General features: G+C 38.6%; 1 protein-coding gene across 1 annotated transcript; it reads left to right on the forward strand.

Moving 5' to 3' along the window:
* Positions 1-50,973: 50,973 nt before the first annotated feature.
* Positions 50,974-90,359, forward strand: LOC149157064 (putative histidine kinase 6). The gene is made up of 11 exons (XM_089439056.1): positions 50,974-51,705; positions 51,978-52,214; positions 53,376-53,542; positions 64,791-64,994; positions 65,326-65,512; positions 77,151-77,202; positions 79,376-79,605; positions 79,799-79,897; positions 87,638-88,356; positions 88,530-89,048; positions 89,832-90,359. Exons 1-11 carry the CDS (start codon positions 51,259-51,261, stop codon positions 90,079-90,081), a joined length of 3,111 nt encoding a protein of 1,036 aa, XP_089295182.1. The 5' UTR covers positions 50,974-51,258; the 3' UTR covers positions 90,082-90,359.
* Positions 90,360-144,179: the final 53,820 nt, after the last annotated feature.

Genomic DNA, 144,179 nt, shown 5'->3' on the forward strand with positions numbered 1-144,179 from the left:
CAGGTACACCAACAAACATGGAGCAGCAACGAATGGATGAACAAAGGGAGCACATGCAGAAGGATAGGTTCACCAATGGACGAATGAACTATGCATGCGAAGAGATGTGTTCACAAACGGGTGATCATGAAAGATGTGTTTGTGGATGGACGGACAACAAACATGCAATATGTGCTCATGGACAAATGAACGAACGAACATGCACCTTTTGGCGAAAAAATGAGCCTATCAAGCCTTCCAACATACAAGCAAGGAGCAATGTGCCAAAGAAACATCAAGCGAGCCAACAACCATCGAAGACTCTGCGCACTTTGCCCTGTGGAGGTGAAGCTATAACACACCATGAAGACATCCATCACCCAACAACATTGTAGCTTGACATGTACTCCAACGGCAGCACGAAGCATTGTCATGTCGATTTGTGTCATGAGTCATGTTGTCCACATCTCTACTGTGGGCTATATTGTCAATCAATGTAATGTAACGTGGAATTCCAAGAGACCCACTTGTTGTACAAAGAGTCATGTAAAGTCGAAAATTCATGGAAGTCAAATAGTCATGAGGGTAGTCAAACAACCACAAGGGTCAGTTTCACCCTTGGCTATAAATACCCCCTCATTTGTACATGCAAAGGAATTTTCACCTCAGCTCCTCCCACATAGCCAAGAGAGTCTATAATCTTTTCTTTTAGGAGTAAGTAGTGGCTCCAATGCCCCACGCATGGATTAGTGATGTATGGTGTAACGATGTGTCTTGGAACTTTCGCTTAATTCAGAAGCCTGCTAATAGGCCAACACGTTTTCACACATGTATTGTAACTATTGTAAGACTAATCTTGAACACTTGTAATGCATGTTGCTTTAACCTGTGTTGAACTTATTTCACTTGTTGTAATACATAATCTGTTAATGAAAATGTGTTGTATATGTTGTTAACGTTGTCTTTCCCGTGGTGGCTACCTCCCCGGACATCAGAAAAACCTTTCACATAAAACTTGTTGTAATAATTGTTGCACTCATGCAAACTCATCCATTGAGTGTTGTATGTGTTATCTTACCTTGTGTGTTGTGACTGTTGCATCCGTGTGGACTATTCCTCCGAAATCTGTGCATGTCATGTTGTGTTGTGTGTTCCTAGCAGAGTTGGAGCTTCCTCCCAACTGACTTGGGACTCACTCTCACCCTCTCCGTTTATAGTGAAAGAACCATTGACACAAGTAACATTAGCAATCACCAGGCACGCAAACATCACTTCTTGAAGACAAAGTAGACCACTCTCATGTGCTGACAAGCAAGATTTGAGGCAAATCCGTAAGACAATGGAAACTGGGCCATCATACCAGATGGGACTCCCACACCAAACGATGTGAAGTCTAGTTGGGACTTCATACCGGGGTGATCCCCTGAATGTTGGCGGGTCCAACACCGTCAACATTTATGGCGCTAGAAGGAGGGAAGCCAGTCGTATATTGTTGAACATCCTCTCACACTCATTCATCAACCATCTGGTCAAGGCAGTAACTCATACTCCCTCTCACCTACACGCGAATCTGCATTTGGTTACTCCTCACTGCTAAAGATTGAACACAAGATCCCGTATCAACACCTTCGATCCATCCATCCTATCACTCGCCAGTTCTCAAAAGCAGTCAGACTAATCCCAGGCATACAACATCTTCCATACACATCAAGAAAGCCAAAATCCACTCCTACAGGAGTTGTTGTATCATTGGTGGAAGAGGTAGTCCTTGCCACACTTGAAGGTCTGGCAGAAGCTATTGAAGACGGAGAGGAACCTTCGGTCTTCCGACAAGGCGAACAAGACACTCTTGTGATCTTGGGATCAAAATCCGGTATAGGAGGTGGAGGGGAAGGCAGTGGAGGAGGAGTAGAGACGGAGACGAACCAACGGACTCAGCGCCGAAACCATAGGATTCTGAAATAGAGGAAGAGGATGAAGAAGAAGAAGAAATTGTTGACCCAAATCTTGACTCAGGGACCATTAGCTCTCCCAGCTGTTCCACACAAGATGTCGAAGAGAGCGGAGAGAATGAACATCAAGTTCAACCCTAACAGCGTAGTGAAGGCAGAAGACCACTTGGACAACTTTTACCTATAGTTGTAGACCCTTGAGGTACGATATGGCGACGTAGCATGTAGATTGTTTCCATGTACCTTGGACATCGCGTAGCCACATGGTATCATAGCCTTCCACCAAACTCCATACAAAACTAGGGTGCATTCAAACACATGTTCCTTGAGAAGTTCGTTGATGACAAGACCCCAGCCATGATACTCAAAGAATTGGGAAGCCTGAAGATGGAGGGAAAAGAAAAAGTGAAAGACTTCAATCATAAGTTTACACGCATGTTGAACAAATTTTAAGTGGACACCAAACCTCATGACTCCATCACTACTGATTACTACATGTCTGCATTACCGGCCAGCGTTTTGCAGTTTGTCAAGCGAGCTACAAAACCAACACTCTTAGAAAACTGTGAAGAGGCTATTGTTGTTGAGAAAGACCTGCACGCAATTGGAGTCATCAAGGATGACAAATCAGCAAAGGACTCCAAAGATGTGAGCAGGAAGTCCCAAGCGATGGCGAGTAAGGGTAGAGACAAGGAAGCAATTGACATTGAAACCCTCACTCGCCTCATCAAGAACTTGTCCATGGAAGTGTCCGAGCTCAAACAACGGAAAATAGACACATTTGCAAGTAGCCATCCGCCCAGGCAGAGACAGGAAAGCAGCTCATCAGGTAGCAACCGTTCACTCCAAAAACTGCGCAGAAATCTGTGTTCCAGGTCAAATAGTGCGCAGATCCTAAGTTATGTTCTTTCCACGAAGAACATCACCCCGAGAACTCTTGTTCAGACTAGAAGTGAGTCGTTAGCTCTGTCTGCAGTCATACACTCGATGCGGAAAGCAATATGCAAGATCAGCCGGAAGACACTGATGATCACAAAGAGGTTGCACCTAATGAAGCATCAAGTTCTAGGCATGTGGTGAACGCATATCAATGCTTGCAGGTAATGACAAAGATAAACATCGAGAAGCAGCCCCTACAATATTAGGAGTAAAGGGGCTCCCCCCACACTTGGGGAAATGCAAGAGAAGATGAGGCTACTCATGAGGAAGGCTAACCCATCGGCCGCCCCAAAGTAGAAAACACAAAACAAGTGTGGGAAGACAATGGAGGACAAGAATACATCCATGAGTAGCAAGCTGCAAAACACTTCGTCAGACAACACAAAAATCAGTTCTACCTCGGACACCTCGGTGAGTCTGTCGCCTCTAGACTACAACATTGTTGATGACATGAATAAAAATCAGGCGAACATAAGTTTGTTCGAGTTAGGTAAGATCCAGAGTCAGAGAGACATCCTACTGCACGCATTGGGACAGACAGCAACAGACAACGTAGCCTCTACCAGCGAGGGAGCAATCATACCTCTCGAATCACTTTCTACCGTGATTGACATGCCCCGAATGGAAGAATCAAACTCAAGTTGCCCTCCATTCCTGCTATCCTTTGAAATATTTAACTACAATGTTCACAACTTCTTGGTTGATTCTGGTGCAGCCACCAATGTCATGCCACTCTCCATTGCAAAAAAGATCAATGCACAATGGAGCAAAACATCCGCGCGAATCATCCAACTTGATCGAACATCAGTACCAGCCATTGGTGAACTACGAGACGTGATCATCCGACTATCTCATGACAGTCGAGTCCACCAATGCATCAACATAGTTGTTGTGGACATACCAGAAGCATATGGTCTACTACTTAGCAGAGACTGGTCTAGCAAGCTGGATGGATATTTTGCTACAGACTAGTCCCATATGTGGCTTCTGTACAAGGGAAAATGCAACCAAATCTGGGTGTTGTCCGAGAGGTATATGAAGCACAATGTTACTCCCCTTAATGGCGAGAATGAATCGTTGGCCTTCGCAAAACTCATGTTCGGCAACTGCCTCCTATAAATGACATTGGGGTGTTATCCTGCACGGCCAACTCCAACCCCACCAGACACACAGTTGGGACTCCTTCCTTGCCCAACTGATGGTAATGAAACATGTACAGTGCATTGTACCAATAGTAGCAGTAGCAGTAGCAACAATAGTAGTAGCAGTACTAGCATGCCAAACGGTCTGTGTATAGATAAGTTGTGGGCCATGGATTTTGACGAATCAAAGACACATGATGGCTCAAGGACCAAGTGTATCTTAATCGCCCAAAACAACAGAAAATGCATGATTTCAAGCTGCTTGAAGTTCGAGTGCACAAACAACATTGTTGAGTATGAAGCACTCGTGTTGAGCTTACAAAGGACCATCAGCCTCAACGCGGTCGCACTCAGAGTGATATTGCACCCCGCGGATAGTGTTGATGCTTTCAAGGACATAACAATTGATGAAGGTAAGCACGAGCAGCCCCTGAAAACTGCAGCTGAGGGAAAGAAAGGCAACCTCATTCCTGAGGGTGGGGTTTCCCTCAACAAGCTCTATGGTTTGCAGAATTTTTGTCAAGGGCCAAGAAATAACGGAACCCATAGGACCGCCACTACGAATGAACAAAGCAACCTAGGAACCAATCATGATCCGAAGATAGCCAATCTCGGTACAAGTTACACACCACAGCAGCGACAAGTCTTTGACCGCTTGATCAAATAGTATCGGGATGTGTCTACACGGGCAGATGATGACCTGAGTACACACTACATGTGAGAAATCCAACACAGGATTCCAGGTAAAGGAGGATTCAAGCCGTTGCAGCAAAGGCCATGTAAACCACATACGTCGTTTGAACTCCTTATACAGAAAAAAATTGACTAAGATTTTGGATGATTGGATTACTTGCAAATTTTGTCATCATACTTGGGTTTCTAATTTAAATTCCACACGTAAGAAATCTAGGGAAATCCACTTATGCATTGATTTCAGGAACTTGAACTGCTCCCAAAATAAAAACAACTACCCCGTTCCATCATCTGAGCCTATGTTTCACACAGTATCTGAAGCAGTGGTGTCATCTTCACTTAAAGGTCTTTTGGAATACCACCAGGTTCCGGTAGCGGAGCCCGGTGGACTTACACTGGTCCATGAGAAACTTGGCACACACACATGTCGTCTGCAATCACTTGATGGGAGGGTTGACAACCTTCCTGTCAACATCCAAGATCTCAAGCATTGCTTTCAGTAGGCTGGGTCGTGCCCGTGCCATGTACATAATCTGCTTGCTGCTTATTTTTTTTACCTTGTTTGCTCTGTTTATTATCTTTGTTTTCACTTTGTTGGCTTTGCTTACTATTTTGTTTACTTGTTTTGTTTGCTTGGTATATTACTTCTTTTTTTTTTTTCAGAAATAAGTGTTGTCAAATTCTACGTTCTGGCTTCTAAATAGAGTATGTGGCTGAAATTTGAAGAGATTTGTGACACTGCATCATTTGGACAGTCTTGTGTCCATCTTATCTGTGCTTGGTTATAACTTTCGACCGATGAAGTCTTGACAGAAAATAGGAACCATCTGCAAGGGAAGTTTTGGTCCAACCATGAACCTGTGTCCACACTTAGAAGCCCCATGTCTGTACTCAACCTTCTGCTCTGTGTGTTCAAGCTCATCCAAATAGTAGAAACGAAGAAGGGGAAAATCTAAACGAGCAAACCTATGTCAGAGGTCTTACATGCTTCTCTGAAGGAACAACCTCTTCTATTCTCAATAAGTCAGGATCCCTCTTCTTCCCCAAAAATAAATAAGTGCCTATGCACAATCCCCTTGAAAAATACAAAGGCAAAAGAAGAGAAAGGCTTCTTGCGCAAAGAGGTTAAGCATGCAACTCCATCGAGGTACTGACCAGGCTCACTGGCAGTGGAGCAATGTGTGTGTTCCTGCGTGACTCTGTTGGGGTACTATCCAGGCCTACTGGCATCGGAGCAACACCAAATATGAAAACTTATACTCTGAAAATATTCAACTCGCGAACTAAACTACCCTTCCCGAATTCGAAACACTGTGATCAAGCTGAAATTTTGATTGTGTTTCAATACTCCCCGAAATACGAAGGCCTTGTGTTATTAATGAACCAAAACAGAGAAGTTGGAGTTCTACCAGTGTGTCGCCAAGTGTTGTAGCGGCTACAACCACCCTCCAAAATTTTTTCCTACACCCAAATTCAAAGTCTTCCTTGAAAGTTTCACTTGATGATTGCATACACTCGAGTTCACTCCATGAGCTCATGTGAGCCTTCATACCCACCTTGCCTGTTCATTCCACCCAAGATTTTTCATGTTGATGTCAATGTCTTGCTTGCGACCATGTTCTAGTCATGCTCAAGGTTTTCACTTCTTGTGTATATGTTATGTTCGCTATGAAAACATTTGTCGCACTCACACATGGAGTCACATTCATTGTCATGCAAGCATCGTCATGGTCGATCAATGATCAATCACGAGTGTCACACTTGCCGCTTGCACCATCGGCCAATCATGTTGAACATGTGTGTCTGGTTGGTTTGATTCGTCTCGTCGTCAAGTCATGAGCATGTGTGTTTGTACGATCACATTTCCATCTTTCACTCATTCACACACTTAGTCATTTTGCTGAAGTTCTGACGACTAGACTCCCCTCTGATAGCCAGACCATCACCCCACCATCGAATCGATCGACTGGCACCTAGAACAATGAAGAAGTACCAAGCAAGTCTTTTCAAGCTACACTGCTCGCAAGGAATTCACTCAACCTTCATGCCGGTCACCCAGAGAGTCAGACTCGACAGCCACCCCGGGACTGAATCCCCTCAAAATTTGCGTAGAGGCTGCTTACCTTTCCCATTCGGTTGACTGAAGAAATTAGGAAAATAGGTCGGACAGACACCTAATGCCCGTCCCTATCTCCCTCAGAAAATTATGCAGTTCTTCCAGTCAGTCCTCCCGACAGTCGACTGGCTGCTCAACCAGAAAATTGCGCAGTTTCATGAGCATTCCCTTTGCTGCCTAGCAGTCTGCTCAGCTTAGAAATTGCACAGAGATGATCAACAAGTCGGCCTCCCAGCCTCAGTGCAGCTTCTCTCGCCAGTAGCTCCCAGCAGCAGACTTCAGTTCCCTCTAGGAATTATGCAATTTTTGCTACCAAGCTCTCGGAAACTAACTGTCTGTTCCCCTTGGGAATTGCGCAGTTTTTGTTGCCAATGACCCAACAACTAGCTGTCGGTTCCATCCAGGAATTGCGCAGTTTTTGCTGCCAGGCTCCCAACAGTTCCTCCAAAACACTGCACAAATATTGTCTGTGAGTCCTCCCTGCAGCCCAGTCTGTTCCTCCAAGAAATTGCGCAAATTTTGTTGTCAAGCCCCGTTGCCCACTCGTTCCGGAAAATGCACAGATTTTGTCTGTCTTGCCTTCCCGCAGCCCGGACTGTCCCTCCCAAAATTTGTGCAGTCTTGTCTTCCAGCTGAGCTAGACCTCGGGGGCAGTCACTGTCGACACAGTTTGCCCATTTTCATCACCGAGTGACTCTTGTGTAGTTTTCATCAACAGGTCCCGGAGCCATCATCCCGCCTTGCAACCTTGCTGCCTCTCGCAGTCACCTGCATCCAAAATGATCATGTGTCATGGTAGATTAGGAGGTTTTTTGGATTTGATGTCGTCTCGTCATAAGTGAATGCAGGTAGAGGTACACTAACAAACATGGCGCGATGACATATGGGATGAAAAAAGGGAGCACATGCATAAGGAAAGGTTCACCAATGGACAAATGAATGATGCATGCGAAGAGATGTGCTCGGGAACAGATGATCATGCAAAGAAGTGTTCACGGACGGACAGACGAGCAAACATGCAATATGTGCTCACGGATGGACGAATGAACAAACATGCACCTTTCGCGAACAGATGAGCCTATCAAGCCTTCCAACATAAAATCAAGGAGTAACGTGCCAAAGAAACATCAAGCGAACCAACGACTATTGGACCTCAAAATTACTCTCTCTTTGACAACTGTTCTCACTTCTTTCTCTTGTTTTCCATAAAAGACAGATCCCCATCACTAATAAATGATAGATTTTGTCTCAAGGAAGAAATTAAATGATTGACATGTTATACTTTTATGTTTTTGCTATTTGAAATAATTTTTTGCAAATTAGCTATGGAACGCAGCCTATTCTGCAGCTAACTGTGTGTTCCGTAGCTACTTCCATGGTTGAACAGGTTACAGGTGTCAAATGAAGAAATCGGCCACATGGGCATCTCTGGAATCATCTCAACATGGATCCTATCCTAGTCACCCAGCCCAGATCGACAAAAAAGCCAGCTCAAGACCACAGTCAAAGGTGGAGTCAAACGAAGAAACCCAGGAGCAATAGGACTCTATGTCCACTCTTCGTGGCTAATTAATAAATCCAACAGTTTTGTTGCAGCATTAACTCAGATTAGCCACCGGTGTTAACAGTTTTATGCAACCATCTTGCTTGAATTAAAGTCACTTGTAGTTGATCAACCATTTACGCAGATCTGTTGTAATATGTGGAGACCACCTGTAGCTAAATTCTCTCAAAAGACAGTTAGGAATGTTTCTTTAAATATCAGTTGTACAGAACTGAGAAAAAGTTCGAATTTTTGGATGTATTAAGCTCATACTTACAGCTCTGTAATTTTGGAACTTGTTCTCCTGTTAATAATATGAAGTTGTGTTTGACCAAGTGATCATTTGAAAGAGTATTTTCAACTAGTTAGCAGCTCAACCCAATCAGTTGCAGAGGGCCCCTGCACTGAAGGAGGTTTTCTTTTCATTTGTTTTCTGTTCAGTTTTAATTTCCTCATTTGCTTTTAGTAGTTTTTGTAGCTTAGGTTCATTCCTTGTAGTTTGATTTCTTTTAATTCTGTTCAGTAGCATAATGTTAGAATTCAATGGTGCAATCTTGTTTCTCCTATCTATTTCATAAATGAAACTTGTTTTGTTTTAACAAGGTAAGGTTGAAAAGTAATAAGGATGCATTGTTGATTAGTTTACTCACTATTTTGTTGGTTATTTATTTCCTAGTTCAGATTGCCAATGCGCTGTGTGAATAAATGTTTTTGACCACCATTTCAAGTTGATATCCATCCTAAACTAAATTGCTAAACATTCATTTTACACAAAGATTGAAACCAAATAGTTACTGTCTGCATGTTTTACTTAGTTCTTTGGACCACACAGTATAGGAAGTTGCTTGTATGCCACCTCAAGAAAGTTATCTTTCAAAATTGAAGGTTTGGGTAGCTGGAAGTACTTCAGTTAGTTTCATTCTCTGTAATGATTTCAATTTGCCTTACAACTTCACCTTTTAATTTTTTACTTAGGATTAAATGACAAGATAGGATAGATGCTCTGTTTTTCCTTCCTTTAACTTATATTTTGATTAGTTCACCTTTAGGAAATTTAGACTGAGTTTCTCATAATTTAGACTATACATCATTAGGAATCAAAGAAACCCCCAAAACAAAACAATATAAAAATAAAAAACAACAAAGTAAGAAGGGTTAAATAGCACATACAATGCACTACACTTCATCAGCTTATGAGCCTCAGTTGATAATTTATGCAAAGCAATTAGGAAACTAAATTGACTAAAAATTTTGGCGCCGCTACAAGGGAAGTGTAACTAGGTAACCTTATCTCTTACATTCAAAAAAAAAAATGACATGCATAGAGAAAGAGACTCTAGGGGTAGATTTATAGCTAGAGGCAGGAGTTCAATTCTACAACACCACCTACTCCACCAAGAACAAGAATAGATACACCTCCATCCCAAACTCATACTTCCAGCCATATAACTCCTAAAATTCTAGGGGCAGAAATCCAATCAAAAGAATCTCCTACTTCATCTACCAAGTCAGTGCTAGAGGAGAAAAATCTTGGATCTCCAACAACAGGAGTAGCCTTTTTCACCTCTACAGGGGAGCACATTTTAGTTGAAGAATTAGGAATACCTGGTGAGGAAGAAGAAGTAGAACCTCTCTCCCATATCCCATTAATAGAAGAACCAGAGGAGGATAAAGTAACCTTGCAGGTTGAACCCTATATTGACCCTGAAGAAACTATAATGGCAGAAGAAGGAGAGGATGGAGAATTCACACTGTTTGGAGGAGGGGGTAGAGGAAGAGGTAGAGGAAATAATGGAGGAGGCAGAGGAAATAGGGAAATAGATAATTCTTTTGGATTCCCTATAGTGGATGAAGAAACAAATGCCACAATGAAAAATATCTCACCTTTTGTCCTCCCAAACTTCCATGGGTTAAAAAGTGAGGATCCTGAAACATTTTTATTTGAGTTTGAAGTCTTGTGCAGAACCTATGATTATCTAGAAGACTCTCAAAAACTTAAGTTGTTCCCTTCAACATTGAAAGGAGCTGCTTTGAAGTGGTTCATGGGGTTAGTCAATCAGTCCATTAGAACATGGAATGACATGAAAAAAGTGTTTTTGGATAGGTAATTGGATTATTGCATGCCTACCAATCACAAAGATGAAGTGTTCAAAATGATGCAAAGAGAGGATCAAAATTTAGAAGATTTGATTGAGAGATTCAACTATAATTTGAAAAGAGCAAAGATGGACAATTTAGATGAAGATACCTTAAAAGCTCTTTTATTTTAAGCCATTAGAGATGAGTGGATAGATATCCTTAACATGATGGGGAAGGGATATATCTCTCAACTCCCATTAAATGATATAGGAGAATTATGTGTTCATCTCTCAAGAGGGAAATCTAAAACTGGGAAAGGTCCAAGAGATCCTTCTCTTGTTAGAGTAAATAAATTTGCAACTGGATCAGTGAGTAGGGCAGAAATTGGTAATATGCTTGATGAATTCAAAATAGATATTCTAGGGAGTCTTAGTGAGCAAATAGACACCCTTAAGTTGCAAAACAAGCAAAAAATCGAGGCTGATGCTTTAGCTATTTTCTGTCCAAAATGTAGAAAAAAAAAAAAAAAAAAAACAACAACAACAACAACAACAACAACAACAAAAACAAAAACAAACAAAAAAACAAAAAAAAAAACAAAAACAAAAACAAAAAAAAAACAAACAAACAAACAAACAAACAAACAAAAAAAACAAACAAACAAACAAAAAACATGCTCTAAGAGAATGCCCTTTAGATGCAAAAATTATAGAGTCTTGTATGATTTGCTCATAGAATCATGAAACCAAGGGTTTTCCTTTGATTCCAGGTCTTAAGGTTGTTTTTCAAGAAGAAACAGTGCCAAGTTTAGCAGAACCTCTTTGCTTTGTCTCTAGAAAACCTTGGCAGGGGCCACAAAATCAAGGATTTAACAATCAAATGTATCTTTAGCCCCCACCAAATTGGAATTCTTGGTAGCAACCTTGGCCTCAACCTCAATCTCAATCTCAACCTTGGGCAAAAGGAGTACAAAATCCTTATGGGAGATTCTCTCAATATTATCAATATCCTCCATCATATCATAATTATCCTCCCCCACACATTCCACAAAAAAATCAGCAGCCACAACTTCAAAATCATAACCCTCAACTTTCATTACCATTTCCACAACAAAACCAAAGTCCTCAACTCTTTCTACCATTTTAGCAGAGACCAAATCAACTACCTGCCCAACCATTACCAAACCCCAACAATAAAAATCCTCATAATACTTACATGGTGGAAGGACAACAATTTCCAACTTATATGATCACTCCTCTAGATCTCAATGATGTTCAACTAAGATCTGTTAGGATATTAGAAAAGGAAAGACCTTCTGTAGTTATTCAGGAACAAGACAATTCTGAGGAAGATTCTCTACAGCCTAATAAAATTTTTGAGGGAACATCTCTCCGAAACCAAAATACTGAAAATGAAAAACAGAAAGAACCGGTGAACTCAACTCCTATCATTGAGTAGCCAGTATCTACTTTTGCACCTCCTTTTCCTAAAAAATTACAAGTTGATAGAGGAGTAGAAAAGCAGATCATGTTGCCTAATCATGATTTTCTAGATGAATTAAAAAATGTTTATATCAAAATTCCTTTGTTACAAGCCATTAAGGAGATTCCAATCCTAGCTAAAACAATAAAGGAGTTGAGCATAAAGAAATCGGGAAGAAAAGCAAAAGAAACAAAAAGAATTCACCTGGTAGGAAAAATAGTAGATACAATGATGGGAAAAATGGCCATACAAAAATATGTAGATCCGGGAAGTCCAATTGTGAAAACACATATCAATGGAGTTGAAATTCCAAATACATTGATTGATTTAGGGGCAGCAATAAATATCATGAGCAAACAAACCATGGAACAGCTCAAGCTTCCTAATATTCTTTACACCCCTACATTACTGCAATTAGCAGACAGATCTGTAATCAAACCAGATGGAGTGTTAGAAGATATTTTAGTATCCTTAGATTCTTGGGAATATCCTGTTGATTTTATGATCTTAACCCCCAAGAACAATCTAGGAGGACATCCACTCATATTAGGAAGACCTTGGCTGGCCACAGCTGATGCTTTCATTAGCTGTAGATCTGGTGATATGTATATTTCTGACGGGAATTCAACAAAGAAATTCACTCTATATCCTCCAGCAAGAACAATCACAGAAATAGATGACAAAGAATGGATTGATGATGAAAATGACATTCAACCTCTCTTTACTATTTCAGATATTAGTGAAGATAGTCAAATCTTAAATACAATGGAAAATTTTGAATCATCTCTAGAATATGAACATGATCAATTTCAAGAAAAATCCAATATTGAATATTTGTCATCTAGGCAGATGTCTCTTTATTCTATGGAAGAATTTGGTAGCTCTACAATTGAAATCTTTCCAGGGAGAACATTGAACATAAATAATAACTTGGAGAAATTACAACAGGAAAAGCTAATCAAGACATTACAACAACATTCTGTTGCATATGCATGGGAATATACTGACATGAAAGGAATTAGTCCTAATACTTGTATACATCACATCTACATTGAGGAAAATTGTAGACCTATCAGACAACCTCAGAGAATGATGAATCCAAATATTAGGGAAATTGTGAAAGAAGAGCTGCAAAAACTGTTGAATGTAAACTTCATTTACCCAATTTCAGACAGCTAATGGGTTTCCCCTTTAGTAATTGTGCCTAAAAAGAATGGTAAATGGAGGGTGTGCATCGATTACTGAAAATTGAATAAAGCTACCCTTAAATATCATTTTCCTTTGTCCTTCATAAATCAAGTGTTAGATACATTAGCAGGTAAGAAGTATTTCTCATTCTTGGATGGTTTTAGTAATTATAATCAGATTCAGGTGGCACCCGAAGATCAAGATAAAACCACATTTACTTGTCATTGGGGAACTTATGCCTACCAAGTACTTCCTTTTCGGTTATGTAATGCACCTGCAACATTCCAAAGAGGAGTACTAGGAATTTTTTCTGATCTAATACATGATTGTGTAGAGGTATATATGGATGATTTTACAGTCTATGGGAATACATCTGAAGAATCTTTGGAAAATTTGGAAAGAGTTCTTAAAATATGTAAGGAAGCAAACCTCTCACTAAGCCATGAAAAATGTTTTATGATGTTTACAGAAGGTATTGTTTTAGGGCATCACATTTCAGGAGATGGGATTAAAGTTGATAAATCTGAAGTTGAAGTCATCTCTAAATTATCAATTCCAAATTGCCAAAAGGATGTTCAAAGCTTTCTAGGATTCACAGGATACTATAGATGATTTATAGAAAAATTCACTAAAATAGCATCCCCACTCTTCAAATTACTCACAAAGGATTGTGAATTCAATTGGAATCCTGATTGCCAATTAGCATTTGAGTCTTTAACAACAAAAATTTCTGAAGCACCCATCTTAAGAGGTCCAAATTGGAAACTACCTTTTCACATTTCAACAGATGCTTCAGATACAGCTCTGGGAGTTGTATTAGGACAAAAATACTTGATTCCCTATGCCATCTACTATACAAGTAAGGATTTGATTCCCACTGAGTTGAACTATATTGTAACTAAAAAGGAAGTTTTAGCTGTTGTTCATGCAATCAACAAGTTTAGACATTATATAACAGGCTATGGAACCTTTGTTCATACAGATCACTCTGCAATTAGATATTTAATGAATAAACCTATTACTAATGGTAAAGTTACAAGATGGATTTTACTCTTGCAAAAATTCAATATTAATGTGCTAGATAGACCTGGAAAACAAAACACAGTGCTGATTTCATGTCCATAATTCAAAATATCAAAGATGACACTCCGGTTGAAGATAAGTTTCCTGATGAATATCTTTTTGCAGTGACTACTCAAACTCCTTGGTTTGCAGATATTGCTAATTACTTAGTCACAAGGAAATTACCTTCACATTTGTTTCCTAGAGAAAAAAAGAAAAATCATTCAGATAAGTTCAAGATACTTATGGATCACTAATGAATTGTATAAAACAGGCCCAGATCTTATGATTAGAAGATGTGTTAGGGAAGATGAAATGCCTGAGATTCTTAAGGCATGTCATGATGAGCCGTGTGGTGGACACTTTGCTGACAAGAGGACAGCCTATAAAATCCTTTCTTTAGGATACTATTGGCCATCCATCTTCAAATATGCCAAAGAATATGTTAGGAGGTGTGACAGCTGCCAGAGGGTAGGGAAACCCACTCCTTCAAATGAAATGCCACTATAAATTCAGGTACTCACTGAACCTTTTGAAAAATGGGCCTTAGATTTTGTTGGGCCAATTAATCCTTCATCTAAGCAAAAGAAGTATATATTGGTATGCACTGATTATGTCACTAAATGGGTAGAGGCCAAAGCATTACCTTTTGCTAATGAAAAATCTGTAGTTAATTTTCTTTTTGAGGACATCTTCACTTGTTTTGGTGTTCCAAGAGAAATTGTGACAGATCATGGATCTCAATTTACATCTAAAATGGTGAAGGGTCTTGTGGAAGATTACAAGATCAAACATAGGAAATCTACTCCCTATCATCCACAAGCAAATGGTCAAGTTGAATCTACAAATAAGGTGATTGAAGGAATTCTCACTAAGACTGTGCATCTACATAGAAGAGATTGGGCAGAAAGGCTTCCTGAAGCCTTATGGGCCTATAGAACTACATGGAGGAACACAATGGGACATACGCCCTATGAACTTGTTTATGGGAAACAAGCCCTGTTCCCTATAGAGTTTCAAATTAAAACCTTCAAGATGGCAGTCCAATTGGGATTGGATTTATCAAAGGCACATAAACATAGATTGGAGCAACTCAATGAACTTGATGAAATCAGGCAAGATGCAGTCCAAAGAACCAGTATAGTCCAACAACAGAGGGCTAAATGGCATGATAAATATATTAAGGAGAAGAAGTTTCAAGCAGGAGATTGGGCACTGTTGTTCGATTCAAAGTTCAAAGATTTTCAAGGGAAGTTTCAAATTAGCTTGGGCCATATGAGATTGAAGAAGTCTTTAATAACGGAGCAGTAAAGATAATGATCTGAAAATGAGATCTTAGACTAACATTAAGGTATTACAGACTTATGTGCATGGATTGGCCTATATTACTTAGTGCAACGAATCGATAAGATTGCGAATAATATAGATAATGAAGCAGTTAAAGGAACATAATAGACAAACACACATAACGCAACAAGTTTAATATGGAGTTCACCCAAAACTCCTGGGCTACATCTCCTGGTTTAGCCTTCAGTGGTGACCTCTCTATTATGTCTTCAAGAGCAGAGTTTTACAAAATGTGAGCTTAAATTGAGTCTCAACATAACAGGAACAAATAATAGAGGTTTGCTTGAATCCATCAAGTCTTACTGAGTACACAGAGTCTCTCTCTCGCTTTCTGTCTCTTTCTTCTCTCTGTCTCAGCATTTCTTGCCTCTATCTCTATCATTCTGTGGCTTTTAAGCCAATCGGCTATTCGTTTCCTCTTCTGGGCTCTCTGGCTCCTGGCCTCTGTCTGCTCAAATCCCCCTCTGAGCGTTAGCAATAATTGCTAAACGCCTTCAGGGATGGTGGCCACCTGTTCTGTAACGGAAGGACCATCGGCGCCTTTGAAATCCTCATAATATTCTTTCTCTGTCTACATAGAGAAATACACGAAAACACGGGAAAATCCGCCCAAACGCAGTCTATCAGACCTGAAATATTATCAATTCCGCCTTATAACTCCATCGGGTCCGTCTTTATATTACTATCGCATATGCACCGTTGATCTGAGTGATCCTGATCCAACGGTTGAGATTCATTTTAGGAGGCTTAATCGTACGGGGATTAACCACCTGAAAAGGGTGGTTTTCTCTCTCTGGCACCTGGCCACGTGGCGGCCAGTATATGGGATCGGGCGGAGCCCATCCAATACCACTTACCGCCTAAGGCCCGCCCGAAATCCCACTCATTACGAAACTCAAAATATATATATCTGCATGTATAAACCCTTTCGGGTCCGTTTTATCACTTTATTCGCATTTCCTTTGTTTTTCGTTTATTTAACGAAAACACGAATTTACATAGAAAAAGCCTTGTTTCCGGATCTCAAAATATATCAAATATCATCTATAATCTTATCGAGTCCGGCTATCGCAGTCACATTCGTTATCGGCCCTGATCCTTTGCATTGCTCCGATGCGATATTGCGATATCACATATCACTGATCGCTATCACACTTCCCGTAAATCCGCCTCCCATAACCTTCGCTTGCCACCGCCGATTGCGATATGCCAATCGGATCTGGGCTGTTGATCGGCCAGATCTGACGGCTCCTATGCAAAGTTTTTTAAGCCCCTGATAACTCTGTTTTTTGCCATTTCTTCTTGTTTTTCTCTCCCGATAGTGTTTTCCGCCTTTTGTAAGGTTTTTCCTTATGCGATAGCTTTGATTTTTGAAGACTTAGAGGGTTTTTAGGATCCATTTTGGATCACACCTTCCCACTGAAAAAGCATTTGGACCACCAAAAGTTGGTTTTTAAACATCGATCAAGTGAGGATACGGCTTCCTCACTTGTCCAATCTCTATCCATCTTGCACTGCTTGGTTTTGAACCTTTGTGTCCAATTCTCAAGACCTCAACATCCCCTCTGCGCGTAGTTCTCACCTTCCTGTTTAGAACTGTATCTTCCTGCAACTCATTGAGATATTCAAGCAACAAATCATCAATAGAAGGCAACTGAATTTGCTCTTCGGGATCTTCAATCAATGAAGGTTCATATAGTCTCAAGTTCTCTGTATTAATGACTAAATAGATATGCATATAAGCTGGCAAATCAAGGCGGAAAGCATTTTCACCAATTTTCTCAAGTATCTTGAAAAGCCCATACCTTATTGGCTTCAGCTTCTTTCCTTCACCTTGCATTATGTCTTTGCTGATGTACAGCCAGACTTGATCACCAACTTGGAAGCTATGCTCAATTCGATGCTTGTCCTGCCTTGCCTTGTACTTGGCCTGGCTTCTTTCCAGCTGTTCCTGCACTGCCTGGTGAATTTCTTGGATCTGTTCACTAAACTTGGTTGCTTTGTCCACATCGTTGTGTCCATCAACTGCTATGTCTTTTCCATAGACAAAATCCAAGGGAGACCTTGGTGTAAAACCAAAACAAGTCTCAAAAGGAGATCTCTATGTAGAAGAGTGCTTAGCACGGTTGTAAGCATGTTGCACATAACACAAATGTTCATCCCAAAGCTTGGGATGCTTGCTGCAATAGCCTCTGAGCAACTGGATCACTGTCCTATTGACCACCTCTGTTTGACCATCTGTTTGTGGATGAAATGTTGTGCTCTTCTTCAATCTGGTGTCCATTAACTCCCATAGACTTGACCAAAACTTCCCAACAAATCGAGAATCTCGATCAGATACAATGGAAGTGGGTAACCCAAAATGAACCCATACATGCTGAAAGAACAACTTTGCTATTTGTTCAGCTGTAATCTGCTTGTTACAAGGTATTAAAATACACATTTTGCTGAACCTGTCCACAATAACATATAAATAATCATGACCTTTTCTAGATTTTGGCAGCCCCAACAAAGTCCATGGAAACACTTTTCCAAGGACGAGAGGGAACTGGGAGTAGAGTGTACAAGCTTAATTTTCTATTACTAGACTTGCTTGTAGCACACATGGTACACCCTTTAATATATCTAGAAATTGTTTCATGCATTCTTGGCCAATAACAGAACCTTTGCAACTGTGCAACTGTTTTACTTACACCAAAATGACTTGATATTAGAGAAGTGTGTGCTTCTCGGATTATGTTAACTCTTTCAGTTTGAGGAATGCATAATTTTCCCAAATGATATAAGAGTTGGTCCTTAACATGATAATCCAATTCTTCTACTTGTTTGCCCTGGCTTAAAGTTGCATATGCATCTTTAAAATCTACATCTTGAGCATATTGTTCAATGTAGCTTTCATGCAATACTGAATTATGCTTAAGTATAGTAGATGCATTTATGATTGGTCTTGATAACATATCTGCAACTTTATTATGTATGCCCTTCTTATATCTGATGACAAGATGAAATTGTTGTAGAAAACCCATCCACCTATAGTGTCTTGATTGCTACAATTTAGTTTGTGAGTGCAAATATTGAAGTGGTTGATGATATGTATGTATAATTGTTTCTTTGCCCATTAGGTAATGTTTCCACCTTTTCACACTTTGTACTAATGCATACAATTCTTTATCATATGTGGGATAATTAACTATTGCAGATGTAAATGTCTCAAAATGATAACATATGGGTTTACCGTGTTGCATCAACACTGCTCCCATGGCATAGTCACTGGCATCTGTTTCAATCTCAAATGGTCTTTGAATATCTGGCAATGCTAGTACTGGTGTTGTACTAATTTTTTCTTTCAAGGTGTCGAAGGCATTCTGTTGTTTGCCTCCCCACTGAAACACCTTGTTCAATCCTATTAAAGCATGTAAGGGAGCTGCAATCAAGGAAAAGTTAGCAATAAAATTTCTCCAATATTTTGTTGCTCCTAGGACACTCCTAACTTCTGTAGCAGATTTGGGTTTAGGCCGATTCACAATGACCCCAACCTTAGAGGGATCTATCTTCAATTCACCACCCCCTATAATATGACCCAAATAATTTAAAGATGTTTTGCCAAATTCACATTTTTATAATTTCACATAGATATTTTCTCTTTTCAAAACATCTAGAGTCTGCTTTACATGCTTCAAATGTTCTTCCCATGTTTTACTGAAAACAAGAATGTCATCTAAATATACAATTACAAAATCATCAATAAAAGGTCTGAGTACATCATTCATAAATCTCATGAAAGTGGCAGGAGCATTAGTTAAGCCAAAAGTCATAACCAGCCATTCATACAGCCCTTGTTTTGTTTTGAAAGCAGTCTTCCATGCATCTTGTTCTGCAACTCTGACCTGATGATAGCCACTACGCAAATCCAACTTGGAAAAGTAAACAACTTCTTTCAGCTGATCTAATAGATCATCAATGCGAGGAAGAGGATAACAATTCTTGATCATTATTTTACTCAGTGCTTTGTAATCAATGCATATCCTCCACGAACCATATTTATTTCTCACCAACATGATTGGAGATTCGCATGTTAGGCAATGGAGCATCTTGCTGCAAATGAATATCATGTACAATTCTTTTCATCTGCCCTAAGTTTATGAGAGTGTAGTTATTTTTGAGCTGATGAGCTCTTACAATATATTCTATTCCATCTTTTGTGAGTTGATACTTATTTTCATTTCTATAGAAAATGGCTTTTCTATCATACAAGTAAGGACTTCCTAAAACAATACCACATATATCCAAGGGAACTACATCTAACTCAACCTCATCTACACAATTTGACCCAATAGCAAACCTAAGTTTACATTGTCTAGTCACTTGTAGCTTTGCTTTATCACATACCCAACCTAATGGATATGGCTTCTTGTGAGGTGTTGTTAGTAAGCCCAACTTCTTTACAATTGGTTCAAAAATCAAGTTTACTTGTGAACCACTATCAAATAAAGTATTAATCTTTTGGTGCTTGGAAATAACTCTAATATGAAAAAGCTCATGCCTTTTCCTCTCATTATCTTCATTATCAATAGATTGTGCAGAATTACTTGTAGATGCTTCATAATTCTTACCTTTATACATGTGGCTGTGACTACTGTTTCATTGCCTGAGTCTGACCCCAAGTCTTTCTGAATAGCAGCAACAGTCTTCTTCTTCTTACCACCAAACTTCTTGGTTTCAGCTCCGGATGCAAATACCAGCAGTGTTCATCATCGTGTCCGTCCTTCTTGCAGTGAGTGCATGAAGTTTTGTCTTTCTGTACAACATTTTCCTTCCTTTCCTTCCATTTCTGCTTCCTCTTTTCCTTGTTCTTGCTAGCAGATGGTTTTGATGATCCCCCAATCTCTGGGTTCACATTCTTGCCTCTAGCCTCTGGATGTGTAGCCTGAACTAATACATCATCTAGGCTAGTGGGGTTAAACATGAGAATGGTGTGCCTCAAATAGTTATGCAGACCACCTATATACTTTAGCAAAGTTTCAGGTGAGTCTAGAGAAATGCCTAGAGTTAAAGCTCTTTTTCTAAATTCCTGGGTATAGCTATGTACACTTTGGCCCTTTAATTGGCGAAGAGTTTTCCAACTCATCATTGCTTGCTGCATATAAGCTAGTGTATAGAATTGTTTTTTAATGGCAAAAACAAATTCATTCTAGCTAGAAAGAATTTTACCATGTTCTTCAAATCAACTTGTATCCTACCTTCCCACCACACTGGTGCAGTTCCTCCAAGGCAAAGGCTAGCTAGCTGAATCTTTCTCCTTTCTGAATTAATGTTCTGCACCCTACAATATACATCAATCTATCTAATACAGTTATCTAGCTTTTCTGCATTTAATTCACCATCATAAATTGGAAAATCAAATTTCACATCTAATTTAATCACAACAATTTTCTTCTTTTTCTTTTCAGGGCTAATTTTATGTGAAGAAGATGATGAGGATGGTGATGATGGAGTAGATGGTGGAGAAGTCCTCTCTTCTTTTCCTTTGCCTTCTCGATGGCCATCTAGGAGAGGTTCCTCTACTCCATTTTCTGTTTGAGATGCTGAAGTGCTTTCACCTCAGCCTTTCTTAAATTCTCAATACATCTCTTCCACCATGGCTCTCATGGTCATGAAACTATCCATGAACTGAGGTTCTGATCCCAAGGGAATCTCTTCTACCATTTTCCTTCCAAGATAGACTCTTCCAATTTTTGGATTGGCCTCAACAAGTTCTCCTTTTCTCTGTTTGAGCTTTGACCTAGTTAGCATTCAAAAAATCCAGCACAAGCTTGTCTAACCTTAGCAAACCTAAAGCTCTGATACCACTTGATCTGAAAATGAGATCTTAGACTAACATTAAGGTATTACAGACTTATGTGCATGGATTGGCCTATATTACTTAGTGCAACGGATCGATAAGATTGCGAATAATATAGACAATGAAGCAGTTAAAGAAACATAATAGACAAACACACATAACACAACAAGTTTAATATGGAGTTCACCCAAAACTCCTAGGCTACGTCTCCTGGTCTAGCCTTCAGTGGTGACCTCTCTATTATGTCTTCAAGAGCAAAGTTTTACAAAATGTGAGCTCAAATTGAGTCTCAACATAATAGGAACAAATAATAGGGGTTTGCTTGAATCCCTCAAGTCTTACTAAGTACACAGACTCTCCCTCTCGCTTTCTGTCTCTGTCTTCTCTCTGTCTCAACACTGCTTGCCTCTGTCTCTGTCATTCTATGGATTTTAAGCCAATCGATGTTGTATGTTCGTTTCCTCTTCTGGGCTCTCTAGCTCCCGGCCTCTGTCCGCTCAAATCCCCCTCTAAGCATTAGCAATCATTGCTAAACGCCTTCAGGGATGGTGGCCACCTGTTTTGTAACGGAAGGACCATTGGCGCCTTTGAAATCCTCAAAATAGTCATTCTCTGTTTACACAGATAAATACACAAAAACATGGGAAAATCTGCCCAAACGCATTCTATCGGACCTGAAATATTATCAATTCCACCTTATAACTCCATCGGGTCCATCTTTATATTACTATCGCATATCCACCGTTGATCTGCGTGATCTTGATCCAATAGTTGAGTTTCATTTCTGGTGGCTTATGTGTATGGGGATTAACCGCCTGAAAATGGTGGTTTTCTCTCTCCGGCTCCTGGCCACGTGGCGGCCAGTATATGGGATCGGGCGGAGCCCGTCAAATACCACTTACCGCCTAAGGCCCGCCCAAAATCTTGCTCATTACGGAACTCAAAATATATATATTTGCATGTATAAACCCTTTCGGGTTCGTTTTATCGCTTTATTCGCATTTCCTTCTTTTTTTTTCGTTTATTTAACAAAAATGCGAATTTACATAGAAAAAGCCCTGTTTCTGGATCTCAAAATATATCAAATATCATCTATAATCTTATCGGGTCCGGCTATCGCAGTCGCATTCGTTATCGGCCCAGATCCTTTGCATTGCTCCGATGAGATATTGCGATATCACAATCGCATATCACTGATCCTTCGAGCCGCAGTTAAGTCCATCTCTCTCTCTCTCTCTCTCTCTCTCTCTCTCTCTCTCTCTCTCTCTCTCTCTCTCTCTCTATATATATATATATATATATATATATATATATATATATATATATATATATATATATATATATATATATATATATATATATATATATAGATATATATATATATATATATATTAGCCATGCGATAGCCTGATTGAATCTGAGCTATTGATCTGCGCACATAGATCAACGGCTCTCGTTTAATCGCGATGATCGTTATCGCACTTCTTGTAAAGCCGCCTCCGATAACCTTCACTTGCCACCACCGATTGCGATATGCTGATCAGATCTGGACGTTGATCGGCCAAATCTGACAGCTCCTGTGCAAAGTTGTTTAAGCCCCCAATAACTTTGTTTTTGGCCATTTCTTCTTGTTTTTCTCTCCGGATAGTGTTTTCCGCCTTTTGTAAGGTTTTTCCTTATGCGATAGTTTTGATTTTTGCAGACTTAGAGGGTTTTTAGGATCCATTTTGGATCAGATAAGGACAATAGATGGAAGCAAAATACCTCTTCTTGTGAATGGTCATCGGTTGAAGATATATCAAAAACCAGTTTCAAGAGAGGAGTTCATTAAGATTTTCCAGGATAACTCTGAAATGAAGCTAGTGAAGAAGAATTCTTCTTCTCCACTAACTTAGTCTTTATTTTTCCTGATAAAAAAAAATAAAAAATAATAATAATAATAATAATAAAATTGTATGAGGTTGAAAACCAATCATTGATTGGCATCCTTATACAGAAAATACAGGGTGAAAATCAGAGATTTTTGACATCCTATATTTTCCATTTCCTTTCTGTAATAAGTAGTGACAAAAAGCTACATTCATTTATAGTTTAGAGTCTGCAAATTCATCATCTCATTCCATCTCATTCTGTCTTCATTTTTTTCTACAGTTCCACTTCATCTCACTGTCATATTTCATTTACATTTTATCTTCTTACAGTTTTACCCCATTTCACCCTATTTTTCATTTTATCTTACATCTCATTCCATCTCACTGTCATAACTCATTTCCATTTTATTTTTACATCCATATTTCATAAGCCATATTTCACTTTTCCTTCTTTTCACATTCTGCAACTGATTCCATTCCGCAGCTAATCTAATTCTGCAGCTACAATTTACTTATCAGCTCTGGCACAATTGTACAGCTTACAAATAAATCATGAATGCAGGGAAATTGAAGAATCAAGTTTTGGAGATCAACCATGCTCAAAGTACCTACGGATCAACACCAAAAGAATTATCAAGCAAAAGGTTAAGTTCTAAAGGTAAAATGCAAATTTATTTCAAACAGCAAGTCATAAACATAATTCATGTATAATATGAATGATCATATGTCTCCTTAACAAGTCATTATTTGATTTGATTGCCACTTCATGATACCACATCTCCGCCACATCTTCCACATTCGATACCAAATGGTCTATAATGATTTCATCATACCACACCTCCGCTACTTTGTACTTAAACGGTCTTTAATAACTCCATCTGTTAACGGTCAAAACTACGATGTGACCAACTTATTCACATCTCTCCAAACCCTCACCGTCTACTTATTCCATGCAACCCCATAGTTATTTTTCACCATACCCATAGTCAGTCCATTTCATAGACCATGAAAGTAATTTTGAAGGTTAGAAAATTCTACGAAACAGAGACCATGGGACTCGTTGTCAAGGCAGAGCCCGTAGGGGCAAAGTTTATGGAAGGATACCCAAAACTCAAGGAGATGTTGCAGAAGACTGGATGGCTCAATTTCATTGAAAATTTTGATGGATATCACAAGGAGATCACAAAATCTTTTGCTAGATCATTCGATGGTATAGAAGTAGAGATTGGAGACATTAAGTTTGCAGTAACAGAATCTTACATAGCAGAGGCTATAGAACTGCCAAGACTTGGTGAGAGATGGTTCAAAAACAAAGAATTTCACAGTGAATCATGGAAGGTAATCCTCAGGAACCCAGGTATGGATGTCATTGTGTTTAGAAAAGGAATTCCTATTTCAGCACTTAAAAATAAATGGAGAAGCATGCTTTTGATATTACAAAAATTTATTACCTGTGAGGGAAGATTCGGATGCATGTATGTTTATCATATACGTTTATTGATGAACTTTCTAGAAAATGGAAACATCAACCTCCCTTTCTTCCTTCTAAACAGTCTAAGGAGGATGGCTTCAAATGTACAGAAGAAAATAGAATTCATAGACACAACTATGTACCATCATGGGTTGGTAAAAATACTGGTTGAGTATCATCTGAAAAGAATAGGAGATACTTGGGAAAACTTCTTGATAAGAAACTATTTCCAAGAGACACCAAAATCACCTGAAGAGGGTAATGTCAGAAGGAGTAAGAGGAAAAAGACCAGTATGACCATTCAAAGCAAACCTGAGTCCTCCACATAGAAAAATGATGAAGAGCCAGTCTCTGAGATAGAGATCAGGGAGCAGATCAAGCAAAAAGGAAAGATAAAAAAGAAAGCTAGTGGAATTACTGAGAACAAACCTGAATCTTCATTACAACAAGATGATGAACAAATAATATCTAAAAAATTGACAGAGATTAGGAAACAAATCAAGAGGAAGGAAAAGATAGGAAAGGAGAAAAAGGGTACAAAGGAGGAGAACATAAACCCCCTACAACTTAGAAGGAGCTCTAGACTCCGAGGTATGGTAAAGAAGGTATCATCAAAGGGAACAGAGTTCATAAATCTAGAAGAAGAAACCCTAATACCATCTCCTGAAAATGTTCCATTTACATATAGTCCTCAAAACTCTCCTAAACAGTATTTTGAAGGTAGCCCCAATAGAGGATCCCCAGGCATAGACCCAGTGCAGCAACAAATTTATGATTACATAGAATCACTGGAAAAGAAAAGTGCCTCAATGGATCCAGGATCCTCAGCCAATCCAAAACAACTTGTCAATCCACAAGAACCTCTGACTGACTCTCTCAAACAGGAAATCTATGAGTTAGAGATATTGAACAGACATATCAAGAAAGAAAATGAAACCCTGAAGGAACAAAGCAAATTGGATAAAGCCATTCATGACAATACAATACTGCACCTAGGGCTATGGTACAAGAAGAATAGGAAGTTGAAAAGGAAGAATATAAACTTGAACAAAACAATCATCAACCTTAAATACAGACTTCTCATAAAGAAACCCAGGAGAGTAGTGACTTCAAAGAGGAGCAAGAGAAGAAAGTTAGATGTACTAGCAGAGGTATCTGAGAAGATGCAATAGGAAAGAAGAGTTCACAGTTTTGGAAAAAATTGGATAAAGCCATTCATGACAATACAATACTGCACCTAGGGCTATGGTACAAGAAGAATAGGAAGTTGAAAAGGAAGAATATAAACTTGAACAAAACAATCATCAACCTTAAATACAGACTTCTCATAAAGAAACCCAGGAGAGTAGTGACTTCAAAGAGGAGCAAGAGAAGAAAGTTAGATGTACTAGCAGAGGTATCTGAGCAGATGCAATAGGAAAGAAGAGTTCACAGTTTTGGAAAAATTGCATGGGGACATGCAATGATTTTGCAGTGGGGGTATGTTGGACCTCAGAATTACTCTCTCTTTGACAACTTTTCTCACTTCTTTCTCTTGTTTTCCATAAAAGACAGATCCCCATCACTGATAAATGATAGATTTTGTCTCAAGGAAGACATTAAATGATTGACATGTTATACTTTTATGTTTTTGCTATTTGAAATAAGTTTTTGCAAATTAGCTACGGAACGCAACCTATTCTGCAGCTAATCGTGTGTTTCGTAGCTACTTCCATGGTTGAACAGGTTACAGGTGTCAAACGAAGAAACCAGCCACATGGGAATCTCTGGAATCATCTCGACATGGATCCTATCCTAGTCACCCAGCCCAGATCGATAAAAAAGCCAACTCAAGACCACAGTCAAAGGTGGAGTCAAACGAAGAAACCAAGGAGCAATAGGACTCTGTGTCCACTCTTCATGGCTAATTAATAAATCTGACAGTTTTGTTGCAACATTAAATCAGATTAGACACCGATGTTAACGGTTTTATGCAACCATCTTACTTGAATTAAAGTCACCTGTAGCTGATCAACCATTTACGCAGATCTGTCGTAATACGTGGAGACCACCTGTAGCTAAATTCTCTCAAAAGACAGTTAGGAATATTTCTTTAAGTATCAGTTGTACAAAACTGAGAAAAAGTTTGAATTTTTGGATGTATTAAGCTCAGACTTACAACTCTGTCATTTTGGAACTTGTTTTCTTGTTAATAATATGAATCCGTGTTTGACCAAGTGATCATTTGAAAGAGTATTTTCAACTAGTTGGTAGCTCAACCCAGTCAGTTGCAGAGGGCCCCTGCACTGAAGGAGGTTTTCTTTTCATTTGTTTTTTGTTCAGTTTTAATTTCATCATTTGCTTTTAGCAGTGTTTGTAACTTAGGTTGATTTCTTGTAGTTTGATTTCTTTTAATTCTATTCAGTAGCATAATGTTAGAATTCAATGGTGCAGTCTTGTTTCTCCTATCTATTTCATAAATGAAACTTGTTTTGTTTTAACAAGGTAAGGTTGAAAAGTAATAAGGATGCATTGTTGATTAGTTTACTCATTGTTTTGTTGGTTATTTATTTCCTAGTTCAGATTGCCAATGCACTGTGTGAATAAATGTTTTTGACCACCATTTCAAGCTGATATCCATCCTAAACTAAATGGTTAAACATTCATTTTACACAAGGATTGAAACCAATCAGTTACTGTCTACATGTTTTACTTAGTTCTTTGGACCACACAATACAGGAAGTTGCTTGTATGCCATCTCAAGAAAGTTGTCTTTCAAAATTGAAGGTTTGGGCAGCTGGAAGTACTTCAGTTAGTTTCATTCTCTGTAATGATTTCAATTTGTCTTACTGTTAGGGCCTAGATTTACCTCAGGCTGAAAAGGTAAGATCCAGGGCCAACATCAAACCACGCTCAACCAGGAGAGGGCTCTCTCCGAGTCAATCTCAGCAAAAAGATAGTCGATGGAGCTTGAGATGACTGAAATAAAAACTTATTTTAGGCTAGGTATGAAGTACAAGGCTTTGATTTGATAAAATTATGATTTGTTGGCTCAGAGGGAAAGACACATTTTGGGGTGCAGGGATTGAGGCTCAGTTCTGCAGAGATCTCGATGGGGCAAGGTAGGTGATCGTTTTTGGCACTTAAATTTTAATGTGATGGAGGGAAAAGACAGGTGAGGTGCTGAAGATGGCAAGGGCGGTCATGAATCCTCCCCAAACAGCTAAAAACATCAAACAACTAAAGCAAACTTCAAGTAGAGCATTGAACTTTCAATGAATTCTACTTACACTCTTGTTTGTTTAGTTCAGAAGAAATAAGATAGATGATGGCATACATAAACAAAATTCACAATTACAAAGAGAAGCATTGTACCAATACAAATTGCCACATGAATCCCAAAGAGTGCTGCAAATCCTGGTCTCAATTCCTTAGCCAAAATACTGAAAGTGAATGTACAATGAAGCTCAAGGCTTTCTCAAGAGTCCAACCATGCTAATCACTGAAAAATAACATAATATAGACAAACATAGCTCATCCTTGCCTCTAGGGGTCGAGCTCATGAGTCTAGGAGCTGATCCAACTGATTCTAAACTGAGAACTAGAAACTAGGCAAGATAACAGCATGCCTCTAAAAACAAGGGAACTGATTCATTCAGTTTCAAACAACCTCTAAACTGATGAATCTACCTCAACAAGTGAAAATCCAACATATTTACATCATAATCCATCAATTTTCATCACATTACATCATAAATTTGCCATTAGCAAAGTTAAAAAGTCAAACTAGGCGAAGCTGGGTGAAAAACAGAGCAAAACAGAGTCAAACTGGCAATTTTTCCTCTATGTGTCATGCCTGATTCTCTATGCATAGCGCCTGTTTGGACCCTCTTTTGGAGGCCTTCCCGATGTCCAAATGAGCTGCAGGTGTGCTTTCTAGAAAGGTCTACCTGTCTACTTTGCAACCCACGTGGAATTTTTTAATTTGGCCTCCATTTGCCCCTCCAAAAGTCCATTCTCCCAACACTACTTCCTGTGTGTCAAAATAGGGGCAGTGAGGTCATTTTTTGAGTGTTTTTTGACCTTTTGAGGGCTCAAAACCTGCCCAAATTTCTTGGCCATAGGTAGGCAAGCATAAATTTTCATGAAAAATCTAGAAATGCAAAGTTTTTGTGATTTGGAGCCCTCTAGCAAAAGCGAGCGCCACATGGCGTGGTGCATAGGGAGGAAAACTCTATTTTTTGTGCCAAAAATTTACAAAAATGCAAAAATTGCTCCAAATTTCTTGAAATTTGGGCTGAGTCTTCTCTATCAAGTGCTGTGATGGGCCAAGGAAGCCTCAGCCAAGATTTGAAGTCCTTCATCCTCTTTTTTCCTCTTTGATGCTCTCTTTAGCTTTGCTTTCAAATTCCTGATTCTTGCTTGGCACACCAAGTTTCGGGACAAGTAATGATATGACAAGTTTCTAAGCATATTCTTCTCATTTATTGCCTTCTCCAGCTTCCTCTCCAAGTGGATATTGACTCTTTCGAGCCATGACTCCCTATCGGCATTGATCTCTTGCTCCAAGGAAGTGAACTCCACCCTCCTCCTTCAGGCACTTTGGTGGTTTTGCTGAATGTTCTGTAACTCCATCACCACCTGTTGATCCTCAAGCTGCTTGTTCCTCTACTCCAAATATTGTATAGTCCACCGGGCTCTATCCAAGTTGGTGGACAAGGCATCAATGTCCGCCTGCTGCTCCTTGATGATCTGTCTAAGTTTTGCACTTTATGGGCCCATGTCAGTATCATCACCCTCAATGAGGATGAAATCAGTCTCTCGCTCACCTGATGGTCCTTCCTCCTGTAGAGGCCTCTTGCCTCGGTCCTGAACCTGCTGTGCTGATGGAGGAAGCGAGGCCCCTTCCACCCCGGGTGGAGATAACACTCGCTTTGCTGCTGCATTCAACCGTCTAGTGCCCCTTTGATAGGAGATGAACACCGACATACTAGTAGTCTTATGGCCCTGCTGATAAGAAGGTCCACCTGTCTCATGTCCAGCCTATAAAGGTCCCTGTTGAGCTCTGAAAAACTCACGAGAGATGAAGTCATCCCAAGTGATGCCCTGTAAACCAAGCTGATGAACAACCACAATTTTGATGAGAGCAAAATGATAGACACTGTTAAACTGCTGCTGAGGGGTCTTGTGCTGCACAAGAGTGGTCATCCTTTCTATGTTTCGGCATATGAAATAAGGAATGTTCATCATCTGTACCTGAGTGAAATGCATCAGCAGCCTGATGTGATAAGCATACAAGCGAGAGAATCGGCCCTCACAAGTGAAATACTTCATGATGAGTTTCATTAAAGGAGCATACTCATCCTTGAGAAACCGAAAAGGAAACACTCTCTTGAGCTGCCTCAGAAAACCAGGTTTGATGTATGGTTCATAGTGTTGCTGGTCAATCTTCTGTCTCTTATTCCAATGTTTGGTATGCCGGTTGCCAATGAAATGGTTTCTGGTGTTAATGTGAAAGTAACACCAGCAAGATTGGCTTGATCACCATGCAAATGCAACACAAATAAGCGGGCCAACTCATGATGAAACTGAATATTAGCAACCTTTTCTCAAAATTCATAACATGACTGATGCTGGAAACAAAAGATGGCAAGAGGGCAGGCCTGAAACTCGGCAAGAGTGGTAGGTTCTTCTCTGATATGTCTGCCACCTCTATGAGGCCTCTTGGGTGCATGTCCTTTTGTGGGTGAATCACTTTGGGTCTCTTCTTCATAATCATATGAAGGATCAGATGCCATAATTGCTGATAGACAAATTGGCTTGGAGAAATAGGTGTTGATGTGTCAAACTATGTTGGACTGCCTTTGATGATTGTTTGACCTCTGCTACCAAGGGAAAACAGTGAAACAAGGGACTATTAGGAGAGGGAAAAATAATGGGAATTTAGGGACTGTTGGGACAGAGTTAGCTAGGGAAAAATGGGATATTATGGGAGTTTTGTATAGGGTTAGGGTTTGGGATTTTACAATTAGGATTTTTGGAAAGGGAACTTGGGATAGGGGATTAGTGAATTTAGGGGGGTGGAGGAACTTAGGGAACAATGAAATTCAGGGATAAATGGGATAGGGGAGTAATGGAGGGATGATGAACTTGGTATCAAAATAGGTTTTCAAACCCTAGGTAGCAAGTTTTTTTTAAATAGTAGGGTTTGATTTCTTTTCACAAGCACCATAAAAAACACACCATAAAACCATCATCAAACTTAGATGAAATACAGCTTTGAAGATTCTACCTACTTGTATCAAGACCATTCCAAGCGATTTCGGGCGATTAGAGCGAGTTTGGAAGTTTTTCGGGCTCTTTGGCTATGTGCGCCGCGCCCCACCAGTGCGTCGCGCCCGTGTTAAAATGCACTGAGTGCTAAGGCCCAATGCGCCGCGCCCGTGTTAAAATGCACTGAGTGCTAAGGCCCAGTGCGCCGCGCCGGCTGTATGCGCCGCTCCTCTTGCCCAGTGCGCCGCGCCGATATTCTTACAGAGATTTTCACCCAACTTTTCACTTGCTCACCAAATTTGCTCTATCTTGCTTCTCTTTTGCCAATGAGCTTATCACATGAAGGAATAGCTTAGAAACAAAGATATTTTTGAAATTTTGGCTCATGAAACCCACTTTTATAATGTTTTGGATTTGACTTTATCTTTAAACTCTGTTTTTGAACTTTTTCATTGCTTTTTTCACTTTGTGATGAATTTAATGACCTGAGCTTGTTTGTTTTTGCAGGTGTTGGAGCTTCTAGGCTAAGGAAAGAAACCAGGATGCAGATGAATGAATTTACAATGAGGATAACAAAATTTTCATGATTTTTTTAACAATTAAAGCTAAATACTCTGTTTTTCGTCAAAACAAGGTTTTGAGGAAAAACACATTTTTGAACATTTGGCGATGCAATTTATTGATGTTGAAACCTCCTCATGGCCTGCTGGCAATTATTGGACAATTTAACACATTTTTTGACGAAACCCTAATGAAACCCTAGACTTAACTGACCATAAAACCCTAAAGACAATCTTTGTAATTTTCAGGATAAAAAGGAGACTGTATATTTTTTTAATGAACAAACATGAGCCAGCAGGTAGATAACATGAGGGAAACTGAAGAAATACCATTGCCGTCAGATGATCCATGTGCCTAATGGAATGCAAATGACTGGGCGGGACACCTAATATGAAATGCAACAAGAGGGTTTGATCTCTGATGGAGGGTTGAAAATACCGACTCTAACACTTACAACTTCACCTTTTAATTTTTGACTTAGGATTAAATGACAAGATGGGATAGATGCTCTGTTTTTCCTTCCTTTAACTTAGATTTTGATTAGTTCACCTTTACGAAATTTAGACTCAGTTTCTCATAATTCAAACTGTACATCATTAGGAATCAAAGAAACCCCCAAAACAAAACAATATAAAAATACAAAACAACGAAGTAAGAAGGGTTAACTAGCACATACAATGCACTACACTTCATCAACTTACGAGCCTCGGTTGATAATTTATGCAAAGCAATTTAGGAAACTAAATTGACTAAACAACGACCATTGAAGACTCTGCACACTTTGCAATGCGTAGGTGAAGATGTAACACACCATGAAGACAACCATCACCCAACAGAACTGCGGCTCGACATGTACTCCAGCAGTAGCACAAAGCACTGTCATGTCGAGTTGTGTCATGAGTCATGTTGTCCACATCTCTACTATGGGCCATGTTGTCAATCAATTCAATGTAACATGGAAGTCCAAGAGACCCACTCGTTGTACAAAGAGTCATGTAAAGTCGAAAAGTCATGGAAGTCAAACAATCATGAGGATAGTCGAATAGTCACAAGGGTCATTTTCACCCTTGGCTATAAGTACCCCCTCTGTACATGCAAAGGGCTTTTCACCTCAGATTCTCCCACATAGCCAAGAGAGTCTATAATCTTTTCTTTGAGGAGTAAGTAGTGGCTCCAACACCCCGCGCACGAGGTTAGTGATGTGTGGTGTAACGATGTGTCTTGGAACTTTCGCTTAATTCAGAAGCCTACTAACAGGCCAACATGTTTTCACACATGTATTATAATTGTTGTAAGACTAATCTTGAACACTTGTAATGCATGTTGCTTTAACCTGTGTTGAACACTTGAACTTATTTCACTTGTTTTAATACATAATCTGTTAATGAAAATGTGTTGTATATGATGTTAAAGTTGTCTCCCCTGTGGTGGCTACCTCCCAGGACATCAGGCAAACCTCTCACATGAAACTTGTTGTAACAACCATTGCACTTGTGCGGACTCATCTGCTGAGTGTTGTACGTGTTATCTTCCCTTGTGTATTGTGACTGCCGCATGTGGATTGTTCCTCCAGAAGTTATGCATGTCCTGTTGTGTTGTGTGTTCCTAGCAAAGTTGAAGCTTCCTCCCAACCGACTGGGGACTCACTCTCACCCTCTCCCTTTACAGTGAAAGAACCATTGACACAAGTAACACTAGAAATGACCAGGCACACGAATATCACTTCTCAAAGACAAAGCAAACCACTCGCCTGTGCTGACAAGAAAGAGTTGATGCAAATCCTTAAGACAATTGCAACTGGGTCATCATATCGGACAGGACTCCCACACCAAATGGTGTGAGGTGTAGTTGGTACTTCATACCGGGGTGATCCCCTGAATGTTGGCGGGTCCATCACCGTCAACAGGACCACCGATGTACTTCTGCATGTTGTGTGCGTTAAACTCCAAGTCTTCTTTGGTGGTCTCTCATCTTACTTTCTCCACGTGCTCATTGATATCTAGTTGGACTTGGTTCTTTTGTTTAGCATTGGTGAGGGAACCTGCATCTGTTCACTTTCTTCCTCAACTGCTGGATGTTCCGGCTCATTAACCTATATTGGCATTGTTTGCTTTGTCATTGCGCCTTACCTCTGTTCTTCTTCCTGCTTATGTTTCTCTCTTGTTATTTCCTCCTCAGATCCCATCCTTCCTTCGGTTCTTACTTTGCTTGCTGCGATCTCAGCTCTGCTGCCTGTAAGATATGCTTTTCTCTCTTCCTCTGCTCTACTGTTTGTGTCCTCTGCTTCCTTTTTCTTCTGCTGCCAAAGCTGTCTATATGAAGATTGAATCTGCTTCCACTCTATAACTTCATTCTCCCACTATTATGTCATCGACTTCCTCTTTCCCTGATTTTGTACTGAATTGTTGCCTTCTGCTACTATTGCTGGTCTCGCTGACATGTTAGTGTTGACTTATTTTCTCTGAATTTTGACTTTCCGTATATATTAGCAAGTTAACTGGCGCTTTCTTAACTGCTTCCCCAGTACTGCTTTCAGTGGTCTCTCCTGAAGCAGTTCTCTTTTGGTGCCATGGTACAATGACTACTGGAGAGAAGTGCTTCATGAGTGTGGTACCTATGGGACAAAAATGACACTCATGGAAAGTAAACATTAACTCTTAGAAATCTAACTTCATAACATGATCAAGTAGCAATTGGGGCATCTGATGAGAGGGATTGCGCAATTTTGACTGATAGGGGTGACTGACTGACTGTGGGAACTGCGCACTGCATAGTCCCAGCAGTCAGTGTGGAAGCTTGATGACTGGAACTATGCAATGCACAGTTCAGTCTGGGCCAGGGCCTGGGAGAGACTGTGCATTGCGCAGTCTCAGTGGCCAAATTGGGAGACTGGCTCCTGGAATTGTGCAGTGCGTAGTTGGAGCTAGCCCAGGACAGGATTTTCATAATTCCATAAGCCAAGGCAGAGGCCTTGAGTTCCTAGATTGTGTAGTGCATGCAGTGAAATGTGAGATCCGGGCAAGGGGACCCAAATCTGCCCATGGGGAGTGTGAAAATCAAGCATATATGAAGGATGATGTGATGATGGGTGCATATCTGACTAAGTGTTGATGCATGAATTTGAAACAAGTGCAACAATTGATAGAACTGAAGAACAACAAAGCATGTGAAGAGAGTCGCCACAACAATGACTGTTGGTTCAAAAACAAGAAAACTCATGCGACACTTGGGAAAGGCAATCTATAAATGGAAACAACACTTTTAAAATCTAAAACAGGTTAAAATGCCAACAACCATTCAAGGAAACAAGTGAAACAACACTCTCACAAGCTAAACAACAAAAAGTGATAGAAAAAAGCGACAAAAGGAAATAAAAGCAAAACTCACATGAAAAAGCGAAGACAATGCTTCGAAGGTTCCTTAATCTCCTCGGGAATTCTAGAGCTTGATGATTGAATGCACAAATGAGCTCTAGAGGCGTCCATTACAGAAAATTGAGCCAATTTGAATTTATGATGTGTATGCCTGAGATCGAGGACAAACGTGACACTTGGCGGAAACTTCTAAAGATAACAATGTGCCACCTTCGAGAAACTAATAATAGATCCCTTCTTCCTAGTGGTGCTTCTTTCCCTTTAGTTTTATTTATTTACTGGGGTGGGGCACCTACCATGCATTGCCTAGAAAGATTACACAATTATGGGAAGGGTTGGGCAACTCTTTAGCTCATGCACTGCGCAGTCTTTGAGCACAGTGAGGTCCTGCGCAATTTCTGGGTTGAGTGGCTTTAGGCTGCCTCTCATGTTTTGTGCAATTTCCCAACTGAAGGCTAGTTGTCCACTAGCTCTATGCAATTTTGGAGTTGAAGGCTCACTGTCAGCTTGAACTACACAATTCCCGAGAGAAAGGTTGGTTGCCCTCAAGGATTGTGCAGTTCTCTAAGGCAAGCCCAGAACTGGGTGGAAACCAAGTCAAGAGATCGACTTGTGGGTTAGACAGTAAACCAAGTAAGAAAACACAAGCCATAATGCAAAGGATGAAGCTCAATCAAAGCACAAGTACCTGAGTGAGTGTGAGATGAGTTGTAGTTTATAATGGAGGCTCCAAAACGAAGCAAAGGAAAAATTATGGAGGGTGGTTGTAGCCGCTACAACACCACTGTACTCGATGCATCCAACTCTCTAACTACTTAAAAGGATTAAATATTTCATGCATGTCCTCATCCATGTACATGAAAGGGATGCAAACAGGAAACTGTGAGTATATTATCTCGATCACGTCCCAAATATAAATATCAAATGGTGTTGTATATGCCACACATCATCTTGTATTTACGACTAGGAATTTTCCCTACAGGAAAAAACATACAAAACAACATGCACTTTGGTTGAAGGACTTCAACCTTTTTTTTTGCCAGTCTGCTACATGCTTATGCTTTTATAGCAAACAATACATGTTGTTTTGTCAAATTTTACTCGCTTTATAGTAACTTATATAGAAAATTCCCATACTTACATGGACATTTGTACTACCCTACTGTCCCTGGTTCCTTGTCTATTTGAATTTTTTTTTTTGCATGATTGAATAAAATATGTGTGTATGCTTTTTCATGTCAAATATAGCCAACAATTATAGTGTGGAAGTTGATATGGAACAGAGCATACTACCCAACAATTTTCTTATCCACCCATTAATCTGAATGCATTTCCAGTGAACCTCTTCTATTGTACATTTCACTTTAAATGGTAATTAAGAGGGTTCTATGCACATGTGTACTCTTTCTTGAAAATATATTGTTGCATGGATATGCTGCAAAGATTACTATGAGTACTTAATTCTGTAGTCTTTCACAACACTCTGAATGTATTTCTGACGTATCATAGTCAGTTTTAGCTTTTGTGATATAGCCATGAAAGGACTATGCAAACCAAATTTCCCCATGTTTTGCTTCTAATGACAACCTTCTCCCTGTTTTCTTGCTACTTCATTATTAATGCAACATGCAACCATGTTCAATCCTGATCAGTTTTATATGTGAGGTATCACACTCAGTTTCATCTTTTGTGATTTGGCCTTAATTATGCAAGATGGAACCATGTCCAACCGTTATCAGTTTTATCTATGAGGTGTCACATTCAGTTTTAACTTTTCTAATTTGGCCATTAGAGGACCATTCACACCAAATTTGCATGCCAAAAAATGCCAATATCATGCCCCAAGAAGAAAATACTTCCTTTGCAGGTTTGATATGGTGCATGTTTTGTTGCAAATGACTTTGGTCTCTTCATGCTTATAAATGCAAAATGGATTATGGAACCATGTTCAATCCTGATAAGAATGAGTACCAATTGTAAATATGGATTCAGACAGTAAAGTGTAGCACTTTTGTTTATGAGGTATCACACTCAGCTTTAGCTATTCATTATTATTGATGCAAGATGGAACCATGTTCAACCCTGATAAGAATGTATTAAGTCACAACTGGACTGTTGATTGAGACAATCAAGTAAGCAGTTTTATCCCTCAGGTATGACACCCAATTTTAGCTTTTGTGATCTTCCCTTCAAAGAACTATTCAAACCAATTTCTTTGAGATCAGAAATGCTAATACCCTGCCAAAGAAGAAGATAGTTCCTTTGCAGTTTTCATATGGTCAATGTTTTTGTTGCAACTTACTCCTTTGAATGTAATGACATTTTTGTTGCATTTGGTATTATTTTGTTAAGTTTTTTTAGACATATTTTATACTATGTATGTTGGTGTGTTTCATTGCAACCTTTCAAATAGTTGATTTCGCTCATGTCCATTAATTTTTTCTAATATTTCATCTTATACATGATCTAACAGATGATATAAAAAACATTTGAATAGGTTTTCAGTTTCAAACCAAAGAATAACAAATTAAATTTAAATATGATTTATTTGGCCACTTGTTAAGCTGACTGGAGTGATTAGGTAGATTGGGATTGGAATCTAATGGTTTTGTTTAGTATTGTTTCAATAGCTTTCGTTTTGTTCCTATTCGTGTGACCACAATCAAAGAACTCAAAACTCACAACATTATCTATGATAAACTCGAGAGCAATGGTTGGATTACAAGTTCTATGTCTTGACAATGTTGAAAAGACATGGATTAGGAATGTTGAAAAGGTAATGGTACGCTCAATGGATCGATTATAAAAGTATGAAATTGATTGAATGTCATTGATTGTTAATCCTCAGCTTGATACAAGCAATGGCTATATATTTATACAACACTCCATCCAATACAACAATGATGTTATCAAACATGATTGACCCAATTGAGAAGGTAGCAATATATGGGAATCCAATAAAATGTTTTTCATTCTTTGTAACCAGCTTGCCTCAAGTGAGTAAATAGGTTACTTATGTTGTCCCCATAATTTTTTTTATATAATTGCAATCAAAGTGCTCTGTGCATATCTCTTTCTGGGCTTCATATAAATTACGAATTTGTTGTTGCAGATGCTGGGAGTGTTTATTGTCAGTTATATGGATGGTTTTCAGGTGCAAGTTCATGCTCACAAGGATTATATTGATGTTGATATTCTTGTTAAGTGTTTCATGGAAGCCACAGAAGAAAATAAAAATAAAATCCTAGTTTCATTACAACATATAGATGTCAAGCCTTATATGATATTTGTAATCTTTTGAACAATGCATGTAGTTGTAAGACTTGTGTCATACTATAACTGAATGAAAGACAGAGTTGAGCTGAAATTCTGATACTAGGGTAACATGGTGAAGTGCAACTTTTTAATTCAAACTAAAATTTATTTCTTTGTGACTACTTGTCTGTTGTCGAATTTTGACATAAATTCCAAGTGTTTGCTTTATCTCTGGTTTCAAGATCTTGATTAAAAGAAGGGAGTTGTGGGAGGTGTAAGAAAATTAGTTTTTGATGTTGTGACCTGAATGATACAAGAATTAACCGGAAATTGGAACATGAACCTTTTTCATTTTGCTCCATCTGGTTCCTCGTAGGTTTGAGCTTAGTGGTCTCCATGGCAGATGATTCAGTTTGATGTGATCCTATTTCTGGCTCTGAAGTAGTTGAAGCTTTATTGACCTAGTTACCTCATTGGATGCATGTGGCATGATTTGATGTTTCGTTGACATAAATTGTTCCAAATATTCTAGGCATTAAAAAAATCAATACAGAGGAATGCAATTGCAGTGGATTGTGGACAAACTCTAAAAGCCCTGTATATTTGCAGTTTTCAGATGTTTTCTTTAATGAACTTGGTACTAGATCACATATTTTCACTTATCTTTCTCTGCAAGGATGTTTAAAATATGAAGTTAGCTTTCAAATACTAGTCATTGGCATTTTTTCATTATTATTTGAAGTTATATGTCCTCCTTTAAACTTCCTCTGCAATTTTCATGGTAAAAAAATATGTTTTTACATCATGTTGTAAAGGTGACTAACGAATAAGGCCTTGATCTTAAAATCTGGAACTGGAAGTTTATGCCTAGCTTCATTCCGTCCAACATAATTTTATCTTCCAATCAACCATTGATGTAAAGATATCGTTGAAGTTGCACCGGTCTCATAAGATAAGCTTCTGCAAAAATTTCAGTACTGGCTAGGATTTTTTCCTTTGCTGCCGCAACAACCTGTATGTAGGTTGTCTGGAAATTTGAATGAAACAAAACCAGCAAAATTTGAGCTCAATGTACACGAGTATGAACTTCAAATGGTCAAGGTATACCCAATAGTAACACAATAGGAACTTCAAATGTTTTAAAAGTGACAAGTTGTCTTTCCATCTATGTCTGCAATAATTGTTTCCAACAATAAAAATACCCGGACAGATTATTGGTGGTTCTTTGGACCTTCTGGTGCAAATGCTAGTTATATTATTAGCAATATATATGTATTAGTTTTGAGTGACTACTTAATCTCAATAGCAACGATATTATAATAAAACTCATCATGTTATTTATGGAAATTGAACCTCAATGGAGAGGATAACAATTGTCACCTCTCTCTCTCTCTCTCTCTCTCTCTCTCTCTCTCTCTCTAAATAGGAGGATCGCTATGACTATAGCCCTTGGAAAGTCTTCTAAAGAAGAAAAAACTTTCTTTGATACTATGGATGATTGCCTACGCAGAGACCGTTTCGTTTTTGTGGGTTGGTCCAATCTATTTCTCTTTCCTTGTGCCTATTTTGCCTTAGGTGGATGGTTCACGAGTACAACCTTATATATATATTCCTTGATGAAAACGATGATTATATGTTCTAACTATATACTGACGTTTAAGGAGTATAAGAAAAATTAATGCCCCCTCCATTATAAATATTTATAGCTCTTTGGTATGTCTCTAAGTCAACATGTCCTTTCATAAATAACTATGTGTTCATATTATATAATGTTTTTTTCAAACATTTTTACCTAACTTTAATAGCTACCTTGATTTTATGGGCACCTTGTGTAGGAGTCATATAAGGCCTTGAAATATCAAGTTGTCAAATAATGCAAGGTAAAGACTTATAAGCATTTGTAGATGCATTAGTTATTTAAGAATATAGACAACAAACAAAAGCCAATTGATGCCATTTGTTGTGTAAATTTTTGTTATAAATGATTTTAATGCAAAATAGAAATTTTATTGTTTTAACTAAACACTTACTGAATCTTAACTTTGTGAATTCAATTGTAAAAATTTCCTACTTAAAAACTTTAACAATTTTATTTGTTTTAATATTTTAAAATTTTCTTTTAATATTCTAAAGTAGAAACCTAAATTCAAAAGTTGAAAAAGATCTAAACTATTATAATGTCGCTTACAAAATGGAACCTTGCAAATCATAAGTTTTAATAATTAATTTTTTTTAAGATCTTTATGTATGGGCATGAGGGGAATTTTTATACTTCTGCTATCAATTACTTTTTGCATAAGAGGCAGGTACTAAGCAGCAACGCTGCATATTAGAATGTTATATTATTAGCAATATATATGTATTAGTTTTGTTTGACTACTTAATCTCAATATCAAATATATATATATATTCATCATATTACTTGTGGAAATTGAACCTCAATTTCCACAAGTAATACGATGAATATCTATCTATATATATATATATATATATATATATATATATATATATATATATATATATATATATTAATTGATTGGGAGGAACAATTGATATCCTCTCCATTGAGGTTCAATTTCCACAAGTAATACGATGAATTTTATTATAATAACTTTGATATTGAGATTAAGTAGTCACTCAAAACTAATACATATATATTGCTAATATATATATTCCTTGATGAAGACAATGATTATATGTTCTAATTATATACCGACATTTAAGGAGTATTTGGAGAGCAAGAAGGTGAGTTTTAGGTATCGAGTAGCTCCACTACAATATCCTAAAGGAGATTCTCACGTTGGATGTTCCTCTTCCTCTTCACATCTTTAAGGAGATTGAATTTCCATCGAGGTTCAATGACTTGGCATCTTCAATCCTTCGATTGCGGGGTGGCATGTGCGACTATTAGATGAATTAGCATCTTCTAGCCTTATATCTAATGAAATGCTTTGCATTTCATTTAATGGATTTTAAAAATGGTTTTGGTTTTGAATTTGAATTGCTTGGTTTTGATTTTGAATGGCATGGTAGAGTGAATGCAGGCCAAGAGGAGTCATGGAGAAGAAGCTTTGTCTATATCATGTTCTATCGATGGACAATCCTAGAGCAATAAAGGAAGACACTCCCAAACAAATCCTTAATGATGATAACGATTATACGTTCTATTACCAATACCCCCAAATTTTAACAACAACAACAACAATAATTTTATTTAAAATAATCATATTAAACTTTACAATATCCTTTTCCCCTTAAATAGGCACTCATCATTAGTCATTATATACAAGAAATTTTAGCTTAAGTTAGGGCCATCTCTAATATTGCCCATTTGTAAGATGTTGTCCTTGGGATTGTAGGAGGCTTGGTTGAACCTTGACACCTTGTGAGACAATTTTAATATTTCTTATATGGCTTCCACTCTCAACTCCTCTTCATGAAATTTTATATCAATATTTTATACATAAATATATATAATATTATATAAAAATTTATTTACTGATCTTTTAAACATTATTAACATCTATTTCTAATTGATCATATTAACCAACCATTTGGTTCTATGATGGCATATTTGTTTTTAAATTTTAATGTTTAATTATTTTATGTATTTAAAGTTTTTGAGTTAATAAAACTAAACTGTAATCACATATTAATACAATGTTAACCAAAAAAAAATTCCATATCTAATTATCTAACAAATAATTTATGTTCTAATCTAACTTTTTATACTAATTGGAATGGAGTTTATTACAATAATGGAGTTAATAATTGGAATGGAGTTAATAAGATTATCACTTATAGATATTTTGTCAAAATAGTTTAATATTTGATAGAGGATATATGTGCGCATTTAATAAAAAAATCAAACTATTTTGTTGTTTCTAATATTTTTAATAAAAAATATTTTCAATTGATAAATATTTAAGCTTGTGAAGTTGTATTAATTTAAATAATATTTTAAATGTGATTTAATTATATATATATATCTATATATATATATATATATATATTTATGTTTTAGTTATTTTTATTTAAAATTTAGTAAAGATTTATTAAAATTTTAAATTTGAGTTTTGTAATTTACATAATGAAAATGTTTTAATAGTATTTCAAGATACAAAACTTAAAATTGTATTTTAAATAATGAAACATGTAAAAAATTATATGGCTAAATTTGTTAAGATTTTAGTGTACCATGTGATCAATTTAGAATGAGGTGAGTGGTGGAATTAAATTTGGGCCAAGACTTTGATACCAGGTTGAAGTTAACTTCAAAATCCTTATCATTACATTAAATGAGTAGTTAATCTTATATTCCCAGAAAAATCTCAGAATAATAATCAATTTTATCATGCCAATTACTCTAACTAAAAACTATATATATAATAAATTTAATTATTGAATATATTACCATTACAAATCATGTTAGTGCCTACTTAACGCATCCCTACCTAGTGAGATTTTATTTACTAAAACTATCAATCGTGCTGATAAAGTCAAACAATACGATTGGCATCATTGAACTTTGGATTCGTTTTCCTAGACTCGCATGCTACACACGTCAGAACCTATATGTATTTATTGAGAAAACATTTTTTTTTAGTATTAGGGATTAAACTTATGTGTATATAAAAAATATGAAATGATAAAAATGATAAATATGGTGATAACCTTTTTGTTGGTTGAGATTACTTTGATGGTATTGAATTCTCTCATAGGTGTAGATTATTTGATTTATATGAAGTTTAGTTTTTATTAGGGTATTGGTTCAAATTTCATGGGGAGGGGTTGAGGATGGGAGTTATTTTTGAGGGAATTAAACTATCTCAAGGGGCGTCCAAACTCAATTGAACTTCGCACAATCTTGGTGATAACATCACATTGGTGGCCAAATCGTTCTTCCATCCATGGTCCCCCAGCCTAGGCTCGGGGAAAAAAAAAAAAAAAAAAGAAGAAGAAGAAGAAGAAGAAAAAAAAAAAAAAAAAAAAAAAGAAAAGAAGAAAAAAGAAAGAAATTACTGAACCCGTGAAATTTAATGGCATTCTCCATCATTATCCTCTAATAAATTAACTAAAAAAATTCATTTATAGTCCAACCTCTTTTGATCCTCGAATGCTTTTTGTTGTTGTTTGAAACAATGACAAAGAGACTAACATACTTCACTTTTCTTTATAAGTAAAAGCCAAATGATCTATTTGTGTGCGTGAATATATTTATAAGTAAACTGAGAATTCAACTAAGTAAATATCGATTGGTTTCTTAGATAATGTTCTTTTGAGCTTGAGAACTTCAACAGTCCATTATTCAAAATTTGAAAATCCTTGAGAATGATCAAACATAAAAGAAAAGCATGTACATTTTTCACAATACTAAAGTTAACTTGTATTATGACTCCCATATCCTATGTTACCATAACAATAGGTAAAGAACATATAGACTAGAATCCCGAAGAGCGAGGTGAACTATAAAAACTTGATACTTGGCTTCATAATCTACAAGGGAGATTAGCTATTAAGAATTTACTCTAGCTTGGTTCTCTTTAGTATTTCCCTCAATCCCTAGTTCCTTGTAGTATTCCAACCTTGTTTCGATACATGGACAATATTTAAAAGGAAATAACACTTGTTATTAAATCGATGTAGTTCTTCTAGGATGGTGCTCAAGACATCATTGTTTTTCTCTAAGACCAAGTTCATGCAGTAGGTTATCATCTCCTTTGTGTGACAATATAGGTTGAGAGTGAGTGAGTATTTCATAGTTTTACGCCTTGACAACTTTGGGTTTGGAACAATGAGCATCAATTTTCTTAGTCAATTTGCTTAATGTTGGTGGTAACCCTTCTAGCATAAACCTTATCCTTCAATATTCCAAGTTTTGGATTGTGCTATCATTTTTCCTACTAGTGAACCTCTAAGTTATGCACAAGGAATATGAGATACAATCCCTAGAGCGAGTCCTTTTGGGGGAATTATCCCCACAAACCCTATGCTTGGGAGGCCTCCCTTTAATGATATGTCTAGCCTTGCCCCTTCTCTTTATTTTTGCAAATTATTGACTTCACAAATCTTGATAGGTACTTCGTAATCCCATAACCTTCAACTACTTTGACATTAACATCCATAATATTCATTTGTTTGCCTTGTTCTTTGAGTGTTTACTATGAAGATGAAGCTTAATTAGAAGATAATCATAATCCATTTGATTCATCATGTGGGTCACCATTAGGATGAGTCTACTTCCATAGTGAAGAGTTGTGATCTTCCAAAACCCTTGCTCTCTTTAATACCTTACCCTCTTCATCATTCACTAACACACCTTCATTTAGAGGTAAATCCTAACTAGTGTGATCCAATCTCATCTTTTATATAATTTATGTTCTCTAAGTGTGTCCACTTCAAAAGATGTAGATGATTAACATGATTACTAATTGTATTGACCACAATGTTGTCGCTCCTCCCTATCACTCTGTTTGAGGGCTCTCTTTCTTCATGTTAATTAACTTTTAATTGTCCATAAAATATTTTATTGGAGCCTTACTTTCAGTAAATAAAAATCAACTTCTAAAAAAACAAAAAATAAAATATATTCCACTCAATTTAAAATATTTTATTGAAGCTTTACTTTCAGTAAATAAAAATCAACTTCTAAAAAAATAAAAAATAAAATGTATTCCCTCAATTTAAATTATTTATTATAGAATATTTTGAATTTAGTCACTTTCCTTTTAAATTTTCTAAAAAAAACTTTTGAATTTAGTCACTTTCCTTTTAAATTTTCTAAAAAAGCTTAACTACATGATAGAATCTTTGAAAAAAACATAAATTATAAAAACAAAGTATTATTAATTAATTAATAAATTAAAAATATATTAATTTTTATATATCCATAAATATTAATGGTAAAATACAAACAACAGGAACTAACAATTTAATTTTATAAAATATATAGTAAAGAACAAAATCCAACAACTAGATACTGCCATTGAAATTAACACTTTCTACTATATTCAGTCCATGGATGTACAATGCCAATGCATCCCTTGCTTTAGCTTTAGTACAATCCAACACCAATAGACTAAACAAAAAATAGAACAATATATTGCAAGAAGGCCCATGTAAAGGTTCTCAAATCTTTTGATCTCAAAATCAAGTGACAAGGACACAGTATAGGACAAGGAACATGATTTTATTAGATTGTCTTTGATATGAATTTCTATAGTTGATCTCAACAAATCTTTTATTGTTTGCTTTCATCATTGATGAAAGGGACATGGGTAAATGTTTCATACTTATTCATTAAAAATAACTGAATTTTATTGTATCAGATATCTGATATTAATATTAAAACACATTTTTAAAATTAAATATACAATATATAAATAATAACCATAATGCTTAAATTAAGATCTTGCTCATTATAGTATTTAATTTAATAATTACACAAGGCACGAAACATCATCATATAGATAGCAGATGTCATTAAAAGATGTGCACAAAGCATGCTTTTGTAAAAGTGTTTTATGGTCAAAGCGAGAAAATAAAATAACATCCTACCAAGTGGAAAAGGGGAATGTGATAGGGTATCTTTAAAAAATTGATAAATGTATTATTGGCAACAAGCTTATTATTATTGTTGTTATATGGGTAATTATTATGTGGGGTTATTCTTTTTGTTTATTTTGATTTTGGGTCGGTGATTTGGAAATTATTATTCAGTACTAGAATAGAATTATGACAAGGTGAATTGAAATGATTTTGAGTGTGCAATGCAAATCTCTTAGGTCATAAGTGATATTACCAGTTAGGGAATTGTAATGATTTTGAGTGTTCATTGCAAATCTCTCAGGTTATAAGTGATATTACCAGTTAGGGTGAAGGACATGAAATTAATGATGAAAATATCTTGTTGCATTTTATTAATTAATTTCAAAAGTAAAAGATATGGGTATTTAATGAGTATGAAATAAGATGTTTTATTTTGTTTATTATTTTTAAGGATTTTTTTGATATAAAAAAATGTAAATATGTAATTTTAATTATTCTAAATATTATTTTAGATGAAATTTTATGGTTTGAATTTATTTAGATGTTGGAAAAATGTAGAAATTGTAATATATATATATATATATATATATATTTTTTTTTTTTTTTTTAAATTTTAAATAAGTATAATTTTTTTAATACTTTATATCATATCTAATATATATGATATTAAAGATAAATAATATCTAATATATATGATATTAAAGATAAATAATAAGAAATTTTATATAATTGATTTTAGGATTTTATTTTGATAAGTGTTATTTAACATTTTAAAATAATCTTAAAAATGTTTAAAGGTAAAGAGTTAAGAAAGTTAATTACCAAATCAACATTAAAATAAGTTAGATAATAAACAAAATCAATTTTTAAGCACTACATTCAAAATTAGATTGGATTGAAGAGTAACACATTTTACAAATGACAAATAACCACCAATTATAATATATGTGACACTTAGATAATCAATAAAGTTAACCACTATATCCAAAGTTAATTGCCACATAGATTAAATGGTCACAACAAAACTTGACTATAGCATCAATCATATGTTAACTTGGAGGGACAAAAAACAAAGTTAACCATTGCATTTGGGACTAAAGTAAAAAAATCACTATCAAAGATAACGTTTGAGGTGGTCAACAAAGCCAACTAAATCATTACTAGAAAAGATAACTAGGTGAATTGACCAATGAAGTTAACCGCTACATTTAAACCATAGAGATGAAATGCTTTGAGTGGCCAAAAAAGTTAACTACCCCATTTAAGAGTAGACAAAATTACCACATCCAAAATAAACTAAGTGAATAGGACACATTTAAGACTACACTATATACAATGCCAAGGCATGCAATAGAGTTGAATACTACCTCTTATACTACATTGGATGTAATACTTGGGTGTCCAACAAAGTTTAACTACTGCATCTAAGACTAGACTAATTAAAAAACTTTGATTACCACATTAGAAGTTCAAAAAAATTGATGAATGCACAATGAACAACAACTTTAGTAAATGCTTTAGTGGCCAAAAAAGTTAACTACCAACTCTTACATCTACGACACTAGATGTAAGACTAGATTTTAAGGGATGCCTAATAAATATTGACCTCAACAATCATGTCCTTAAGCAATTAAGTAGTTATTGCATGTAAGACCAAAATGAAAAAATGCATTAGAAGTTAACTATATGGGGTAATGAACAAAGCTAACCACTACATTTCAGACAGAATTGAATAACCACATCCAAATTTACTTGGTCAACTAACAAAATCCATTACCACATCTTAGATTGGACCAAACACATCACCTAAACATTGAGTAAAGTTAATTACCACACTTGAGATCAAAATTGACAATGTTGGGGTTTCCCGATACACCAAAACCCATAGGCATTAGTAAACTTCCAAACCCTTACCATTTCCTTGAGTGTGTAGTTATTCCCATGTTCCTAGGGCGATAGTTAGTCCATGTAATTGATTCCAAATGAGGTGAGTGTGACAATTACTCCAACAGACAATTCCATCCAAAGTTAAGTGAGTAACCAACAAATTTAACCACCGTGCTTAAGACTACTTTGAATGTAACACTAGGTGAGTGTGACAATTACTCCAACACCCCCCCTCAAATGCAACTCATGGAATAGAAAATGGGCTAGGGATTTGATACCATGATAGGGTTTTTCATTACTCCAAAACTCATAGGCATCGGTAAAATTCCAAACCCTTACCATTACCTTGAGTGGGCGGCTAGTCCCATGCTCCCAGAGTGGCACTTAGTCCACACAATTGATTCCCAACGAGGTGAGTGCGACAATTACTCCAACAGACAATTCCATCCAAAGTTAATTGAGTAACCGACAAAGTTAACCACTGCGCTTGAGACTACATTGAATGTAATACAAGGATGACCAAGAGAGTTAACCATTACGCTGAGATGAATCAAATTCTTGTATCTAAAATTAATTAGGCAACAAAAAAAGTTAATCATTGTGTTGTAAATTAGACTATATGAAAATCTTAACCGTTCAACAAAGTTAACTCTCACATTCGAGATTAAACTTGATGACGATGTTTGAAGTTAACTAAGCAACAATAAAAGTTTACCACTACCATTAAGACTACACGGGACAATACTCTTGCAATAAATCGCTAAATTTAAAGTTAACTAGGAAAGTGACAAAATTAACTATTGTATTGTGAATTACACTACATGAAATGATTATATGATTGACAAAGATAAAATACTACATTTGAGACTACACCAATGCATATCCATCTTTTAGAGAAGATAAAAAGGAATCAAAACACACACTTATCAATGCTTAAAAGATTAGGGTTAACGTGCATCTACACTAGTTTGTTATTTGATATTATTATTATTATTGTCATCCTTTTTATTTTATTTTATTTGCATAGACTTAATTTTTTATTGTAAATTTAGTTTGAAATTTTTTTCCCTTCTTTCGTTTTTCTAAAAGTTAATTGTTTCGTTAACTTAGTTTATTGATGATGAAATATTTTATTGGTAATGGCATATTTGTACCTTAAACTTGGAGTATACACTTAGTTTAACCAAAGGAGAACACTCAATAAATTAATTACCATATTTAAGACTAGATTAAGTGACATATTTGTTTGAACTTGTGACAAACTTCCCTAATGAGAACTCTATTTGATTTTTTTTAGATTTAGGTTTATTCATAATTGGGCAAGGTCAACTTAGAATGGAATAAAATCATAGAGGAATTGCTCCACCATGTACTAGGTTTAGATTCTCTCTTAAATTTGACATTTTTTTTAAAAGCTATAATTGTGCAAAGCCATACTCTACAACATAGTACAACACAATAATGTTTATAAAATAAAATGTTAAATTAAATAATAATAATAATAATAAAAATATAATGTTCCTCAAATTACAAAGTAATGAAAATAATAAATTTATTAAATTCAATCTATTATAATGTAATTTTAATTTTATTAATAAAATTTTAAAAAATCATAATATGCATATCATATCAAAATAAAATAAAATAATCATGATTTATATTTTTAATTGTGATATTTCAAAACATATAATTAATAAATCTACAAAAGGTTAATACATTTAATTAATAAACGCACAAATACATACACATATTCAATTGGGTTTGTTTTAGGCACGTGGGACTAATAAGTGACATCTTCTTGGAGTAAGTTCAATCCGTGCAAGTGACATGATTAACTTTAACTTAATGAATTGAATGTGTATATTCCTTTCATATATATAATTAAATAAAAGTTCATATTCTTAACCATTATATTTCAATTTTCGTATTTAATAAACACTTAGTAGTGGCAATGAATTATTTTTTGTATATATAAAATATGCTATTCATATTACATTAAAAATTTGGATTATAAAATATGTCAAACAAAAATGCCAAGTCAACATATCTATATTTTAATGAAACTAAAAATAATATATATATATATATATATATATATATATGTGAGAAATTTATAGGAATATAAATAATATTAAGCAAAGTCTTTCCGTAGAAATCAGAGATAAATAATATTATTAAGAATTATTATAGATTTATTTTAACTTTAGTTTTGTTAAGTCTTAAGAGGTTTTGCATTTTAATATATTTAATCCCTGATTGTTAGAGATTTCAGCAAAATCACATAGAGAATCAATATGTGATTTTGCTGAAATCTCTAACAATCAAGTATGGATCACAGAAATCTAAACTCTTTAATATTTAATCCCTATTTGCAAAGAAATTTTTAAAGCAAATCATATCAACATTTATTTGTCTAAACATTTCAAATCATGTAGCTTGTTTCATCACCAAAATCTAAAATATATCATAAATTAAAATAAATCTATACTAATTTAAATAAATTAAAAAAACATTATTATTTTATGTTTAATAAAATTTTAATCATAAAAAATTGTTTCTATACATTTGTCCCTTGATAAAAAAATTGCTATCAACTAATTTTTATTTAAAAAAAATTAAATAAAACCTTATTTTATACACCAATGTTATTTATTTTTAAAAGGAAAAATATTTTACTAAAACATTATTTTATTGTTTTATTTATTTTTTCCTAGAACATTGAGTCAACTCCATGAACATCGAAGTCAACAACACTATGATCCAAATTAGCTACTGCATCAACACAGACTAGATGGGATGACCCACTAAGTGGCCAAGAAAGTTAGGCTCTTCATACACACCCTAGGACGAGAAGTCAGAGGCAGAGGCAGAGGCAAAATGGAGCAGAAGCAGAGCAGAGTCGTTGTTGAGTAAGTTTGCTGTTCTGACGACCAAAATACGCAAGAGCAATGTTAATTAATGTTAATAGCGGTGGCGTCGCAATCAAGATCTCCGGGACGATCGTTGTGAAAGCGACCGGGGAAGAGCCCGGGGCAGACAGCGTGACAAAACAACCCTCACGTCGCTGTCGAACCCCGTCCCCATCGCAGTCATCATTCCCATCCCTCATTCCTCCCTCCTCTCTCTTCTCAATTTACCCCACCGAGAGCGACGTGCGCCCCCGTGGACACGGAGAACGGGGGCGGACAAATATTATACAAAAGGACCTGTCAGTCCTATGCTCCACCACGTCAGCGTCAAGAGGACGGCACAGATCTTCCCAGATCTGTCTCGTGCTTTGGACCCCACACCAGTGCCGAACTTACCCGAGGGTTAAGATAAAACTGTGGTCAGGTTTGGTCTGACGAGGCCTCTATCCAATCCAGAGATTTTCAATATCTATCTTTTCAAAGTCTGAACGCCTGGGTTGTTCGTACGTCCAACGGCCCCTGGTGGGCATGGAGAATATTCATATTCATCACCTTTCTACTGTTTGTGCTCAAGAATTTGTATGGGGGATTAAAGAGATAAATGCCATGCTTGTTTTCTTCTACACTTGTTTGCTTCCCGGCCTGTTTTCATGTCCTCAAACCAATCCAATCCATTATTCCTCTTCTTGACCTGTCAGCAGTTGCAGAAAGAGGGAAGAAGATTAAGCTCTCCAAGAACCCAACCCCGTCTGAAGACTGAATTCGAATGAGAATGTGTCGGGCAGAGTGGAAAAAGATCCATCAAGCACAGGAACAAGAATCCAAGGAGGAGAGCAGTAAGCTCCTCGCTGGGGGCTGGAGGGGTGGCACTCATGGAGGCCATAGGACCACTGGAAATGGAGGGACTGGAGTTATCCATGGGCTTTTGTCATGGCAGTCTATTGATGGATTTCTGAGCGAGCGCGTTGGCGAGAGATGGAATACAATGGCGGTCATTGTGTGGGTTCTACTGGGAAGCAGCGTGGCCATTTATAGTTTCTATTCCATGACCAGAGAGACTTCCAGGCGCCGCCAGGAGACTCTGGCCAATATGTGCGACGAGAGGGCTAGGATGTTGCAGGACCAGTTTGTTGCCAGCATGAACCACGTCCAAGCCCTCACGGTCCTCGTCTCCACATTTCATCTCGAGATGAAACCTTCTGCTCTCTATCAGGTCCGGCATGGGTTCCTTTAAGAAAATTATTTCAGAGTCCATGGCGTCTTGGAATAGTTGTTTGTTTTTCGAAAACGACCTTGTGATTTTTTGAAATAGTTTCTTAGTAATGTTCTGTAATAACTGCAATATTTTTTGAAATAGTTTCTTAGTAATGTTCTGTAATAACTGCAATATTTTCGAACCTATCTTTTCACCCCTTGAAATGGTTTCCAAGTTCATAAAATCTCCCCTTTTTAAAGTTCTATCTGATATATTTTATATATTTTTAGGATGTTTTTGCTGCATACACGGCCCGGACTTCTTTTGAAAGACCGCTAATGAGCGGCGTGGCATACGCTCCACGAGTTCTTCATAGAGACCGGGAGGAGTTTGAGAGGCAGCAGGGATGGAGCATAAAGCATATGAATACGAAAGAGACTCAGGCTCCACAAGAGGAATACGCGCCCACTGTTTTCTCTCAGGAGACTGTGTCCTATCTCATTTCACTGGACATGATGTCAGGGCAGGTAAAATTACTATTAGAGTTTAGTACATTGTACTTTATTTATTTATTTATTTATATATATATGTGTGGGGGTAATATAGAAATACAATGTACCTGGACGTTTTCAAGTTGGAGACTGCCCTCCCTCTTTAAAGGTCTAAACTCCCCTTTTTAAAAGCCCAAATGACATTTCTTGAAAGCTACATGTGAAATGAAGATATGTGTTAATCTAACCTTACAGTGGGGTTATACTACATATACAGACTTATTTGAACATGTGTTGGTCCATTCAACATATCCAATACACAGTTGAGATTATTTATAACATCATAAATAAGAGTCAATGGAACATGGCTGTCTTTGTAAAAGAGGAATAAAATGGATCATGGTAGAGAGACAATAGGTTCTTAAAACTCTGATCAACTATCTGCAGAGATACCCTAGCTTTTTATAGCTGCTTACACCCACTACTCCAAGACCATGTCTTTGTGAATATGGGGCTCCAAACAAACTATTTGTAGATGTAGTGTGGTCTACCTAACCAGGGCATTCTGAAGATATTCAGGCCATGGGTAAAAAATCAACTCATCTAAGTGAATGTGGAGTTGTATTGTGCAAGGGTGGATGCAGAGTTACAAGGGAGTTAAGATCAAACTGAAGACTATCTTGTGGATATAGTTTCTTGACCAAAATGTCAAACAGTGATCAAACCGCTGGTCACTGTTCTCAAGAGTATATGAACTTGTAACTTTTTCAGTGCTGGGCAAACTCAAAGCTATGTTAAGTTTATTCAGATTTTTCACTTATTTTACTTGTTGAGTTTAGAGGTTCATTTTATAGTCCAGTCCAGTATGATGTGTAACGCTGTCCGTCCATCATCAAAATTGAAATTTTGTTCAAATACCAGTTTATAAAAAAATTTACCCTTGAAAAAATTAGATCTTTCTCCACTTGAAAAAATTATATCCTTCTACATCTATATTTAAATAAATCTATACTAGTTTAAAATATTGCAAATATTGCAGATAACTACATTGCTGTGTACTTGTTTGGATGTGCAGCTCAACAAGCTATATGAAATCCTTTGATGCAGTCTTGTTATAACAATTGTTGGTTTTCTTTTGTCCTGAAATCCTTTGATGCAGTCTTGTTATAACAAGTGTTGGTTTTCTTTTGTGAGCAGCATGATCGAGAGAATATTTTGAGAGCGCGCGAGACTGGTAAAGGGGCCTTGACGACTCCTTTTAGGCTGGTTTCCAGTCATTTAGGAGTTGTTTTTACATTTGCTGTGTATAACAGAGGCCTTCCTCCAGACGCCACGCCTCAGCAACGTACTGAAGCCACTGCGGGGTAATCGTCTTTTCTCTTCCATCATTTAGGTTTTTATATTTTCATATGTGGATTTCAAGTACATTTATTGATCATGTTTTGAAGCGCCCCCTTCAACCAAAAAAAATTTAAGTTGCCACATTTAGATTCACCATTAATATTTCAATTTTAATTCATCTATATTTATATTCCTAAAGAGATAGAAATTTTGAAATGAAAATTTGATTGTTTGTTTGGTACCATATTATTATTCATTTAAAAAATTGTTATTTTTTATTTATACAAAACTAACCAGCAAATCACCTTCCTCCTACCATAAATGAAATTTTAAATCATTTTTATAATTTTTTGGACGTATGGTCATTATTTTGATATACTCCACCTACCAACCCATCTATAATCATAATCATTATAAATTACCATAAATTAAAATTTAACTTATTTTGATATAATTTTTATTTTTATTTTGATATCCGACACCTACCAACTAATCTATAATCATTATAAGTATAAAATTTAAATTATTTTGATATAATTTTTATTTTTATTTTGATATGCTGCACCTACCAACCAATCTATAATCATTATAAGTACACATCTGCACTTAGTATTTACATTTGAATTTTATATTCTTTTTACCTGTATTTAATTTATTGATAAACTATACTTTCTATTATTCTAATCTATAACTATTATAAGTAATTTTTTTGTAAATCAAGATTCTATTCATCCATTCAAAGAAAGGTACATAGATAGCAAAGTACAAGTAGTCTCACCCAGATCGGGTTTGTTGACTAATGCTAACATCATATGACTGAAACAAAAACAAAACTAAAGGAACAATACAAAGATTAATAGGCCAAAAGCACAAAAAGACCAACAAAACTAGAAGAACACTCATAAGCATGCTCAATCGTCCGAAGTGATGGAAGCAAGATTGTCTGGCCTGGTCCTTGGAGGGAGAGGGGTACGATAGGTATACTATACATGTTGCTCAAAATGGGCTAGCCACGTTTCCAACTTCTCCACCTTTTCAAATAGTAGATTTTGACCCCACCACAATCCTTTGTCGGACATGACATTAAAAGTAATGCAATTGGTTGAGCGTAGCAATGACAACCTTGTGTTCTTCCTTTCTCGATTGATCATAAACTTCCAGGCAATCCAGAACAGATTGAAGCAAATTGTGACATACATCGATGCGATTCTGCTTGTCAAAAGCTCCTCCACACCCTAGTCGAGGGTTCCAAACCCGCACACTTGCTCCAACATCACACGCCACTCTACCTTTCTTCCCACCACTCGTTGCACGACCACCTTGCCAGCTCTCGAACCACCTCTGCCACCACGAGATCCCAACGTTGTACGGACCACACCCCCAACAGCTCGGCTACCCCACTTGGAATGCTCAGGAATATGACCTTCCATTGCCACCTTCGCCACTATGCTACATCCTTCCTAGCTGGATGAACCTCCCCTTTGCTTGCTCTAGGAGTGGGAGTGATGTGGCATGAGTCTCATGATGTTGCCCAGAGAAGCACCTCAACAACAAGCAACAGAACCACCCAACGAGCTGAGAATTGCAATAGGGCCAAAGACAACCCTGACTTATCCACTAGAAGTCTACTCCATAGGGCTGACAACCATCTATCACCAAACCAGAGATTTACATGCCAACCCACATATAACCAGTGTGAGACCTTTGTTTCTCCTCTACTAAGGGGAGAACCAGGGAATAGAGCCGTAGATAAAAGAACATGACACCAGAGTGCGAGCCCACAAGAAACAAACTCGAGCCAATTACCAACCACAACAATTTTCTCTAGACCGCCCTTCCACCACCGAACCCAATTGCTACTCGCCCAACGGTGAGGCTTAGGAATCCATGGAGAGACCACAGAAAGAGGAAGACCCAAAAGAAACACGACAGACAAGAAACTCAGACACCTTCCCATCAAGAAGAAATTTAGCAAGCTGCGAGGAGTAGGCACAAGAATTGACCGAATTACCATGCATAATTCATTTAAGCTTCCAACAATAGAGGGACACCAAATTGTGGGAGATGAACTTAACACTTTTGTGAGCCGTTTATGATGGAGGAGGAGCCAACTACGAGACCTCCACCCCCCATATTAGCATAAGGCCTAAGAAGCCAAACTGAGGAATAAAGCTCAAACCACAATCAACCAACCATCATACTACCCCAATAATAAAACATGCATGAACCCTGACGAGTGCCATAAATTGGCTTACCTCTCCAACACTCAAATCTGAGGAGAAAGAATGAGATTGAGACTTCGCATGCAACACTGTTAAACCAACCGTACACCATACATAATGGGAGGACGGGGAGCTTGTCTTCCTTCACATCTTGCCTAATGAACCCTTTCATCATACACGCGTCTCACAGACCTCGTTGTTCATCACCCCATCGGGGAACCATTATAAGTATTTTGAGGGATAAGTGGCTCTTTATATTCTTTTTGCAAAAAGGGGCAACTAGTTCAATCGTGAGATCACAACCATTATTAACACTGAGTTCAAGCTTGAAATTACAAGTAGGTTTTTTTCAAGGCAGTTTTATAGATTAAAAAATTCTCCCTTGGCCCAATCGATATACCAGTATTTGGAAGTGCGCAATTTTGCTTTGCGCTACATTAGTCTTTGTGCTTGTCTCTATTATAGCACAATATTGTTCTATATATTAGTTGAACAAAGTTTAAGTTGGATTCGATTAATACTCTATATATATATATATAATTTTAATTAGTTTTTCAAAAAACTGGTAGCAATTTTCATTAATAAAGATGAACATTAATAAAGATGAAAACGGGTTAGGTCCCTTACAGTCATGGAGAATTCTGTGTCAAATTTGTACATGAAAGAAACCCTATTTCTATTATCTTATTCATATATATAATCTTTACATCTTTCAAAGTATAGATTTTCCAAAAACTCCACAGTACTTGACTATCTAATAAAATGATAAAACATAAAATTTTATAAGACAACAATTACCCACAACTTCCAGGCTCGAATTCTTCTTCAACTGCCTCAAATGGCAAGCTTTAATCTGTACTCCTCCTAGTACTAGGTTCCAGTTCTCGACTTGCAGCATCAATGTTTCCCTTTGGCATTGGAGCAGACCCTGAAAACCTCCTTTAGAACCTCCACAATGGCCGTCTCCACTCACCATTCAATATTATCCACTTTATGTTTCAGGTTTAGAACACTAGTATTTAGGTGTTCCATTGGTTTCTGGATGAACTCCATGTCCTTCTCAACACAAAACCCGACAACCATGTTTTCGTTCATCTCCTTTTGACTATCTCCTTAACAACCTGCAACCTGCTTGCAAGAAATGTCAACAATTTCCACTACATTCTCGCTGCGCCTGAACTCCTCAACATCATTGTCACTTCCATTACTCACAAAAGCTATCTTCCTTGTAGTGCAACAATTTCCACTACATTCTCGCTGCGCCTGAGCTCCTCAACATCATTGTCACTTCCATTACTCACAAAAGCTATTTTCCTTGCAATTCTCCCTTGCGCCCGAGTAATTCGATAGTTGAGCTGCTTCAGTCAACTACAATATATAATCCTTACCAAAATTACTTCCTGTCTTGTCCAGCGTAAATGTATTTGGTTTCTGCAACATAACCAAGCCACCTTCTGCCCTCTCCATCATTGCCAATTTCCTCTCGACTCGAACCGCGGTGGTACTGAGACTGCATTCACTTGAGATCTCATTTATTAACCAGGGGCAGAGAACCTACTTGTCTTATATCATGGCCGCCTTACTCACTCGTGACCACCTGTTCTTTAATGTCCATCCTACCGTCTTCCTCTCCCTAGGAGCTCCATCGCATCTTCGTAATGTTGTCATACATAATTACCTGTTGTTCCTCGTTAATTCCCGTGCTCCACCTGTGATCCATAATGATTACGATTGAAGTTTTAATTAAGGGACGTAACATGTAACACTATGTTGATCTATGAGTAAGGTTCCTTGCTCGAGTTCCACTCCTTTATTGGTTTGGTCATCTCCCAAATGGTTATTTGCTCCTTTAACAGGGAAGATCTTGAAATTTTTTAGTTTTCTAAAGAGATACGTTATCCTTATGAGTCAGAGAGTTTTTATTTAGTAAAATACATACATTTTTGGATAACTACCATTGAATCACCTACAATATCAAATTTTTGATGCTTTTAGAGATGTTAATCTTTAGGCCTTGCCGGAGAGAGCGCGCTTCCGCTTAATTGTTCGTGGCTTCAGTGCCCAAATGAACTTTATTCAGATTTTTCTTAAAAGCACCCCTTTTGGAAAGTTTTTAATAGTAAATTTTTATGTGAATTTTTAGTTAAAATTTTGAAAAATTATTGAAAATATAGATATTAATTGTTAATTTAGAAAGTTATATATATATATATATATATATATATATATATTTATATTTATAGAAAATAAAACTTACAATTTCATCAATAAATTTTTAATTAGATTGTAATAATAATTGTTAAGAAAATCTAAAAGTTCGGATAATTTGTTTTTTAAAAATAATATTTGATTATCTATAGCTATATATATATAAAATTAATTTTATACCATCAAACAAATATAATAAAAAGCAAGATTTTAATCTGGTCTTATTCAAAGATTGAAGCACTGGGTCGTTTTGTGTCCTTAGACTAATACAAAGCATTTGATTTTAATTTTTTAAATGATAAAGATTTTAATCTGGTCTTATTTAACGATTGAAGCACTGGGTTGTCCTTCGGCTCCAGACATTAATCCAGGGAAATGAAAATTGTTTTAAATTTAGAAAGAGAGTAAGTTAATAAGTAAATTTAATTTTGAACTTACTTTTTTTAACGAGTTTAAAGTTTTGGTCCAAGTTATTATTGGGTTGTTCTGTTTCCTTCGACCCCGGACATTAATTTAGGAAAATGAAAATTGTTTTAAATTCAGAAAGAGAGGAAATTTATAAGTAAATGCATTTAATTTTGAGTTTATTTTTTTAATGAATTTAAAGTTTTGGTTTAAGTTGTTTTTTTGAAATCCTATATGTAATTATTTTTTCATTCTTTCTAGTGAAATAAAATTACACCTCTATCTATTTATATTTTTGAATTATGATAATTTGAAAAATTCGAAAACAACCAAAATTTAAAAAAATAAAAAATATCCATTATTAAAATTAATTAATATAATTAATGATATTAATGATAATTTAAAAAAATTCAGAAGTAAATTTATAAATCTGTCAACGTATGCCAACTTAAATTTAACTTCAAATTAATAAATTCCAATGGCTAATAGTTGAATCGATTCATATCTTATCAATCAATTTCACTGCATTGAATTTTAGAAAGTGAGTATATAAAGATGGTTCTGAGATAGAGCTCAACATGGTTCTGAGATCCCTGCTTTTATGAGTTGGCATGTTCACAAAATCTTGTAAACTTCTGAGTGTTTTTAGTATTTACTGTTGTGGTAAATTGGCTTTTTGAGCACTCTGGCAGTTGAAAATAATAATTTGTAACAACTTACCCTTAGATTTCTGTTTAATTTTGATGTAAGGTTGTGTCTCAAATGCAGAATTTATATAAATAGCTAGTTAAATATATGTGAGTTATTGATAACATTGCTTAGTGCAAATCATAATGGAAATGTGTTTTTAAGGATGTTTGCATTATTATTAATTCACAAATTCTTACTATTATTAATTAATGAATTGTTGGTATTAACTTCATATAATTTATTGATCATTAAAAAACAGTTATTGATCATTAAAAAAACATTATTTATGATTGTTTTTCAAAAGATTTTAATTTTATATAAAACTTATTTTCTTTTAAAAAGAATGAGACTAGAGAATTTATCACATTTTCCATTTTAAAAATCTATATTTCTAAAACAAAACAAGATCCATCATCAAGTGAAGAGTGAAATTTGTTGTGAATGAAACATCCTTAAAAGATGTGTGGGGATAAGTCTAATAGCTGCATGTTGAAACGAAGTACAATGTCTCACTGATATGGAAGTCCCGTCATCAAGTGAAGAGTGAAATTTATTGTGAATGAAACATCCTTAAAAGATGTGTGGGGATAAGTCTAATAGCTGCGTGCTGAAACGAAGTACAATGTCTCACTGATATGGAAGTCGATGTTTCCTAGAGCTGTGCATGCCACTTGTGGTTGTATATCGTCTGGATAGAGGGAAAGAAGTGATTAGCCTGACAAGAGATGAGAGATGGAGACAAATAAACCTTTTATGAAAGGCAGGAAGTTATGTCATAACCCCATAAAGGTACAATTGAGTAACTTGGAATTTGAGAGTTCGACACAATTTTTGAGGAATTTAATTAGCGATTTATAAAACATATTGAAGTATTTTTGGTCGTTGATAGTGTTGCATGTTGGGTATACGAACAATGTCCCACATTGATTAGAAGTGATTGAAGTGGGAAGGATCATGGGTATATAAGGATGAACAAATATCTCCATTGGAATGAGGCCTTTTGGGGTAAAGCCCAAAAACAAACCCATAAGGGCTTAGGCCCAAATTGGACAATATCATACCATTGTGGAGATATGTGGTGTCCTGAGACCCAACAAGTGGTATCGGAGCCAAGTTCGAGGTTACCCAAGTGGATGAATCCTCGGAATGTCGAAACAAAGATGGTGAGCTCCCGTAAGCCTGTGGCTGAGCTCGGTTAAACAGGCGGTGTGCTCCGGATTCTTCATGGACGTGTCTTGCCTACCAACATGGTGAAGAGGAGTTGACCTGGGATGGAGCAAGCTCTCGAGACCGGCGTGAGCCACCAACGCATTGGAGCGGAGAATCCTGGTTGGTAGAGAGGGGAGAATCCTGTGGATGGTTTGAGGGGAGGCTCGATGGTCCTTTGTTCGAGGGGAGGATTGTTGGGTATACGAACAATGTCCCACATTGATTAGAAGTGATTGAAGTGGGAAGGATCATGGGTATATAAGGATGAACAAATATCTCCATTGGAATGAGGCCTTTTGGGGTAAAGCCCAAAAACAAACCCATAAGGGCTTAGGCCCAAATTGGACAATATCATACCATTGTGGAGATATGTGGTGTCCTGAGACCCAACATTGCATATATTAAAACTTATTTGGAAACAAGAGACTTGGAAAGTAGTGTCCACAAATTAAACCACTTTTTGGATCTTGTTAGAAAACAATGTCATGAGATTTGAGTGTCGATAAGTTGAGACACTTTTTGAATCTTGTTGGGTGCCTCATTAAGTTGTGCATCAATACTAGGTTGGTGGTTTCTTTAATAACCCATTTATGCCTGGTGGTATCTTAGAAGTAAATGGTCATTAGATGGAGGATGATGTTGGTTTTGTCAAGGTTTTTTTATTTTAATCAGTGAAACATGAATTTTTGATCACTTGCAATTAGTTGCGAGTCAAACTCTGTTCTTCTCTCAAACGATTCGATTCAACTCTGGGTGAGTCAAGCTCGAGTTGACTGAGTTTGATTCATGGTCAACACGATTTTGACTTGCGACTCCCTGATTAATTGTGATTGGGCTGTCTGAGGCGATTTTCAACCTTTAACTCGAGGATCACATGTTTTAACTTTTAGGGTTCACGCATTTTTTCGTTGTATGGTTTAGTTAGAGGTTAAAATTACACGTGGGTCCATAAGTCACTTCTCACTGCTCAGGGCCACAACTCATCCACCGAGAAGGTAATAGAGGTATGGTTTCATTTTCAGTTTCAGTTTACTTCTCATAATAGAGTCATAGTGTAATAGAGGCGTAGTGTGCAGTGTGCTCCAATGTTAGCTTCAACGTGTGTTCTGTTAGAGATTTCAGTACTAAATCATTATCGTATCATTTTTTGCTTTTTAGAAGGAAATGCTTCTGGTTCAATGTAGTCACTCGTTAGGAGTTAGGACTCCATGCTTTAGATCATGTTTAGACTCATAACATATATATATGAAATGCTTATTCATTCATGATATTTTGGACATCTATTGATATTATGCATTGGCTTACCAAATCATTATCGTATCATTTAAGCCTCGACAGTTATTTGCTTTTTAGAGAGAAATGCTTCTAATTCAATGTAGTCACTCATTAGGAGTAAGGACTCAATGCTGTAGATCATGTTTAGACTCATAACATATATATATGAAATGCTTATTCATTTATCATAATTTGGACATCTATTGATATTATGCATTGGTTGGATACTTATTTATTGAATATCAACGAAAAATGTCTTTTTTAATTCAATATATATGTATATTTATTTATTGAGTTCAACGATTTTTTTTTTCGATCCTATTAAAACTCTTTTTCCTTTTGCCTCCCCGATCTATTACCAATTCCGAGTCTAGTAACATTGATTTTAATGACTAATCTATTATTTGAAACTCTCATTTCTTTTTTCTTTTGATGCGAAACTACTAATATTACACATATTTGGTGAACGCTAATCTCTGGGGATCAATGTTAGGAAAATATTATAAATTATTAAGAAATTTACTTTCAACTTTTTAAATTAACGCAATATTAATATAAAAAAATGTTACATAAATATTAAAATAAAATTGATATATAAAGTGTCTAAGATGTGAAGTGTTACATTATAGATAGATTTTGAAATATGATGATGAAAGATTAGATGACCAGAAACTAGGTAAAATATTCGAAATTTGAAAAATACATATATATTTATTTGCATTCATATAAATCCAAACCATGATACACATATATGCAAATGTTCTTATGTATATAATAGTAAGAGTGCTTAACCAGAATAATACATTGTATATTCGATCTTTGATCCAAAATACATCAATATGAGACTCTAAATGGTCTTTAGAGTCCTAAGAAAAAATTGCTACAATAAATAGCTACATAACATTAACATTATTGCGTATGTGGGTATGGTCATCATCAATATACACTCTGTAAGCATTAAAATGAGATAGAAAATATTAACATGCTTAATTAGTGATTTTGCTTTAATGAAGGGTGCATATTTACTAAGGTTATTATAAAAGAGTTCAACAATCAATGCCACCAACATCAAGGTACCTAGAGTGCTTGGTACTCTTGATTAAATGTTAGTTTCACACTCTAATTACATGACATAATATAGTAGAAATGATGTACTCTCGCCAATTCTGAAAACTTGAAGACTGTAAAGTCTCCTGAATTTTGAATGTGATGTAAAAGTCTAATTTCTCCATATGAAATTAATGGAATCAAATGAGGTTGCAACCATAATCTTCGTTATCTTTTATTTGCACGTTTTTACTCAATTTTAATTTTTGACATTACCATTACATCAAGATGCTTAGTTCCAACCTCATTTGATTTCATATAAAAAAAAATAGAATTTTAGATCACATTTAACATTTAGCAGACTTAATAGTCTTCAGAATTTCATGAGTGACAAGATTACAACATTTCCACTGAATTCTCTTTTATTTTTTATTTTCATTCTTCTACTTTAAAATTATAATATTAATCTAATATAATATAGATGATTCAATTCCCCTAAAAATACTAATTTAATAATTTAATATAATATAGAGAATTCAATTCCCCTGAAAAAAATAACTCTCCTTACATGGTATATTTCTCACATAAATGTTTCCAAGGAATTCAAACTCCGACCATCATTACCCAAGTGTTGGTAATATACTAATATACTAGGAATGTAGAGCATTATAAGGTTTAAACCAGGTTACCTGCTCTGTCCTACACTTTTTGGACTCTGCGTTGATGAACTAGGGAAGATCATGGCACTTGCACGTTTGGTGATGTGGATGGTTACTTGTTCTTTGAAGTGTTTATCAGTATGCTTGATTTTTGATGAAATTATTCTAAAGTCCGCTAGACATCTTGGGCTCTAGTTGCGATTGATGCTACATTACTACCACAATACATATCTTCATTTTAGCAATGAACTCATGAGTGACATTGAACTCTAGTTGTTTTGAAGTTTGAGAGCTCCCTATGAATAGATCAAAGTTTTCTCTATCAGCCTTGCACTGAAATGAGTCCATGTATATGCCCAGAGCGTACTTGTTGGACAGTTGGACTCGTTTTCTTGAGTCGAAGATTGAGGGTCACTTTATTTTGAGATGCTCATAATACTATGAGATTAGAATGTGGTTATTTTTCCTTCTTAAGAACTCACTAGTCGCTCTCGATCATAACAATGTTTAATACTAGTCTCAAATTTCAGGACAAATTTGCCAAGGCAGTGTGATTTGGTTCGCATTAAGTAGACGGATGTTCTTGCTTTTTGAAAGTGAAACCAACCGTTCAAATCCTATTGAGTATATGATTTTCTATGGTTCAAATCAAATCTTATTGAGTATATGACTTCCTATGATCTTGATTCAAAGAGTAGACTCCTCATTTGCTGAAGTCTCTGACTCTTGCTAAATCATAAGACCTGGTAATATGGTATCATAAGATCTGGTATATCTGGTTTGCATGTTGCTAAATATACTTTTGGTGTTATAAAGTAGCCACTAAAGTTGATCCTGGATCTCCCTAGATTACTCCAAAAATTACAGTTCACCCTGGTTAAAAAAAAAATTACAGTTCACCATGGTTAAAAAAATAATATTAATAGTAATTAGACACCCTCACTATTCACTCGAGGTCTCTCCGGCATACGAGGATCAGGCTTAAGCTGCCCTCATTGAGGAAAGGTTTGATCTAGGCTATTGTCTTAATCAAGATAAATCCTTCCGGAGTAGCCTTTATCAGGTTGATTATTTCCCACTTTCAACCAAGCTTGAGCAGGAAGACACCGTATGATCAACTTACCGACAGTCTATAGGTGCATGAGATATTGAAAATTTCCCCATTGATTGTAACAATGTAATATTGTACTTTTTCGGCCTCAAATTTTAGAAGAAATGTACCAAGGCGGTGTGACTCTGCCGCTTCATCACAAAGTTCCTCCTATTGAAATTTGAGCTTCTGCTTGGTTCCTGTGTTCTTGCATTTGGAAGTTTTTGGCTTGGAACCTAGATTTGTATATTTTATTTTATTTAGGGTATGTTTCCCCTCAGAATGCCATCTCTTCTGTGTTTTTTACAGTTCCCTGGGCCATTATTGACCTTTAGTGGACATTAATAATCATAACGATAATTGTGGTTCCAAATAGATGTTTTCAACACCTCCCATTTATGTTTTCTGTTTGATGTGTTGTTGCTTGAAAATGATTTTCTCAGGGTTTCCCCTCTATTATTGCCAGGTACTTAGGTGGAGCCTTTGATGTAGAGTCATTGGTGGAGAATTTGTTACACCAGCTTGCAGGCAACTTCCCCATTAATGTAAATGTGTATGACACAACCAATGAATCTTTTCCTGTGCTGATGTATGGTACGGGCTCTAATGGCTACCACATAAGCGAACTGGATTTTGGAGATCCTGATAGAAAGCATGAACTGCATTGCGGGTATGTCTTGTGAATTTTGTATAATTCAGTGGTGTGCAATGAATTTTATCTGATGGTATTTCTCATGAATCTTTGCATTGTCTATGTAAGGGAGTCATCAGATTGCCCCTACAGCTGGGTTCCTTCAAATCATTTTCACGGGGTTGTCTGTTGAATGCCTATTTATTTGAATATATAATTTGGCACAAGGGACCTGTTTGGTTAATTTTCAATTTAGTACTAGATTGTTACTTTTGACAAGGCAGAATTGCTAAGTCCTTTTTGCTTTTAATGAGGCAGAATTTCCCAGTATTAAGGTTTTCTGAATACTTGATATTTGTGACTTTTGTAGCTTCTCGGATGATCCAAAACTTCCATATACAGCCATCAGAACATCTAGTGGCATATTTGTGATTATCATTCTTGTGGGACATATTTTGTTTGCTGCTATAAGTCGTATTAAAAAAGTTGAAGAAGATTGTAGGGAAATGGAAGAACTCAAGGGACGTGCCGAAGCTGCTGATGTTGCAAAGTCACAGGTATCATGTTTTTTCAATGAATAGTTAAGTCTGCAAAGTTAGTTGACAAATCATATAGTATTGTATTATCCTTGTTTTATCGTCCATTTGTCTGTTTTGTGGTCTGTTTTGTTTTTTAGTTTTTTGGATGTGCTTTCGATTTTATTCATGGTTAAAAAGTGTCCCAACTCTATGTTACCAGAAACGAGAAACGGAGTCTGAAGATTTCGCACTCAAGAAAAGAGGAGAGAGAAAATGAAAATAAAAATGAAAAATACAGAGTTAGTTTCAATTTTCAATATAATTTCAACTAAATTTCCAACCCAAATTTTATTAAAAAACTAAATAATTTGAATACCAAACTGATGGTTAGCAAATTGACTATTAAATATATACATTCTTGTGCCTCTAGTCAATTAAGTGTATACATTCTTATGCATTTGGGGCCTTTGGTTAATTATTATTTCCTTAAAAAAATCCAAATAATTATAATTATAATTATATATATATATATATATATATATATATATAACTGTAAACAATAAATAGAATTTGCAATTAAATGTGAATTTCTTGAGCCACATATAAAATAGTATTTAAACTATTACTTTTAACAATGTACATGTTAAAGTAAAACAAATCAACTAAAAAAAGACAATAATACAGAAATGATCAACTTTCTGTATACTTTGGCATAGACCTCTAGGTTATTGAATCAATACATGCATGAAATGTACAATAAAGAGTGAAAATACAGTGCTGAGAACGACCTGCAAAAGAGCGAAATACGACCTGTAAAAGATTTCCCATAAAATATATGCACCAGTTAACTAAAACGGCCCTAGAAAACGGCGTTTCCGTCTGGTCTCGTTTCTTACACGTTTTTTTATGGAGAACGATGGCAACCGTCTCGTTTCTGGTAACATAGACCCAACTTCAGAGGAGCCAGAGACTGTTTTGAAGTTTAAATCATTTGTCAACAGATCAACACATTTTCTATTGTATTGATTATGTCATGTGAGGCAAGAGTACCTGATATCTATGTCACAAGGTTTATCACCAAACTTCATTTTGAGGTTCAAAATTCGGTGAACTTAATTTTTTTTTGAGGTTTGGTAAACCTCATCAAACCTCATGGTTGTTGATTAACTCTCCACAATTCAAGCTCGTATCTTTGTGTCACAGTTCAAGCTTGAAATCTATCCTTGTAATTCAAGCCCATGATAACATTTTTGATATTTATTGGTGTTGATTTCTTACTATTTTATGATATCCTTTGAAAGTTAATATAAAAAAATATATATAGACGAACCAAACGGACATCATTCAAACCTCATCCAAAAATTGGAATTTTAACTGGACCAAATTATTGTCGTACCTGAACTCAAACCCAAACATTGTGACTTAGCACCGGTAGTGCAACTAGTGATGGTTTAGACAAGTTGCTTATAGACAAACTAATTGTGTAATAGCACTATATTGTTTAGGGTTTGGTGTCTAGTCATAGTTGCATAGGTTCTTCTATCCCCACTCCCGTTGTACTCGCTGTTGCACTGCGTTGTCGCAAGTTTAAAAGTTTTTTAACCCTTGCTGCCGTTGTACCTGCACCAACATCTCACCTGTGAAACATAGGGCATAGTGCTGCTTTCATTCATATCTGAGAAAAACATAGTACCCAATTTGGGATTTTACTTGTTAATCCATTCATTCTAGATTAAGAATAATTTTCTTTGTAATACAAGTAAATGTCACAAACGATGCAAGGGTTTCTGGCAGACTAATGAGAGTAGTTACTTAGACTGTTTATGTTAGATGAAGAATAGGCTCTCTGCAAATAGAGCAGTGGGCTTCAGTTTGATTACAACTATGAGAACCATAGTTACTGCTGGCAGACTAATGATAATAGTTACTTAGACTGTTTATGCGAGATGAAGAATAAGCTCTCTGCAAATAGAGCAGTGGGCTTCAGTTTGATTACAACTATGAGAACCATAGTTACTGCTTAATGCGTAATGATTGCTCAAGAAATATTGAGATGCTTGACATAAGTTTGATTTGAAACATTATTGTTAAATGACATATTGTGATACCATCAATCTATGGGACACACCACAGTTTTTACTCTTGACGCAGGTTCTGTAATGACTATGCGATGTGTTAATGAATTACTACTATCTAACTTATTCTCTCTCAATAAGCATTCCCATTACATGTGAACATAGATTTGTAAATTAGAACGTATCAATTCATTGATAGTCATAACTAGTTTAATTGGTACTAGAAGGAACATATTTTACAAATAGTGGAGGGGGGCTCAGTTGGACTACTTCGAGAATCGTTTCCTCCTTTATGAAGTATGATGCTTAATCAATGTTGAGATATTTAAGACATTTTGACTTCAATTTTTTTATTTGTGAGATAGTTCCTGGTACCACGGATCCTACAGAATTCTCCTCACAACTTTGTACTCCTGTCTCAGTGCATTTTGCAATGTGTTAGCAATTCCATGACTTGTGCTGTAGCTATAAAAATTCACAATACTAAACGGACCGTAAATAGCAACATCTCAATTCACTAATAAAGAGTCATTACACTAGCATAGTCCATGTTATTACTTAGCACTAACCGTGTTGGTTACTATGATCCGAATTGGATCTTCAAACACTCTTACAGTTTCCTGAATGCTGTAAAACTCATACTAAAGTTTCAAGGTGCCATGAATGTCGAGCTATTAGAAATAATCTCTGGACAATGGCAATTTGTGGTTAGTACGGAACAACGAGGACCCTCGGTCAAAACGCGTAGACCGTTGGCCCATGGAGACTGCGCACTGGCACAAATTGACAAACGGAAGGTCAGATCCAAAAACAGAGGCAGTGAAGGAAAAGCCCCAAGCGCTTGGTCACAGTGAAAAGCACGAAACCGTATGGAAATCACCGATTCTGTCAAAAGGCAGGTCCCGCGCTAAAACCGCCAGGATATCGGGTTGACTTTAAGCGGTAAGCGGGTTCGACCGAGTCCTGTGCGATGCCATACACTGGGTGACATGCGTCTAGTGGATGAGAGAGAAAACCGCTTACATCGCGCGAGTAAAGGTCATGCAACTTAACCGCGCGATATGAGCGAAGACCGTAGGATCTGGAGGCTCCAGATCAACAGTGGAGAAATGATCCGATGGATGACCGGATTCGACGGGGAAATAGGTTGAGACATATAAAGATTTGAGGTCCGACATGACCGATGAGTTGGCAAAGGAATCAGTTTCGCGGGCAATCTTGGAGTAACGGAAATAATGACCGTTCAAGGAGAACTGACACTCAGTTCATGAGGCAACAAGTGGCCACCTTTCTGTGAAGCGTTACACAATGATGATGATGTAGAGTAGGGGAATTCCAGCGGACAGATGTAGACAATCCAGAGAGCCGGGAAGTGGAAACGAACAGTGAGGGAGCAGAATGGCTTTAAGCCACGAACAGACAAAGAGCAGAAAGAAACAGAAGTAGAGAAAGAAGTGAATTGCAGAGAACAGAGAAGCTGAGCTGACCTGCAGAAGCAACATCGAGCAGACAGAGACAAAGAGAGTCCGAGAGTTCGTGAACTCCAGATAAGCCCTGAGAGGTTCAAGCAGCTCATCTGTGTATCCCTGTCAGGGATTGAGTACCAAATTGGACTCATACCACTGAGACCAGTTGAGGTCGAGATTCAGTAAGGGGGAGTTTGTGTACTCTAGAGGCTTGGGGGATCCAAGTACCACCCTATTAATCATCATCTGTTAAGTGAGACTCAAATTGAGCTTCTTATTATAAAAACTCTGCTTTAAGACACAATAGAAAAGGCCATCACTGAAGGCTAGACCAGGAGATGTAGCCCAGGAGGATTGGGTGAACTCTTTATTAAATTTGCTGTGTTTTGTATTTGCTTACTGTGTTTCTCTTACTGTTTCAAGTGCCTGTGTATTTCGCAATCTTATCGATCCGTTGCTTAAAGAGACAACTATACCCTCACTTAGTCGATGCTTGAAAACCAACTTTTGGTCGTCCAAAAGCTTTTTCAGTGGGAACGTCGTGATTCAAATTCGATCCTTAAACACTCTTACAGTTTCCTGAACTCTGTAAAATTCATACTAAAGTTTCAAAGTGCTATGAATGTCGAGCTATCAGAAATAACCTTTGGACAATGGCAATTTGTGGTCAGCACGGAACAACGAGGACCCTTGGTCAAAGTGCGCAGACCGTTGGCCCATGGAGACCATGCACAGGCACAAATTGACAAACAGGAGGTCAGATCCAAAAACAGAGGCAGTTTCTGATACGCGATTAGCGCTAAAGCGCTAGGGTGTCCCTCTCGGTGAAGGAAAAGCCCCAAGCGCTCTGTCACAACGGAAAGCACGAAACCGTACAAAAATCGTTGATTCCGTCAGAAGGCGGGTCCCGCGCTAAAACCGGCAGGATATCGGGCGGACTTTAAGCGGTAAGCGGGTTCGACTGAGTCTCGTGCGATGCCATACATTGGGTGACACGCGTCCAACAGATGAGAGAGAAAACTGCTTACATCGCACGAGTAAAGGTCACGCAACTTAACCGCGCGATATGAACGGATGAATGACTGGATTTGACGGGGAAATAGGCTAAGACATATAAAGATTTGAGGTCCGACATGACCGATGAGTTGGCAGAGGAATCAATTTCGTCGGCAATCTTGCAGTAACGGAAATAATGATCGTTTAAGGAGAACTGACACTCAGTTTGTGAGGCGACAAGTGGCCACCTCTATGTGAAGCGTTACACAACGATGATGACGCAGAGCAGGGGAATTCCAGCGGACAGAGGCAGCCAATCTAGAGAGCTGGGAAGCGGAAACGAACAATCAGGGAGCACATTGGCTTTAAGCCACAAATGGAGAAAGAGCAGAAAGAAACATAAGTAGAGAGAAGTGAACTGCAGAGAACAGAGAAGCTGAGTTGACCTGCAGAACAAAGGCAGCATCGAGCAGACAGAGACAGAGAGATTCCGAGAGTCTGTGAATTCCAGAGAAGGCTTGAGAGGTTCAAGCAGCTCCTCTGTGTATACCTGTCAGGTATTGAGTACCAAATTGGACTCATACCACTGAGACTAGTTGAGGTTGAGATTCAGTAAGGGGGAGTCTGTGTACTCTAGAGGCTTGGGGGATCCAAGTAACACCCTACTGATCATCATCTGTTAAGTGAGACTCAAATTGTGCTCCTTATTGTAAAAACTCTGCTTTAAGACAATAGAAAAGGCCACCACTGAACGTTGAACCAGGAGACGTAGCCCCAGGAGGATTGGGTGAACTCCTTATTAAATTTCTTGTGTTTCATATTTGCTTACTGTGTTTCTCTTACTGTTTCAAGTGCCTGTGTATTTCGCAATCTTATCGATCCGTTGCTTAGAATAACATAGGCACACCCCAACACGAGTCTGTAATACCTTCATTAATTTCCTGAGGTCGTCTACGAGTGATTTCAGATCATACTAGCATGAATAGATTTTACGAATAATGTGTGAGGGTTTAGTTGGACTACAGTAAGAATAGTTTCTTCTTTATGTGCTTGTGATTTTTTTAAGAAATGTTGAGATCTTTAAGACAATTTGTTTTAAAATTTTATAGTTAGACATCACACGATACCATGGATCTAGAGGATACTCTTTGCAACTTTGTCCTTCTGCCTCATTTCTTTTGACTATGCAATGTAGTAAAAAGTGTTTTACTTATTCTGTGTCAATAAAGATTCACATTACATGGTATACGTAGGCAAAAATTATAAATAACAACATAGAAATTCATTAGGAAAGAGTCATTACACCATCGTAGTCCTTGTTACTTAGTACTAACCTTGTGACTATGAATTCACTATCCTGGCTTTGTCTTGCTCTATTGGTTATCTCAACTATATCACCAACATGCCTACAAAGAAAAAATACAGATTGGGGAGTTAGGGAGATGTTCTCATAGCTCTCTTGAAATACATATCAATATATTATACAATATTCCATAGTAACACAGGTACCGCTCCCAGGCATTGGATAGCACGCACCCACGCTCCCACGCTCTTGGGAGCTTGGGAGCTAGTAGGAAACTTTCCAAAATCACCGGGAGCTTCAATTAGTACTTTGGAGCTTTTCAGGAGCTTCACTACAACACAATTTGACATTTCGGGTACCTATTTTGAGTAGAGAATGTACCATTTGTTTATTTTCGAAGTTAGGTCAAGGTGTTGGACTACATGGGCTCTATAAAGCGACAGAGATGTGGAGATGTAGCAAAGGTTTCAGCGAAATATACATAGTTGCCAGTCATTTCTTGGCAGCGTTTTTTGCAAATCTTGAAGTTCAACAATTGCAAATAAGTCTACTTTTATGAAGTCTATCTTGAAGCTTTAATGATAAGATTCAACAAATTACAGTGATGGTCAAAAAGAGAAAGAGTAGTGTGTTAGTCAGTTTCATTTTATAAATTTCCAAACTTGAATTTCGAAGTTGAATATAATATAGTGTTGCATGAAATCACATAATAATCAAGTGTTACATGGTTGCTAGTCATTTCTTGACAGCTTCTGTTGCAAATCTTGAAGTTCATCAATTGCAAATAAGTCTACTTTATTGAAGTCTATCTTGAAGCTTTAATGATAAGATTCAACAAATTACAGTGATGGTCAAAAAGAGAAAGAGTAGTGTGTTAGTTAGTTTCATTTTATAAATTTCCAAACTTGAATTTCGAAGTTGAATATAATATAGTGTTGCATGAAATCACATAATAATCAAGTAATAATATATATATATATATATATATTTTTTTTTTTTAATATTTTTAATTTCATATTGTTCGGTTTAGGAGTTCTGCATGTTTCTTTGCTGGCAAGGAATTTCATTGGCAAATTGTTGATGGATTAATATTTTGATTTTATTTGGCAGTGTTTCAAAGTTCGATCTTTTACATATTTCATTGCAAGATGGAATCTGTAGCAGTGTTGCGGGGGAGTGCCTCCCCCCCCCTCGATCCTGCTCCCAATCCACGCTCCCAGAATATTTTTTTCGCTCCCTGCTTATTGCCGGATCGATTTGGGGAGTGTCGCTCCAGTAGTGGTTGGGGAGCGATCGCTCCCGATTGCTCCCAGGCTGTAAAAAAACTCTCTTGGTGGCGTGAGCGACACCCAAAAAAATCGCGCGGAAAAAAATAAATTACGCCGGAAGAAAAAGGCTCTGGTTGGGGAAAAAAGGGAGGGAAGGGAGAATTTCATTATTTTAGAAATTGTGTGAGTGAGAGTGAGAGTGAGAGCAAAAGAGAGTGAGGGGCAAGTGAAAGCAAGTGAGAGGGACAACAAGGAGCAAGGATAGAGCAAGTGCCAAGGAGCAAGGAGCAAGAGAAAGCAAGGAGCAAGGGGACACTGGAGGCCAAAGAGGTAGGCTCTATTCTAGAAATTTTTTTTAATGTTCATTACTAAATAAATAAACAACTTTTTTCTCCCATTCCCATTCCATTTTTTTGCAGATTCAAAACTTCAAATTTCAAAAATCATGGTTAGATTTCTTGGCATTTTCTTCTTCTTGTTTCCTTTTTTGGTTATTATGGTGTTGGAGAGTAGAAAAAAGGGTTGAAAATGAATAAGGGGATGAAGAAGTGGGTCATATTGGATTTAATGAAAACCCCGGAGAGGAGGAGCTGGAGGAGAATGAACATGAGTCTCAAAAAAATAAGCTAGACCAAACTCCATTGTGGAAATATCTTAATAGGCCTGAAGCAGGGAATGGGGGTGGAACCACTAAATTTCATTGCCCCCGTTGCAACAATAATTACACAGGTTCATATACGTGTGCCAGAAAGCACCTCTGCGGGAAAAGGCCATGGGATGGAGATAAACAAATAGGAATCAGAACTTGTACAGGTGTGTCAGCAGCAAATAGAGCCACATACATAAGGGAAGAGAAGGAAGCCTAATACAAATCTAAACAATCAAAGGGTTTCTTTGAGCCAAGCTCATAATCACATGCACAAAGAACTCCTTCAGCATCCCTCCCTCCCAAGGCAGTGGATATGAAGGCACATGGTCACCAAGTTTAAGGGGTAGAAGCATACCATATTTCCTTGATGAAGGGTGTAGGAATGATGTGGATTCAAAAGTTTACAGGTTTCTCTATGCATGTGGGATACCATTCAATGTTCTTCGCTCACCTTATTGGCACGAAATGGTTTTTGCCATAAATGATGCCCCTAAAGGATACAAAAGCCCTGGGTATGACAAGGCTAGAACCGTTGGACTTGATCATGAAAAAGCAAAAATATCACATTCTTTGAGTAGAATGACAAGTTCTTGGACTGACCATGGGGTGTCCATTGTATCTGATGGGTGGACAAATGTAAGAGGCAAGCCATTGATAAGTGTTCTTGCTATGTCTGTTAGTGGTGCCATCTTTCATTCAGCATGTTATTACTCAGACAAGTTCAAGACCGACATCAACATTGTAGAACCATTGCTTGAAACAATTGATCGTATTGGGCCATACAATGTCATCCAAGTCATCACTGATAATGTTCCTAATTGTAAGGCAGCGGGAGCAATTATTGAGGATAAATACCCCGACATATTTTGATCTGGGGGTTTGGTTCACACAATGAACCTTTTGATGCATGATATTGTTAGTAACAAAAATGAACAATACAAATTGATTGGTGATTTGTACAAGAGAGGCAAAGAACTGATAAATTTTTTACAAGTCATAGCAATACCCATGGCCTTTTCCACAATCACTCAAGATTGGAGTTGTTGAAGATTGCAAGGACTAGATTTGGTAGCTATTACCTCACCTTCAGGCGCCTTTTGAAGGTAAGAGATTCATTGGCTAGCATGGTATCAAGTCCACATTGGCAGGTATTAAAGGAAAGGGCTACAAATGCAGCTGACAGGCGAGGTTTTAAATAGGTGGAGGAGACCGCTCTTGATGGTATGTTTTGGGCACGTGTGAGGCAAATATTGGATTTCACCAAGCCCATTTATCACATGATTCGGTTTGCAGATATAGATAAACCAGTGATTGGCGAGGTGTATGAGTAGATTGATACCATGTTGCGGCAAATAAAAGATATTGTTCATAAAAATGATTCCAACTTGTGTAAACCGATTCACGATTGTGTGTGTATACGGTGGGATAAACTTAATGTTCCACTACATGCCTTGGCGTATATCCTTACGCCAAAATACTACTCTACATCTTGGTTGGGCCAACCTGCACCAGGGGGTGGGGTTAGGGTCAAACCCCGTATAGGTGAAGAGGTATCTACAGGATATTTCCAAGCATTAGACAAGTTGATACCTGACAGGGAGGAATGTGCTAGTCTGCATCTTGAATTAGGCAGATACTTCAGTTGCACTGGTTTGTTTGGTACCTTCCATGCAATGGAAGATAGAGATAGATTTGATGCTCTCACATGGTGGGAAGCGTATGGTGGCTAGGGACTATTGCCAAAATTGGCAAAAAAGTTCTCTCACAGGTTGTAAATACTTCTTTTGCAGAGAGGTGTTGGAGCACCTACAACTTCATACATAATGTGAAAAGAAACAGACTCAATGAAAATCGGGCAGAAAGCTTGGTTTATGTGCACTACAACTTGAGGTTGTTGAGTCATTACTGTGATCGGGCTTATGAGGATCCAACATCTAAAATTTGGGACAACCACCCAGAGGATGATAATTTGGAGGATGGCACTATACATCTTGAAGAACTGGAAGCGAAACTTATGAGAGAGGAAGATGAAGCAACAAACATGGCACCTCCACCATCCAGTAGTAGTGCTCGAGTTCCGAGTCTTGTTCCTTTGTTGTCACCAACTCCATCTACACCCTTGCGTGGAGGGCATGTGCCTTTTGGTTCTGGTCTTCGGTCTGTGCAGGAGGAGACTCCTAGAAGACCACCACCCCCACTCATACATCAGTCACTTCTCGTGGAAAGGGCCACATGAAGTAGTAGATAATAGATTTACAGTTTACTTGTCTTTTCTAGTTTCTAGTAGTTTTCATAACTGTTGACTCTTTCATATTTATTATGATATTTTTTGTAAACAATATATGACAATTTAATTTTGAAGTTTGAAGTTGGCAATTATAACTCATTGTTAATGATTTTGAATTATGAATATGATGCTTCGTGAAAGTTCTTTCATTTCATTTCATTTTATAACATTTCATTTCATGTTAGATATTATTTCTTGTAATGGTTAAACTTAGCTTACAAGTACAACTTTGGTGATCAATGATGATAAATGTTATATATTGAATTTTCAATTTTGAAAGCTTGAAGTTGAAACTTTAAGATTGACGAATCATGGTTCATGAGACTCAATATGTTGTATGTTACTAACTTGTGGACGTGGTTGATGAAGATTATAACTTCTAGATGATTGTTGTTATATGGTTCAATGATCAATCTATGTTTTTTTATATCTAATTCATCATTCTACATGTTTTTGTTGACATATATGTATCAAAATATAAAAAATAAAAAATATATATATATATATGAAAAACGCTCTGCAATTCGCTCCCAAACTGGGAGCATTTGAAAATGTCCCTCCGGCACCTGTTCCCTGCTTTCGCTACCGCTCCCAAGTAACACTGATATGTAGTTATGGAATTTGATTGGCAAGTTTTGGATGGAAATAAATAAATTATTTTATTTTTATTTGTAATATCTATTAGATTTTAATATATTATATTATTGTTGCTCCCAACTTGAGGTTTCCTGTAAATTTGGGCAAAGCTTCTAGCCATGCCAGATACTTGTTCCCCTACCTGAAATACATAGCAATATTCCAAACACTAGAGGACCTTTAGTCATCAATACAATGACCATATTTTCTAAAGCAAAACCCTGTGTACCAGTCCTTTCATCTTCTGCCTTCTGTAAACTGTCGGTGTTCCTGATTCTTTGCATTCCTTTTTGTTGAAGCCTTCCCGAGGCTTTTGCAATCTGGCTTTGCTGCCTGTGTCAGTTTTCTTGCTGTTTTATGTGTCATCAGAAATAGTTGTTGCAGTTTCTTTGTGTTTCAGCAACTGTTGTATTGCAGGCCTATGTAGTCTTCCTGCAACCTCAGATTGTAGTTTTTCTGGTCTACGTGGTTGGTTCTTGTGACTTTTTTTTAACCTTGCGGTTGGGTTCCTATGCCAGACACTGCAGCAGCTTTTCTGATCATTTCCACCTTGCTTTGTTGTTGCATGCTATTGGCACTATGCAACATTATATTATGGTCCACTTAGTGATACTTCAAACTGTTCTTGCAGACTATGTCCGACCGGCATTCTATCTTGTCACAATGTTAATTCTTCTTACGTTGGTGATTGTCTTAACAATCTCTGTGGGCTTTTTATCCTCATGAATTTAACCTTAAAGATGTGACAAATGTCAGAGTTAAATTCATGAATTATTTGTCAGAATTTATTTTAATGGATAACACCAAAATTTCGTATATCTATGCCGCAATTAGAATTGTTATTTTGTCACTATTCATTTGTGTGATACACATTATATGATCTGAGTGCCAAGCCTGTTTCTGTTAATGCAGTTTATGGATCCTAGGAATTCTAATATCAATATCATCTTTATTTACATAGCATCTTCCTGACCTCTTTGCTCTGTTGGTAATGCAGTTCCTTGCTACAGTTTCTCATGAAATTCGTACACCAATGAATGGCGTTCTTGGTAAGTCTACTCTAGTATATGCTTTGAACATGGTTCTTGACTAGAGGTGGCTATCAATTTTTGACATTCATTTTTCAATTCTGAGGCTTGCTGGGAATGCAATTGACATTAGATCATATCATGGTTATGTATAGTGATATATGGAGGTTAGAATCTAGAGCTAAAATCATTTTTCCTAAAGAAGGAAGCTCATTAATAAATTTTTGTAAAGAACACAGCAGGGGTTCATTGTTGTGGATGCATCTCTCTTTTTGTTCTTATACATTGTCTTACATTCTATGCATATTTAATAGCATTTACAAGTATAAACATTGGGTATATCCTTTAGTGCAGTAATAAATTGAACAAGGACTTCGACTATAGCACAATTTTTAGTTGATTATTTTATTTTTATCAAGGGATTGTTGATATTTTCCACCACACCAAAACCCCCAGGCATTAGTAAACTTTCAAATCCTTACCATTACTTTGAGTGAACGGTTAGTGCAACACACGCCCTTTGACGTGACTGGGCCAAGTCTCTGATACCACATAGAGAATTGCCATTACACCAAAAACCCACATGCATTAGTAAATTTCCAAATCCTTACCATCACTTTGAGTGAGCAGTTGGTCCCATATTCCCAGGGTGGTGGTTAGTCTATGTGATCAATTCCCAAAGATGTGCAATTAGGCCAACAAGGATATATGGAAACATGATGCCCATACGTTTATAGACACCACTCAATTTCAGAACACTCTTATGCGTGATTCAGGCCTAATATAGAACATATATCAAATATAAATTTGAAAATCCCAAAATTATTGTGAATTTTTTCATCAATGGTTAATGATTAAATAGCAAACAATGAATCACAAATAACTTACATTAGAAAACACAAACTAAAATTATCATTTATGAAAGCAACAGCATTTCATAGGCTTGAGAAATGGTCAGGTGTAAACAATTTGCAAGTGGGTTTTAGTCTCAGGGAAAAAAAATACTCTGTTTCTTTTTTCCAGTTACTGTTCCAGTGATAAATTAACAAAATTCCATTCCCTACTTCTGCCTACAACTACAAGAAAGCTATAAATCAAGCTTAGAATTCTCCTTAATGATGGTCAATATCTCGATTCTCACTAGTGAAAAGACGCCAGAAATTCTCTGCTGTTATGAGTTTTCAGTCACGAAGTAAAGTTTCCAGACTGCTTAGAAGTTAGAACCATCAATCTTGAACATGATATTTTGTATTGGTTCAATGTTTCTGATGGGGTTTATCTGTGTAAGAACGCAGGTGGGGTGACTAGATGTGAGCTGGAATTAAAAAGTTGTGTGTGTGTGTGTGTTTAATCCACTTAAACAACACCCCATCAACAGGGATGTCCAGAAGTGCACCAATTGACAGGGTGCTGCATGTCCTTGTTTGCAGGGACGCCAAAAATTGTCACAGGGACATGCCTGACGGGATTCCATGACATAGAGGGTGTACTGGTCTAGGATGTATCAGTGACATCCCCACCGTCCCTTGCATGGTGTTTCTGCCAGAAAGGCTTTTCCATTGTGATGTCTTTGTGTATAATGAAACAAATTTGGCGCCAGAAGGACACACTCAAAATTACTTTATTTAGTAACTGCTTGGAAGGCATGTTCCAGACTCTAAAGTCCTATTGTCGTGACTTCAAACTAGCCACAGAATGAAGGCTGGTTGTTGGGCTGCCCTGTTAAGAAACTCTAACGGTCGTATCTTTCTGTAATCGGTGCATGCATTTATTCCACAGCTATCAGTCTGGACCTAGCTGACTTCATGTTATCATTGAATTTGACAATATGATTCTTGTAATTCTGTAATTATGACATTCTAAATGCATAAGACAGTTTGCACATTGTTTTGTTTCCAGAACTCTAGATAGTAGAATGTTGAGTCCATAGACTACTATGATGTGAATGTGATTTGTCTACACTGTAATGAATCCACATTCATTTACATTTGTGCATTGTATTGTTTGGTTCTTGAAGGCAATGCTCTTTTTTTTTATTGTACCCTTGTTCTGGTGTTGGGTGGGGTATTAGGGGAGAGGTTCTTTTCCTAAAACTCTCTGGGACTTGTTTGTCATGCTGTTAAAATTGAAAGTGTGGCTAGGCAAGTTTATTTATTAATTTATGCATTTTCATCTCTATAATTCTGGATGGCAGGTATGCTTCAGATGCTCATGGATACAGACTTGGATGCTACACAGAAGGACTATGCTCAAACAGCACAAGCAAGTGGAAAAGCTTTAATAACATTAATAAATGAAGTTCTGGACCAGGCGAAAATTGAATCTGGACGTCTTGAACTTGAGACAGTCCCTTTCCATATTCGCACTGTTCTCGACAGTGTTTTATCTCTCTTTTCTGCCAAAACACAGGCCAAAGGCATAGAGGTACCATACACATATCCATGTTTGCTAAGCCTGGATTTCTTACAACGAGTATACTTGCATGTCATTTATAAGAAGAAAAACAAGATGATGTAATTGGGAAGCTGAATTTGATGGATGGTATTTCTGGCTGTAATAACTAGTTGACTAGATTATTCTTGTTTGTTTCATGTGCTGATCTCTTGGTGAAGAGAAGCTGGCAGTATTTGTATCTGAAAGAGTCCCAGAGATTGTCATCGGTGATCCTGGACGATTTCAGCAGATTATCACCAATCTTGTCTCCAATTCTGTCAAAGTAATGCACGCTCTTTTGCAATCTTCTTTTTACTATATTTTTTAAATTTGTTAATAATTACCTTTCTGATAGTTTTATAGTTCTTTTTTTTGTGATTACTTTCAGGATATTTTTAAAGGCATGTGTGTATTTGGCATTGTCATAGTGTGGTCTTTTCCCTCCCAAATAAAAGTAGTTTGAAGCAGTTAAGAGTTTTGTTTCATGATACTCTCAATATAGTTGTGATTAATGTTTTTTTTTCAATCGTAATGTTTATTTTCTCCAAACCCTAATGAATGTACCATTTCTCATGTTCTTTTCTATTTAGGCCTTCCTTAAGGTGTTTACAATCTTGTTATAATTCAATTCCTTTTTGTGGATTCCTTTTCCGTTCGGTTATTTTATTTTGGTTTCTCATTATTTCCAGGTACAAAAATTTATATTCCAGTTGATGACACAAGAAATAAGTTGAATAAATATTTCAAATTATATTGGTGCCCATGAATGGCCAAAATGTAGTATTGGTGATTATAATCAAGCAGTTTTATCATCATGGACAAGATACTTGCAGTGGAGACAATGAGCATGGCATCTCCTCTTAACTCTAGTAATCATGGCCTGACTAAGCTATAAGTGAATCCATGTAGGTGCAATACAATTGGATATGTTTACATACCATCCATAATTATAAAAACTTGGTTGTGTGAATATGGTATGCATGGCGTAGTCCCTATTACCCATCCACATACATGGGTAATCCTAGGATACATTTTTTTCCTATAATGCAACCTGCTAGTCAACAACCCCTACAATGATCCACAAATAGTCAGCCTTAGATGCCTCTCATCCATGCTCTAGTTTGTACATTCATTTGCCTAGCTTACTCATCTAGTGAAAGTGGGTCATCTGAGGCGAGGTGCACTAACCAATTTTGTTTTTCAAATAGGTTCTAATTTTTTGTTCTGTAGAAAACGATGTGTATTTTTATTTGTTAAAGAGGAATGAAATTACATTTTGCATCTGCAATGTTGCATTTAGATGCACACTGTGAGAATAACAAAAACTAGCCAAAAGACCATTTCTAGCAGAAATAGATAAACATTTAAACAAACATTTTTTAAACCCTAGAGTCCACATAAGAATGACAAACCCTAGGGTACAAAGAGGAAAACCATATAAAACGAAAACAAGGCCAATCTACTAATGACAAATGGATTGAGAGCAATCTTGTGTTGAAAATAGTAGTGAGGAAGGTTTTCTTGACTTGTGCCTTAGTCAAGAAAGACCTTCGCTTAGTCTTCCTTGAGCATGCATGAACTCCTAGGAAATAAGACGAGTTCATGGTGACAATTTGACTCATGCATTGAATGGGGAGGCAGTTGAGTTGATCCCCAAGTGCGAGTTATATTTGGAAAGCGAGAGGAGTTAGAGAGTTTCAAGTTCTATTAGAGGCAGGGTGAGTTGAAGAGTCAGCTTGGATCAGCTAGCAAGTCGAATTTAACTCATATTCCAAATTTATAATTGCCAAATTTAGCATGATAGAAAAGGTTAAAAGAAGGACGAAGGCACATCATTGTACATTATTGTTGAGCACGAGTTTTGTGTGAGAGCTTGTTGTCTAGCTCCTATTTCCTTGCAGAAGTGCGCTTAAGATTTATGAGTTAATTCCCTAAATAATAGGGGTTTTCCAGCGCTAGGAAATAGGAGCTAGACAACGCATGAAAATATGGAGTTGGGTTGGATTTCATGCATGGAGGTTTCAAGCTTAGTCCAAGCAGTGAGATAAGTGTATTCTCTGTTGAAATGATTGCCTTGTAAAGAGGTTAATTGCTCTATTTTCTGTCCATAAAATTCTATAGCTAGTAGAGGGTTTTCCCAATTGGGTTCCTTAGAAAATAATGTTATTGTATTGTGTGATTGTGTTTTTAATTATGTTTCTATTCCGCTGCAAATTTATATTAGAGAAATTCTGGGCCTTGGTGAATCAAACCCAATTTTGGTTAGTTCATTAAGTAGTTCCAAAATTTCAAGGAAATTCTACATGGTATTAGAGAAAGGAACAAAATAATGACCAACATCAAGAGGATTATATTTGTGAAGAACAAAGATCTGATTTGTGAAGAGTAGTTCCTTGGACAGGGGGAATGGTGTACCAAGGATTGAGAGTTGACCACTATTTAGAGGGAGCCTCTAACTTCATCTCTTGGAAAGGGAGGATCATGATAGTATTGGAGGATAATAGGGTGGGAGATTTTGTCGAGAACACTATTCCAAAACTACAATATCCTCAACAGTTGACCCAACATACTAAGAATGATGTGAAGGCTAGGAGGATTATTCTAGAAGGGGTCAAGGATCATATAGTTCTTCATATCCATGAGAAGTTAGCTTTTGAGATGTTCAAAACTATTTAAGATCTACATTAGAGTTCCAGTGATACTAGGAAGCTTGCACTTAAGGAGAAGCTAAGGAGTATCCGGATGAGACCAGGACCCCATCGTCACAGATCTTACAAAGTTCACTTAGGTTCGAGATGAGCTAGGTTGTGTCAATGTGACTATACTTGAGCATGACCTTGTCTGTTTTGCCTTATTGGGACTTCACAAGTCTTGGTATGGCTTATAGGATGTTTTCAATGGCAGAGATATTTTTCCCAGTTGGGAAAGGTTATGGATTGGCTGCGTTCAGGAGGAGATTCACATAGGAAATTTTGCTCTTGCAGGCAAGGCTAAGGGAAAGAAAGGAAAAGGGAAGTTCGAGTCTAGTCAGAAGAGAAGAATAAGAAGAAGAAGAAGAAGGATCTAAGTAAGATCAATTGCTTCCATTGCGATGAGTTTGGGCATTATGCTACTAAGTGTCCAAATCGGAATAAGAGGTCCAATAAGAATCATGCGACTGCATTAACTAAGGTAGATGGGTTTGCTTCTCAGTTTGAGAAAGATTTCTCATTGATAGATTACATGGCAAGCCCAGTAGGGAGCAACCCGTGGTATGTTGATTCCAAAGCTTCCTTCCACATGACCCGGAACCCGGAATAGGGAGTATTTCAACAAGTTGAAGGAGGACATGCAATTTTAGATTGAGCTAGGAGATGATGGCAAGTACACATCTAGGGGAGTTGGTACCCTCAACACTGAGAGGGAGTCCGAGAACCCTCTTCATCTTATAGATGTCCTCTATGTTCTAGGACTGAAGAAGAACCTTCTTTCAATAGCTACCCTTGAGGGCAAGGGATATGATGTCATCTTCAACAGAGGTAAGACATACCTCAAGCACTAAAATTGTATGAATATCACCTTGTTGAGGGGTTGATTTGCCTCTTTTTTGGTATTTCTATATCACTTTACTTTTGAATCTAATAATGCCTATGTTCTCATATCCTTATCCTTATCTATTTTTTGTGCCTTACCTCTCTAGTGATTTGTTGATCGACCTTTTGTTGGAGCATTTCTAATTCCATTTCCTACTCTGCCTCAGACGACTTGTCCCTCTTCATCTTATAGATGTCCTCTATGTTCTAGGACTGAAGAAGAACCTTCTTTCAATAGCTACCCTTGAGGGCAAGGGATATGATGTCATCTTCAACAGAGGTAAGACATACCTCAAACACTAAAATTGTATGAATATCACCTTGTTGAGGGGTTGATTTGCCTCTTTTTTGGTATTTCTATATCACTTTACTTTTGAATCTAATAATGCCTATGTTCTCATATCCTTATCCTTATCTATTTTTTGTGCCTTACCTCTCTAGTGATTTGTTGATCGACCTTTTGTTGGAGCATTTCTAATTCCATTTCCTACTCTGCCTCAGACGACTTGTCAATTGAGCTCAGAAAGGAAGGCCCGAATTTGGAGCTTTTAGGGGGAGAGGATTTGTTCATATTCCGAGGAAGATTCCACTATTTTCTATTCCCTAATCTCAAATTTTATACATGTTCTTGTATATTGGTTTAGAAAATTTTCTCTTCTTCAGTCACCAAATTGAGAGCGTCAAAGCTATTATTGTTATCATTTTGGCCTTTACTAGATCCTTCACCTCCCCCCCCGAGTGGATTGCTCAGGGGAAGCTGGTCCTTTCCCATTTTTCGCGTTCTAATTTGGTTGCTTTGGTGGATTTTTCTGGTGTTTAGCTAGGCCTCTTCTCCTCTTTTGCTGTTGCCATTGTTCGCCTTCATTCCCTTTTTTTTGCTACTCCTGTTTCAATTTGCAGCCTCTTGCAAAGTGGCCATATTCATGGAATACTTTGCATTAAAAAGGAAGTTGATTGTAGTCAGCTTCTTAAATATGGGTCCAGCTATCTAGATTTAGGGTTATTGATGCTAGGGAGCCGCTTATCCAGATCTACCTCCATGCATATCCTTGCACAGGAGAAGAGCTCCTTTGGTGGCTCAGCTCGATCAATGTATTTTATAAGTGCATTGCTGATATATCTGAAAGTAGTATCATTCCAACAGTGCGGGGGTTAAAATGGGAGCTTTAACCAAACATGGATGGCAGATGGAACATCACTTTAAGGGTTAAAACCTAGGCTCCATCGATCTAGATATAACCCTTGGGCCGCCATGAAGTAAGCCCTGCTTCGAAAGATCATGTCCTGATCATAATAACTTCTTTTGCAGAAAGCCAAAGTGACAGAACCCTTGATCATGGGTTTCCAATTTGTTTCAACCCACAACCACATAGAATGCTTGTGCTCTATGTGCCACGTTCAGCCAATCATAGGGCTTGTGCTCTTGAGTTTGGCACAAAAATCTCGACCTTTGGAATTCCTTCCAGCTTCTTGACAAAACGATGGCCCATTTGCAGCCAATGAGTTAAATGCAGCGATATATGTAGCATGGGGTGGAAGCAGAGGCGAAGACCTGCCCAATCCGGCCATCTAGCCACAGAAAAAGTGCTGTGTTCAAACCACCTCCTATGAACAACTGTTAACTGTAATCTTTTCTAGCAGCTGACCTAAGATAGTACTTGTTACAGCTTGGCACATAATCTGCGTAAAAGTTTTGAGAAGAATTGATACTTGTGCGATCTGAAGCAATATTTTCTCCTTACCTTTTCTTGTGGGAAGCAACCACTTTGGATCGGAATCCTCCCTATCCACCTAGTCACAAATATCTTTGGATTACTGCCAGTCACAAATATCTTTGGATTACTGCCAGTCATCTTTAAGCTAGGAGATTTTCTTCCCTAGGCTTCATAATGAAAACATCATCCTTTTTCTTGAAAGAGACTGATTCTCAAGGATGGGTTTTCTCTTATTGCAGTCCTTCTGTTGACTTTTATCTACAAAGGTTTCCTCATCCATTGCTGGCATAGAATTGGGGGTATCATCTTTGTGGCCAAACATCATAGATATTTCTTGCTCCAAATCATATCATTCTGTATCTTGGAATAATTTTTTCCTCTCCCTGGCTTTAGCCAAGTCCTGGAGGATACAACCTGCTATAGCCTCTGAGGAGGTCTGATGGACAGTTTCAGCATGGACCTTTTCTTTCCCCTTCGCAACAGAAGGGTTGTATGAACTTTCCGAAGGTCTCTTATTTACTCATTTGGAGTTCTCTCTGACTTCCTCCTTAGAATCTTCTCTTGGATCATTTTTTTAGGGCATGCTCTTTTTAAATGACCATATGTTTTACATACGGAACATTGGAAAGGCAATTGATCATAGTCTATCCTTTGTCAGTAGGACCACCTCCCCTTCTCTATATCCATTGCATCAGGTAAGCCATTGCATAAATTTATCTCAAGACAAATCTCGGCAACTGAAGTGACCTTCATGGTTTTGTTCTATGTTAAAAAACTTCACTCATCTGTAGAGTGTTATCTATGCCTCTCAGAGTTTGTTCCTGCCAGACCTTGGTTTGTTTCTGCCAGAACTTCAGGGGAAGATAGGGTAGTGTTACCCAGATAGGCTATTAGGCACTATCTCTGCCAATTCTTTGAGAGGATCAATGCGTGGATGCCGGTGTTTAAGCCAGAGTATAGCAGTGTGCCAGTACCATCTTCTCTGACAGATTACTTCCCTATGCTTACCAGATCTAAAAGTAATGGTATCCACCCTCTAGCCAGGATGTGAAATATAGGGGGATAACTCAACTGCTGCCTTAATATCTGGTTTACCCACGTAGACAGGTTCTTATCAGAGATATTTCTTCTAGAGAATTTGCCAATAAGGGCCAGAATATAAACGTACCTGATTAATCACGGTATCTTCCCGAAGAACCAATTTCATCTTGTCATTTGACACCTTTACACAGGTGGTCTTCCTTCGTCTCTTCTTTAGGCCCCTTTCCTTTATACCATTGATGCCCTGATCTATGTCACTGCTGACTGATCTTCATCCAGTACGTATTTCTTTAGCCAACTCCCAATTCTTGGGAATCTCCACACTATCTGGGGAGTCTATGCCGTGAATGAAATTCTACCCGAGATTTAGGTCTGAACCCTTGCCATTCTTCAGATCCTGGCTATTCTGAAACACATAAACAGTGCCAAACTCCCTTAATGATAAATACAATGTTGGGGTTTCCATAAAAAATACTACATTTGGGTATACAGGATCAAGAAAAAATCTTTGAGTCTCTTCCAATGTAACCACATTCATCATGAGTTTGTCTGCTTACATCCTGAGATTATTAGCAAGCTGGGTACAATCTCTTCCCAAAACATTCAACACAGAATGATCTGCCAAGCAAATGTGATTTTTCTTCGAGGTTTGAACCCCACTATTGTCCCAGAAAGGATTACCAGAACTGGCCACGAAAAGCCCAGATTGAGGAAGGTTCCTGATGTTACATTTTGATGTCACAGAGCCATGTCTTTTGGCTAGGGTTAGGGCTACGGTCCTTCATTCTCCTTTAGAGAGTTATCTACTAACGTATCAGCATTCCTTGTCCTATCCTCCCATTGCCATCTTCATCCACCATAATTTTAATCTATTTTTCTCTTCAGATCTCTGAAGTTCAGCCCCTCTTGAGTAGCAGGCAAAATGGAGCTTCTTTCTTCGTGCTTTCTTAAATTTATGACATCCCAAGAACATATTAGTTCTGCTTTCGAGTATTTGCACATAACATCACGCGTCAGAGAAAATGACTAGATGCAAAATTTAGGTTAAGATTTTCATTCAGTTGAAAAACACTGTGGTTCTGCTGTCGAGCCTACTACAATTATTGGAGTTATTTGGAATATCTAACCTATGAAAAGTAACCTGCATCTGTTGGAACCAAATCCTGCAAGAGAGCTTAGGCTGTGCCCTCCTGTATTAGTGGGTCTTAGTTGTAGTTATCATATTCAGAGTTGAAGGAACTAAATTTATTTCATGTTATAGTTTTGAACTTGGTATTTGACAATAGATTTTCATGCACTTTTTCTCCAGACTCCATATAATTGAATAATCTGATAACTTGATATGTGATCCCAAATGTGGTTTTGATGCATGAAAAATGAAACCAACAAACAATATTGCTATTTCTCCCTAAATGGACTAAATATTGTCATGTTCACATGGATCAATATTACGATGCTTGTATGATTTCTGATAAACTCGTTTCACAGTCACAAAATTGTTACATATTTTATCTGCAATGTGCAACTTTGACTTTTGAAGTATCCAACTAAACATGAATATGTAAATTTTAGGCATATCTCAATAACTATTGAGGCTATGTTTGCTTTTCATTTTATACCATTTAATTTTTGAATTATTTTGGTGTCAAATCTTTGAATGCCTTCTAATACTGTCTTCAAGCATGGTTTTTGCAGTTTACGGAGAATGGGCACATTTTTGTTTGTGTTCATCTTGCACAGGAAATTGACGTTCTAACACATAGGCTCTCTGCCTACAAAAAAATTGGAGAGGATCCTGCAATAAATAACTACAGTTTGTCCAATACCCTGAGTGGTTCAGAAGCTGCAGATACCAGAAACAATTGGGAATCCTTCAAGATATTACATGAAATTGGCAGTGATGAATTATTTTCTGAATCTGATGGAAGAGGGCGGATTGCAAGGTTGACAGATGTTGTAAAGCTTGCAGTTAGTGTGGAGGATACAGGGATTGGAATTCCTCTGCCTGCACAACATCGAGTTTTCACCCCATTTATGCAGGCAGACAGCTCTACATCTCGAACTTATGGGGGTACAGGAATTGGCCTCAGTATCAGCCGATGCTTGATTGAATTAATGGGCGGTGAGATAAGATTTATAAGCCGTCCAGGTATTGGAAGTACATTTTCTTTCACTGCTTTGTTCAAAGTGGGCCAAGCGGGTGCTGATGGTGACGGTGATTTACTACGAGGTGCAAGACTACCGACTCATTTCAAGGGCATGAAGGCACTTGTATTGGATGGTAACCCAGTACGTTCCCTAGTCACAAAATACCATTTACAGAGGTTTGGCATAGAGGTGGACAGCATTACTAGTTCTAAAGTGGCTTTATCTATGCTGAATGGAATGGATGGTTTTCCAACAGAAGGTTGTAGGTATGTTTCCAGGCCTTCATCCATTTTGCATTCTTTAACGTAAAAGTTAGAGCCAGAGGCTAGTAACCTTTGGGCATTGTGCAAATTTATCAAGTCCTTCTTTGAATACTACATATTCATTACTATGGCTACTTATTGGTACTGGTTCCTTTTCATGTTGTTGCAAATGGCAGCGTAAAAGATGGTATAGATATGGTGCTAATAGAGAAGGATGCTTGGGGTCCCGGCACTGGCATCTTATTTCCTTCTCAAGTACGAGTAGGTCTCTTTCCAAGAGGACCCTTTCTACAGTCAAAGGGTTTATTAAAGATGATTCTTTTGGCTACATCGCTGACAGCTGAAGAAACTCAGAAAGCTAAAGCTGCAGGTTTTGCAGAGACAGTTATTCTAAAGCCTTTACGTGCTAGCATGTTGGCTGTTTGTCTTCAGCTAGCTCTTGGATTTTGCAACAGGAGAGAGCATCTAAGAGAACCTTTGAAGACCTCCTCTCCTCTAAGTAATGTATTGTCTGGAAAATCCATACTTGTGGTAGATGACAACATTGTCAATCGTCGAGTGGCTGCTGGTGCACTGAAGAAGTATGGTGCCAATGTTATTTGCACAGACAGTGGGAAATCTGCAATATCCATGCTTCGACAACCACACAATTTCAATGCATGTTTCATGGATGTGCAGATGCCAGAAATGGATGGGTACCCCCTTTTCCGAATTGACCTATGAACAATTGTAGTAGGAAATGGATTGCTCTTCTGACTTGTCTACTTCTGTTCTATTTGATGTTGTTTTGGCTTGTGTATATCATGAAACAAGAACTGAACATTTTCTAGTAGCAGGATACAATATTTTAGAATATGAAGAATAGCTACCAAACAGGATATAAATTTTAGAATATGGGGTATAACTACTAAGCTGGGATGTCAATTGAGTTTAGGTTGGGTGGTTATCATAAATTGCTTTGGGGTAGAGGGAGGCTGACTGTCTTCCCCAGGTGGAACGTTAACCTTGGAAAAAAGCTACTAAGTGGGGAAAAATTAACCAAAAAAAGGGTCATGTATTGTCTTGGTGATTTAAAGACTGCAATTTAACCAAAAAAAGGTCATGTATTGTCCTGGTGATTTAAAGACTGCAATTTGACTGGTATCAATTGCTCTAATTGGGTTTTTCAGTATATGCAAATTCCAGTTTTTGGTGTTTAACCCCCCATCTTCATTCAAGAAAATTTGAAAAGCATGCATTCGCATATCAGTAGAATTTTTGTGAATCTCTCTTTCAGTAGAGAACTTCATGGAAATACAGCACTTGCTAAAATGACCAGTCCTTTGCACTACTATAGATGAGATTGCTGATGCCTCGTGTCAAAAGGGAGACTTTGGAATACTGAGTCCTGACCTGTGTATATTTGTTATAACTTGTAAAAGTTTGAATTGAAAATGTCAATCTTGATATATTTTCTTATAGTTTCCTCCTTTCTTCAGGTTTGAAGCTACGCGACAGATCAGAGCAGCAGAACTTGCTAACATGGAGTGTACAAGCAACGGTGGTGAAACTCTGGCTACCAACAATAGATGGCATGTGCCAATCTTAGCAATGACGGCCGATGTAATACAGGCAACCCATGAGGAATGCCTGCGATGTGGCATGGATGGGTATGTCTCAAAACCTTTTGAAGAGGAACAACTATACAAGGCCCTAGCTCCATTTTTTGAGGAGCCATTAGTTAGATAGTGTTTAGATATTGGCTTTCAGTGTTTAAGGATTTCATAGCCCCCATGTATAATATATAGAATAGGATTGTCCACTCATTCAACGATTCGGTTTTTGTCTGAAAGTTAGAGCTCCTCGCTTTCATCTTCTTTGGAGGCCTTGTTATGGCATGTAGATTGATTGCAAGCATGTAGAGTTTTATATGCTGCGGGTGAAGGCAGTGTAGGATCAATATTTGTAAATTTGAAGTTAGGGCTGAATGGAAATCTAAAGGCATTTGCTGTGCGGGTATTTGCATATCTTGTTCCCAGTTATGGTTTGATATTATAACTTCATTATCATTCCTATCCTTACTATGCCACCTCTGAAAGATGCAACGACTGGGATGGTCTTCTCATGTTTGTCTGACATGGTATTTTGTTTACCAGACATGGCAACTTTCTAACCCCTACTTTTTCACATTTTATTATATGAGTGTGCATAAGTTAAACACTAATAGTAAAGTTTCTACATGCGTCATTTGCATTTTCTTTAAGCAATGTGGGATAACATAATTATATTAATGTCTAAAAAATGACCATACGATGAAGTCAATGAAACTACCAAATACGGTGATGTCGATACAAGCAAGAGTATCATGAAAAAATTCATATATAAAAAATACAAAAAAATCATATATAAAAATGGCTATATGCTTATGAAACAAGAAAACTTGGAGTACTGAATATATCAATCTATCATAAAATATAATTATCATTAAAATTAAAAAAAAACCATTCGCAATATGTAAAATTGCAGTTTTAACATTATTTTGGATTTTTATTTTATTTATTTTTTAATATAATTAAATGTTTTTAAATTTTTATTCTTGAAATATGTGTGATTTTAGGATGAATTATCTAATTGATAATAAAGTTTGATATAAAAACTGATAATATCCCTGTGTAATTTAATTTATTGATTAAATATAGTGAATAGATTAAATATTTTTTTTCACTAAATTAGAATTATACAACAATTTAAAAAAATTGTGATTTTTGTTGTTGTTTAAAATACATTTTTGAATGCATAAATAAATTCAGCAACCTGAAATTTTTCTGAGATATTGATACTGATTCCACAAATTAAATTAATTCTTTTTTAAATTTTTGTAGAACTCAATATATATATAAATGTATATAACATGTGAACTGTTTTTACAAATATCTAATAAAATTTATAATATTTATAATAACTATATATATTATTATGTATTATTCAGTTGACAAGGCTGTGGTTTTTAACATTATTCTTGGACACTCTTATAAATTATTGGGTTTATCCATTCATGGTTCTTCGACTCTATCTTTTAATGTATCAATTTGAAGTTGTGACATTATTTTTGGATGTTTATTTTTTTCTACTCAGATGTTTCTTTTTATTAATTTTGAATATTATATAATTTTTTTATTAATAATTTTATTTGATATTATATATATAATTTTATTATTGATAATTGAAATTAACTTATATATAGTTTGAGTGGGCCTAATGGTTAAAAGCACGTGTTTCCTCCTAAGAGGTCACAAGTTCAAAACCAAAGGGGGGTAGAGTATGTATGCCTTCATAGACTTAGCTGTTAAATCGCTGCGCGGAGGTAGGTCCCTTGTCCCACAAACAAGGGGGTCTAATACACCAATTTGGTGTCTCGCTTGGCTGTGACCTTAAAAATAGATATTATTATTATTATTATTATATATATTCATCATTAATAATTAAAAATGATCTAAAAACAACTAATTTAATTTGACACATTATATATATATAATTTTTATAATTTTATTATTGATATATATTTTTTGTAAGCTTGGTACTATCTCTATTGATATTATCCAATCATAATCATATTTTTCTAATAGTATCAGGTGGCTTGACCCTGTCTGTAGGAAATAGGTCGGCCACCTGTCGGTGTTAAAAGATGTCCAAAATTTAAATAAGCCTTTTTCTACCATCCATGCAACATTTCCTATTCTATCTATAATAATCAACTTAGGAAAGTAAAGGCTATTCGTCATAAAACAAAATTTTGTCTAGCACTCTGTTTTACTCATCATTCAAGGACTCCATCGGGGTTGGGGCTTTAGTGCTGGACCTCGACATTTCGCTTATTTTCATGTCCTGTAGACTTTGCTCTATCCTGCTCAGAGCTAAGTTGTTTCGGTAGACCTGAATTTGGATTGTTGCTATCTCTCTCGGAGATCTTTCTTGCTGGGCTCTTCCGTTTTGACTTCCTCCTATTCCTTGTTGAGTGTCATAGCTCGGGCCACTATGTTTTTCATAATTCAGTATCGCTGGATTGTTTGCCGGAATAGAGTATGGCGGCCACGGGTGTTCCTCAGATCTTTCACCATGGCTTTCCACTTTTTGTCTCAATGTCTTGGTTGGTGATAATGTCATTGAGTTCCCTCTCCCATTCAGCTATTTGTGCTCTTACCTTTGGGGTGTTGCCAACCATGTACGCATTGATAAGATTCTGCATATGATCCTCTAGTTTTCTTGCCTCGCTTGCGTTGGTCTCTATTGGAGGTTGCATCCCCCTCGGTGGTTCGTTTCCCTGTCTTTCCAGTTCCTCTGCTGCCTTGTTTAGCCACCTCTTTTTCTTCTCTAGCGATACTTTCTTTGTCTCGGCTGTGATTTTCTTCTCACGACTCTTTCTCCTATGTAGGATTGCTCGCAACAACGCAATGCATTATCCAGGCCTCCAAACTGTGTTGCAGTTGGATTATTATTAAACCTAAAACATTAACATAAGAAATATCAACAGCGTATATGTATACACCCCAAAATGTCGTATTTTTATATGCTCCGGGTTTGGCCTCTCGCCCAAGTCCTCACAACTCTGGTTTTCCCCCCCCTCAGATTCCCCCTTTACGGCCCTTGGGTTATCATTCTTCGGCCTCTCAAATCTTTTCCTTTGATACATCCCTCCCTGGCAACTCACAATGTGCTGGTCCACCTTTATGGTCCTACAAGAGTCCCTACATTGGGTTTCCTTATCCCTGTTCTGAGTTTCAAAAGGTTTCCCCTTCCTAGCCTCTCTCCTCTCTGGTATCCCCACTCGAATTGTGCCCCTGGATAGCCCCTGGGTCTTACTCTGGAAGTTCCAGTTTGGTTTCGCATCAAGCTAGGCTATCCATATCCTTACTTCATTGGCCCTCGGAAAACTCTTCACTCTGTCTCAGCGACTTGATTTATCTCTAACGTGCCTCAGGTACCACCTGGCCGGGGATGTTATCTTCTTGCGCTCTCCCTCATTCCCTCTCTGCTCATCTTCCCAAGGCAACCCTTTAACTTTACCATATCTCTCCACTTCATTATCATTCCAGACCAGGTTAGAGTTCCAGGAACCCCTGGTCTCGACTCGTTCCGAGTCCTGGTTTTCCCAAGCCCCCTTCCCCAATACCTTTGAATTAAACATTACTACAATTCTATTATTTAGGGCATTGAGGGTGACATACCATCGATTTGTGTTGTCCTATCTGCATCCACTGCCCTGTGTCCACCACCTTTCTTTTTTCATTCTCTCGCCTTCGTTCTCTACATGCAGCTATGCCCTTTCTCAATTCCCTTTGCCTCTTTTGGTTTTATCCTGTTGTCTCTGCTTTCTTCCATCCCACCTCCCACATGTCCTCCTAATCCTCCCACCACCCATTCTTTCATTCCTTCTCCTCGGAATGATGAACCTCTGACGCTTCCATCTCTGTCCTTCATTAACTCCCTTGTGCCTCTGGTTGCTCCTGCTGTGGGTACCTCTATACTCATGCCACTTGCCAGCGCTATTTTGCTCGCCCTCTCACTTGCCCACAAGCCTTCCTCGTTCTAAGCCACACTTGTCCTCATTCTATACCTTCCTCCTCCCTGGCCTGTCCTTCTTGCTGCCCTTCCTGCTGTCGCAATCTCCCACATCCCGATGTCTCCTTTATCTTTGGGCCCAAGTGGGTGGTTTCTGGCACCTCCACCTCTCATCCCCTCTGGCCCACCCCGACTTCACTATCGCATCCTGATCGGGGGTTTATCATTGATAATTGAAATTGATCCAAAATAACTATATATATATATATATATATATATATATATATATAATACCTCATTTTTCATAGATATTTAATTTGCCTACCATGTTTTACTTATTACTTCATCTTTTTTTACTTTATCATCAAATACTTGACACGAAATATTAAAATATGAAATATTTTGATAAGAATTGAAAGAAACAATTGTTAACCTCTTCAGACAGTGAAAAGTGGTTACTCATCTGTCTCCTAAAAAAAGAGGAATTCAAGGAAGACCTAGGGGGTTGGAGAAGACAAATAAAAGAATATCAGATGGGTGAAGAGAGTAGGGCATTGCTACCCAGAATTCCTTGCGCTGGGTGGAATAAATCAGTGGGAAAACTCTGAGTACAGTTTGAGAGGTATGTGACTTGAGGTTGGACTGTGAGTCCTGATGCCCAAGTGATTTGTTTTTGTATGATTAGTTTTGTTGTGCTAATAACAATTACAAATTTATAAACATGTGCTGGCTTCTTGCTTTTTGTGCTGAGGTTTCCTTAGTTGTTGGTGTTTACAAACAGGTAAATTTCCTTAAGTTAAACAAGACATTCATGAACAAAATAATTTTAGAAATAAATATTGAACAACAAACGTACAGTGCAGCAAACCATCAAAGAGACATATTAACACAATGCTTTTATGAAAGAGTTCACCTCTCTCGGGCTACATTTCTTTGGTCCAATTTCTATGGCTTGGACATCTGTATTAGTTTTGTGTCAAAAATATTGTTTACAAAGCTTTATGGCTCTTGATACCTGCACCAATGTGTTCAAAATGTCCAAATTAGCCAAACATGACTATTGGATCTTTTAAAACTGACTTTCGCTGCACTGGATATGACTTCTTCCCTTGGTGGGTCTAGGCTTCCCTGAGTTTCCCTATGGAAAAATCACCTGTAGAAGTTTTCTATTGCCTCTGAAAATTGTATCAATGTCTTTAGAAAGTCGAAATCATCCAAAATTGACTATTCATTTTCCAAAATTGGTCGAAAATTGAGCAAGATATGCTTCATTTAATTTTTCCTAGGAAACCCTGCTAAATATGGAGAGACTCCAGTTAAGTCTGCCAAGTTTGGTGGCAGTTCTAGATTTGGTGGCTCCGCCAAAATCACCGCCAACTTAAACTCCAGTTAATTAATGTAAAACCAGTTTAATAATTCGTTAAGTGTGATTAGGTGCGCGCTTAGCGTTGGCCTCAGCCCTCGGCTCTGGCGCGTGGTCGCATGGGGTGCTCCCTCATTCCTCGCCGTCGGATCACTATATGCATTAATAATTGTTTGTGGCCAATGTTTAACAAGACTCGTGCTTGGTCTGTTGGTAAGGCAACGACGTTGGAAGGGGGAGGTCATGTGTTCAACCCTGCCTCCACCCATCCCATATGAAATTTTACCGCCCCAAATGAATTTGGATTTATGTGATATGCAGATTTAATATAATGTTTGAACTTGACCATATGACATTTGAAATTTCTTTGCCACCATAATATATATTTAACATACTTGATTTGAAATTTCGTGGATTTTGGATTTGATTTAATATTTAAATTAATATAAATATATATTATAAATATAATATATAGTTAAAAAAACTATATAATATAAATAATAATTATATATAATATATAATAATATTTAAATAAAAACAAATTCAAATTCCAACTTACGATAATTAGGCAATTTCACCTTCACACAACCAAATTGGTGAATCCGGAGGTGACATTTGTCACAGCTCCATTGGGCGAACACTGAAGAAGATTCCCCTTGCTCACTGGATTGCCATGTCATCATTCTGTCTTATTCTGCAATCTTTTTAGCTGTTTAGGAAAAAAAACAACAAGCTTTTTCTCCTTCATCCGAACTTCGTTTTCAGTGAAATGAATTGCGTTGCGATCGTCTTGACGAGACAGACACATCCGTACAGTTTTTGAGCCAATCTGATAATTTTTATTTTTGTGCTAAATACTGAGCACTTGATAATTCCTTCCCACTAGAAGCTTTTTGGACCCCAAAAGATCACTATTATCTGACAAGTAGATGAGGGTACATCCCCCTCACTTTTCCAAGCTCAATCCAATTGGGTCTTGATGAATTTGTTTCCTTGAGCTCCTCTCTAAGGAAATCAACATTCACTTACCTTGAGGACCCTATTTTATAATACCTGTACTTGTCTATGCCCTTTTCAAGATGATCTTGCACTGTTTGTTGCACCATTTTCAGTGGTTCATAGAAACTCATGGTTTTGTCCATGTCGCCATCAAAAGCAACATCATTCTTACCAAAACGACATAATAAAATATAATGCAAATTGATGACAAATTTCACTACTTGGTTTACATGACTCAAGCTCGATTGTACATCTTGAAAGTATAAAATTTTCGAACACAATTTTCATGTAAAACATAATGATGCTTGAATACAACAGTTACATAACCAATAGGCCTAAAAGACATAACAATGAACTTGCTGCTTATACCTCTTTTGTATCTTTGAACCAAGTGAAAATTTTGACAAGTATCCATCCAATGGAAATGCATGGATTGCTGCAAGTTAATCTTTACACCATGAAAATCTTTTGAATGAAATAAGATGGTGAAGGTGTTTGCATAAACCTAAAAATCAAATGAACCTTTCAAGTTTGAAAGAACATAAAAAAGAATTGAACTGATTTTTTGGTTTGAAGCAACACATGCTTCTTGTTGTTTGCCTCCCCACTGGAAGACTTTGCACACACATGAAAATGCATGCCAAGGAGCTTCGAAAGAAGAAATGTCAACAAAAACACTCCTCCAACATTGGGCTGCTTCCAACAAACCTCTTATCAAAATGACGATCTTGGGTGTTGACCAATCAACAATGGCATCCAACTTGGAGAGACTTGCCTTCAACTTACCTCTTCCAATATCATGGCCCAAATGCATTAAATAAGTAAAACCCAACTTGTATTTTGATATCTTCAAAACACCAAGTAATTTTCCTTCATAGATGACATGAGCATAAGAAAACTTTCTAAACATGTTTATATCACCCAAGTGGACAATTTCTTCAAGAAATGACTCTTTTTTGCCATAACTCGAATACATGTATGTAGTAGAAGTGCTACAAAGAACATACAACATTAAAATCCATACAAACAATTCTTGTTTGGTGTTATGTATATTTTTGCACTGACCTCTTTTTACAACTTTGCTTTGGCGAAAATTACTCCTTTTGTCATCTTTCTTGAAATGTTTACCATTCTTTGACACCATAACCATCGGTGCACAACATGGCATAAGGGACGATTGAATGAGCCCATTGCTCAACAAACTTTTGCATTGCATTGGTGTCTCTACACTTTGCAATTTTGTCAACCCTTGCATGCTAACATCACAAAGAGAAACCTCTTGCTGCAAAGATATTTCATGTTGTTGTGGGGAAAAATGCCTATGCAGGACGATCCTATCCACCTAAGGTGTGACAGTGCCTTAGCAACAAACAGAGACAGCTATTCTAGTTTTCTTCCTTTATGAAATGAGAAAGAAGAGAGATAAATGGACTTACCGGTGTCTTCCGTTTGTCCTTCGATCCGGTCTCTCTTCTCTTCGGGAGTTCACAGCTACTTGTCTTCTTGTTTGCCCAGCTTCAACGGGTTCATACGAGACCACAAGAGAACAGCTACTTGTCTTCTCGCTCGCCCAGCTTCAACAGGTTCCTACAAGATCACAAGAGAACAACGACTTGCGACAAGAGAAGAACTCTACACAAAGACAGATATTCACATTCATAACTAGTTTAGGATTAGAAATAAACCAAATACACTAATGCAATCATACATCAAAGACACATCAGTATATAGGAGAAAACCAAGATAGCTTTATTGATGAATAACAAGGTTCAGGAAGAGATACAACCCAGAGGGCTCCAATCCAGCATCTCCTTCCCAGCAAATGGAATTCCTATCTTCACCCCCTTTCAAAGCATTAAGCACCCAATGATTCCAATCTCAAACCAACAACAATTCTTTGCAATAACAAAATTCCAGCCTCCAGATCTCATGGAGGAGAGATCCATATATAGATGTTTGGAGAGAGGATGAGTCAGCTTGAGATCTGACTAGTGTCCTCTCCCTCTGTCAGTTCTTGATTCCACTTGGAGGTTCTTGCTTCCACTTGGAGATTTGGAACCTCTTACTCATCACCAGTCGAATTCCCTGAGGCAAGTGTCATTTTGGAAGCTTCCTGGGTTCTGACACCTTGAGAAATGAACTTGCCACATGTCCACTCTCGCTCAGCGCAGGTAGCCAGTGTTGCCTTTGACATTCAGCGCAGGTAGCCAGTGTTGGCTTTGACATTCAGCGCAAACAGCTAGTGTAGTCACTGAAATGATCCTGAATTGACTTGTTTTTGAGCAGTTTCTGGTGGAGAACTTCTGTGAATTGCTGTGGTTTGTTAGCCTTGTTCCTCTAGGGGTAGGAACAACATGTTTAGGGACTTTGGATCCCTTAGATTATGGACATTTCATGCTCAATGCTGTAAGGCACAAAAATGTCTATAACAGTTGCCCCCTAAAGTATGAGGCCGTTTATCGGGTGAAATGCTTTATCAGGGGGATCCGAAGTTCATCCAATGCTGGGAGGAGACCTGTAATAAGATACAATACAATACATTATTTTTCATACTGCTTTGATGATCTAGCTGAGGCGGGCATTCCCATGCTCAGCTTTATAAATTCATTTTTCTGTACATAGAACAGACAATCGTCTGATGGTAGACTGATAATTTTGATGAAATTATCATCCTTTTGAGTAGGATGATTATCTGCTGCAATGATGTACATGTCAATGTCTTTATTTTTCCTGAATATATATCGCAGCACGGATGGATGAAACTAGATCCGGGGTCTTCAAACTCGTTCGATCTTCACTCTAAGTACAAGTCGATCCATGTGAGAATTGTTCTGAAGTCGAACATGGAAAGACATCGCTTGATTACCGGTCAATGAGGTAAACCGTTAACAAGCGCGAGAGGAATCACCGATAATGATAATGATCCTCAAGGTACTGCAGTACAATTCACGTGGTGTGAATAAAGGACTTGGCGTCGAACACCACGCAAAATCTTTCGGTCGAAGGTCATTGATGTATACCTGTCGCCGGAAGTGAGAAACTTGCCATTGAGGCATGCAAGCTTCAAAGTACTGAAGGGGTTGTTCCTAGATCAACTTCTCGGATAATGAGCTGAAGTCGACAAGAAGCGATCCGTCAAAGGAGGGCCTTAATGAATCCCACATCAATGACACGGAACGGAGCTAATGATTTTGATGGAGGTGAAAACGATCTGTGACATATGATTCAGGGTGGCGGTCATGAACAGATGAAGGATAATGTATGGCAGTGGATGGGACCCGGTTGACTCTTTCTGAATGACTTCTCTTGAACATATGGCGACACTGATGCGATGGATTGGTAGCATTACCCCAAATATGGATGGTATGGCGAGACCATGGTGATGTGACCGGTGAATGAAACAACCCAACCCGATTGTGGTACGGAGGAAAAGTGTCATGTTCAAGAGCGACTTGCTACCATCAAAGTTTTCTTTAGTTTCTCCCAATTTTTCCCCAGTCATTGCTGACCAGTACCTCTTTATTTTTGTCAAGCTTGAGGAGGATAACATATGCTTGTTCTATAACCTGCCCTTCGGGCAAGCCCATCGCTATGTTTTAACGAGCCTAGCGATAGTGAAACTCGTTCTCGTCTAAAGACAAGTTTGTCGCTATTTAGTGATTTTAACGAGTCTAACGACAAGGATAACTCGGTCCTTTTCATTTTTAGAGAGTCTGAAAAGGTACATAAAGTTAACTCCAAAAGTCCTTTTTCGTCATCTAATCCCTTAAGTCCGAAAAAGTATAAAACGATACAAAAGGGATGAGTTTTCGATAGTTTTAACGAGCCGAACAAAACAAGCGCTCGATCTTTTTGTGCAATAATCCCTCAGGTCCAAAAAGATTAAAATCTAGAGGAGGGATAGCACTTCCTGTCCCTTTAACGAGCTGGAAGGCCAAGGACTCGGCAATCTTTTCATATTTTACGAGTCAGTTGAAAAGAGCTTAAAGAAGACTCGTCTTTTGAGGAACGAGTGATAAACAGGGTTAGCAGCTGATCCCAGGTACAGGTTGGAATTTTCCAATCACGGCAGTGTCACAAGGATGGCTAGGTGAAATCACTCTTCGCAGCTGTTCCTCAAAATGGGTAAACAATCATATGGAGGTGAACGATCGGCCAAATGAAAAGTGGAGGTGACGGTGCAAACACGACCAAGGCTTTAATGGCTGATAAGGTTACATTCACAGTGGTTATTTACCGGGTAGAGGTTCATTTTTTATTTTGAAATGAGCTTAAACGCTGGTGGAAACACTTGCTCATTGCTTATGTTTATTTTTTAACGAGCATGAAGTCCGCGTTAAAACTGCTCGGATCTTGCGTTTATTTTTTAACGAGCATGAACTTTGTGCTAAAACTGCTCGATAAACCCAGTCATATGATAAGAGTGTCTCATTAAGATTCTATTTTTTATGGAGCTTCATCTCACAAAGCTATGCCCCGCATCCTTTCATTATGCAAGTTCGGAAACGACTAATCCTACGAGTTTAAAGGGTTAGACCTACAGGTTTAAAGGGAGGACCTAAAAATTTAAAAAATAAATAGCCGCCCCTTGCTTGCACTCCAAAAGGTTTGCATGCCCCCAGGTATAAAGTACGATTTCAAGGTTACCTCTACTTCTTTTCCGTCAAAACAATTGTTTTAACGAGAGAGGCTTACCTCTTTCAGGTTACCCAAAGATTGTCTCGTTAATCTTTCAAACAAAACACTTCTTCGGCGATGTCTACCGAAATAGACAAAGGTGAGCGACGATGCCCGCCAACTCACATAACTTTGACAAAAGAATCTTATTCTAGAATAACCCCTCTTCCTAGACGGACGGGGTACAGACTAGTCATATTCTCCCGCGGAAACCTACTCTATACCCAAAGTTTTCCTGCCGAAGCAGACCAGGACGCATGCCCCCTGGGTTCCAGTCATATCCTCCCGGATTACTCGCGCTCATCAGGAGGACGGACCGTGGGTTGAGACACTTCTTGCGTGAATAGACCATTTAGGGATGGTGTATGACTATTTGCGATGCGTGATCCGGGAAATGAAAGTTGGTCCACGAGCTTGACCACTCTTCCTTCGTGCGGAAAACACATTACTCTAAAGAGTGATGAGACGATGGCTCCCATGCAATATATATAGTCCCGTCCAAGGAGTAGGTTATAATCCAAGGGTCCTTGAACGACCATCACGTTCATTTGAACGGTCTTCCCTTTCAATGTTATGGGCACATTGGGGAGGATCCCTAAAGGTCGACTGGTTCCTTTATCGAAGCCTGATAGATTTCTCATTTCAGGCAAAAGCGCTGGCGAACCAGGCGCTTTCCAAGCAATAGAGGAAAGGATACTCACAGATGCCCCCTCATCTATAACTGTGCCAGCCATTACCATTCTGTATATTTGAACGATAATTCTGAATGGTATGCTAGCTGGCAAGCGGGGTCTGCCTAGTTGGTTCCAGTCGAACGAGACAACTAGGTTGCTTGGTGGTGGGACCGAATAGACGGCCGGGTATGACCCTGACGAAGTTCCTTCCTGCGATAAAGGAATGGGCAAATTGCCCCCTTGTTCGTCAGAGTCTGTGTTGATGAAGAGAACTTGGACGGTGTCGTCTTTATTCTCCTCTGTGATGGTATCATTCGAAGATAGAGCCTCTGAAGGCAAAACCGGGTCAACTGCCGCCTCAACCTTTTGACTTTCATCAGGTATGGATTCAGACGGTTCATCTTCAATGATAGGTGCTTCGGCTGACCACCTGAGCGGGCCAGCCGGGTTCTCAACTGGTGAAGGACTTGGCAGGAGTTTTTGATATCCAGGAGGAAGTTGCACTGGTAAAACCGGGCGATCTTCCAAAACTCTTTTAGCCTCGTCTAAGAAGGGACAACGGTGGATGGCATGGTCGCCTTCACACAGTTTGCAGGGAAATCTAGCTTTCCCTCTCTGTCCTGTGGCTTCACTTTCACTAGTTGACGGTGTGCTGTCAACATGGCTATCAGAGGTTGACGCCACCGAATTGTGCAAACGGGGAGACCAGTCCCTTAGTATCCGAGGGATGCAGGGACAATCTCTGTGGAAGTGGTCTCCCTTGCATATGACGCATGGCGATTTAGGCCTTGCTAGTGCTGTGTGTGGATTTTTGTCAGACGACACTTGTTTGCCCCCAGTCGTTTTTGGCTCCTTCTTCTTCTTTTCTTTCTTCTCCTTAGGAACTTGGTTTTTTGTTTTACCAGTTCCGTTAAGCGAAGAGGAAGGAGGAGAGGAAGAATTATATGAAGTCGAAGGCTGGTGGGCAACTCTGGTCTGGTCTAACTGTTGACTCGACTGTTCAGGAATAGTGGTGTTCTGAACGACATTGGTTGAAAAGAGCCAGACTGGCAGGCCAATTGTCAATCCTGGAAGTGACAAAGTGGCCATGTGGGGCGCACCAACATCTCCCCAAGAGGAGAAGGGACTAGGATTTCCACCAAGGGGAATTCCTTGGTTGGTGGGCTCCATCTTTTCAACCTAAAGATCAACGCAGGAATAAAGGGTGATTGTTCCGTTTAAAATAAATTTTTAACGACGCTTAGACACAACTTGCTTTTTCAATTTTAGAGAGTCGAGAAAAAGCTAAAGATGACTCTAGTCTCCTTCGATGTTTTAACGAGCCCGAAGTGACAAATGCTCGGATGGACTTTTTCTGTTATAGAGTCTGAAAAAGGCCAAAAGAAACTGCTCTGGAGTTCTAGGCAGAGGGTGTGCCAAACTTTTCGCAAAACCGCAGAATACTTTTTAGGGTACGGGCGGTCGATCTTCCTGAATGCTGTGTTCAGTGCATTGCGATCAGTAGGGCGGCCGACACGGCTTCCTAAGGATAAAGGTTTTATGCCTATAGGGGTCTCCCAATATATACGCGACGGTACGTGGGAGCACAATCCGTACTGGCGCTATCGTCCCTCAGGAGGAATCACCCACCTTCAACGAGATCGACAGTCACCAGGCTTTACGACGCCGGAACACGTCTCTAGCCTAGACCTCTATGTTGTGCGTTATGTTGCAAAGCGTTGTTAAGTTCATTCAATTTATTTTAGGTTGATCTTTTTAGAAGTTTGCCTTTCTGGATCACCACGAGATGTATGGTACAATTCCTAAATGCAGTCTAAAGATGATAAGCAAGCTTTATATCTTTTCAACTTTGAAAATCCTAGCTACAAAGGGAAAAGAAAGACACCATCCTTTCTCAAAGAGCAATCAGCACACTCTAATGCACTTTTCCTAAATCAAGCATGCAAACTATCAAGATGCAAATGCACAATGCAGGTGTTTGTTTTCCGCTTTCTTAGTATTGATGCCTACAAAGAAAGCTTTTTGTACAACTTTGAATTTGCTTTTAAATGACAAGTACAAACAAGTTTACTTTTTCGAAATCAGAAAGGGTAGAAGAGATTACAACACTTTACGACTTTCGAAATGAACACTTGTTTCGACACTTAAAAGAGGCAAACTCAAACCAATAAGCAAAAGCAAATGTATAATCAACTGTAAACAGCCAATGAACTCTCTCCTAAGATCACAATCAACAGATCTGAATCAAGGGCTACAGGATGATTATTTCACTCATGCAAAGGAAAACTGTAAATGACGCCACAAACACATAAAAACACTCACAGTCTTTTTGTACAAAAGGAGGTGGAATTTAAGCAGAGAAAAGGAGTTATCAGACTGGTACCTATGCTGGTTACAGGCTGCAAAAATCAGAGATCAAAACAAGGCAAAACAGAGCAGAGAACCCCAGCTGCACAAGGCCAAACTGGTTCAGCGCAACCTCAACACAGGGGTTTTGACATTCAACGCAGGTAGCCTTCACGGGACCTGCGTTGAAATGCAGAATCCCTTTACTGGATCTGCGCTGAAGGAGAAACTCTTGTTTCTCACTGGTTCTGGGTCACAGATTGCTATTTAATCTACAGTTTCAGGCCAAATCAAAGCAACAAGCAAGGTGTAATCAAAGGGATGCTTTGAGGGGTACTAAGATCTATCACAAAGGATCATCAAATCATTTGTGAGTCCATTGTTCAGACCATAGACAAGTCCAGTGATTGGATCAAAGCAACAACTGTCTACTTTGCATCCGAGAATAGCAGATGCAGTTCGATTGTTGCTGTCGAGTCTATGAAACAAACAATGATAGAAACACAAATAAAATGACTAAACATTTTTCCCCAGCGGAGTCGCCAATTTGTTGTGGGGAAAAATGCCTATGCAGGACGATCCTATCCACCTAAGGTGTGACAGTGCCTTAGCAACAAACAGAGACAGCTATTCTAGTTTTCTTCCTTTATGAAATGAGAAAGAAGAGAGATAAATGGACTTACCGGTGTCTTCCGTTTGTCCTTCGATCCGGTCTCTCTTCTCTTCGGGAGTTCACAGCTACTTGTCTTCTTGTTTGCCCAGCTTCAACGGGTTCATACGAGACCACAAGAGAACAACTACTTGTCTTCTCGCTCGCCCAGCTTCAACAGGTTCCTACAAGATCACAAGAGAATAGCTACTTGCGACAAGAGAAGAACTCTACACAAAGACATATATTCACATTCATAACTAGTTTAGGATTAGAAATAAACCAAATACACTAATGCAATCATACATCAAAGACACATCAGTATATAGGAGAAAACCAAGATAGCTTTATTGATGAATAACAAGGTTCAGGAAGAGATACAACCCAGAGGGCTCCAATCCAGCATCTCCTTCCCAGCAAATGGAATTCCTATCTTCACCCCCTTTCAAAGCATTAAGCACCCAATGATTCCAATCTCAAACCAACAACAATTCTTTGCAATAACAAAATTCCAGCCTCCAGATCTCATGGAGGAGAGATCCATATATAGATGTTTGGAGAGAGGATGAGTCAGCTTGAGATCTGACTAGTGTCCTCTCCCTCTGTAAGTTCTTGATTCCACTTGGAGGTTCTTGCTTCCACTTGGAGATTTGGAACCTCTTACTCATCACCAGTCGAATTCCCTGAGGCAAGTGTCATTTTGGAAGCTTCCTGGGTTCTGACACCTTGAGAAATGAACTTGCCACATGTCCACTCTCGCTCAACGCAGGTAGCCAATGTTGCCTTTGACATTCAGCGCAGGTAGCCAGTGTTGGCTTTGACATTCAGCGCAAACAGCTAGTGTAGTCACTGAAATGATCCTGAATTGACTTGTTTTTGAGCAGTTTCTGGTGGAGAACTTCTGTGAATTGCTGTGGTTTGTTAGCTTTGTTCCTCTAGGGGTAGGAACAACATGTTTAGGGACTTTGGATCCCTTAGATTATGGACATTTCATGCTCAATGCTGTAAGGCACAAAATGTCTATAACACATGTGAAGTTTCTTTCTCCTTGAAGGACGATTATTTCACAACCTGAAATACTTCATCACTCTGATGAAATGAACCAACCAAATCAAAATTGAAATTCGCATTACATGCAACAACATTTTCATAAACAATATCATCATTTGTCTTGAACATGAGAAGTACTAAACTTTTACTTGAATTCACTAGTCTTTTTGTTTGCCTTGCATTAACCAAAGAAATGTTCAACTTTTTGTGATGGGCTCTCACTATATACTCCATTGTTGGGACAGGGTCCCCTAGGGTCAATTTTGGGGCAAAAGCCCAACTTTTGGGGCAAAAATCCCAAGTTTTGTTGTAGAAAATGTAAAGTCTCCGCAAGTTGTGGTCACAGAGTGCGTAGATAGTAAAGTGTCATAAAGGGTTTTAACCTTCTTTTATGTAAGTTGTGTCGACTTTTGTAGATCCACCCATGATCTACGGACCATGGGATTGTATAAAAATGAGAGTCTTAGAGAGTCTAAGGCAGAGGGTAACGAAAGATAAATATGAATGTAAGGGGTCAGTAGAAGAAAGAATGAAGAATTCTTAGAGTAGAAGAAGGGCTCTGCAGTTGTGTGCGCAGAAGCCTAGAGTAGAGTCCACAACTGAGTGCGCGGACCCTTGCAGTTGAGTGCGCAGGGAAGCCTTGAGTCTGTAAGCAAAACTGAAGTAATATAAAGAGATCATTCCAACAATTCCTGTGTTTTGTCTATTTATTTATGTTATGAATGAATGCGCTTTTACGCTGTAATGAATGATTGGTTTATGAAATAATACTGTATTGATGCGCGACTTTACATGATTTATATTGTTGTATGAACACAAGTAATAATAGTTGTTTACACGAAGAATATCTTGTTGCATGCTAAAGTTATCTAACACTTGAGCCGATCTGGGTAAATACGAAATTAGGGTAATCATAGGGGTGCGTAAGTGGTTGATTCACCTGTTTAGGGTCTGCGAAAGATAGTCGTAGAACTTTGCGAAGGTCTAGCGGTTGGTTAAGGGAAGTTATATCGATAAGCCTTAAAGGCTTATCGATCTGCAAAGGCAAGTTTAGGGCATAAAACAACATCACGTTCATCTCTGGGTGCGGAAACTTGGTTACAACATCCCCCCATACTGCTTTGGGTGAGAGCTTAGCCTGCGTTCCGCGGGTTGATGCCGGAAGGGCGAGTAGTGTAGGGATTTGTTTGGGAAAACTAACTCTGAACCTGGGTCAGGACCTACTAAGCCAAAAAATGGTTCCGTTGCCGGGACCGAGATCTGCATAAATATATGTGTGATGTCGCATCATTGGAATCCAACTAAGAAGGAAATTGAGGAGTGGTTGGATAGAAATATCCACGAATTCGCGGCGCAAGAAAATAGAAATCCATGATTGACGAAAGAACAGTTGTTGGACAAGTATCTGTACATAAAGATACACAAAATTTTACTATGTTCCTTCCCAATCAAACTATACGAGTGGATCGCTAAATTGGCAAACGACCAACGAAGGTGGAGACTTGACGGTCCAATAGTGTGGACCCTAGGGTTAGTGCGGAGATTGGAAGCCTCTAAAGATAAGATCATGCACGCTATCGATCACTAGCTTGATCGTGTCGTAGGAGGATTTGTGGCATAATTCGCGGACGATACCTCGGTCAGCTACAATGAAATAGAGCAGTGCTTCTTCAAGGGACCGTGAGGTAAGTATTTGAGATCATTGAATACTTGGATTAAGATGCTCTTGTGTGAAAAGCGGGTTATGCCATTACCTTGGTGTTTGGGGCTACGCAGAGTGGAAAGATCTTTAGGGATAGAGGAAGAACATGTCCTGAATATAGCTCGTTGACTGAACCTTCTCTCAGTGACGACGAAAGAGCAGCACAAGCTTCACTGTAGAGCACTGTCCAGTTAATAAGGCAAGGGTTCCTACGAATACCCCATCCGCCCACACCACCTCCATCTTCGCCTCCACAGCATATGCCTTCGCTCACACCGCCACGACCTTCGCCACCATCCAATATGTCGAATACAATGAAGTTGTCCACTTTCAAGGGCTTGGGAAATGAGGACCTGGACCAGTTTTGGTTTGTCGCGAAGGCCGTGTGGACAGCCTAGAATATCACAGATGATTAGATGAAGAAAGCAACATTGGTTACTGTTCTACTAGATCACGCGCTAACGTGCTACATTAAGTATTGTACCAATAACCCGACGGCTCCGTTAGCAGACATTTAGACTGCGCTGAATAAGGAATTCAGTAGGCCCAAGTCTGAATCACAATCAGTTGTTGGATTCAAGGAAATCATGATGAGGCCTGGCGAAACCCCCTAGGAGATGGATTAGATATTGAAATGCCAGATCCGCGAAGCTAACATGAATCTTGCAGATGGGCAGCATCGCAAATGGTTTGTGGCTTCGCTCTTGCCTCACTTAAGGGTTGCTTTATCACAACAAAAAACTGGGACCTAGGGGGAAGCCCTAGAAATAGCGATGAGACTGCATGAAATGCTGATTCAAGACGCTGCTTTGGGAGTACAACATATCCACGCGGAGTTGCAAAATCTTTGCCTAGAATTTCAAAGTCTGAAGAAGGATAGAGCGGCTCGGCCAAAGGTGCGCGAAGAAGTTTGGTGCCTGAAGTGTAAAAGCTAGGGGCATGATAAAGTTCACTACCCTGTCTTCGCAAATTATGTTTTAGAAGGAGGGCCAATGCCTCTAAGGACGGAAGCTCAAGCAGGGCCAAGTACAGGGCCCGCATTGTGGTGCGCTATCTATCAGGTAGCTGGAAAACATGTGACAAACAATTTCCACTTGCTGCAGAAATTTGTGTAGACACTGTAACACCTCTTCTGCAACTTTTGTAAATCGGTGGGTCATGGCGAGTGTAATTTTCGTAGCTATGAATTGATGATGGAAAGAACGCCCGCGTATCAAATGCAGACAGAAACTCGGCCTCCGGATCAAGGCGCTGGAGGAGCGTGAAGAGGATATCAGGGGCACGGATGACGCCGAGGAGGAGGAGGACCTATGAGAGGTCGGGGGCAAGTTATTTGCTAGAATTGTGGAGTTCTAGGACACTATGCACGAGAGTGTACGAGCCCGACACGAATGTCGTGCCGATATTGTACTTAGTTTGATCACACGATAAAAGATTGCCCTGTATTAATAGCGAAGATGTAGGAGAAGAGGGCACAGCCTCAACAACCTACCCAGAACTTGCAGATGATGAGCGCTGAACCCTGCGAAGCAGATCCTAATGTGAATATCGTGCTGCAAAGCGAAATGACGACTGGTGATGATAAAGGAAAGCAGCCTGAAGAGAGTGAGTGGGTCCGCAAAGCTCTAGAAAAAGAGGTTGGGTTTGATTTGGAGCGCGCAAAAGAAACCTTTGTGGAAGCAAAAAAAAGATTCACTGAGGCCTTTGTCTCAGGAAGTCAGGATAAACTATCTAAAAAAATGGACCCATCCATGCTTACTACCTTTTTGGAAGCCTGCATGAAGCTGTTGCGCAATAGTAAGGCCATAGAAGGGTTACAAGAGTTGATAAATAAATGTGCCGCTAAATAAAATGCCTGGAGGGACCTCACATAGTCAGAAAAATAGGTAAGCATAAGGCAAGAACATGGCGTGAGATGAGGCTCACTGCGCAGATAGGGGAGTATGAAATGGATCAAGTTATTCTGGATTTGGGGTCAGATGCGAACGTATTGCCTAAACAGACATGGAAAAGAATAGGGAGATCTGTGCTCCAATGGTCTCTGATTCAATTGAGGATGGAAAATCAACATAAGGTTATCCCCATGGGAAGATTGCAGGGAGTGGCAGTAGATATTGAAGGCGCGAGCGCGTTGGATGATTTTAAAGTGATAGAGATTGTTGATGAAATCAATCCCTGCCCCACGCTCCTTCGGATCGATTGGGCTATTGACATGAATGGGGTGATCAATTTGAAGCGGACAATGTCATTTGTGAGGAAATCGCTCCACGTAGTAGTACCTTTGGATCCTACAGAAGGACTACGCTATACTGAACCAGTCCGTGATTACGAAAGTGACGATGATTTGGACTAGATGTAAAAAATAATAGCGCGAGACCAAGATTGGGTGAATCCGACAGCAGATGGATGCATTGAATGGGACCGCAAAAGAATAGGTTGCCCGAAGTATCTATGTTGCGCTGTAACATGATGACAAAATCATTGCGCTGTGTATCATCAGAGGTAAGAATTTTGCCTTATTATGATAGTCTAACTGATGTAGATAATTTTTTGGATGCCTTTGAAAGGGAAGTGCCTGAAAAACATTTCTTCCAAGCACTGGATTTGGTGCTGCGCGCTACGCCCGCAAGATGATGGGGTAAGCATAAAGACAATTTTGATGGATGACGTGAATACTGAAAGATGATGCGTTGGCGGTTTGGTCGACCAAAACTCTGGTTAATAGAGAAATACGATGGAAGGAATGATCTACACGATCATTTAGAAAAATGGACTGACGCTTATGGGACGGAGCCACAACCCGAGTGGGTACATTTATTTTGTCACACTTTGGACGTAATACCTATGAATTGGTACCTGGAAACAGAGCTCCACAACGGTATTGAAGAATGGGACATTTTGAGACAAGGATTCTTAATGACATTCAACTTTGAAGATGGGTTCGAATGTATTGACTAGGCGCTGCAGGAGGTCAAGTCAGCAATCTTCAGAATACAGCAAGATCCTTTGGATTCGATTCAACCAAATTGGAGCACCCAGCTGCGCCAGGCGCTGGAGTGCTATAATGTGACTACTGAAGAAGAAGACGAGGATCTGAGGAACATTAATATTCCATAGGCAGAAGGCCATCGCGAAGTTGAGGGACCACAGATAGAGAATCCAGATATAACTGCGCCATTGAAAACTAGACAAGTAAACATTTGCAAAGAGGCGGAGTCAAAGCTTGTGAAGATAGGGGACCACTGGGATGATGCTACGATGGACAAGGTCGCTGAGTTACTCTGAAAATATCAAGATTTGTTTCCTACAAAGTTCTTAGACTTAAAAGGCATCATAGGCGATTTGGGAGTGATGAAAATAACTTTGAAACTAGACACAAAGCCTGTTAAGCAGAGGCCATATCACCTTAATCCCAAGTATAAGGAAAATGTTTGCTTAGAGTTGGACAAGCTGCATGCAGTAGGTATTATTGAACCAATGGAGGAATCTGATTGAGTGAGTCGAATGGTAGTTCTGGAAAAGACGCAGAAGGTTGAAATAAGGATTTGCGTAGATCTCAGGAAGCTGAACAACACTTGCATTCATGATCCTTTTCCAACTCCGTTCACAGATGAAGTGCTGGATAATGTTGGCGGGCAAGAGGCCTATTCATTCACTGATGGGTTCTCTGGATACCATCAGATAAAGATCATGCCAGAAGATAGGAGTAAGACTACCTTCATGACTGAGTGGGGATTCTTTCAGTATACGGTCATGCCTTTTGGACTTAAGAATGCGTAGGAAATCTTCTTGCACGTAGTCATTGCGGCGTTCAAAGAGTTCATTCACAAGTTTTTGGAGGTATATTTTGATGATTGGACAGTGTTTGGACTGGTAAAACGCCATGTAGCTAGTTTGCACTTGATGATGGGTAGGTGCCGAAGGTATCAAATCGCTAAACTTGAAGAAATGCTTATTTTGCGTCCCTTTCAGAAGCTTGCTAGGTCATGTAGTGTGTAGACAAGGATTACTGATGGACCCTACTAAGATTGTGGTTATAATCAATTTGGAGGCGCCAAGGAGTGTTAAACAGCTGCGCACAACACTGGGCCATACCGGATACTATTGAAAGTTCATCAAGAGTTATGCCCAGATTACCGTGCTGATGGAAAATGTATTGAAGAAGGACGCTACATTCTGCTGGTTTGAATAATGTCAGTGGAGTCTGGATGTATTGAAGGAAAAAATGGTCACCACGCGGATCCTAGTCTTCCCAGATTGGAAAGAGTTTCATGTGCATGTGGATGTGTCATGTATTGCGCTGGGAGCAGTACTGACACAGGCTGGTGAAGGAGAATTGGATCACCCTATAGAATTTGCAAGCAGGAAGTTGTCTAAAGCTGAAAGAATTACTCGACAACAGAGTGCGAAGGGTTGGCTATGGTGTACGCGCTCCAAAATATCAAACATTACTTGCTAGGCAGACACTTTAAGATGTATACAGACCATTCTACATTAAAGTATTTAGTCAACAAGCCTGTGTTGGGGGGTAAAATATGCAAATCGTTGTTGTTGTTTCTGGTGTATGATTTCGAAGTAATTGTGAAGCCAGAGCGATTGAATGCAGGGCTAGATCACCTGTAGCGCATTGAAATAGGAGAGGAGCCTACCAATTTGGAGGAAGGGATACCTAACACACAACTCTTTGTGGTGCGTGTAGCAAACGATCACTTTGCAAACATTATCCACTTCCTGACTACGTGAACGGATCCAAAGGGATACACTAGTCAACAGAAGAAGGAATTAGTGGTGCGCGCAATAGACTTTTCTATGATTGCAGGCCACTTGCATAAGATGGGATCAGACGAAATACTGTGACGTTATGTGCTTGATTTTGAACGAAATAGTATCCTTGCTGAAGCTCATGGAGGAGCTGCAGGAGGCCACTATGTGGGGAAAGCAACAATGTAGAATATTTTATGCGCTGGGTTGTGGTGGCCAATGTTGCATAAGGATTCCAAAGCGTATTGTAGGGCGTGCGATGCATGTCAAAGAATGGGCAGTATTTACCCTAATTCCATATTTACCCAGATCAGATTAAATATTTACCCGCAGTAAGATCTCCGCGCCAGTAGAGTGACTCGAGGGCGAGTCACGATATTTGTTTTGGGGGCATGTTGGGACAGGGTCCCCTAAGGTAAATTTTGGGGCAAAAGCCCAAGTTTTGGGGCAAAAAGCCCAAGCTTTGGGGCAAAAAGCCCAAGCTTTTTTGTAGACAATGTAAAGTCTCTGCAAGTTGTGGTCATAGAGCGCGTAGATAGTAAAGTGTCATAAAGGGTTTTACCCTTCTTTTATGTAAGTTGTGTCAGCTTTTGTAGATCCACCCATGATCCGCGGACCATGGGATTGTATAGAAAGGAGATTCTTAGAGAGTCTAAGGCAGAGGGTAACGAAGGATGAAGATGAATGTAATGGGTTAGTAGAAGAAAGAGTGAAGATTTCTTAGAGTAGAAGAAGGGCTCTGCAGCTGTGTGCGCAAAGGCCTAGAGTAGAGTTCGTAGCTGAGTGTAGTCCAAACGAAGGCGAGCGTACATTCAAAGTAAGTGGTGTGGACCCGTAATTTGGTATAGAGGAGGGCTTTCCCTTATTATTTCTAGTGAAAGGGTGCACCAGTGTGTTCCTTTCTGGCCAAAAGTAATATAAGTGGGTGGTAAGCAGGCTAATTTGAGGACTCCTGCAACTGAGTGCGTAGGGAAGTCTTGAGTTTGTAAGTAGAACTGAAGTAATAATAAAGAGATTATTCCAGCAATTCCTGTGTTTTGTCTATTTATTTCTGTTATGAATGAATGCACTTTTATGCTGTAATGAATGATGGGTTTTTGAAATAATACTGTATTGATGCGAGACTTTACATGATTTATATTGTTGTATGAATGCAAGTAATAATAACTGTTTACGTGAAGAATATCTTGTTGCATGCTAAAGTTATCCAACACTTAAGTCAATATGGGTAGATACGGAATTAGGGTAATCACAGGGGTGCGTAAGTGGCTGATTCCCATGTTTAGGGTCCGCGAAAGACAACTGTAGAATTTCGCGAAGGTCTGGTGGTTGGTTAAGGGAAGTTATATCGATAAGCCTTAATTGCGCGAAGGCAGGTTTAGGGCATAAAACGACATCACACTCATCTCTGGGTTCGGAAACTTGGTTCCAGCATCCCCCCATACTGCTTCGGGTGAGACTTTAGTCTGCACTCCACGGGTTGATACCGGAAGGGCCAGTAGTGTAGGGATTTGTTTGGAAAAACTAACTTTGAACCTGAGTCAGGACCCACTAAGCCAACATCCACACCATCCTTGAACAAGTGATACTTGTTTCATGGCGGTAAAACATTGCTTTCCGGTCATACAAATATGGGCTACCTGTCGCACGGAATGGGTCGATCTTGCGGACAAGATAGACCTTCCTAGAATCTAAAGGAGACCTAACGACAAGCAAACCAACTAGACACTATCTTTCTCTAAATATGCTTTAATAAACAATAGCAAACAAGTGTTTTTAGGGCCTACCTTAGGTCCAACGCAAGCTTGTGGATGCCTTCGCTCCTTTGATCCAAATGAGTTCCTTTTCGCGAATCTGCAAACACAAACAAGGCAAACAAATTAAATAGCACCTGAAAAACCAATTGCATAAAACATATTTAACATGAAAGTCAAGGAGTCCATGAAACAAATAGCATAAGATACTTGTTGAGAAAAATGAGTTTGATTGTATTAATTCAAAAGAAGAAGAACTTTACAACCTTTGCCTTGACGCTGTACAAGCTCCTCCCAGGGTCCAACAAGATGTCTCCTCTACTTTGACAAGTTTCACTCACTCTCTAATGGAACCAAGAGGTATGTGATCTCTCCTCTCAAGCTCAACCAAAGAGTCTTAATTTCACCAGCGTTTACCCTCAAAATGTTCAGCTTCTAACCTCTCTAGTCCTCACCCCAATGCCTGTATTTATAGTGCAATGGAGGGAAGTTACTAGGTCCTCCTTCAAAGGGATAAAGCCATCCTTCAAAGGGATAGCTTCTTTAGTCAAGGGATTAGCTCCTTCTCTTTTGGGATGCATGAACCACCTCAGAGCGAACAATCCACATCAAAATTCCTTCTAGAAAACTCTAGAATTAACCCAAAGTGAATTTTTTAAGATAAAACTTGCGCCTTTTGACTTTCACAGGGGTCCGCACCTACACCGTTAGGGACATAGCGGGTAGGTACGCAGCTTTTGTACACAGAAGGTGCGGGACCGCAGGTGACCATGAGAGAAAGTGCGGAACCAGAGTTACATTGTTTTTTAATGTCTTTCTCCCATTTGCAAAGCTTGATTTGAAGAGCTGAGGTCTTAGACTTGCTTAGGAGGACAGTACAAGTGATGATAGACCCATACTGACTATAAATAATCATAGTGACGATATTTTTGTGTAACAGATTTCCCTCTAAAGTGCGAAGTCTGTAGTAGATGAGGATTTCATTTATCATATAGGAAGAGTGAAGTACTTTATCATTTCGAGGATCATCTTGTGGAGAGCCCAGTCGGAACCTGTAAAAACATTCAATGCAAGATATATATATGAGATCATATCATTGCTGAGGTAGGCATTCCCATACTCAGATCAAAACTAACTAGAAAACTATCTACTACTCTGATATAGGAATGATCTTGTAAGACATCACAAGTATAGACTCATGTGAACACAGTATGGACGCAGCCATCTGTTTATGAATAGTCCACAATATAATGAATACAAAATTCCTCGCAGCCTGGATGGTGGAAACTAGATCCAGGGTCTTCATTTCTACTTTCCGAAATAGTACGATTCTATCCATGCGAATAAATGTGTTGATGTCGAACATGGTAGAAACCACTTGATTACCAGTCATTGATGTAAACTGTTAACAAGTGTGAGAGAAACCACCAGTGATATCAATGGCTCTCAAAGTACCCAGTGCAATCCATGAGATGTGAATAAATGTGTTGATGTCGAACATATCACAGAATCCTTCAATCGAAAGTCAATGATGTAAACTGTCGTCAAAGGCGAGAAACCTGCCATTGAGGCATGCAGATCTCAAGGTACTGACGATTCCTAGACCATCTTTCTAGATAATGAGCTGATGTCGATAGAAAGCGATCCGTCGTAGGCAAGCCCACAACACGAAATCATAGATCAAGTTGAAGAAATTTAGTTGCAAGGACTGACTCAGAGATGGTCAAGATGGATGACAGATATTTTACATATGAATGGCTTATTGGCAGTGATCTCTTGAACACATAACGACACGACAGATGGCTTGGTGACAATTGACCCAAAGTTAATACCCAGAAACCGGCTGAAGACTTTCAATGTGGTTTGATCAACTGTTAGGCAAAGGATTTCCCAACCCAGGTGAATAAAAGTGTCGTGTTCAAGAGTGGTTACAAAGTATGACAAACAGATTCATTTTTCTCTCTTTTCCCCCACCATTTCTGGCAAGTACCTCTTTATTTTTGACAAGCTTGAGGAGGATAACATTTGCTTGATTATAAGCTCATCCTTCGGATGAGTCCAACTTAGTTTAAATTCGAACCCTAAGAAGGAGTGGTTCGTTCCTGTTTGTAATTGAACAAGTCCTTTACTGTGAAATTTTAACGAGTCCAGTATAGGAGAAACTCGGTGTTTTTCAATTTTAGAGAGTCTGAAAAAACTTAAGAAGACTCCAAGGTTTACCTTTTTCGTAAATTTGTGTCTCCCAAGCCCGAAAAAGTATAAAATAATACTTGAGAGAACCGCTTGATCTTTTACGACCAAGGAGTACTTTTCGTTATTAGTGCCCTTGACCCGAAAAGTAAAAAAGCGATCAATGACACGTCATTTTATAACCAATATCGAATTCGAAACGACAAAAATCCGGCAATCTTTTCATGTTTTTACGGTCGGAAAAGAGCTGTAAGTGGACCGTCTTTTAATTCCGTTTTAACGAGTTTAAAAGAAACACTCGGCAATCTTTTCATGTTTTAGGAGTCAGAAAAGAGCTTAAAGATGACTCTACATGTTTTTCTGTCGAAAATGATAGATTTCGCCTGAATAATCCTTTATTCTGCACAAAAACACAAACATTACTCATACCTGTTTGAAATGGATAAAAATGTCGCAAAATACCTTTTCAAAGTGAAACATAAACAAATTTGCGATTTATTTACTCAAAAAACTTATAAAAAGGGCCTTTGTCGATTCATTTTTACCGTTCGAGTTTGGGTGAGAAAATAGTGCTTTTGCTTAGAAAACTTCCCGTGAAGATTGTGGAAAATCCAACCGTCGGAATCGAGCGCCGTCTTCTCCAGGTAATCCACATCATCCTACTCTTCATTTTCAACCGTTTAGTTTTTTGATTTAGTCCTTCATTTCATTTTTGGGAGGGTTTTTAGGCGCAAAACCCACGCGCGGGGGTCCGCAGGTTTACCATTGCGGACCCGCGGACCCCGACTTTTTCTCCATTGGGAAAAAGCTCGGGGTCTGCACCTTCCGTGTGGACAAAGTGCGGACCCATGCACTGTGTCTAACTTGGAGGGTGTGTACCCCGCCGCAAGGGTTTTGAACCCAAAAATTCTCAAAAATGGACCAATCAAAATGTTTTCTAGCAATTTAATTAATCTTTATACTTGACGCAGAGAGTATATCATGCTAGATTGGCGTGAACGAGAGCATGAGGACGTGGATACTGCCACATGGAATCATCAGCCTTCACTTGATGCTTTGAGGGCGTGCAGACTGTACAAATTCTGGACCATTCCTGGCATGAGGGCTCAGGTGGATTTCTTACAGTGGATGGTTGACAGATGGAGTATACAGGACCAGTGTTTTTTCATTGGCGGCCACCGGCTCGAAATTGAGCCGGCGGACATTTATTTCTTGACTGGTTTGCCTAAGAGAGGCGAAGACTTGACTCTGTACGGGACTAGGCCAGGTGGCCAGTCTGTCGATAGCCTCCGGTTAGAGTACTGCAACAGCCAGGCTAAAGACAAAGGGATAGACATAAAGACCATATCCCATCCTGAGCTCATGGTGATTGCGTTTACTGTCACCAGACTTTGCGGAGCTGCCGCATTACATATTGCCACCGGATCCCAGATGCGTATGGCAGTTGATTGCTTTCGAGGCACCATCTTCAACTGGTGCAATGCTGTGCTGGCCAATGTGAAAGGCCAACTGACCAGGGCCAAGAGCGGACGACTAAAGACCTTTGGTTATGGGGCTTTGGTCGTGAGTTTTGGCCTGGAGAGGGTTCCTATGCTGATCCCACAACACCTTACCATTGGAGCTGGGCTTCCTCGAGAGCCCAAACTGATGCGATGGGTCGCAGTCATGGCCCGTCACCCGGACGAGAGGACAGAAGTTGCTCGGTTCAAACCTGAGTATTTCCAATGGTTGGAAAACCAGGTCTTTTCCATTCAGGACTTCCCTTACGCTGGGATAGATTTCCGTGGTGACCCAGACATGGCTCTTCCACCAGGAGAGTAGTGGGACAAGTCAGGTAAAATCCTTTCAACTTTTCCTATTTTAATTTTTTTATTTTTCCATCGTCTCAAAACTGATAGTAAAAATTTCAAATGCAGATGTGGGTCCACAGCGAATAGCCACTCTCCGGCCTCTCGAGAGGAGGCAACCAGTTGCACTCGCGCCAGCCCCACAGGATGAATCGGCAGAGGTTTTGACCGAGTTGGAGGGTCATCTCGAGCGCTTGACAAGAGATATTCTGAGACCACTATAGACGACATTCCTCGTCGACTTCAGCGCTATGTGATTGGAGTCCCGGGACCTTTTAGGAGGTTCCTTTGCAAGGTGGCCCGTGCAGTGGTTTCTTATAGAGATCATCACCAGTGATAGGATGATCGCCTATTGTGGGCACATGTGACATTTTGCTTTTTGTACTTATCATTTTTGCCGATCATAAGGTGTTTTTCAACCTATGATCGAAGACGATGTATTTTTTGACACACTCCTATATATATATCACTATTACCGGCTTATCTTGTAAATCATGTTATGGAATGGTTTTAAATTTACATGTATGATTATTGCAAATGTCTATTTAACATTCGAGAAGCAATTGCATCTGCTAATGTATTTAAAGACCTTGGAATATGCTGATATTCAATGTAATCAAACTCACGTTCCAAGAGACGCACTCTAAAAAATAATCTTAATAACACTGGATTTCTAATGGCATACATTCTATTAAGCTGTAACACAACGAGTTCAGAATCCAACCTCACTATCAAACTCCGGATCCCAAATGAAATAGATTCAGATAATAACTCAATCATGCACTATACTCTGCAATGTTGTTTGTTGTTTGACCGAGGCTTACCCCATGCATAGAAACTAACTCGTCAGAGGGAGAATAGATAACCCAAGCTGCGGAAGAGATGTTCCGTGTATTACGACAAGCACCATCAGCAAATCCAATGTATGTTTGGAGAGGCATCGACATCTGCAATATCAAGAGTAGAACTAAGATAAGTAGGAATAATGACGAAAAAACACTCTCTAAGCTAAGCACACTTTTTTAAACTAAAACACACCAGCTAGAAAGAAAAAACTATCCTAACTAAAAATCTCCATACCCATTCTTTTAAGCATAGTACCTCTTCAAGTAAAGGCCATTTCTGGGTTTACCCAAAGAGTCCCCATCAAAGTCTACCAATTCATAGGCCCCTTTTGCTAGCTTTCGCTTAACAATATAGGGACCATGCCACATAGGAACGAATTTCCCAGCGCCTAATTTATCATTAGCTTGATCATACAATAACACTAGGTCTCCTTCCGAAAAATTTCGAGGGGTCACATTCCGATCATACTGAGCTTTCATACGTTTTGCGTGAGTCTCGATCGCCAATGCAGCATCACGTCGATTCTCATCTAATTGAGCTAAGTATAATAAACGCTTTTCCTCTTCGGAAGTGGCTGGAAGTAACTCGATGGCCATTTGCAGTGACGGGATTTCGCATTCAATGGGTAACACAGCTTCCAAACCATAGACTAGTTGGAAAGGAGTGAACCCTGTTGATGTTTTTACTGAGGTTCGGTACGCCCAAAGCGCTGAAAATATCATGTTGTGCCAATTCGACCGATGAATCCCAATGATTCATCAGATCATGATAACTAAAACTTTGTTGATGGATTCAACCAGACCATTCACTTGTGGATAATAAGGGGTTGAACTATCGTGATGTAAACCAAGCTGGCCTGTAAGTTCGGTCATCATAACGTTTCGAAAATGACGCCCATGATCAGTGATTATCGCTTGTGGGACACCAAACCTAGCAATTATATGATTGAACACGAAAATTGCAGCTGTTTTTCCGTCTGCCTCGAATGTAGGCATCGCCTCGGCCCATTTAGTAAAATAATCTACCGCAAGGATGATATACACATGCCCCCCAGCCGAGTGAGGGTTACATGTAATAAAATCGATACCCCATTTGGCAAAAGGACCAACGACAATTATAGAGTGGAGAGGAGCAGGTGGAGCGTGCATCTTACGATAAAAAATCTGGCAGTTGTGGCATTTTCGGACCGCGGTAATACAATCTTTAAACAAGGATGGCCAGAAATAGCCAGCGCGCAATATCTTTTGGGCTGTGGCCGAAAGGATTGGGTCTGGAGATAGACGATGATATCCCCATACCACGGATCTAAAGTGCTGATTAGAAACAAAGAATCGTCCGCAATGGGCTCCTCTGCCACAGTTTCCGTGTCAGCATGCGGGAAGTCACACATTAACTCTGCAAAAACTAAAGATTTCTTAGACTTAGATTTTTCAAACTCCAAGTCGAACTCCTGCAGGATAACGATCCATTTAGAGTACTTGCCCCCTAGCAATTGTTTGGTCAAAATGTAGATCATAGGGTTGCAATCCGAAATTACCGTAGTTTTACGTAGTAAAATGTAGTGACGAAAAGGTTGGACAGCTTGAACGGCTGCCAATGCCAATTTCTCCACATGCGAGTATTTTAGCTCAGTTGGATTTAACGTTCGACTAAGGTAATATATCACATGTTCCATTCCGAATTCATCTTCCTGAACTAAGACCATTCCAATAGTGGAATGGGAGGCGGCGAGATACAAGAAGTAATCCTGGTTGTAGTTGGGAGGATGCAACAACGGTGCATGGGTCAACGCGTGTTTGAGTGCATCAAATGATTTCTGAGCTATCTCATCCCAAGAGAACTGAGTGTTCTGTTTCAACAACCGTGTAAAACCCTTTGTAACCTCGACGTAGTTAGGAATGAATCGTCGTAAAAAGTTTGCTTTCCCCTGCAAACTTTGGAGTTGGCGAAGACTCGAAGGAGGAGGCAATTTGATGATAGCTTCGACCTTTGAGGGATCAACGCGAATGCCGGCCTTCGAAACTAAAAATCCCAGCAATCGACCCATTTCTATACAGAAGACACATTTGTGTGGGTTCAACCGAATACGATAATGTCTACACCTCATAAAGATTGCTCGTAAATGAACGAGGTGATCAGCTCGATGTAATGAATGAGCAGGAAAATCATCGAGATATGGTTGCACAATGTGTTTGATGTCATGAAACGCATAAGACATCGCCCTTTGAAAAGTTGCTCCGGCATTCTTAAGCCCAAAAGGTAATTTGCAATAAGCAAATGTCCCCCATGGACAAATGAAAACCGTTTTTGGTTGACTTGTGACAACCGTACTTAAACCAGGTTGTCCTACAGGCATCTGAACCGTAGTTTGAATCGTGGATCCAGACGGTGGTAAAGATGTCTGAGGAGTAGATATAGGAACAGTAGAAACCGGAGCTGTCGATACTCCAGAAGTAGGTGGGGTAGATTGAACAGATGTTGCGGCAGTTGCAGCAGTCGTTTGAGATGGAGTACGAGGCGCAGTAGGCCCAGACTGAGAAACTACCAAAGGTACAGAAGTTTGAATGTTAGACTAGACTGGTTGCTGGGGTGAACCAGAAACTAAGGGTTGTCCAGTTTGAGATGACAACTGTACACTTGGCTGCAACACCTGTTGAGTTTGCGATGGATCCCACACTATGTTCATTCCGGGGTACTGACCCATAACAGGTTGAGAATATTGAGGTCCATAACCGGGTTGAGGGTAGGATTGATAATTGAAAGGTACATTTCCCGTTCCTTGAACATAAGATTGACCTTGGGGTGGTTGGAAACCTTGGTTCGAGTACTGACCTTGGGGTAGATACCCCTGAGGCACGTACTGATACTGGGGTTGACCTTGAGGTATAAATTGATACTGGGGTTGACCTTGGGGTACATATTGAGTCTGGGGTTGACCTTGAGGAACGTATTGTACCGTAGGTACGTACTGTCCTTGAGGTTGCCCCCCAGATGCAAATTGTGTACCTTGAGGTTGCCCCCAGGCGGTAACTGGCCACCTTGAGGTTGAGAATTGGGAATAGAACCTGACATCATAAGAATGTCTTCTACGCTCAATGACTTAGCAACATTGCTTCCAGTGAATAACTCTTGTTCAATGGGTTGAGGAGATGCTCCCGAAAAAGTACTAGAAAGTGACTGATACCCAGAGGGAACAGAAGGACCGCCGTACAAAAAATATTCAGGCGATTGAGTAAACATGGACGACTGCCCTGACATATTTACGGGAGTATAAAAACCTCTAGGATGATAAGGAGCACGAGGTGGTGAAAAACTTAACGCTGGGTTTTCCAAATAATTAGTCAAAGAAAGATACCAAGTAGTACTTCTAGGTGGACTGTAAAAAATTGATTCACGCTCCCTTAGATCAATAACAGGTTGATTTTCAGGGATAGGGATGCCTACTTCTTCTTCCGGAGCAAGTTCGTCAATAGCTATCAAACCAGAAGGAAGATTTTCGGTGATTACTCTTTCTACCCTAGGTGAATTAGGACCACTAGAAGTTGGAGAGACAAACCTCGATGTTGGAGTAACAGGTTCAGATATCTTAGGTTCTTCACCTATATCACTAGTAGATTAAAAGCTACCAGCAAGTTTGGAAACCGAAATAGATTCAGGATTATAGCTTGTTACTAGAGTTTGGTAATCAGGATGTACAACCAATGAAGACTCTCCTTCCTCAGGTGACCCAACTTTACTACCACTAGGAGTTACGAGGACTTTCAAGCCTTCAAGCTGGCTCGGGACTTCTTCAGGAGGTTGGTCCCGAAGTCTACGGGACTTCCTCAATAAATCAGCCACGATTACAAACTCAGGAGACTGGCCCCAAAGTCTACGGGACTGTCTTGGTAATTTAGCCACAGTTAAAAACTTTTAACTACTTCATACGCAAACAAAGTAAAATCTCAATGAAAACCACCTAAAGCCTCTAAAGAACCAAACAAATTTGAATCACACGCCTAAAGAATCTAGAGATCAAACACATACAAACAGTAACTTTCCGGACCGAAAACACTAGTTGGTGATGAAATCCAACGTCGCAGAATTCAGTACAGAAATGGCGGTTGGAATAGTTACCCCGGCAACCTGCTTAATGAATAGACTGGACCAAGTTCCTCCACTTAACCGTCTCGAGTGAAGTGAACCCCCAGAAAATCCAAGTGAGTCTAGTCGACGTCTGCTCCAGGTACAGTGGGATCTTCCCACCACTGTCACCTTAGGAAGAATCCTAAAGAATATGGCCACTAAGGTTACCAACTGAGACAAATACACCTGGGGGAACAGTCTACGATCCGATATGCATGCAAGGGCAGAGTAGCAAGCTCAATCCCCTTGAAGGCTCCTTGACATAATCCAAGGTTTACCAACAAGTGACCCCAGGCTCCTTGACAATGGTTAATCCGAGGTTTACCGTTTTTAATACGTGAATATCTGGCGTCGTTCCCAATGAGGAAGGATTGATTCCCACACTAGTTCGGACACGATCTCGTGCTTCTCCTTTAAGAGGAGATTTCCCAGAGCATAAATGCAACAATTGGATTTCTTCCTACCACAAGATACAACTACTTGTTTTTTTTTACTGTCTTGGAGAGTTAATTACTCTCCTACTCCAAGACACTAGCCTAAGCTAAATTGGTGTATCAGAGCCCTAGAAATAAAATGTTACTAGGTGAATTTTACTTTAAGCGTTAATTTTAGTGGTTTTTGCTTAAGTCAAGAGGTGGCGGAGATGAAACTTGTGGTGTAAAGACTCGACTCGAAATCACTAAAAGATGCACCTAAGATGATTTAAATAATCTTTTCTCTTCGATGAACTTCTAAACTAAGAAAGAGTTTGAGAATGCAAATACTTTGTAAACACAATTTTTTCTCAATTAAACAAATTAAAAGAAGAGCTTTTCCTTTCCAAAGCACTCAAAACGAGACAACTAGCTATTTCACAAAAATTTCCCTTTTCTTTTCAAAGCACTCAACCACTACAAAAACAAACTTTTTCCAAAAGAGTTTTTTTTATATTTTGTAAATAAAACACTCAAAACTAATGAAAATGACTAACTTTCAGAGCTACAAACTATAAAAATCTACTTGAAGTCAAAGCCTACTAAAAGTGTTTTTGAGGATGTTTTACTTAGCTAAATGTGAGCTAAGGACTAATTTATGTAGAATCACAATTAGTCAAAAAACAACCAATCTCTCGTTTTCTTTTTTTTAAAAATGAAAATTCCAACTTTCAAATACAAGTTTTTCGAAATTTTGAAATGAGAAAACACAAAGCGGATTCCTCAACAAGGGGAGATTTCATAAATGATCAGACTCATAAGAAGACTGGTAGACACCAAGGTAATCTGAGGTCCCTACGGCTTCTAAGCTCAGAGCCACTACACAACCAAAAACGAAAAACAAACCCAACAAGCAAAATTCCTAGGAATTCCACCTAAAACCCTAACACTAATGAAATTAAACCAAGGAAAGTTTTTGACAGGGAACAAGCAGGTCTGGGCAATGGCTAAAACCTATAAACAAATTCTAAACTGATAAAAAAAAGAAAAAATTAAAATTTTTCAAATTTTTGACAGGGTACGCAGGAAACCTGTTTACACAGGTGCGTCCACGCTCTGTGCACAAAGGAAAAGTGCATACAGGTACGCACTGTGCCTAACTCAGAGGGTGCGTACCTCTCCCAAAACTATGAAAAATAAAAACTGACTCAAAATTAACTAAATTCACCCAATCCCACAATCATCAAGTCAAAAACAGAAACAGAAAATACAGTTTCTCAGGTCAAAGTATAAACAAGGAAAACAATCAAGTCCCCAGTGGAGTCGCCATTTTGTCGCACGGAATGGGTCGATCTTGCGGACAAGATAGACCTTCCTAGAATCTAAAGGAGACCTAACGACAAGCAAACCAACCAGACACTATCTTTCTCTAAATATGCTTTAATAAACAATAGAAAACAAGTGTTTTTAGGGCCTACCTTAGGTCCAACACAAGCTTGTGGATGCCCTCGCTCCTTTGATCCAAATGAGTTCCTTTTCGCGAATCTGCAAACACAAACAAGGCAAACAAATTAAATAGCACCTGAAAAACCAATTGCATAAAACATATTTAACATGAAAGTCAAGGAGTCCATGAAACAAATAGCATAAGATACTTGTTGAGAAAAATGAGTTTGATTGTATTAATTCAAAAGAAGAAGAACTTTACAACCTTTGCCTTGATGCTGTACAAGCTCCTCCCAGGGTCCAACAAGATGTCTCCTCTACTTTGACAAGTTTCACTCACTCTCTAATGGAACCAAGAGGTATGTGATCTCTCCTCTCAAGCTCAACCAAAGAGTCTTAATTTCACCAGCATTTACCCTCAAAATGTTCAGCTTCTAACCTCTCTAGTCCTCACCCCAATGCCTGTATTTATAGTGCAATGGAGGGAAGTTACTAGGTCCTCCTTCAAAGGGATAAAGCCCTCCTTCAAAGGGATAGCTCCTTTAGTCAAGGGATTAGCTCCTTCTCTTTTGGGATGCATGAACCACCTCAGAGCGAACAATCCATGTCAAAATTCCTTCTAGAAAACTCTAGAATTAACCCAAAGTGAGTTTTTTAAGATAAAACTTGCGCCTTTTGACTTTCACAGGGGTCCGCACCTACACCGTTAGGGACAGAGCGAGTAGGTACGTAGCTTTTGTACACAGAAGGTGCGGGACCGCAGGTGACCATGAGAGAAAGTGCGGAACCAGAGTTACATTGTTTTTTAATGTCTTTCTCCCATTTGCAAAGCTTGATTTGAAGAGCTGAGGTCTTAGACTTGCTTAGGAGGACAGTACAAGTGATGATAGACCCATATTGACTGTAAATAATCATAGTGACGATATTTTTGTGTAACACTACCCAACACCACACTTGAAATATCAAGCGGTACCACATCTAACTCTACTTCGTCAACAAAATTTGTAGTGATTGCAAACTTAAACAAACATTTTCTTGTAACCGATAAACTGATGTCTCTTGCTATCCATCCCAAAGGGTATGGTTTATGGTTAGGTACAGTGTCAATATTCAATCAGTTGACTAATTCTTCAGAGATTAGATTCGCTTGTGACCCACTATCGAAGAGTGTGTCAATATTGGTGTGTTTAGATATGACCCTAACATGAAATAACTCAATTCATCTCTTTTCATCTGGAGTAGTAGTAGTGTTACAATTTTGTGAACTAGTGCTTGCAATATCTTGTTTTCCTTTGATTCCCATGACAGTAATTTTGTTTTCATCACCTGATTCAAAACCTAAATCCTCTTTAGTGATAACAGTGGTTTTCTGTTTCCTTTATTGTTGAACTTATTTGGTCTCATTTCTGGATGCAATTTCCAACAGCGGGCTTCATTATGCCCCTCTTTGTAACAATGTTTTCATGTGATTTTCTCCCCTTCTTTCTTCACGCTTGCATTTTTATTTCCCTTCCATTTCCCACCCTTTTCTTTCTCCTTACCCTTAGGTGACTTTTTATTACTACTCCCTTCATAAGTTTTCTTTCCTCTAGATTCAAGATGCGTGGATTGCACACATACTTCATCTAAATTATTTGGATTGAACATAAGGATAGTATGTTTCAAATAGAAATGTAAACCCCCAATATATTTCAGCATTGTGTCTTGGGAATTCATTTTCACTCCTAATAACAAATCCCTTTTCCTAAACTCCTGTGTATAATCTTGGATTGTTTGGCCTTTAAGCTGCCTAAAATTCTGCCAACTCATAATGGATTTTTGCATAAAGGCTAAAATATAAAATTGTCTTTTAATTGCAGAAACAAATTCAACCCAAGTGATGGATATCTTACCATGGATTCTCATTTCCTCTTGAAGTTTTGCTTCCCACCAAACTAGTGCAGCTCCTTCTAGTCTCAGTGAAGCCAACTGGATATTTATGTCATCTTCTTGAAGGTTCTTAATTCTGCAGTATACCTCCAACTGTCAATCCAATTGTCTAAATTTTCTGCATTCACCTCTCCATTGTACATGGGCAGGGCAAATTTTATGTCCAATTTCAATAATAGAGATTTTCCTTTTGGGGTTTTGGAATGAGTATGGGCAGTTTCAGTGGTGGTAGTGAAAGATGATGCTATTTGAGATGATGGAGATGATGAGGATGTGGAGATGGAGGTGTCTTTCCACCATTTCCTTTGGAATCCTTATTTTCATCTTTTTTGTCCTCTAAGCTTTCTTTTCCGTTTGGATGTTTAGAACACTCTCCAACCATTCTAGTGTTCCTCTCTTCCTAGAGGACTTTAACCATCTCAGTCAAAGTGTAGAAAGATTTCTTGAATTATTCCTCTTATGAAGAGAGACCTTCAAGCTCTCTTTCTCCAGACATAATGGGTATGGATTCAGGCTCAGAAATTTGCATTGATTGTACCTCTTCAATCTCAATTGAAGGCAAAACTTGAGGAGTTTCAAGTGCAGTTGGAATTGGAACTTTGGGTGGTGGAGAATGTGGCCTTGTGGCTCTCCTTCTTCTGGGCATTACCTCAGGAGTTGCAACCAATAGCTTCCCTTCTCCTTTCTGCAACTTTAACCTTCTAAGCATCACAATTTTGAGACCATTAAAACCCTAATTGCAAAACTCAAGCAATCAAGCAATTCAACCATTTCCTCTGATACCAACTTGATCTATTTTTGTATTATTAGTTTTGTTGTTCTAATAACGATTACATATTTATAAGCATGTGCTTGCTTATTGCTTTTTGTGCTGAGGTTTCCTTAGTTGTTGGTGCTTACAAACAGGTAAATTTCCTTAAGTTAAACAAGACATTCATGAACAAAATAGCTTCAGAAAAAAATATTGAACAATAAACATGTACAGTGTAGCAAACTATCAAAGAGACACATTAACACAGTGTTTTTATGAAGGAGTTCACCCCTCCTGGGCTACATCTCCTTGGTCCAGCTTCCATGGCTTGAGCCTCTGTATTAGCTCAATGTGTCAAAAATGTTGTTTACAAAGCTCTATGACTCTTGATACCGGCACCAATGTGTTAAAAATGTCCAAATTAGCCAAAAATGACTATTGGATATGTTATGGCCTAAATCTACCTCAGGCTGAGAAAGGCAGGATCTAGGGTAACATCAAACCACGCTTAACCTGGTAGCTAGCCCTACCAGGTTAGGAGAGGGCTATCTCCTTATCAATCTCCGGAAAAGATGGCCAATAAAGCTTGAGATGACTGATGTAAAGACTGATTTTAGGCTAGGTATATTCTTAGAAGAGTTTGATTGAATTTAATTTTGGTTTGCTGGCTCAAATGTGAAAGGCAGATTTGGGTTCGGGGAATGGACACAATCTTGCAGAGATTTCTGTGGGGCGAGGTAGGCAAATGGTTTAGTACTTTGAAATAAGTGATATGGAGAGTCTTAAGACTGGTGAGGAGTTGGAGAGGGCATGAAAGTCTCAGGGATCCTCTTCAAACATTTGAAAACATAAATAACTAAACAAACCCTAGGTAGAGCACTGCAAATATCAATGAATTCTACCTTTATCCTTGTTTCATTTAGTTAAGATGAACAGAAAAAGATGATGGCATACATAAACACATGTAAATTTTCATTACAGAAGGAAAAATAATACGAAATCAAGTTGCCACAAGAATCCCACAAAGTGTTGCAAACCTTGGTCTATTCCTTTGCCAAATTGCAGAGATGAATGTACAATAATGCTCAAAGCATTCACAAGAGTCCAACCTTTCCCAATGGCTGAAAAACTACTAGATATAGGCAACAAATAATCTTGCTAGGCTTTAGGGGTCAAATTCATGAGTTTATGAGCTGTTTCAACAAGATATAAACTAAGAACTGAAAAGTAGGCAGTGGAACAACTTGCCTCTAAAACCTAGGAAACTGATTCATTCAGTTTCAAACTACCTTTTGATGATGTATCTACCTCCATGAGTGAAATTTTAGCACATTTAAATCAAACTCCATCAATTTAAATCAAATTACATCATGAGTTTGACTATGAGAGAGAGAAAAGTCAAACTAAGAAAAAACTAGGCGAAAAACATAGTTTTTCTGGCAAAAATGACAAATTTCCATCCTGTGCGCCGCGCCTTTGTCCCTGTGCATCACACCTTTTTGTAGCTGATTTTGGAGGCCTTCCTATGCACAAAATTTTCTCCAAGTGGGCTTGTTGGAAAGGTTTGTCTGTCTAATTTCCAGAACAAGTGAAATTTCTGAATTTGGTGTCCATTTTCCCCTCCACAAATGAGTTCTACCAACACTGCTTCTTGTGTGGCCAGAAAGGGGCAGAAAGGGCATTTTGAGGTGTTTTTGACAATTTTGGAATCTCAAACTCGACAAAATGTCTTGGCCATGTGTGAGAATTCATATTTTTTCTTGAGGAATCCAAAAATGCTAAGTTTTCCTCCAAAGGAGGTCCCTAGAAAAAGCGCGCGCTAGGTGGCGCGGCGCACCAGGCAGAAAAAGCTGTGTTTTGCTCCAAAAATTCAAAATTGACAAAAAGTATCCCAAATTCTTGAAATTTGGGCTGAGTGTCCTGGATCAAGTGCTATATTGGGCTAAGGAAGCCTCAGCCAAAATCTTGAGCTTGTCTTTCTCTTTCCTCTTCCTCAAAGCTTTCCTCAACTTGGCCTTCAAAGTCCTAATTCTCGCTTTGCAAACTTTGTTTCTCGCCAAATAGTGATAGGCCATGTGGCTCAACATCTTTTTCTCTTTGTTGGCCTTCTCCAGCATCTTTTCCAAGTGCATGTTTTCCCTCTCAAGTCAAGACTCCTTGTCATTCTCTATCTCTTGTTCAATGGAAGTCAAAGTGACATGGTCCTCTTCGTCATTTTGCTTCTTCAGTTTCAACATTTCTAGCTCCATTAGGCTTTGCTTATCCTCCAACTGTTTGTTTTCTTTCTTGTTTTTCATCTATATCATCCTCGTGCATCTTCTCTTTGCCTTTGCTTTGCTGCTTATGTTTCTCCATAGAACTATCACTGAGTGTCTCTTCCTCATAGTGCTTGTCTTAGGAAAATGATGAGATGAAGGTATGGTGGAAAAAATGATGATGAAAGAGGGATGAAAGAGGACAATGGTGATGAGTATGAAGAGATTTTACTCTTGGGAAATGAAATTGGGGAAGGAAGGGAATAGTTGTCAGGCCAGGGTAACTCCAGAATTAAATGAGCGGAAGAAAAACTGACTACTTTATTCATTAGCTAACTTTCATTTATATACATAAGTCTAACGGATCAGTTCATCTTCTTGATGACTGTCTAGTTCACCCATCCGTTGAGGATTAGGTGTCAACATTCCCCCCCTTAATCTGAAGGGATGATGGTGAGTCCAAGCATCGTTCTGAATCTTTCAAGCTTTTCTCTTCCAAGCGCTTTGGTGAAGATGTCTGCAATTTGCTCGTTTGTGGAACAATGACGGAGATGGATTGTTTTGGCCTCAACATGATGTCGGATCAGATGATATTTAGTATTGATGTGCTTAGTACGATCATGGAACTTTGGGTTCTTGGCCAACTTTATTGCAGAGGTGTTATCAATCATGAGTGGAGTTGATTGTATTTGTTTTACCTACAAATCTTCAAGAATTTTCCTGAGCCACACAATTTCTTTCTTTGCTTCAGCTGCTGCCACATATTCTGCTTCTGTTGTGGAATCTGCTGGTACTGATTGTTTGCGTGATCTCCAGGAGACAGCTCCTGATCCAAGACTCATAGCATATCCTGAAGTAGATACCCCAGTTTCTTTGTCTCCATCGAAGTCTGAATCAGAGTATCCAATCAAGTTGAAGTCATCCACCTGTGTATACTTGATTCCAAGGTCTTGAGTTCCCTTCAAGTACCTTAGAACTCTTTTTGCAGCAGACCAATGTCCCTCACAAGGCTTTTGCATAAACCTGGAGAGGATTCCAACAACAAATGAAATGTCTGGTCTGGTAGTAGTGAGGTAGATGAGACTTCCTACAAGCTGTCTATACTTTGTTGCATCCACAAATTCCTTTCCTTCAATAGATGTGAGCTTCAAGTTTTGTTCCATTGGAGTAGAAAGAGGATTGCACTCTGTCATGCCAAATCTGTTTAACAAATCTCTAATGTATTTCTTTTGAGAAAGAAATATGGACTTTGGATGTTGGGTTACTTCAATGCCAAGATAGTAATGAACATAGCCCAAATCAGTCATTTCAAAATTTTTTCCTAATTCTTTCTTTATGGATGCAATATAGCTTTCATTGTTCCCTGTCATTAAAAGATCATCTACATATACCACAAGATATACAACTGTTTTGCCAACTTTCTTGACAAATAAAGTTGCATCATCAAGATCAAAATGATTGAAGTTGAGTTTCAGAAGATGCTCAGTTAGTTTTTCATACCAGGCTCGTGGTGCTTGTTTGAGGCCATACAAGGACTTCACAAGTTTGCATACTTTATGTTCATGTCCTTTCACAGCAAATCCTTCAGGCTGGGACATAAAAACATTCTCTTTTAGATCTCCATTCAAGAATGCAGTTTTTACATCCATTTGATGGACTTTCCAACCGTTCTGAGCAGCTAGTGCAAAGAGTGTCCGGATGGTGGCCCATTTTGCTGTGGGGGAAAAAGTTTCCTCATAATCGACCCCTTCCTTCTATGCAAAACCTTTTGCCACAAGCCTAGCTTTGTGCTTGTCAAGTGAGCCATCAGCTTTGTATTTGTTCTTGTAGACCCACTTGCAGCCAATTGGTTTGGTTCCAAATGGAGGATCAACCAGCTTCCAAGTGCCATTCTTTATGAGGGCATCATACTCCTTCTGCATCGCTTCTTTCCATTCATCATGAGAAGCAGCTTCTTTGAAGGAAGTTGGTTCAAAATCTGTAGACAAGTTCAATTCACAATCATAAGTAACATCCATATCAATAGGTGAATTAGAGTTATCTACATCACCTCCATCTTGTCGGTTTGTATTTCTGGTTCCTGTTTTTCCAATTTCATCAGGATGAACACTTTCAAGTGTCTTTGTCAGCCACTTTGGGGGACCTTTCTGAGATGGTCCAGGCTGCTCTGTTGATTGAGTTGGGTCTGAATCAAGATTGAGTCTCCCAATTCTATCAATTACATCACTTAAAGCATCTTTTGTTGTTGGAGTGTCATGCGGGGGAGATTGTTCTTCAGAAGGAGATTCCACATGTTGATCTAGTATAGGAATCCCCCCTTCAAGATGTGGAATTTGATTATCAAACTCTTGGAATGATTTCGGTTTTGTGAATCTATCCAAGCGATCAAGTTTCTGCTCAACAACACTGTCAGATTTGGATGATTCAAGAAAAATGACATCTCTAGATAAAACAAACTTTTTATTTACTTCATCATAGAGGCGGTATGCTTTAGATGTGTTTGAATACCCCAGGAAGATACACTTACGACTTCTAGCACCAAGTTTGTTTCTATGTACCTTGGGTATTAAAGCATAGCAGGTGGAACCAAAGATCCTGAGATGTTTTACCGAAGGAACATGTCCATACCACAATTCATAAGGAGTCTTGTTTCTTATAGCACTAGATGGACATCTATTCTTTATATATGCAGCACATAGAACAACATCAACCCAAAACATTGTCTTTACATTTTTGAAGAAAAGCATGGATCGTACCATATTCAAGATTGTTCTATTCATTCTTTCTGCTACACCATTCTGTTGGGGATTATAAGGTACAGTTGTTTGATGTTTAATCCCATGTTGGCGAAGATAGTGTTCAAATTCATTTGATGTATATTCTTTTCCATTATCAGTGCGAATAGACCCAATATGAGATTGTGCATCATTTTCAATCCACTTATGAAAATTATTGAATGTTTGAAAAGCATCAGATTTGTTCTTCAATAAATAAACCCAACACATTCTGGTGTAATCATCAATAAATGTCATGATATATTTATTTCCATTTGCAGAAGAAACATGCATTGGACCACATAAATCTGAATGAATGAGTTCAAGCTTCCTATGTGCTCTTGAATGTGAATCATGAAAAGACTGTTTGCTATGCTTTCCTAGAATGCAAGCATCACATTGCTTATGTTTTCTAGGAATTGTAGGCAAACCAGCAACACCATTTTTCTTCAACAAGCAGAGACTATCATAGTTTAAATGTCCAAATCTAGCATGCCATAATAAACTTGACGGAAGTGTACCTTCTTCATGATGAGAAATATATGAGAAATGTTGTGCATGAGCAGAGGTTCCTTGCAGTTTAAGAAGTCTTTCTTCTTCTATACCCCTCATGACAAGTGAGTGGTCAGATGCCTTTCTTACCTCAAGCTTTCCATCAAACATGTGAATGGAGTGACCTTGCTAGCGGATGTGGACCAGGGACAGCAAGTTTCTCTTGAGCTGTGGGAGATATAGAACATGATCCAAAAGAAAGTCTGGAAGACCAGGCAGTTTAAGCCTGATTGTGCCAAGCCCTGATGGCTTGATTTTTGACTGATCTGCAAAGTATACTGCTCCATCAACATTGTCAGTGAAATCTTCAAAAAAATCTTTCCTATGAGTCATATGACAGGTTGCTCCTGAATCAAGCAACCAGTCATTTTTCAAAGAAGCAAGTGAAGCATTAAACAAATCTTCATTTACTCCAATGTTACATTGTGCCTCAATATAGTGAGCGGATTCAGGTGCTTTACCTTTGTCTGTGTCATCAGTTTTACCTTTCTGCTGATTTCTTCTCTGCTCAATTTTGTCCCATGGTAGCTTGCATGTAGAAGCATCATGTGATCCATTTCATTTGCAGCGAATGCAATGCAGATCTGCCTTTTCTGCTTGAGAATGTCTGCCCCCCTGCCTCTGAAGTATCTTCCTCTTCCTCTTCGTCCACCTCTTCCTCTTGTAGAATCTTGAGCAGGATGCTTTTCTTTATGAGCAAGGCAAACAGTCTCTTCAGAAGATTCAGGGACTGTTTTCTTTCCAAAGGCTTTCTCTCTTTCAACAAACTTTTTCACAAGAGACTCAAAGGTTATGTCTTTAAGATTTCCATTTGCTTGTAAAGACTCAAGATAATTAGAGTAGGTAGGATAGAGTGCTTTGAGAAAGGCAATAAGAGAGATATCCAGCTCAACCTTAGTGGATTTAATATCATGCATTATAGACTTTATTTCAGATGCAAGAGCAAGGGGATCATTATTTTTCAGTTCAAGAGTGAAAAGTTTAATCATGAGCTGAACAACTTCAAGTGCAGAATGAGAATCATAGAGTTCTTTCAGCTTTTGTAAAGCTTCAAAGGCAGTGGAATAGGATGAAATATGACGACTTACTTCTTCATTTACAGATGCTGTAATCAATGCATAGGCTTTGCTGTTCTTGTTTTCCCAAATGACAAGTTCTTTATCTGATGTAGGCTGCACAGGGTCTTTGTCTTCTTCTCCGACACACACTCCTTTCCACAACTCATTGTAGATGAGGGTGTGTTTTACCATCCGAGACCATTCAGAATAGTTCTCCTTGCCAGTGAGAACTATTCCGACCATAGAAATGATTGAATGCATTCTGTAAAAGAATATCTCTGCTAAAAAAAAACTTCTGTTGATAAAAAAAAAAACTTCTGCTAAAAAAAAAAATCCTTATGCCACAGCCTTATGCACTTTATTTTCTTCTAACGTTTGCATCAGCATTTCTTATATCAGCATTTCTTATATCACTGCAATATTACTATGTTTTGAGAAAAAACTTTCAAGGATCACTTCAATATATATCAATATATCAAATATATATGTAATGCTGGAAACACCGCAATAATACTTTCAAGGATCACTTCAATATATATCAATATATCAAATATATATGTAATGCTGGAAACTGGTCAACGATATATAGAAACCGCCATACTAAAGTTTAAAAAATTAACTGCATAATACTAAAGCCCTTGCAGTCTTTGTAATACCCAGCGTTACTGGAAACTGTTGAAGCTTTTCGCGTTCTGCGAAAATGACATGACATCGGCCTTCTTGCATACAAGGTTAGCCAAACGCCGACAATCAAAGGAGCCGGAGACGAAGTGGATGTAGTCGGAGAAGACACAGGAGCCGGCGATGGCAAAATGCCGGGAGCAGTTGCAGTGGAGACCTTGATGCTCACCTTCTGGCCGGCGGCACAGTGGCCGGAAACTGCACAGATGTAGTAATGGTGGCCGGTGGTGTTGAGAGTAATGGAGGCCGGGCCTATCTCATATTTTTTCAGGGGACTAGTCGTCACACACTTGTCGTAATCCGCCTTGCTCACTCGATAAACATTGTGCACATTACCAATGGAAAATAAGTCTAAAAATTTAAATGAAATACTTGGAATCCGCTATTCACATATAGCATTGAGAAATTTGAGAAAACGGATTGCCAACTAACAAATTTCACGCAAATAAATAGGCCAGCGTTAAATACTCGAGAAGGTTCTGCAAATCCGAACTCATTGAGGGAGAATCCATTGCTTGCGCTCCCAGACTTCAGTCCTTTGGTTTCAGGTGAAGATGAATCAAACAAAGGGACAGATAGGCCAGCGCTTGGATAGAGGGAATCACTGCACAGGTTTGTGCTACACGACACCTATGCCCTCAACTTTGGTTTGGCTTAGTGAATCCTCATTGAGGAGATTCGCTGGATTACTTCACAAAAGGAGCGGATGGCTAGAGCGAAAGAAACCTTTCAAGAACCGGTGAAATGTGAGCCAAGCTGGGCAAATGAGAGATCAAACGGAAGCAGAGAGGAGCATGTCAGATGCGTTGGCAGTGATCAGGGTAGAGGACAACAGTCTCAGCAGTGGCAGCGCTATGTTAGAGAGACTAACGTTTATGCAGACAAAGGCGTTATAGCCAGGCATACGTTTCAGGCAGAGGAGTTACAAGGAATCCCATCTGGGACCTACGCTCTGATACCATGTCAGGCCAGGGTAACTCCAGAATTAAATGAGCGGAAGAAAAACTGACGACTTTATTCATTAGCTAACTTTCATTTATATACATAAGTCTAACGGATCAGTTCATCTTCTTGATGACTGTCCAGTTCACCCATCCGTTGAGGATTAGGTGGCAACAATAGTTTTGGGAGATTAGGGTTTAGTGAGGGATTTAGGGTTTTATGAGGGAATTAGTTACTTTAGGGGAGTGAGATATGGGAAAATAGGATAAATGGAGTGTATTAGGGTAATAAAAGAGTGAAAAGGGGTTTTGATGATGTTTGTAGGGTTTTTGGGAATGGCAGGGTTTGGGGAACAAGGATTAGGGATTAGGGATATTAATTTGGGTTTGGGAGTAGTGGGATTAGGGATTAGGGTTTTCAGTTTTGGGGATAGGGGGGATAGGTAAGTGTAAGTGAAAGAGGGAAGGAGAAAAGAGGTGAATGAAATTGTAGTGACGGGATGTGAAAATGGTGGGATGGGAATTAGACAACAAAAACTGTAATTTTTCAAACCCTAGTTTTATAGACATATTTTGGCACTGCAAACCCAATCATACATGTCCATAAACCAAGGGCTTCTAAGTCCCTAAAAGTGTTGTTTCATACCCTAAAGGAGCAAGGTCAGTTGATTACATCATCTCCCAGAAGTTCTCCATGAAAAACTACTCAGAACTGGTCAAAGCAGGACCATACAGACTGCCCAGTACTAAAGGTGCGATGCATCTCACCTGCCACATGCAAAAAGTGCGATGCATACTGGAAAGCCCTTCTATAGGGTGCGATGAGCGAGAGCGGACAAATGGCACAAGCAGTTTGCTAGGTGGAAACCCAGAGAATCTTCTAGAAATTGCTCATTTGACACTTGCCTCTCTGAGTTTGCCCATGGATGAGTAAGAGATCTGAAATCTCCATGTGGAACCAAGAACTATCAGTGAAATGACACTAATCAAAATCCCAGAAGCTGAATCACTCTCCTGTAAACATCTATATATGGATCCCTCATCCAAGAGATCCAGAGGCTGGAATTTTGTAATTTGCAAGGAAGTGCTGTTGGTTTCTCTTTGAAGACATTGTTGGGTGATCTTGCTTTGTATGAGGTGAAGAGGGCTTTCATACTGGGAGGATGGCGCTGGGTCAGAACAAGTGGTTGTAATTCTCTCTTCTACTACTTATATCAATAAATATATTTGAGTTTTCCTCCATGTTCTTGTATATCTCTGAATATTGTGTTGTTATATGCATTTGTATGGTCAATATATATCTGATCCTATGTTGTTTACAGTGATAGATCTCTATGTTTTGATGGTATTATGCTGTTTTGACTCTACAGGTTCTCTTTGAAGAGGGACAAGTAAGGAAGGAGTGCCGAGATTCTGTCAAAGGGGAAAGGAAACAATCAAGGAGCCCAACGAAAGACTGAGGTTGGTACTCTCTGCTTCTTTCTCATCTATCTCTCGTAAAGGAAAACACAAGTGCCTTTAGTTTGTTTGTTTCTAAGATAGCTACCCGTCTTAGTGGGACTAGCGGTTCTGAATAGACACTAGTTTTCCTGATAACAAAATGGCGACTCCGCTGGGGATCGATTAGTTTGATTGCTTGTCTCTATTTGTTTGATTCATAAACCACAGATGGAGCCTGAAGTCAAGCCAGCTAGCCTTCGAACTGCATTTTCTATGAAAGTGCAAAGTAGATCAACGCTACTTCAGTCAATCTCCAGGTTTGTTTATGAACTGAACAACTGACTTGCAAACATCCTAAGTGCCCTAGAGGTAGCTCAAGTAACCTCATTAGATCAGCCCTATACTTTGTATTTACTGACTATCGTTAGCTCGGCCTAAATCCCTGAACTAAACTGCAAACTGTGACCAAAAACCAAGTTAAAGTCTCGTTCCTGGTCCATCGCACCCTCTCCTTTAGGCAGACTGGATGCATCGCACCTCCCGTGTGCAGTAGGTGAGATGCATCCCTGTTTCCTTGTGTTACAGGTGCGATGATCAGGTAAGATTGTTTCTGCCTCCAGATTTTGGTTTTTCTTCATTGTCTTCAGTTTTATTCAGGAGTTTTGTTGTCTATGATTAGTATACCATTGTTGAAACCCCCTTTGCATCATTCAGCCTCCATTGTACAAATATTTGTGAATGTTTTTTATGTATTTTTCGCCATTCACAGTTCTCATTTACAAAATAGTAGCTTAATCGAACTGTCGTCTTTTGATCTGAAAGTGTTGCAAGTGTCGTTTTCAGTCAAAGAAAAGAATCATTCTCTTTTTGATAGTTAATTACACTGTTACTCTTGTATTTGATATGAATTTATAGTATTTCAAGTGTCGAAAGCAGTTTTCAATTCAAAATCACAAAGTGTCGTCTTGCCTTTCTGTCGTTTTTTGAAAAGAAAATTGTTAGTACTGCCGCTTTGAAAGAAGAGATAATTCAGATTTGTATTTAGCATTCTTTTTGTCATTCACACATTAAGAAAGCGGAAACAAATACATACACGTGCATTTGCATTTAGATTGCTTGTTGATTTAGGACAGTGCATCTAGTGTGTGTTCTCTGCTCTATGTTGAAAAGATTTCGTTTCTCTTTCCTTAGTAGCTAGGATTTTCATTGCAAAAAGAAGAGTAAACGACTGTTTATCATCTTAGATTGCATATTTAGGAGTTGTATATCTACATCACGCGGTGAACCTTAAAGGCAAACTTCTTAAGAAAGATCAACTGTAAAATAAATTCAATGAACATAAAAACGCTTTGGAACCTAATGCACAACATCTAGAAGTCTAGGATAGAGACGTATTCCGGCGTCGTAAAGCCTGGTAACTGTCGCTTTCATTGTAGCTTGGGTGATTCCTCCTATTTGAGAGGACAAGTGCCAGTACGGACTTGTGCTCCCATGTACCCTCGAGTATATATTGGGAGACCACAATAGGCTATATCCTTTATCCTTAGGAAGCCGTGTCTGCCGCCCTATCGATCACAATGCACTGAACATAGCATTCGGGAAGATTGACTGCCGTACCGTAAAAAGTATTCTACAGTTTTGCGATTGGTTTGGTAATCCCTCTGTCTAGATTTCTAGAGTAGTCTCTTTCATTCCTTTTCAGACTCCTTAAAGGAAAAGGTCCATCTGAGCACTTGTCACTTCAGGCTCATTAAAAATCAAAGGCGACTAGAGTCATCTTTAGCTTTTTCTTGACTCTTAAAAAGTGAAAAAGCAATTTGTGTCAAAGCGTCTGAAATTCATTTAATACGGAATAACATTTTCCCCTATTATTTTGAGTTGATCAAATAATCTGTAATCGTGGAAGAAAGTCAATCAAAACCCCGTCGTTCGCGGAGACTGACGAGTCAGCCATATTTGACTCCAAAAACGAAATCACTCCAGGCCAAGCGAACTAGTTTAACTAGGTCAAAGTCTCCTGGTTTGTTTGAAACTTGTGTTTCAACATCCTCTGAGACTCCAGTTACTCCAATAATTTCTGGTATCCCTGCCTCTACAGAAAAAGTTCCGCAGTTACAAGAGGACATTAGAACTGATCCTAGTGTAATAGTAAACACTTCTATTCTTGAACCAACTCCATTCAGGGTTGATTCGAAAAGTGTTACCCCTCCAGCATGTGTCGCTGCAGAATCTGTACCTTCTTCGGCACCAAAAATATTTTACAGACCTGACGGTCTACCCCTTCCACCTGGATTAATTGCTATAGAAGAGATTGCAGAGGATCTTCCATCCAGTACTTCATCGCATTTTGGAACTGGGATCCACCTATATCCTTCTACTTTAGAAGTTAGAACCCCTTCATCGCAAGTCCCTGTAGAATCGCTAGGAAGTCTCTTGGATAGAATTTATATGTTTGAACAACCATCGACATCTAGGACTGTTTCATTCGATACAGCGGTAGTAGAACTTCTTGCCACCACCCCGACGATGTTCGCTGGCATACCATCTATCCCAACTAGCTCTCAACTGCTAGAGGGAGTCCACCCAGGGACTGTTTCGACAGTATGGTCTGTTCCTGTTTGCTCGTCTAGAATAATATCTGGAATTTCTTATGTTGAGTCTCAACAAATTGATCCTTCACAACAGTGTCAATTTGGGCAGTCCGGTCTCCAAAGGCCAGTATTTCCTGTCAGCACTGGATTGCCGCCGTATGGAGGGTAGTATGCCCTTTCATTGTTCCCTCTGGGAGAACAACCATATGAGAGTACTCAACCGAATTCGGGTCAAAATGGAATCACATCCAGTGGTTGCGTGCCAATACTGCCTCAACAACCAAGAATTGTATATTCAATGCAACCGAGTCTACCTGTGTCGAATATCTCCACTACACCAGCTATCGTGACAGTGTCGCAAGTACAAGCGTTGCCTGTCGTATGCCAGCCTCAAGTTTCTCAGGTCATAATACAACAGCCTCTTGTCTCCACGACGCAACCGCAATCGCCGGTTAGTGGCTCCTTAACTGGAGCGACTCAGGCTCAAACGGGTACTATTACCCCTCATCTTGGTCAAATATCCAGTATTGTGCAACAACAAATGGTTCCACAACCATGGCTGGTGCAACATCAACAACCGCAATTCCAGCAAGTATACCAAGGACCTGAGCAACAAAACTTTGCAAGTAATGGGCAGCTATATATTCAAAACGGTTATCATCAATCATCCCAAATTGGTTATGCCCAACAACCTTATCAAAGTTATCAACATCAAATGCATTATGCTGGTATGCAAAGACCCACCGCTCAAGCGATCCCATCTTATCTTGGGTATGCTTCGCCGAACCTGAATCAACAGTTGCCCTTCATGGCGACTTTAGAGCTACTAGATCTAAATCGGCTAACAAATGATCCAATTGCTTATGCCCCAGCGATTCCTCATAAACTTCCGTCAGATATTCCTAAATTTAATGGAAATCCGGGTGAAGATCCATCGAATCATGTGATAACCTTTCATCTATGGTGTTCCTCCAACACTCTAAATGATGATTCGATTAGGCTCCGCCTTTTTCAGCGAACGTTAATTGGTACGGCATCAAAATGGTACATCGAATTACCTAGAGCTTCATTTGATAACTTCAACGCCCTTGCCACCACCTTTTTAACCCATTTTCAGTTACCAATAAGGTACAAAATAGGAACAGAGCTTCTTACCAATTTCAAGCAGACGACGACCATTCACATATCTGATCATATTCATGAGTGGTGACGTCGTCGTATAATGGTAAAAACATATGTTCCTGATCAGCTGCTAGCTGAATGGTTTATTAAGTCATTATTGCCTTCTATTACAGAAGATGTGGCAAAGGGAGAAGTCATCACTGAAGAGCAAGTCATTGCTCGTGTGCAATATCTAGACTTGATCTATACTCAGTCTGGCACGCTCTATGACAAAATTCCTGACGCTCCCAGACCAGAATTTTCCGTTCCTCCTCCTAAATCAAACAAAAACTCTCATGCCAGCGATGGCGTGATATGTACGACAAGCACGAAATCGACAAAGGCTACATCTAAGAAAGGCCGTAAGATTTCTGGTCAAAATGCAAATGAAGAACTTCTAGCCTCAGAGGTTAATGCCGTGTCGACCGACAAAGGCAAAGAACCGAAGCAACCAGGGGGCAAGGAGAAAGGGAAGAGCAAAAAGAAGAAGTAGGACGATTCGTCTCCTGAAAAATCTTCTGCAAACCCTTCTGGGCAGAGGAAACCCAGTCAGCCATGCCTCATATGCGATGAGGATCATTGGACGAGAGACTGTCCATATAAAGCTGAGGTTAAGAAAATCTTTAAGAATTCAAGAACTTCAGCAGTATTGACTGACCCATTTCTGAACCCAGGAACTAATCTGGTTGCTAGCAACAATGCTTCCCCATCCCAAGTGCTTATGTTGTCCATTTCAAAACAACAAAATGATGCTTTGATATCGACAAGGAACAAAGATTACGAGAATCCACAACTGTTGAACAACAAGGCTACTGATCAACCTAGTAGTTCGACAACAACTTCAACCGAAGTTGTGCCACCCATCATTCCTGAGCAAACGATAAAGTCGCCAAAGGGAGTAGTACAAAAATCAACATTTAATCCTCATGCCAGAGCGACACAGAATTATAACATAGTAGAGGACCTGGCCCAATCGCCGTCCGCTATGTCGACACTTGAAGTACTGCAAAATTGCCCCTCCCAAAAACAGGCTCTATTATCAGTAATAGGTGGGATTGACCCAGCGGATGCCAATCTTGTGGCCTTTAATCATAAAGGATATGAACCTCAGTTACTAGCTCAACTCACTTTCCTCATTCAAGTGAAAGCCCTCAACAAAACTGTTCATCGAACAATTATAGATGAGGGGGCATCTACATGTATTATGTCAATGAGTTGCTGGAAAACTTTAGGATCGCCACACTTGTCGCGATTGTCAACGACGTTAAAATCATTCGATGGACGAACATACACTCCATACGGGATTTTAAGTAACTTACAAGTTGAACTGGGGGGAAAAACAATAGAAATTGATGTTGAAGTTATCGATGGAAATCTCGATTATAACATCCTACTGGGAAGGCCCTGGATTTATGCTATGGCTGCTGTTGTGTCAACATACTTTAGAAAGATTGAATTTCCTTTCCAAGGAGGAATTACAATCGTCGACCAACAAACCTTCCTCCCCAACAGTTCACAAGTTACGGGAAGCATTCCAATGATCCATGGAAGCCCTCATTTGCTTCAAAATATCGGAGTAGGCCTCCTAAAAGACCCTACTTTAATGGGTACTTTTGCCCTACCTCCTTCGAGTAATTTGGCGGAAGTGGTCACGGTGGAAACCTGAAATATGATATCTTCTATATCTAAAAGATTCAGAAGATTCCTGAACATTTTGTCAGCATGGATCATCGCCATTTTAGAAATATTGTAGCAATCAATTTTCTTGGCCTGGGGGGCAAACCCAAATCAACGCTCATCGAGTGTTTGGATAGATAGGTCTAAGGAATATGGCACCTCTTCAGATCCTTGGTCGCATGTACATTCTACAGACGAAGGAATCATTCAGTCAATGATGATAGGAGAGGCACCATGGGAAGATTACCACCATCGTTCCCATCTTCCGGATCACCACGAAGATTATTCCAGCAACCTTAATCATCCTTCAGTTTTTGATTTTCTATCAAATATTATAAATACGGTGGATTATGAGGATAGTTCTTTTACTGTGTCAACCTCATTAAAAAATGAAACAACTCCGTTTCCAAATCGAGTCTTTGATTACAATCTCGCAAAATCCAAGTCGAGTCTTTCAAAGATTTCGAAGGTAAACCTTCATTCCAACCACCGCGTTGAATGCAATGAAGCTTGGGGGGCATGCACCTCGATTTGCGTCATTATGCTGGGGGCATGCGAACTTATAACAAGCATAGTTTCTCATTTCAAGCTTTTGTAAACATGAAACCGAATCTGAGCATATGTTGTCGCATGGTTCAAGCTCATTAAAAAATGAACCAGGGCATGAGCAGTTTTATGCGAAGTTCAATCTCATTAAAAAATAAACCTAGCAACGAGCCATTTTACGAAAAGTTCAAGCTCGTTAAAAAATAAATCTAGCAATGAGTATATGTTCCATCAGAGTTTAAGCTCATTAAAAAATGAACCCACCTCCTGTAAATAACCATTGCGAACGCATTATCATCAGCTTTTGAGCCCTGGTCATGTTCTTACTATCACCTCCACTCTGTTTTAGCCGATCATACGCCTCCATTTGATTGTTTACCCCTTTTGAGGAAAAGCTGCGACGAGTGATTATGTTATCCATCTTCTTAACACTGTCGTGATTAGAAATTTCCAACCCTTACCTGGAACCAGCTGCTACCCGAATATATCACTCGCTCCTCAAAAAACGAGTCTCCTTTAAGCTCTTTTCATCTGACTCGTAAAATATGAAAAGATTGCCGAGCAATTGGCCTCTCTAGCTCGTTAAAGTGGTTGGAAGTGCCATCCATCCTCTAGATTTTAATATTTTTGGACCCGAGGGATTATTACACAAAAAGATCGAGCGTTTGTCTTGTTCGGCTCGTTATAACTACCGAAAAGTCATCCCTTTCGCATTGTTTTATACTTTTTTGAACTTAAGGGATTATATTACGAAAAAGGAACATTGGAGTCTCCTTTTCGTCTCTTTTCGGACTCTCTAAAATTGAAAAGAACCGACTTATCCTTGTCGTTAAACTCGTTAAAACAATAGCGACAAACTTGTCCATTCAGACAAGAGCGAGTTTCACTGTCACTAGGCTCGTTAAAAAATAGCGACGGGTTTGCTCGAAGGGCAAATTATAGAACAAGCATATGTTATCCTCCTCAAGCTTGAAAAAAATAAAGAGGTACTGGTTAGAAATGACTGGGGAAAATTGGGAAGAAAACTTGAAGAAACTTTATTGGTAGCAGGTCGCTCTTGAACATGACACTTTCACTCCATCACCATGAT

Source organism: Pinus tabuliformis, chromosome 9 (genome assembly GCF_031772625.1).
Source record: "Pinus tabuliformis cultivar Carrire ecotype Pingquan chromosome 9, CPIR1, whole genome shotgun sequence".
NCBI lineage: Eukaryota > Viridiplantae > Streptophyta > Pinopsida > Pinales > Pinaceae > Pinus > Pinus tabuliformis.

Coding starts and splice junctions, on each gene's coding strand:
- LOC149157064 (XM_089439056.1), top strand. CDS start 51,259: ATGAGAATGTGTCGGGCAGAGTGGAAAAAGATCCATCAAGCACAGGAA. Junction 77,203..79,375: donor ACCAATGAATGGCGTTCTTG/GTAAGTCTACTC, acceptor TCTGGATGGCAG/GTATGCTTCAGATGCTCATG. Junction 88,357..88,529: donor TTTCCAACAGAAGGTTGTAG/GTATGTTTCCAG, acceptor TGCAAATGGCAG/CGTAAAAGATGGTATAGATA.